Below are 144,179 nucleotides of genomic sequence, written 5' to 3'. Positions count from 1 at the left end.
GGGCCCCTGGAATCTGTTTCGACTGTGTAGAGGCATGCATTTGGTTAGTGGGTTATTTTTGCCGACCTGTAATGGGATTTGGTCAAGTCTTGATTATTCCAGAGAATGTATTGTAACTCAACACAAAGAGCCCTTCCGAATTGTGTGAAATCAATTGGAAAAGACCTCCATTATGATGTGTCCTTCTTCCATTCTTACCTGGACAGTGTAGATATCCTTATAATTAGAATGAAACTGGTAAACACATTTGAGGATGGATTTAAAGAGAATTCGGGCGTACGCTTAAGATACGAACATTATCGCTCCAAGACGGATAGTGCATGTGGGGGTACTGTTTGTTTAAACCCGTTATGATTTTACCAGGTGTATGTTCTTGGAATATTATGAAGGTATGTATTACATCAATAAATTTAACCCATAAATTTTTACTATTATCTAGTTTACATTTCGCGGGTATCAGCGAACGATGGATTATTGTACGAGCATCGTAGGCTGACGGTCAAATATATTTGTTTTTTGTTTACATGCTGGAAGGCTAAAGACAGAAATATACAGATGCTTGTGGAGATTATGCAGATATATGTTACATTCCGACTGCGCTGGTTGTATGATAGTTCCGTGCTGATCGTATGTTATCAGCGAACGATGGATTATTGTACGAGCATCGTAGGCTGACGGTCAAATATATTTGTTTTTTGTTTACATGCTGGAAGGCTAAAGACAGAAATATACAGATGCTTGTGGAGATTATGCAGATATATGTTACATTCCGACTGCGCTGGTTGTATGATAGTTCCGTGCTGATCGTATGTTATCAGTACATTGTACGATTTTTTTTTTTAATAATATTTTTTTTTCTTCCTCTTTCAAATCAATAGGTTTACAATCACAATTCATATTAATCAAGATTCTGTGCATGTATACAATAAATAAACAATCAAACAAATAAATATATCAATATCAATGAGATTCCAAATATGTTTAGAATGATTACAAATGAAGTTAACTGCCAAATGTATCTTCCATAACAATGTGGAAGCAGAGGTACGATGAAACTGCACTGTTCTTACGACAACCTTCTGTTGGTCACCAGTTTTATAAGGGATGTAATCTTCTGATTTTAGAAGGTAACAGTATGACTAAGTGCTACACAAATGATTTTGTTTGGGCACGATGATATATTTTTTACGAACATCTTACGACGAGAGGGTACGATCACTTTTCAGAAACGATACAACGATCGTATGCCAAATGAATGGGGGATTCACTATTCTACGAGACAAAAAAAAATGCTATACGATACGCATTTCCAACCTAGATAGCATTGGGGGATTAAAAACTGTCTTGTTGAACGACTTGTGAGAAATGAAATATATTGAAGTTTAGCTAATCGATGATACTGTGATAATCTTAGTTCCGATGATCTTTTAGGTCGTTATATCTCGTACCCATTGTCGTGCCATCCGTTAAGATTTCCTAGCTAAAATCTGCGGGGGGGGGGGGGGGATGAGCTGTCCAATTTTTTTTACCATCACAACAATTGCCATGACTGACCCCAATTAAGATCTGACATATGACAAGATCACCACGATTACTCTACGATTGAGTCCATGGTTATGGTGGCTCGAATCTTGAGAGTGGAAACTCGGTTTAAACCTATTTTCCACTGTCACGATGTGCGCCATGATGCGAACAGCGTACTTAATCGTGAAGTAATCGTAGTGATCTTAGATCGTATCAGATCCGTCGTGGCAATCGTATTGATCGTAGACGAATTATGAATGGTTCAAACATTGTCGCGAAAGTGGCTTTCAGTTCTTAAAGGATCACATGGCAGTTGGAAACGAGGTTTGGGGAACTTCAATTGTAGGACGAAGAGTGGTTTTTTTTTGCTATAGAACATTCACTAGCACACCCTTTTACATCAATGATATTCCATGGAAATTTAAAATATTGTTCTTGATAAATGTTGTTGTGCATTCAAGGCAATGCGTGGCAATGTCAGCACGGTTTGGTTACCGAGGATGCCGGCAATGTGCCCGTTCACATCATCTATCAGTCAAGCCACCACAGACAGTTATCACCTTGAACGAAGGGGATATGTATCATCTATCCCCTGTGCATTCGATGATTAATTAGAGGATTGTTAGTTAGATTGATGGGGTGCATCAATGCAGCATCCTGAATGGTTATCAGCTGGAGAGGTGTGATGGGTTTGTTGTGGGACATCGGCGATTTGTTTCCTATGACATTAATGTTTTCGCCTGATAATAATAATCAAAATGATAATAAAAATAATAATAATTATGATAACGATAATGATAATATTAATAATTATTATAATAATATTCGAATAATAATGATGATGATGATAACAGCAATAGTAAAAAGGTAGTAATAATAATAGTAAGGATAATAATGATAATAGTACACTTTATACAAGGGTTGGTCAAAATTACCACTATCATGGTTAATATAATATGACCGAAAACAATTGGTCAAAATCCAATAATTTTGGTTAATTTCGACCATGTTTCTCGGTCGGGCAAATCTTAACCAAGAGAATGGTCATTTTAACCAATCCTTTTTCAGGGTGTAATTATACAAAATGTGAATCATGAAAGTTTTTTTGTTGTTGAAGAGGGGACCAAATGCAGAAGAGGGCAGAAACCTTGTTGGTTTGTAACGATTCATAAAATAAAGACTGTATTTGTAGCAAGCATTGGCGATCACTCTTACTAGTGCCTAATGAAATATATCGCTAGTTCACCATTATCTTTTTATCATAAGACCAAAGAGATATGTCCTCACCCACCTGCTTTTCTACAACTAGTTACATAATGGGTATATAATAGTGTATCCATCGGTCACTCTGAAAGGAATTTTTGTGTGTGAAACATTGATATTGTTCTACAGCGCCATCTCCTGAATCAAATAGTAACACGAAGTATTTCTAATGGTGGTTCGACCAAGGAGGTTTCAAATTAGATGGAGCATGGACCTATGAAAGCTGGACATTCATCGGTTAGTTAATGAATTCACTAACATCTGACTGTCATTGTCATGTGAATAACATTCTCTTCATATTTATCTCCTGTGATACCATCATGGTCGCCGTCAATTAAACCATGAGTTACAGAAGCTTTCGGTGATTAGACATTTAACATTAGACAAATTGTATGCGCAGAAGGTAATAAATTACCTGAATTCTCGGAAATTAATGTGCAGTTCTGGTTTACAAATGGTTATCTTAGTTCCATGGTTTTTATTTGGAAAAATGTATGAATATTTCAAGATAGAGGCTAAAATGAAATTGATTTATTGTAATTTATAATCAAATTTTAAAGGTTTCCTCATAATATTCCAGAGAAACATGGTGGGTTTCTTGTAGGGGTCGTCCCCCTCTCGTTGTTAGAAAAGTCATTATGAGTGTGCAGAAGCGTGCAAATCGATAATAATAAATTTGATATCACAAAAATCGTCTGCTTCTCAATTTGCTGTTCCAAATCTGAAACATCTTAATTGAAAGGTATAATCTGCTACAAGACATCAGCCAACAAACTGCAAAAAGAGCAAAACATTCCTTTGTGAAGATCAGATTCGCCTTGGTAGTCGCTATTGTCAAAGCACCTGTATGTTATCATTAATATGCACATAATCAGGAGACGGCGACTATGATTGCATCAAAAGAATGATCGCGTTAATTGTCCATTTCTTATAGGTCCATGGATGGAGTAACAGCAAATAAAATCTCTTTGAACAAGGTTAAAAACCGCCAGCAGAAAGTATGTCAGGCATGCTCTTTGCTCAACATCTCTTGCAACTGTGTAGACAAATAATTCCCGCATGACTCCGCAGCTATAGGTCATACATAAAGGGAAATATGCTTTTGTGATGATAATTACTTTTTCGCCGCATCTTGGTCTTGTTATATGTGTAGTACATAATTTAATAATAATAATAATATAGGGTATTTATATTGCGCACATATCCACCTTGTTAGGTGCTCAAGGTGCTCCTATATTACCCGGCTAAGCTAGGCGTTCATAGCGCACACAGCTTTTTAAGGAATTTCTTCCTACCGGTACCCATTTACCTCACCTGGGTTAAGTGCAGCACATTGTGGATCAGTTTCTTGCTGAAGGAAATTACGCCATGGCTGGGATTCGAACCCACGACCCTCTGTTTCAAAGTCCGGAGACTGATACACTGGGCCACAACGCTCCACATTTTGGAGGCATGCGAAAATAAACTATGCAATATGTCCTGAAATATGACTCAAATTTGCTCGACTGGGCATGTGCAGGCGCTCATCTGACATAAACAGTAATGAATAACAATATTCCGCCGACCACATTTAAAATTTTCATTCGCCGCAAACGATCGGAAAAGTGTTAAAATCTGGTTTCAGTAAAGGTCAAATTCTTTCTTTTTTCACTAATTAAAGGTAAATTGATATAATCTGGGCAAATATCGCGTCGTAATAGTGCTTGGTTATTGATGTCTTCTGATCCGATCAAATTTCAGTTCGTTTATTAATATGAAAGATGGAAAATTGATACAAATGGATATTCGTAAAGTTTCACTCCTCTGATTATTTCACTGAAACTGGCGGCTTCGAAAACGGACATCAAACAGGTCCTGACTGCCGTTCTTTCTTTTGTGCTTCTTTAGAAATGAACAGCTGCTTGAATAAATTTGTTGCCTGTTGGAACTCCAGTAATAACATCTTCTTGGTTCGACCATGTGATAGGTCCATGTGTTCAGTGTGATCACAGCATGCCCATGTTGTGCTAACACTTTGCTCATAGTGTGTTCATAATATGTTCACAGTGTGTTCGCGGTATGTTCCCGCTGTTGTAAACACTTAATGGGTACAAAATATTGTATTCATTGGTCACTCTGAAAAGAATTTGTGTGTGTGTGAAACATTGCAATTGCGCTACAGCGCCATCTCCTGCTAGTAACGCGAAGTATTTCTAATGGTTCGACATACATGTAACTTGCCTCAATATTAAGCAAACGGATGAGTAGCAGCTAGGTCTCCTTGCGGAAAAGAACATCGTCCCACAATGTGCTAACACTGTGCTCACAGTCTGTTCATAGTATGTTCACGGTGTGTTCACATTGTGCTCATATTCTGCTCACAGTGTGTGTTGGCGGCATGCTCTTTAAACCCCCTTTCTTTTATCTTGCCCGGCGTTACATAAGCCTACTTGTCAATAATGTTTGTTGAATGTGTTTTAATTGAATTCAAATTACATGTAATTGTATATACAGGAATGTGCAATACTTAATGGTTTTCTGTGAGGGCTCGCATGCGTCTGGGCAATAGTACTGAATTTTACTTTTTTGCGAGCCCTGGCCTATGGAAAAAAACAATCTTACTCCTTTTTTTTTTTACATATTTACTTATTAACTTTTACTTTTACTTATTTATTCAATATCAGTTTCTATTTTTGTCTTTACATTGTACACTTTTTGTATTTTTTATGGCCAAATTAATAATTATTATAATAACAGGTGTCTACTATATAAACATACTGTGAACACACTGTGAACACTCACATTGTAGAGGTGTCTACTATATGCACACACTGCGAACACTAACATTGTATAGGTGTCTACTCTATGAACACACTGTGAACACTCACATTGTAGAGGTGTCTACTAGATGAACACACTGCGAGCACTCACATTGTAGAGGTGTCTACTCTATGAACACACTGTGGACACTCACAATGTAGATGTGTGTAGTATATGAACACACTGTGAACACTCACATTGTAGAGGTGTCTACTATATGAACACACTGTGAACACTCACATTGTAGAGGTGTCTACTATATGAACACACTGTGAACACTCACATTGTAAAGGTGTCTACTATGTGAACACACTGTGAACACTCACATTGTAGAGGTGTCTACTATATGAACACACTGTGAACACTCACATTGTAGAGGTGTCTACTAGATGAACACACTGCGAGCACTCACATTGTAGAGGTGTCTACTCTATGAACACACTGTGGACACTCACAATGTAGATGTGTGTAGTATATGAACACACTGTGAACACTCACATTGTAGAGGTGTCTACTATATGAACACACTGTGAACACTCACATTGTAGAGGTGTCTACTATATGAACACACTGTGAACACTCACATTGTAAAGGTGTCTACTATGTGAACACACTGTGAACACTCACATTGTAGAGGTGTCTACTCTATGAACACACTGTGAACACTCTCATTGTAGAGGTGTCTACTATATGAACACACTGTGAACACTCACATTGTAGAGGTGTCTACTATATGAACACACTGAACACTTACATTGTAGAGGTGTCTACTATATGAACACACTGTGAACACTCACATTGTAAAGGTGTCTACTATATGAACACACTGTGAACACTTACATTGTAGAGGTGTCTACTATATGAACACACTGTGAACACTCACATTGTAGAGGTGTCTACTATATGAACACACTGTGAACACTCACATTGTAAAGGTGTCTACTATATGAACACACTATGAACACTCACATTGTAGAGGTGTCTACTTTATGAACACACTGTGAACACTCACATTGTAGAGGTGTCTACTATGTGAACACACTGTGAACACTCACATTGTAGAGGTGTCTACTATATCAACACACTGTGAACACTCGCATTGTAGAGGTATCTACTATATGATCACACTGTGAACACTCACATTGTAGAGGTGTCTACTATATGAACACACTATGAACACTCACATTGTAGAGGTGTCTAATATGTGAACACACTATGAACACTCACATTGTAGAGGTGTCTACTATATGAACACACTGTTAACACTCACATTGTATAGGTGTCTACTGTGTGAACACTCTGTGAACATTCACATTGTAGGGGTGTCTACTACATAAACACAATGTGAACACTCATAATGCAGAGGTATACACAAACTTAGGACCGTTGTGGCCCAGATGATTAGTCTCCGGTCAGAGTGTCGTGGGCTCAAATCCCAGTCATGGCGTAGTTTCCTTCAGCAAGAAATTAATCCACATTGTGCTGCACTCAACCCAGGTGAGGTTAATTGGTGCATGGCAAGAACTGTCTATTATCATTATCATTATTATTAATATCATCATTTTTATTATTAGTAGTATTATCATTATTATTATTATTATTAGAAGTTAGTTCTATTGGATCATTTTACGATTTGGAATCACATCTTCTCTTATTCCTCTTTGATACTGTGAATGAACTTTGCGATTATTTGTTCTTTCCAGCAGATATTACCCATGCTGCTATATATCGCACAGCTTATTAAGATTAATTGTTCGAAATTTTTTTCATTCACCTTATTTGACTTATTGATCAAATTAGTCTATGGTTCAAATTTGGAATTATATAACATTTCTTTTTTAACTCAGTTATTGATTAAAACCCACACAACACCTAATTTTAGGATAGTACTTCGACAACGAATAGATGTCAATTCAATATGATTCCATACAAACAGTCGGTCTATAATAATTCTATTATTTATTATTACTAGCATAAATAACTTCATGCACAAATAAAATCGAATCTTGGATTTGAATAATGGATTACATGAGCAATAATCAACAATCAGCAATCCGTCATACAATAATCTCTCAATAACTATATGTCACTCTAATATAAAAATTTATATCATCACATTCATTCCATAATCCCTTTGTGTCGTCTCTTCGCATTTCGTGCAGCTTTATTTGATAAGCCACCCATGAACTAATATCACCCTATATGGAAATTTCATCAAACAAAAATTGAAGTACATTAGCATACAAAACGTAACTTGTATACCAAATGGGAGGTTCAATCGTACAATGGTGCTGAATTACTCAAAGCATTATCATTTACCCGCATGTGTAAAATGTATTTGGATTATGTTACTGCAGTATCAGGGAATTGTTTACTTCAAGGCTACATGCTGACATGGATATGGTTTGGTAGATTTTCAGAAATAGCACGGCATCCTTGTTTCAAATATCCAAATTGACACGCTTCTACTTAAAATCCGTATTTATTGCTTTAGGGTCTAAAAATATTATAACGGAAATTAAGAAGACAGAACTAGGGAAGTGAAACTTTTTCTACAAAATGGGTCTGTAATACGTCATGGCCACAAGGATTGACTATCACTAAGGAATTGAATAGATTTCTAGAGAATTTGTTCGGATTGATTACGTCAAGGTTTAAGCGGACCTTTTCATTTGGCTGCCAGGATGTTTTCCATCGGATTCGAAGGTGAGAATCATGAGGAAATGACCTGACCGATATAATTATCAAGGAGCCGAAACGAAGATATCAAAACTGTATTGGATTAAAGTCTGTCGTCTGTTATAAACGAATCTTTAAAGTTTACAAGAAAATCATGAGTAATTATCCTGCAATGTTAGTCTATTAGGTAGAAGTTACTTGATCTGGAGTGCTAGCAATTTAAAGATTCAGGATCTGTAACGTGGAACATTGCTTTTAACGTCACCTATCAGGTCCTAGGACAACTTTGTCCTGAAACATAAAACCTACATTCTTTGTGATTATGGTCTCAAAGAAGCAGGCAAACATGGTGACCATTCAGGTAACAGATGCTGACGATAGCATTGAAATTGTTGATGAAATCGAAGAGCCCCAAGAAAGACGAGGGAATGATGAAAGCATGAGCGAAGATGGAAGGATCTGTGAAGAGCAAAATGATACCGACGGAGCTAGACGGAATGGAGGGAAGGGGACGGAAGAATGTCCGAACGGTAGTAACTTCGAAATGGAAGCTCAAACTGACCAAAATTGGAGAAAAAATTTCAAAGTGAGGGTGGAGGAAGGCGCCCCAATGTTCAGGTAATGAATATATGAATCACCATGGCAACGGATAAAAGTGCTAAACATATTTTGCTAACGTGAGCATTTAAAAAGTTGCATCAGAAGAGATACCTGGTTTCAAACTTAGACATGATCATGATAGAAAAGATAGATATAACAAAGTTCAGCCAATATCCCCTTTAAGATGAGGACAGACAGAAATATTGAGATGACAACAAATTTGACAAAATCTGGAATTAAAAAAATAAAATAAGAAAGGAAGCGGTAACAGCGTTAGCCCGTTATTCCGTATCACCCCTTAAAATTCAATTAATACTTACAAATATTGTTTTCGATAACATTAAATTTCAAAGTGAGGGTGGAGGAAGGCGCCCCAATGTTCAGGTAATGAATATATGAATCACCATGGCAACGGATGAAAGTGCTAAACATATTTTGCTAACGTGAGCATTTAAAAAGTTGCATCAGAAGAGATACCTGGTTTCAAACTTAGACATGATCATGATAGATAAGATAGATATAAAAAAGTTCAGCCAGTGTCAATACCACTACTAGGAAGATACAGACTTCTAAAAAATGATAATGAAAATTATAATCATAATCATGATAATGATCAGACTGTCACCTCAACAATCAAGCACCATAATCAGCATCATATGATTTAACAATATGGTCACATCTAAATTTGATATGATAATACAAGAAATTTATAAGATATGATAATATTTCAAAATGCAATACACGAAAAATTGTACATAACAGATGGTTTGGTTTTATTAACGTATTAGAATTAAAACAATATTATACATCAGAATTGAAACAATATTATACATTAGAATTGAAACAATATTATACAATGTACAAAAATGAAGAATAACCGGAAATATTTTCATGATTTAAAAAAACTTAAAGAGATACGGAGGATTTACGGAACTGGCTTTGTTCTTCCTAGAGATGGATACTGTTAGTATGATGGGATATTATATATTTTATGAAAAACCAACTGGTCCACCAAAACAAAACAAAAAAACCAACAAGATTGAATTAATATGACATATTTTTAAAATATTATATTTTGCATAGAGGTGAACCCTTAAAATAATGATACGAGTGATCTAGAAACAATTATGTTGTAAGAAATATGATGATGACGATGCTGAAGACGAGGAGGGCGATGGTTACAGTGGTGATGACAAGGTTTGACGATTATCTGATTATAAGAGATTACAAGAGAGGATGTTCAAGATATGATCACATCAATAAATATTTGAGGTGATCGTGCTTAAAGGGGTATTCTGGGTTGAAAATGATTACATCTAAATAAACAGAGTATGATTCACAAAGCAAAATGGTGAAAATTTCATCAAAATTTGTTCATAAATAAGTAATTGAATTTTTCGCTTCAGTAATATTTTGTAAAAACAGTTATATGTACTTTCTCATGATTATTCATAATATGTGGACAGATGATGACTGTCACACTCCCATTGTCCTTATGTTATTACATGAAATATCATTATTTCATATTTATATATATGTGTGTATGATGTGTCTCCCTTATGATAAACGAGGTTACAGCAGTTATCTAATGCACTGTATGCATTGCCAATCCATTTTTTGCTTAGTTCTTGTAGGACATAATTTGAATAAATATAAATTCATATCATAAAATATAAAAGAGCAAGAGGAGATTTGACATCATTAGTTTGCTCGTTGATTACTCATAAAGACATGCATAGAACTGTTTCACTGAAATAATTCAAATTTTTAAATGTCATAACTTCGTTATTCCTTTTCCTATTTTTATGAAATTTTCAGTGTTGTGTTTGCTTGATTTTTCTTTATCTGATCAACTCATAACATTTTCAGCCTGGAGTATCCCCTTTAAGATGAGGACAGAGAAAAATGTTGAGATGACAACAAATTTTACATCTGGAATTAAAAAAATAAAATATCAAAGGAAGCGGTAACAGCGTTAGCCCGTTATGCCGTATCACCCCTTAAAATTCAATTACTGCTTACAGATATTGTTTTCGATAACATTCAGACTCTTTGTGTCTATACGATCAAGATGAATAATGTTATTCTGAATTTATCCAGAATTATGATTTTATCTTTGTCTTTCAAATTATTTCTTTTGCATGATTGTCTATGTAATAATATCCAATTTGAATGTCTTCGTTGTCGAATTGTTTGGTCAAGGTTTGTGCAAAGTCACTATGACTCACGGAGGTAAGATATCATGACCTACTCTCCCGACACAAAGACATTCCAAAATATACATTAGTAATTTCAAACATAGAATATGAGTTCATCAAGAGCATTTTCATGAAAATATTTGTTAGTGATTTCCACTTAGAAATGTTAAAAGCCACCGTAATGCTTGCTTCAGATTGGCTAAGAGCAACTTTGTATCAATTTAATATTACTCCATGGAATGTTTCCCCGATGGTGTCATTTCCATTTTCAGATCGACATAAACCTTGAATTGAATAGAGTTTAGAGGTAATATTCATTTCTATTGGGGTACTTCGGAATACCATCCACGGAAAAAAAAAATTTGCCCAAGAGTCTACAATGTTAGAGTGTTTGCAAATCAGCAACTTATGTGTACATGGTGTATTTAAATATTGAAATTAGCAAGACAAATAATTTGAGTGGCTTAATTCTAAGAAGCAAAGGGTTATGCATTGTGTCATTGCTGAAAATGGCCCCTTTGTATATAATTTTTGTTTAATTATTATTAAGATCACTATTTCCTTATATTGTATATCTAATTCAGAATCATTTTTCCACCATGTACCGTTTTCAGGTCAATAACCAATACACACCTTTGTCTTTTACTCACCCTTCCCACTTACATTATTTTCATCCCCATCTTTCGTCCTCTCGTCTCGCTCGCTCGCGCCCCCGACAATGCCTTTTAACATACTCTCACATCTCACTATTTTACATTAGAAATAGACATTAATGTGTTATTCATATTTGAAACGTGCTTAGCTTGCATGTTTCGTTCAAACGATTTATTTACTCTAATTCATAATGAATGAATAGTGCTCTAGTGCCACCTGATCAAACATATTCCTATATATCAACGATGACTTAACATTCGAAAACAAAAAAATAATGAAATAATGAATTCATCTTTACATTAATATCTCCGTCATATTCTTTAATATCAAATGAGTGAAGCGAGCTACCATAAATGTTGACATTTTGAAAATGAAAATCTGATTTTGTGATAGATTATGAGACAAAAACAGAAAACTATTACTTTTCTTTCGTTTTCCTCTTTGTCTTGATTTTGTATTTATTTGAGGTGGTGGTGGGGGGGGGGGGCAGTAATGGCACCGACACCCTGTATCCCAGTAGTTCCAAACAATGATAGATAATTAAAAACTAAATTAATTGTTAATTCTATAAATGAAGAGCTCACTTGAAAAAGGGGTTAGGTCAATTATTCATCAAATTTGATTTTTATGTCTCAATGTATAGATTTTTAGGAGCTCTATAAGATGATACCAAAGAAAAGTTAAAATTCCTATTAAAAAGTGAACTAAAATGGCAAAGAAAAATCTCTTTTTTTTCAAAAGGGGTTAAGTCCATTTCAGTTTAGTTGCAAAAGGGTTAGGTCCACGCAGAATTTTTTTGGAAAAGAATATCTTAAAAAATATGAAGACAGATAGATTTCTCTGATACCCAATTTTATGTTCTCATGGTAGGGTATCATGAAAATTTATTTTCGCATAAGAGTATTGCAATATGGGAGAATTAAAAATATGATTTTCTTGGAGTGGACCTAACCCCTTTTGCAACCAAACTCTTCTGAAGAACTCATATGGCAAAAGGGGTTAGGTCAATTTTTCATAAATTTTATTGTTTTCTGTCTCTAAACCCCTAAATTTTTAGTCACTCTGATGATACCAAAGACAATTTGAAATTCAAATGAAAACGTGAATGAAAGTGGCAAAGAAAAATCACTTTTTTAATCAAAAGAGATTGGATTCATTTCAGTTTACTTGCAAAAGGGGTTAGGTCCACAATGATAATTTTTTTTTTTAATATATAGAAAAAATTGAAGACAGGTAGATTTCGTTTATACCCAATTTTATGTTCACATGATAGGGTAGTACATGACAATTTAGTTTCTCGTAAGAATATTGCAATAAGTGATAATAAAAAAACATGGGTTTTCTCGGAATGGTCCAAAGTGGACCTAACCCCTTTTGCAACTAAACTCTTATACACTCTTCAAAGGTTTACCCAGTATAGGATAAAATGGGAACATTCATGTTGGTTGGATAAATAGATTGGGTAAAATTTTACGCAATGTTGCGTTAAAATAGCCCAATATGGGGTTAAAAAAAATACACAGCAAACATGCATGTTCCCTTTCTACCCAATATTATGTAATATCTTTCTCAGTGTTCTTAGAGTGTATGTATCCCAAATTATCAATAGATTAATTCATTTTCATTATCTAACTCATCCTATTTCTGTGTCAACATTTTTTGTCAAACAGGCAAGTTTCTCTCCGTTACGCACGTACGCATAAAAAAACCAAGCCCGAAGACATGTCGGCGTTCACCCACGAGGAGCGGTTTTTGGCCGCCGTTAGGGACGGCGATGTATCTTTTGTCGAAGACGCCCTAGACAGGATCGAAACCCAACCTCTCGATGTTAACTGCACGGATAGGAACGGAAGAACTGCGATTGCTGTGGCCATCACCCGAGGGAACCTTCGTAAGTTCATTTTTTTTTTCATTTACTTTTTTTAAGTTTAGGTATTTAAGTATATATCTTTTTATTCATTATTTTAAAATTTATCTATCTAAGTACTTATTGATCTATTTATTAACCTATCTATTTTTTTTTCAATGTATTTATTTAACCATCATCAGTTACAATACAGTTGCACAGATACATACCAACATTACACGTAATTATCGTCAAACAAATTGAATATCAATATAAATACAAAAAGAATACACTAGCAAAAGAGCAAAAAAAATTTGGTGACACCGGAGAAAGCAGAGCGTATGAATAGGGGTCACCGAGTTAAAATACACACTGAAAACATACACTGTTGGTCATAAAGGTGGAATGTTTTTTTTTCACCAAATTTTCACAGCGTAATTATTACAACATGATTTGAATATGGCATTTATGGTGCATGATAATCACTTTACTTTAGTATTCTGCCTTTTACACACGTTTGACAGTGATATTTTACAAGTTTATGTCCTAAGCGATGGATGTCATGAGCCTAGAACAACAATGACGACAATATACAGTAAATTAAAGGATCATGAGATATTTATTTTCAACCTCTCTCAGTTTTCCAGATGACTTCTTTTTTGTGATTTCATGGACAAATTAGCATCAAACCTGAGTCTTTGTTCTTACTCAGTCACTAGTATCGGGTATGTCCACCCCTGGCACGAACCAGCGCATACAGACGTCGTGGCATGCTGTCCACTAGCTTGTTGATGACGTCAACAGGCACAGCGTCCCATTCTTCCCTCAGAGCATCTGCCAACTCCTGCAGATTTTGAGGAATGACCTCTCTGTTGTTGATGGCTCGGCCTAGGGCAGCCCATGCATGCTCTATGTGGTTCATATCCGGCGAACAAGCTGGCCATGGCAACTGTACGACGCCCTCTGCCTCCAGGAATTCCCTTACTGCAGCGGCCCTGTGCGGTCTAGCGTTGTCATCCTGCAGTCGGAAATTGTGCCCATACACTCGTCTTGCATATGGAAGACAGTGGGACTCCGCCTCCGCCTTGAGTCGTCTCGTGGATACATTCATCGCGAAGGTTTTCCCCGGCTAATCGACGAACTCATTGTCTCCCATCCTTTCGGTCGAGGATGAACCGGCTCTCGTCCGTGAAGACCACATGTTGCCAATGTCTTGGATGAAGCCTTCTGTGCTCCCTAGCCCAAAGAAGACGAGCTACTCTGTGGCGAACAGACAGGCGTGGACATTTGGTCAACCGTCGTGCTCGGTAACCATGTTGGAGCAATCTGCAATTAACGGTTGATCGGGAAACGTTGATCCCATGATATCTCCTCCACAAGCGACGAAGACTGCTCGTGGGCAATTTCCGGTTTCTGCGGCTGAAATTCAACAGTTGGCGATCATCTCTTCTTGTGGTCAATCTGGGACGTCCTGGATATTTCCGTGGCCGCACATTCCCCGCCTCACGTTGACGTTTCAGGATCTTAGAGACTGCACTCTGTGATATCCCTAGGACTTCTGCGATATCAGTCTGCTTGTAGCCCTCCTGTCGCAGTGCTACCACTCTCTCGCGTGTTGCTGTTGGACCAGGCACAGTCCAGGGAACGTCTCTACCGATTTTTATTTCAAACCGTACAAGGAACTCGAAAAAAATGCAACCTTCTTATACATAGTGCTAAATCAGGGAAAGGGACAGAAAATCATATGCATAGGATTTTATAGTCTACAACAAAATAATTTATTACGTAATCCAAATTTCTCATGTTATAATGTCACCTGTGTAATGGGGAAACATTATGTAATCACTCAATTACCATTTTGTCTACGCGTAGCCTTTCAAATACCAACAAAAACTGTCGATTTTTATTCAAAAATATTTTATTCCACCTTTATGACCAACAGTGTACAATAAATAACTAATGATGTTGTAATGGTGTTCTAAAAAAATCATTTGGTCATTACTAATTTTCAGCTATATTTCTTATTTTGAAATTTATCTAATCAACTTAATTTGTATTTAAATCTGATGCAATGTACTTTGTTTATCAAGTGTGGTGATCATGAAAACGCCAATGCTGTATTGTAAGTTTGATCATTTCAAGATCTTGTGCTTATACTGTTCTGTATCATCAATGTATAGAGCTATTATAGCTCCATGATCAATGTATTCTTATATTTGATGTTCAGTTCAGGGCTAGCTTCGGACATGGTTGTATCATATTTTTATGTTTTATTTGTATTGAATAAATGCTAAATTGATATATATATGTTCAACAGTTCAAGAAACAATTGAACATCCGTATGGCGCCACAGAACTGTTTAAAACATGCAAAAAGCAGCAGGTTTTCAAGGGAAATCTTGAAAAAAATGATTATTTACATTAATTTTGTTACGATGAAGAATGGTAGGCCCGAATACAGTTGAACAGAGATGCCCTGACATTTGTTTTGCTTTAATAATCTGCACGGTATGCCCTCTTCATATGGCAGAGCATAGTTGATTCACATTCTATACCAGGGCCCTGTCTTGCACAAAGTTATGATTGATCCAAACAACTCAAAAATATGGAAATCCAACAATGTCATAATTTTTTATCCGGGAAATTTACACAATGTCCGTTGTAAGCAAAACAAAAGCACACTGAATTTTCACTGAAAATTCTGAATGTATGACTTTTAACATCATATCTAGAAAATATTTTGAACAAATTTCCATTTTGGATGTTGACGTGGCTGGCCGTCCATAGTTGTCGTTGATCGGATCAATCGCAACTCTTTGTAAGACGGGACCCTGGTGCCCATTTTTATACCAGGGTGTACATTGCTGAAGAACGCTAGTGCTTACATGAGATTCGAACACATGACCCGGAATCCTGAGTGCGAGGCCAAACTACTACACCACGACCCTTTCCATTACACTTCCCACGACCCAGTATCAAATTAACTAACGTTATTCCTGGTTTATTTTTTTAATTATTTGTCTTAGTGATCCTGAAACTACTTCTAAAGAGTAATGTAGCCATCGGCGATTCGCTACTCCGCGCTGTGGATACTCAGTTCTTCGAGGCAGTGAAGCTGATACTCAAGCACTCGGAATCTTTTGGGGTAAGCGAAACTTTTCTCATAACAGTCATAACTATTTTTTTGTCTACGACTAAAATTATGTAAGACTGGTGTTACGATACTGCAACAAATAACAATGAAAATTTAGTTTTAAATTTTATTTTCTTTTTTTATTACAGGAAATACATGTAGATCAATCAACAAAATAAAAACAAAACATCTTACATGTCTTGAAGATTTAGATGTGCAATCCAAGGTTATGATATTAGATCCAAATAAAATCCAAGTTGGTTGGCGAAGATTCCGTAAATTAAAGTTCACAATAATGGCGATGATGAAACTGATGTTGAAGCACAATGAATAACAAAAGAGTCACTGTAACGAGTTGAAGTGTCCGTAAAGACGATGTTGATGATGATTAACAATCAATTTCAGCAATCCATGGGTTGAAAAGCGTTCATTAAAACAGCTTGATGATCTCGATGAGAACTGAGAATTTCTCTCTCAAAGAAACTGCAAACAGTTCATTGATGGCGTGCAAAATTTCACACAAGATAAATATTCCAGGTGGAAATAAACTCTGCTCTGACATTAAGTCTGGTGTGAAACTCTGAGTTCTGATCTGATGTGGTGATCTCCTTGAAGAAACTGCCAGCCTATATATAAATTATTCACTATTCTGGAAGCTTCTATTATTTACTATTCTGGAAGCTTCTAGTATTGTCTACAAAGAGAACATTCTCCTCCTTTCTGGATCATTCAAATTCTAGAAGACTCTTGAATGACCTCAGTGAAATTAACAATTGTAAACAACAAAGCTAATCCTATTGTTCATTTCCACTACCACTGGGAATCCTATTGTGTAGCAATCTCTATTAAAATATAACAAAGAGTACTCAAAGATTACTCATGTCTAACAAAGCTTTACTGAGACATTCTGCAATATTCTTAATCATTCTATGCTATGAATATCCTTAAAGAGGAAATAACTAAATAAATGAATGTAATTGCTCTTACACTTCTTCTTATATATAACACTGGTCTATCAAGCAATATGTCTAAATCATTATAACTAACCAGAAATAAGCCTTAACAATGACTTCGGAGCAAACTGAAGACCCAGTTGCCCACCCGAAGGATTATATGCCCTCGTCACACACAACTGAATTTCGACTCCAAAGTTAAAGAAAACAAAACTTTGGTTATAATAAATGGAGAAAGTTTGACAAGCATTCATCAAGGTCGAATGTAACATAGGAAACGTACGATGTTTTAGGTTCCACTTTCTTACACAAAGCAGTGATTGTAAGACATGGAAATGATGAATTTAGCACGTTATTTTCCCCCATCGGGAATTATTTCTGATATATCCTCAAATAATTCACGGAACATGTAAATTCACTGTACGTATGGAACCCTCTTTATTATCAAATTTATTTTTTCACATATTATAAATTTAAAAAAGAAATAGAGAATACCTGATATCGTTTCCCCATTGTCATGCCGAGCAGCATGCACATATTTTTTTTGTGAAACGAACTTTAAAATACCTTATTCTTCTTATTTTACAACCACTTTTTTTAATGAGATTTGCAGTGATATTATTTTGTTTGTCTGTTTCCTCTATTTGTTCCAATCAAATTTTTGTTTTGGTGGACTTGACCATTTATTTTGAAACATGTTATTGACTCACTGTTATATATCAGTGGTCCAACGTGAAATAACAATTCAATTTGTATTATGCATTATTATATACCGATTAAAAAACTATTCTACCAACATACCTCTTCCAACCATACACAATTTATCATATTTAAAACCAAAAATCATAAAGCACTCAGTGAGGTAAACTCCATAAAATGCTTAATACACAACCCAAATCGTGAAATTTCTTGGCCCGTCTTTTTGTACGACAGTCAAGATCAAACTGTGTCTACTTTTGTTTACCAATAATTTTCGTTTTGTAAATAGAAATTAATCAAGTTGAAATCAAGCAGGGATATAGCTAGGGTTGTTCGAAATGAGATTATTGATAATTAGTGACATCTGTGACTTGACGGCCGAATGAGCACAGCATGAACAAAAAAGGGCACGTTTCGATCCTAACAACCCTCGTTTTATCCCATGCTTGGTTCCAACTTGAATAATTTGTTACACTGGAAGATAATCATGATGGGGTTCTTTCGGGGGAACTTACTTTTGTTGCCGTGTTTATTTATGAAAACGAGAGATTAAACGGATTTATTCAAAGGCTAGACATTAAATGATAATTTTTTTCTCGTTCATTTTGTTTGATTTAGGATCGACAGATGGCGATAGTGAACTGTCGTTCAGAAACAGATGACTATCATCCTGAAATCACTCCCATTATTCTAGCTTGCCACCATAACAACTTTGAGATCATCGATGTAAGTATCTGATATTGGTCCCTTCTACGATTCTCGTTTTTTCGCCGTTCTTTCTATTTTTCTCCCCCCCCCCCCCACAGTTTCTATTCAATGTTCATCTACCCCTTTTTTCTTCTTCTTCTTCTTCAGTATTTTATACTTAAACAATTTAAAGAACATGCAATTAAAAGATTGAATCCCTGTAAAAATATATAAATAGGTGGATGACCTTGTGCCTCACAACAAGAACAATTTGAAATAAACATAATTCCATTTCGTCACAACACCAAAACAAAGGAAAAACAATCAATTTTAAATCAAGTGAGACAGCTGAGTATTCCCTGATTGTATATCAGCCCTTAAAAAAATATTATTTCCTCTTTTTTTCTCCCGCATTCTTTACATCCATTTTGGTCTAGAGGTGTCTCCTTGAAGGGATTGGGAATCTTTGTGAGACGTTCCTGAAGATCCCCTTACATATTGAACTCAATAACATTTTTTTTTTTTTTCTTATATAGATTATTTTGAAGTACGGTGCGTTGGTGCCCAGCCCAGATTCCGGCGACGCAGAACGGACGGCAAAGCACACACTGCAGCGGTCAGTGGGGACACTCAACATCTACAGAGCTTTATCCAGTCAGTTCTACATCTCAAAAACAAGCAAGGACCCAATGGGTATGTCTGATTTTCCGTCTTTTATGCTACAATCCCATCACTGACTCCAGACCTACAGAGGTTATTCCATTATTACCAATGATCGACAATCGTTCGGATTGGAGTCGGTTTCGTTGACTGTAGCAATCTATAATACGATAATATATATTTTTTTAAATAATATTATATTACTTTATATGTTTTATATGTCAAAATTGTATTATTCTTGAAATATTTAAGAAAGGGGATCCCCATATATTTTCTAACTATCGCCCTATAACTTTGCTCCCTAGCTTTTCTAAGATATTAGAAAATTGATTTACAATAGGGTTTTTAATCATTTAAATAAATATAATCTCCTTGATGACTCTCAGTACGGTTTTAGAAAACAATCCTCCTGTGCACATGCCTTAATTGACCTTCATGATTACATCCAAAATAAATTAATATACAAAGTTCATACATTTAGGCTTATTTCTTGATCTATCTAAAGCGTTTGATGTTATCAACCATGATATTCTCCTCTGTAAATTACAATTTTTGGTATACGTGGTGTAGCCTTACAGTGGTTTAAGAATTATTTGAGTAATCGTTTCCATTTCACATGTTATAATAATTTTGTTTCCGATAGAAAGAGGATCCAGTGTGGAGTCCCACAGGGCTCTATACTCATGATACTGGGTCCTCTCCTTTTTTATCTATATAAAAGATCTGAGCTCTTCTTCATCCTTTTTTCGTTTTACATTGTTTGCCGACGATACCAACTTAATTGCACGTCATAAAGATTTCAATAGATTAATATTACAGGTAAATAGAGAATTAGAAAATGTTATACAATGGTTTGATGCTAATGAATTAATTATAAACAATGACAAAACGTGTGTATTATATTTTAATAGAAAATCCCACCCATATAATTGTAATAATATTAGAATACTTATAAACCATGTTAATTTGAATGTGTGCACTTCAGTTAAATTTTTAGGAATAATTCTTGATGATACTCTATCTTTCCAGGACCATCGACAATATATTGTAAACAAAATATCTAAAAACATTGGTATCCTCCGTAAATTACGTATATCCCTACCTCAAAATGTATTATTTATGTTGTATAACTGTTTAATTTGACCATACTTATATTATTGTACCATTACCTGGGCAGCAGTGGGGAAAACTAAATTAGAATCTTTATACAAACTGCAAAAGAAAGCCCTTAGAATATGTACAAATTCTCATTTTCAAGCTCACTCTATCCATTCCCATAATACCCGCTCATGTATAAAATACCATTACCCAAAGATTTCGTCTCAGTCCTTACTCAACTCTTTTAGACACAACGGTCCCCGTATTTTGAACAATTTACCTAATACTTTTATGTCATGCACTACATTGTCATCTTTTAAGGTCTTATTGAAGAGACAGCTCGTCTCTTCCTATTCCTTGTAACTCTATTTTAAGTACCTATGTATCATGCGTGTCATGGTGTGTGTGTGTTTGTATTATATCGTAACATGTGTTTCTTTTGCCTGTTTTGGGGGACTATGACTTACAAGTTTTTTTTACTTTCATATTAGTCTCCAATTTCATTCATTAGATTAAATCTCGATTGTTGCATGTTACTTTGTACATGTATTTATTTTATGATTTTATGATTGAAATAAAATTGAATTGAAAATTAATTGAAAAATATGAACTTTGATGCGCATTCATACCATTTTGAACGGTAATTCATTATCATCATCATCATCATAATAATCAACAACAATTAAATCGTCATCATTATGATCATCATCATCACCATCATCATCATTCTCACGTACCTAAATCAAACCTTGATTAACTTCTTGTAAGCTCGGTAAACAAATCCAGTCGATTAACATCTGAAGCCGTTGCTGCTCTTATTCTTCCCACCCTTGTTACTGTTCTTGTCGTTCCCCTTTTTCTCCTCGCTATCTTTACATTCTCTCCTCTCTTATCATTTATCTAAGGTGATGCTTTCCTTCTGTGTCACCGTCTACGTCAAATGAGTGGTCTCGAGTACGAGTTCAGAGCCGAGTATCTGGAGCTTGCTGATACCATAGAAGAGTACGCTGCCGACCTTCTTGGCCAGGCCAGAGACTCCAAGGAGGTGCGTAGAACTTCTGTATAATAAGTAGAAGCTGGATAACTTTTAGGGTGACGCGATATTTGTTCCTGGACAATTGATCCGGGCTTAATTTCGTCTAAGATGTAGGGTTAGGGTTGCAATAGGGTTTATGTTATGTTTAGGGTAGGGTATAGTACGTGTTAAACCCAGGGTTGAAGTTGGACATTCGATTAGTGTGTGAAATTTAGAGCGGAGCAATTGTCGCCGGAGCAAATGTTTTTATGGTTATGGAACCATAATCGAGTTACACATTATATAGCTACTTTTCATGCTAAGGGGGCGGCTCCAAGTGATATGTTGGGGCGGGGGATTGTAAAAGACCAGGGGCCCTTAACACAAAGCTTAGCAATGATCGTATAACTTTTTTCACGATTGATTGACTGCAATGTACATTCAATCGCGAAAACCAAGTGAACGGTTTAATCGTTAACGTTTGTGTTACGGGACCCTGGAGAGAAGGAAGAGTAGGAGAAATAGTATAAGAAATAACAGGAACATGAAGAAGATGTAAAAAGATTAACAGATGTAATAACAGACAGAAAAAGACGACGATGAAATAAAAATAGGAGATTAGTTGAAGAAAATCGTTTGGTTGTCGGGATGGAAATGAAGAAGGAAAAGAAGAGAGAAGAAAAACAAAAACTGAATAGGAGTAATACAAGAAGGAGGAAGAGAAAAAAATACTCTGCAGTAGAAGAGGATGAAGCAGAAAATGAAATGTGAGGAAGGGATGGAGATCGGTCCCGTCTTACAAAGAGTTACGATTGATCTGATCAACCACAACTACGGAACGCCAGCTATGTCAACATCTAAAACATATGTTTGTTCAAAAATGTTTTCTAGATAATGTATATTCATACATTTATAGTTTTCTTGAGAATTCAGTGTGCTTCATTTTGTTCACAAAGGACATTGTGCAAATTTCCTGAAGAAAAAATGTATGACGTTGATGGATTTCCATATACTTTTGGTTGATTGGATCAATCCGAACTCATTGTAAGACGGGACCCAGGGCTTTACAATGAGTCGCGATTGATCTGATCAAATGACAATTATGGAAAGCCAACAACGTCAGCATCTAAAATGCATGTCTGTTCAAAATATTTTCTAGGTATGATGTATATTCATTCGTGCACATTTTGTCTTGGCATTTCAGTGTGTTCACCTTTGTTTCCTAAGAGAAGTTGTGTTAATTCTCAGTATAACAAATTATGAAATTGATATAGCTGATGTTGATCGGTTCGATCACAACTCTCTTTGTAAGACGGGGTCATGATTAACGGACGGGGGAGAGAAGAATTAAGACGAGGACTGAGAACTCGAATAAGAAATAACTAGTCACAATTTCTGTCTATTTCCAGCTCAACAAGATCATGACCCATGGTCCGAATAAGATCAAAGCAGGAGTTACGGAGGATGGCGCCACTCTACAGAAGGTCTTCATGGCAATATCTTACACCCAGAAAAAGGTAGTATATGTTTTATTTACATTGTACACCGTAAAAATGCGGTGTTAAAACGAAAACCAGTTGGTGTCCCTTGGAGACCGTACCCGGGGTGTAAACATTACACCCTACAGATTCAACACAACACCAAACTTATAAAGGTAACAGCCAAAGGTGTAGTAATAAAACTATGGCTTTTAACTGACGCCACAATTTTAACACCGGATTGAAACGATGTGGTACTCTATGTACACCAGTTAAACACCATGATTTTTGCAGTGTAACATAGGATTGCATATTGCAAGGGGCTTGCGTTCTTTTTAGCATTGATTCTACGAGGGGCAATTCCATGGCATAATCTTGTATTTGGTAGTCCGACCTTCGTTTTCCTCCTTTTCAACATTATTTCATAAAAATATATAAACTATGTTGGCGTTTACCAGTATTTGAGAGATGCTTCGAGTTAAATCTATTTAAAAGAATTGCAATACGCAATTCTTTGATGTTCACCTTTTCATATTAATTCAACTTTTGTCCCTATTTATATCCATGATTATATATTTTCATCACGCTTACTTCACAGTTCGTGGCACATCCTCACTGCCAGCAACTCCTTATCAAACGTTTCTTTGGCTCATTGGCTTATACACGAGATTGGCCGCTATGGAAACAGCTTCTGATTAGTCTCCTGATAATGATTGGCTATCCGTTCATCTCGATCGTCTACATCCTTATGCCAGCGAAGAAGGTCATAACATTTGTTGACACCCCGTAAGTTCAAACGATGCATTCTTATTTTGATTATTGTAAAGTCAGTATGTATAATGTATATATTTTGTATATAGTGTAAATACATTCGTGTTATAGAGTTTGTTTCTATGTAACTTTTTAGAATTTTGCTGATTATTTTGATCGTTTTTAATCGCATTTACCCTTTTAAAAATGTCGACAGGAGGGTCTACATCTTACAAGCTTTGGTTTTTCAGTAGGCCCCTCTACTTTATTCATCTTATTGGTACATTTCAATTGAAATGATTTGCTATGAAATGTACTTTAATTATTTGTGGACATGTATATATGAATAAATGAATAAATACATAAATAAATGAATACGTATAAAATTGTACCCTTTGCCACAAAGGTCTGAATGATGCATAGAATAAACTAAATATTCAAAAATATGATTTCAATCAAACTTATTTTTTATTTCTGCCAGGGAACCTGTTTACTGCATACAGAGTTTACTTAATAATTATACATACGAATTCATCTCATACTATTTCTAAATGAAGCGTCCAATCCATCGTCAGTGTTAAATATCGACATGATGTTTTTTACATCAATATCATCAAGACAGAAAAGATTAAATTATGCGATTTCACTTTCTACCGTAAGTCTTCAACCTTTCTATGTATTTCTACTTACAGATAAAGAACAGTTTATTTACAATAGGCTTGCTCGGTTTAGTTGAAGATTACTTCTGGGATTTTTTTTTACAGGTTTGTTAAGTTTCTGATGAGTGTCGGATCCCGGTTAACCTTCCTCATATTTCTACTCATTGCAACCTCGGCTTCCGGAACCACATCCGAAGATCCGCAAAAGCAATGGACCCGGATACCCGTACCGCTACTCTTCCTTATTTTAGCCTGGCTAGTTGGTAAGCCCTTAATTATTCTGCTGTCTCGAGTCCAAATATTGGAAATAGGTCTAGAAGATAGAAGTAGTTTAAAAAATATATAGCAATTCTTATAGATTGAGATTTTCACTCAAAATTTGGATAAGTCCCCATTTTTCCTCTTCTGGCTTGCATCTAGTAAGTAAGATCGCATGTTAATCTAAAAAATAAATAAATAAGTCAAAAGGAACGCTGGAATAAACAATTTGATTTTTTTTTCTTAGAGGAAGGGGCAAGTGCCCCTGTCCCCGCTGCGTTCGATAACGAGAACCTTGTGGGTTTCAAAATTGAATTTTAATCTCACGAAGTTTTTTAAAATATGTAATAAAAAGGGAATTTGTTTTGTTTTTGTTTGTTTTTTCCCCGGAGGGGGAGGAGAGGGGTGGCCTTATTTCTGCTGTGTTTAGTCAAGTAAAATTCAAATTAATCAAAGTAATCACCATTCATTTCCCAATCAGGAATGACATGGGCGGCTGTCATCGGAATCTATCGCCAAGGGATCAAGACATTTATCACGAATGGTCAGAACATTCTTGAATTCTGCATCCTCCTTCTCTTCTGGACGGCCCTCACATTGTATCTAGTGGCTTATCTACAGGTAAGGGTACATAAGAACGACACCCTTGTGACAAGTTAGCCGGTATGAAAAAAAAATCGAAGAATAAAGTCAATGAGAGCATTTAAATGTCGACATATAAAACATGGGTAATGCGATGGAGAACCTCTCATTAGCAATCCGACCAAAAATTGTAATGTCACCAAAGGACGGTAGATTGCCAATTCGTCTACTGCCAACTTGTCCACTCACTACATGGTCTACTTTCATTTAGTCTAATGCCATTCCGTCCATCAACATTTCGTCTAACCACCATTTGGTCCAATCATCACTTCGTCTAATCATTATTACGTCTAAGACCATTTCGTCTCATAACCAGTTGGTCTAATATCTATATCATTTTCATTAATTTTGCACAATTAACACTTATTCCAATTAGACCAAATGGTATACAGACTAAATGGCTGTTGGGCCAACTTGTTATTGGATGAAATGGCAAGTATTAAAAGGCACCTTCAATAATAAAATGAGAAATATGTATCACTTTGAATATCTTTGAATATACAAAAAGTAGAAAAAAAAGCAATGACAGAAATCTAAAAATGTGTTTGATGTAGCATTCACCGGTCCGTGACGTCAAATTCTTGAAATTATACACGTGTTAATAATCTTCTTTGTATATAAGTGATATACGTTTCATTCTATTGTTGAAATTTCACTCGAATTCATTCAGTAATTCGGGCCCAAACGTAAGTGGTACTTATCTTTCAAGGGTGGTCACTTTGCAGTAAATTTAGCTTTTCTGTATGTTTATGTAAATGGCGTTACATGCATTTGTGTGTTTTGTCATTCACCTGATAACCTTACCCGAATTATCATATTACTATGTATAGGTCGCGTCATTTGATTCATATTTATATGGATCACAATGTCGTATCGCATTGCATTAATAAAAATAAATCGTGGTTGTTGTGATTCTGTTTATGCAGGGCGTTTATAAATTCTCCAATATCTTCCCTTTCTTCTACAGTAACTCTCCTTCCACCTGGCAATATTACTCCTTAGACAGTTTTGTTCATGTAACCGTTGTTTCTTGTTATAGTTATGTTACCTGTGCTTTACTTTTATTTTTCCTGCTATCAATAAATTATTGCAATGTTTTCCTCGATATTCTGTAAAAGAACGTCTGCGATTCATATTCACACAATTAGGTAAAATCGATGGTTCTTTAAATGGTACTTTATATTGTAAAACTGTAGTGGTATATTATTTTTCCTGTCACAATCATGACAATTTGCAAATTTTCCTTGGTAGCATTCTTGATTTTGATAGGGTTTCTTTTTTACAACAAAATGCAATAACAACATTTGCAATATACATAGTCCCCCAGATCTAAGCTGAACTTCGATCAAACCTTCTAATATATTTTCAGGCATTGACACGATTTATATGCATACTATATACAGAGTTAAAAAGCAAATATATATATATATATATATATATATATATAGATTACTTACAAGAAACAACGAAAAAGTATCAAAATGGGTTTTTTAAAATGACAATTTTTTTACTTACTGTCGAGCTGTGTAATGGCTGATATGTCTGTCGTGAGCTGTGCCTTGACACACCTTTTCAGATGTTACGACTTTTCTGATTGGCTGAGTATTATTCAAATTATAAGAATGTCCCCAGTTCTCCCCTACTCAATGCAATCGAATTGAATGTGTTACTCCCCTTGCTTCAGACTCGAGAACCTGCCGTTGATAGCATTGCCCGTCGTGACATCGATCTCGACCAGCTCAGGGAATTTCTGCAGAACGAGACCGTGCCCGAGCTCCGGGACTACATCGATGAGGTCGTCCGTAACGCCAGCCTCGAGATTCAAGCCAACCAGAACGCTAATCTTACTGAGTTGATACAGTCCGTAGTCAGAAAAACTTGTAATGAAACTAGTAAGTACATCCTAACTCTTTTCGCGTTTTGTTATTTTTTGTAAATGAAAGCATAGAGTAGATTCAAACTCAGTTGATGTGCTATACCCGGGTGCTATATTTCCAAATGCAGAATATTATACGATTACTAGAGTAAAAATGTTAGACAAAACATTGGATTGATTGATCCTTCATAGGATCCTGTATCCGAAAAAAGAAAACTATAAATCATACTTTCCTTTTTATATAGAGAAAGGCAAAAAAGCTACACCCACTTTTGATTACATAAGCTATCGTCCTGATCTTCTTCAACCATGTTCTGCGCCGAATTCCTTATCAAGAAAGCAATGTTTCTTTTAAAGTGATCTTTGATATGCACATTATAATGATTGAATAATGTTTCGTCACAAGTCTTTCAAATATTCACGCTACAAGTTCGTTGCCATATAAACAAATTATTATAGTTTGTTTTAAGACAATATTTGGTCGCCTGAAAATAAAATGTTATTTAAAGTAATACACCTTTTCACAATGTTAAAATACTTTATCAGAAGTTCATATATCGAGACGAAACTGCAGTACTGTAACCTGCTGGAAATTAACAGTGTGGCGTGATGTGTACAATGTGCCCACATTGTGGACTATAGGAAGATGAGAATCACACGGTTTAACGCTCAAATTCAACAGTGTGAAAAATATTTTACAGTGTGGACACCTCAACAGTATGGCTGAGTGGGAGAACGGGAAACTGTGCCCACACTGCTACAATGCTAAAGTTAAAAGTCTGACGAATTCACACTTTGTCCACAAACTAAACTGTATGGCGCAGTGTTCTTTCCAGCGGGTATATGACCACGGTTAGATTGTGATGGCCATCTGTGATAACTGCGCTGTGATGAAATTGACATTATTTGCTGTCTCTATAGGACCACACACTGTGAAGTGTTAAAATGACATCCTCGAATTTTCTACATAACACCTAGAGTGTTCAAGAAACATCCAGATATGTTGGTATAACTCTTATGGATGTTGAACTAACACTGTAAATTTGACACTGAAAAAAAGACTGGAGTGATCATCAATGTACACCGACTCACACCATTTTCTTTCTGTTTGGAGAAGACTGCTTAATTACGATGTATTTTGTCTTTTCCCTGCAGCCACAGAAGTGCCCCCGATGATGACTACCACACCTGTGTATTCTGGTAGAGTGTCATTGCCGCCTGACCATCCATCCGTTCTAGCTGATGCCTTCTTTGCTGTAGCTACGGTCATTGCCTTCCTTCGGCTACTAAGCTTAACGGTACGACACACTTTCCCCCTTTTAAATGAAATATCATTGCAATTGTGCAATTACAGAGACTCTAAGGTATTTTTCCTTACCCGATAGTTTCCACTATTTACAAACTCGCTTCCTCGACTTATATAAGTCGTTCCCTCGAAGTGTAACTCGTCCCCTCGACTTAATAACTCGGTCGCTCGACTTAAAACCTGGTTCCGTCAACTCATTGTTGAAAGTCGTAGGGACGATTTAGGGTAAATTCAATGTTAGCTTGGGGCTTCTAATTTATCAATGCACAAAAATAGAGGTGTTTTGGATCAGTAAATAAGTTGGCGTGGCCATGTCACCCGTAACTTCTTAAGGTTTCCATGGCGAAGTAGAAGAGGTTTAGGTGGTCCTTTCAGGATCAACATAATTATGCCCACGAAGAAAACAAGGTATTCCGCGAAACCCTCCTCTGTCTTCATGTTACCTGCTTAGTGTTAAATTTAGATCAGCGGTTTTCCAGTGTACTTCGATATATAATGATTTATTAATTCGATACATCCACCAGGTTTCCTCGCAGTTGGTCGGGCCCCTTCAGATCTCGCTGGGCGGTATGCTGTTCGACATCGTCAAGTTCATCCTCGTCTTCATCATCGTCTGGTTCGCCTTTGCTCTCGGTCTCAACCAGATCTACCAGACCTACGAGGAGTACACCTACCAACAGTGCAGTGCCGACCCCGACGCAGCATGCGACTACGGTGCATTCGCCAGGTAACAATAAGCCAGTTCGTAGTTCCACTCTGCGCATGATCAGAAGATTCTGCGCATGAAGTAACTACGAACTAGTCTATTAGGTTCTCGGAAGTGAGTGCAATGGGTATATTTGGGAGTTCAAACGTCCACAAAATGTCTGTAAGCCATCCAACAGTAAAGTTCTGTCATTGCTCAAAGTTTGAGATTTAAACTTCAAGAACCATGTCCACTTTTTTCTTATTTTTTCATCTATACCTGACATAGCAATCACTGGCATAAAGAAGGGGGAGGGGTTAGGGCCATAGACCCCCAAATTTCAAGCCCCTGAAATAAGGGAAAAATTGAAAGGGGTGAAATATGATGTTATCAATATTGTGTCAGAATCTATCACAAAATTTCTTTGTATTAGAAAGTTCTAAAGAAAAATTTGCTGGCTTCGCTCGCTCACAGCTTTTTAGAATTCCGGTCCCTTTTAAATTTCTGGCTCATTACATCACTGATATCAAAATGGCATTATTAAAAATTAAGATATTGTCATCATGTACAATAATTTTCATAACATGTTCTTCTGTAGTTTCTGATTCATTTTAACTTGTGTTTCAGGTGTATCTCCTTAAAAAACGAAATAAAATACAAAATAGGCGCATATGGTGTTTTCATAATATCTTTGCCTTGATAGGCAAAATCTAAGGAGCTTTTACCACGCTTCAAATATTTTTCCCCCACTCAGTGTTGGATTGTCAATGTTAACACTCTTCTGGGCCCTGTTCGGATTGGAGTCTCTCAGCATTATACAGCTTGAAAGCGGCATCAATCACTACTTCACCGAGGCTGTGGGAACGTTCCTCTTCGGTCTCTATCTCATGTTTGCTGTGGTCGTCATGCTCAATGCTCTCATTGCTATGATGAGCAATACCTATACAAGAGTCGAGGTAAGACATGAAAAGTGGAACAATCTGATTCTGTTTTATCCAAAGCAAAAGAAAGTGGAGATCAAGGGAGGCGAGTTTAATACATGTAAATCTAGGGTTGAAGTTGCCAACGATTTCATTAAAGTTGGGTGTTACAATCGTGTACATGTATGATAAGATCTATTGGATATACCGGTAAAGAGAAAAGATGACGCTTTAATTTACCCTGATCATTTCAGGGGGTGGGTGTTGGTCTAGAATATACATATATATATATATATATATATATATATATATAAATGGAAGTAGATTTTATGTGATTATAACCGTGCACAATATTGCTCAAAAACTGTTTTCTGTCAAAGAACGATTTTTAGATATGAATTAGGCACTTCGTACTGTGTCATGATTATTTCTGACCAATGTTCATTTTTTGAACAGGAAAATTCGGATACTGAATGGAAATACGCTCGAGCACAGATGTGGGTGAGTTTCCTCCAACCTGGGAATACGACGCCCCCACCGTTCAATGTGTTTCCCGCCATTCGAGACTGGGCAGCAATGTGTAGGAAACTCGGTAGTTCGTGTTGCCGCAGGAGTAAGGATGAAAATGTACGTACACATGTTATCTGTCCCCGCATTAAAAGAATATTGGAAAGTCTCGCTGATTGTCTATAGTCTGCAGGCACAGATCCTGATATTAACTTTGATCAACGAGTGGGTCTCCACGCAAAGACTAGCACATACAAAACCTGACGAGAGGGCCTTCAGTACACAAGGCATTATAGGCTGCACATTCAGACCCTTAACTCGAGTTAAGAGTTCACACAGCAGACTAGATTGCCTACGTATATGAATTAATTGACGAACAAATGAATGAATAAATGGATGGATTAAAGAATAAATTAATGAATGACTTGCTTGATGGATGGATGGATATATAAATTGATAAATTAAACTATATATCACTTCTCCTAAGAAAATAATGGTATAAATGTATATAGGCCTGAAATATATGACGACTCTTTCCGAGTTAAAGTGAGCTTACAAATAGTTATTCCGAAAGTTGTTAGACAACTGAACCTCCTTACAACCAGAAAACAATTCTTAAAAGGGGGTCATCAAAATTCAGTCAAGGGGCATTTTGTCCCTGCCCCTTCACGTACGCTCATGTTACAATCTAATCAGTACATCATTAAAAATATTTAAAACGAACATATTTCATATTATTTTTAGATGAATATTATTCTTATATCAATAACAGTAATTTATTTAACCAAAAGGGGAAAATATTGAAATGTAATACCAAGTTAGCTCAAAATTATAGATGAAAAATTTTGACATACAAGAATATTCTTGAGTTTATGTTTAAAATTGATATTTGTTGATTAAATTTGATTGGAAGCCTTTTTGCATAAATTTTACCCTCTTGGTACTACTCGGTTGTTGGTTTTTTAGGATATTTTTGAAGAATATACGGGAAAATTAAATTTCCAAATGGGCGATTCCATGCTAGAAAAATCAGTCATTTTCACAACACCTTTCAACATTCTGTCCAAACAAACGAGGAACTTCAATTTGTTTTGTGGTTATATTAAAGTACTGCTGGGTAGTCATGTAAAACAATGACTACCAACAAAAATATGATGAATTAGGGGTGAACATGTTGCGTGTCGTACGGGACATTTCTGCGTCCCGTACGACACACAACACTTTCACCTTTAATTCACCCGTACTCAAACATTTTTTGTTGGTTATCAGTTTTTCACATCGCTACCCACACTAGCTTTATCATTGACAAAAAAAAGAAAGTTTTTTTTTTTTGCTCAAGCATTCAGCTAAGAGACTATAAATTGTTGGAATTGCCCAGTTTATAGAGCCTCCCCTTCGTAAGTTATAGGAAACTGCAGTAGTAAGTACACGTAAAAAACCGGATGAATAATGTTTGTTTCTTCTGCCTCGTACATTGTATCTCATTGGCAGTGAAAACCTAAAATGTATTTAAAATTTTTATTAATCTCACCAGGGCAATTCGAAGAAGCGAGACAGAAGTCAAGAGGAATACACAGTAAGTAAACTACGAAATAAAATTATAATCATGTATCTTTACACATTGGCCCATATTCTGAAGTCAGCTTTGATAAAAGGTAGGGTTTATCTATGGATAGCCAATTGTGACATAAATCTCAAACAGTAGAGGGTTCACTTTGTCAGTTCATTGTTATTTTGTCGCACAAATTTATGAATGTTGGACACTGCTATTTTTGACATTCGTGTTGTTGTTTTTCATTTCCGTAAGATTAAAACTATCACACAATATTACAAATAGGATGTACAGTATATACAAATCACATAAAATTACGGCTAGTAGCCCATATTCAGCTGCCACTATAATTGTTACTGCTGGTCTTCCATGGGGCCAGTGCAATGTAAGAAAATTAATATGACAAATCATAAAATGAAATATAATCCATTGATAATGATACAACAAGTTACAAAACAAAGTTAAACATAAATGAAAAAATACATATATATATTAACATAAGGAAAAGGTACAACTTAAAAAAATATAGTGTGTTAAGTTTATGAAGGTGATTTTTAAAGTTAGTTAGAGTGGGAAGTTGACACAGATTAGTGGGTAATTTATTATATTGTGAGGAAGCTCTGTAGACGAATTTTCTTTCACAATAATTGGAATTTGGTTTAGATAATGAAAGCGTGTTAAAATTTCGGAGGGAATATGGAAGAAATCTAAAACCGAATCTGTCTTTCAATTATTCTGGGGTCGAGTTACTTAATACTTTATTAGTGAAGAGTAGGAGGTGTATTTTTTTACTGTCAAATATAGTTTGCCATTCAAGGCGTCTGTGAATTTTGTTCGTAGAAGTATGAGATTATGGGTTAAAATTGGTTATTGCAGTTGCAGTTGTGATAAACAAGTTTTGCTGGTAGACCGCCAAATTACATCTCCATAATCGAAATGTGGTAATAAGATAGATTTATTTATCAATTTAAGTTCGGACATGTTCACATACTGTCTTAATCTACCTAAATAACTGACAATTTTACTAATATTGCTACACATGTATTCAATGTGAACATCGCATCGTAATTTATCATCCTCATGAATACCAAGACATTTAAAGCTATTCACTTTTGACAATTGCTGATCTTTAAATTTTATGTTAAAAATAGAATGTTTTTAAGCATGTTCCAAGTAACATGCATACAGTTTTGTCGTAATTGATCTTTGAATCGCTATTATTCATCCACGTTACCAGACCTGTAAACTCTTTATTTAGGACATTCTCCAAAACTTCAGGATTTTTATGCGATTAATGACTGACCGTGTAATTTGCATAAAGATGAAATTTGCACTCATCGAAAGCAAACTTGATGTCATTTATAAAAATGATGAACAACAGCGATCCCAGTAAAGAACCTTGTGGTACACCTTTCGTAATCGCCTTTTCGTCAGAGGGAGTACATTATTGATACCAGTTCTAATTTTCCTGTTGGATAAATAGTTTGTAAACCATTGTAATTCTTTACCTTGACACCAATGGATTCAAGTTAGAAAAAAGAAGTGATCGACCATGTCAAACGCTTTTTGCAAATCTACGAAAATAGTGCTAACGTAGGAACCACTATCTTTCTCTGAATATAAAACCTTTCCTGAAACCCTTGAAAACCAGACTTTATTTTATCACAATCAATTCTCTCTCTTAAAGGTGACGGTCAAACAACTTGTTGACCGGTATATCTTAGATCGTACGACGCTCGGTGCGGATTCGGAGGCTAACGTAACTCGATCTGATATCATGGCTATTAGGAACGATATTGCTGTTTTCAGGTTAGACAATATGTTAATTTCATTTGGTTGGAGTTCATCATTTTTCTAAGGGTGGATCATTGAAGCACATTATTTGACGGATGTCCAGCCTCTACCCTGTTTCTTCTTTATTACCTGTATATCTGGACAGCTTGGGATATGATTATTAGACCATACTGTATGGGAGTTAAGAAGAAATTTAGTCTAATTATTTTTTCCAAAACTGTATGATCTGTATCTATCTATCTGTCTATCTATTCATCTATCTATCTTTCTATTTATTTATCTTTCCATCTTTATTTCTTTTCTTTATTTCTGTCTTTCTTTCCATCTTCCTTACTGCTTATCTGTATGCTTGTATACCAAACTATGAATTCCTTTCTGCTTAACGTCCTGGCTTTGTGCATGCCTTTTATTACATAATGTCTTTGAATAGAGGTTCTCCGGAGAGCTGTTGCCTTCTAGAAAGGCTATTGTATCATTTCTATTCCATATAATACTCCAATAATCGGCCTGTCCTACATACAGTTGATGCCAAAAGCTTACATATACCCATGGAATTCAGCGAAATTTGTTCGCTTGCCAAGCATCATAAAATTTACTATATCTTCAGAAATATAAATACTACCATGACGAAATTGGTATCAAATGAAAGAGCGTATTCAGTTCTTTCACATGATTGGGATGATGTTGGGATTAAAGTATATTTCAGGTAGAATTTTTTTTGAAGAAAAAAAGTGATATTCGTGCCAAATTCTATTGTTTGTCATTATATTTTCAAACATTGTTTCATAGAAATAAATACATGTCAAGATTATGACACATGTTCTATCATGATATGTCACCACTGAAAAAAAGTGTAATCTAAAATGTTTGGTGTTGAGAAGAAACTAGCACAAATAAATTTTATTTTTAGTTTGTCTAAAATATGAAGATTTTTTGGCGAAAAATTGACAACTATATATTTTCCGCTCCTGATGACAAAGCAATGTGATGAAGGGGCATGACATACTCATTTGTTTGATACAAAATTTGTCATGATAGCACAAATATTTTATAATATATATACATATATAAATATATACATTGCGTCCCAGAAAAAAACGAACCGAGATTAAGCGATGATTTATCATAACATAATCACAAATACAATAGACAAATGACCTTCCAATGTAAAGCTTAGAATCTCCTCTTTCATCTGATATTACTTAGATCTTTCCCCATTCACGCATGAGTGTGCAAAAATAATTTGAAGAAAGGATACCAAAAACTCATTTGGCGGGGGTATCTGAATTTCAAAAAGAAAATCACATGCCTAGAAAGTTCAATATCTGCTCTTTTATTTGATACCTTAATCATAAAAATGGTCAGGAAGTAAAAAAGTTATGTTCCCTCGAAACAATGCTTGTATTTCCATAATTTCATTAAATAAACGTGTTTTCACCGGTCTCCCACAGAAGCAATCGCATGGTTAACAAAAGACTTAATGCATGGCTGATTGTCAACAAAACGGAGTGTCAAGTGAGTTTGAACGCTAGCCTGTAGAACCTCTTAATTTTATGAAATTATTGAAATTCAAGCCTTATTTCAAATAACCAGAACTTTTTTTTATTTCTTGACCATTTTCTGTAATTGAGGTATCAAATTAAAGAGCAGGTATTGAACTTTATAAAAGTGTGGTTTTCTTTTTGAAACCCAGATACAGCCCGCCAAATGACTTTTGGTATCTCTTCTTCAAATTGTTTTTGCTCACTCATGCGTGAATGAGAAATACTCTAAGTAATTTCGGATGAAAGAGGAGATTCTAAGCTTTACAATGGTAGGTCATTTGTCTATTTTATTTCTGATTAAGTTATGATAAATCATCGATAAATCTCGGTTGCGTTTTTTGTGGGACGTACTGTATATTATGAAATACCTCTTTTGAATTGACCTTATTTCTCCCTGTGTTCTCGATGAAATTTTCTGCAACTTGTAATGTTACTGATCATGCAGACACGATAATTTACATATATTTTTGCGTTGATAGATACGAGACATTCAAATCTCTGAAGGCATCGGAAGTATCCTTCACAAACCTCAAAGGCACGCTGGGCAGCATCCAAACCCAACTCGACAAGGTTGACATCATGAACACTAAAACAACCGAGCTCGACCAACACGTCCGCGATGTCCGACGACGCACGACGGAGATCCACGGCACGGTGGACGACATCATGGAAAACCTCACGAACACTCTCACTAAGGTTCGCGGACGGGGCGCCCAAGGGAGAGCTGTACGACAGAAGATGGGATCAAGTGGTCTAAGGGTGACTGAAGAACATCAAGAAGACGATGCAGCCAGTGAGACGCCCTCTACGTCGTCTCTACACGAATCAGCCAGCTCATCGCCCTCGACTCGAGACGACGGCGAAGACACCGAAACATGAATCCTTTGAGCTAGTCTATCTGAAGTAAATTCAAGGGATTTGCAAGCTGTACTTTTTAGCTACAGTCTCTGGCAATAAAGCAGAGACGCGGTCTGAATTTAAAGAGAGAGAGAGAGAGAGAAAACGAAATGAAACGATGCCTCATTTCCATTTGTGGTGATTACCTGATTGAGTTCTCAAAACCAGAATAAATGAGTGACGGGATATGTTTTCCGAGCCCAAATGAGAGAAAGTGGGTACATATTGCTGCTATTCCTACATTGCATATTTGCTTAATTCATTATTTCATTTCATGTTTATTTCGAACAATAAAATATGGATTTTCATTTTCATTTAGTCTAATACACAGGATTTTCTGCATATATATTACCACACCAACGGCTTAAAGGGGAAGTTCACGCTGTAGAAGATTTTGTGGTAAAAATAACAGGAAAAAAAAATAATAAAAACATTGGTGAAGGTTTGAGGAAAATGCATTAAAGATTAAGAAAGTTAATAAAGTTCTATTTTTTGTATTCGTTGACATCATAAACGAGCAGCTGCCCCACATGTTATGTAATATAAAATGCATTAATTTCATTTTTAATGGTTCGTGATGACTTATTGTTCTCTTTTTTAGGAACGGGTGTAAAAAGATGTGTCTATTGTTATACAGAAGGTAAAGTAAAAAACATTTTCAATTTTCTGAGAAAATTACATTTCACTGATATTTTACCACAAAATGTGCAGGAGAGTAGCTCGAATATGAGGTCATAAATCAAATAATTAAAATTGTGATAAATTCTATATTGATCGACTTTTCTCAAACTTTTGGTAATATATTGCATGATTTTTTTGCTATTTTTACAATAAGATTTTTGTCAGGGTGAACTTCCCATTGTTTAAAAGTAATATTTTTGCGTTTGTTACTAAGGTGTTGAGAGAATTAATAGATAAAACCTGTAGTCTTTCGTTGGTATATTTATTATTTGAAAGAGAAAATGCTTAGCAGAATGAATTATTCTTATATAGAACGGTGAGATGATATTGCATAATAAACGTTTTTGGATCAAAGTTTTGCAGCATAGCTGATATTTATCATTTCCTTGTAACTTTAATTGCAGCAAGTATCGTTTCATTTCATAAAAGGATTTTGTTCATTGTTAGTCTTATTCCTTTTTATTATATGTTTGTTTAGAAAAATTATCAAATTATACCAAATCAATATCTGATTTCATACACTGAATTTATCGCTTTGTTTTTCTGTTTCTTATTGATGTCGTGTTTGTATACTTTATAATGTTATTATTTACAGGATATATCTTAACATGTTTGACATGTTTATAACAGCAACTCAAACTGGCGTAAATGACTAATAAAAAAATCTAATTGATCTAATCTGGGCTCCGTAACACAAAGGTTTGCGATGAATCGCTAATACGACAGAGCCGCACTGATTGGTCCCTTGTCAGTATTTTAAAATTAATGCGCGTGTAACATTGATATTGATTGGTCAGTTCATTTAGCGATTGATCGCTAATCTTTGTGTTACGGAGCCCGGGTTTATCTATCTAAAGTATCCGATAGGATGATAATGGGTTATGTACAAGTTTTCTATTTCGGTAGGTTCAAATATTCTCTTTGATCATGTATAATGCATATTACTCTCTTATGAGGGAATGCATAACAAAATCTGAAAGCTATGAATTTGTTTCGGAAAGTTTGTAGATAGCAATATGTTCCGTTTATACCATGCTTTACCATACTTATCAATCATTTGTTGTTCATGTTAGATTGATTTTCAATAGTATTTACCATTGATCTATATAGTTTTATATAAAGAATAATCCCAGTATAAAAAGGATTATAGTTACTTATAAATAAATGTATTAATTGAGTGCATAAATTGATAAAATGACTACTTCACATTGTTCTTATTTCATTTATTTTTCAATGCATCATACTTAGAGAATGAATTATAGGATACCGAGAATAAATGAATTCATTTTTAAATGTATTCTTCATATTTATTTGATTTTGTAAAAATAATATTTTGTTATTGCGTCATTTCATTTTATTGGCACAACACAGTCATTTTCATATCATTTCGTCTTCATTAATTTTAATATTTATGTCGTAACACATACACGGGTCAAATGAAAAATGAATCAATATCTTACGAAAAGAAGGGAGGATGAAATTGTGATAATCAATTTTTATTTGGAAAAACAAGAGAGAAATCATATATCCTCTTTCGACGGACGAATATGGGGAATATTTGAGAACTTAAAAGGAGGGGGTATATTTTGACGCAATAATGGTTTTGAAGGAGGCGCGATAGCTCAGTCGGTAGAGCGGGGGATTCGTATTCTGGTGACCCGGGTTCGATTCCCACTGAGGCATTAATCCTCAGTACCAGGTCCTTCGGAGAGGACCTTAAGCCGTCGATCATTTGGTTGCTTGCTCACAAGCGTTCATGCTTTCTTAGCAATCAGGTAAAAAATCACCACCAATCAATCAATATTTCTTTTTTATTATGAGTTTTATTGGTTTTGCAATCACAAACATAATCACATTATTTAAATAATAATTAAAAACAATGTACATGTAATAACAAGGTAATACAGTTTAGGCGAAGATTCACTTAAAGACAAAACAATACCAGTTATTACAGTGACAAAACATACGGGTAGCTTATCCAATCCTGAGACTCGTTGTTTTGGGGAAATGAAGGAAACATTAAAATGTTAGAATCTTCCCTTTTCCCCGTCCCGATTTTGATGAAATGTTTAGCATAATTGTACTTGTTTGATTCTGTTATTTGTTTTGGGGGTAGACTTGACATTTAAGAATAAATCTTATGTAACAAAAGATCAAACGCTAAATGCCACTTTTCCTTCGAGCCACTAATTGAACTGAATTAAATTTATCCATTAAATAAATTCCTTTCACATCGGGTTTACAAATGCATATGCTCATATACAGAGTGTCATAAGCTTACAATACGGATGAGAGTACAAACACATATGACTTATGTTATCTTTAAATAAAAAATATAAAATTGCAAATATAACCATTAATTCATTATTCAATGTGATTGCATCTCCAGCCCAGATAAAGAATAGGTCTGTATAACGTGATTTTAATTGAATAGTGGAACATAAATGCATTGAAAATGAAATCAATTGTCTGTACTAAGACTGGGGATGGAATAAGAAAGTGAGGTAGGTAAATTTCATGTAAAAAAGATTAGAAAATGGAAGCTATAAATTTCATTCTTCATTATGAGAAAATTGCCCTCCCCCTTGTCCCAGCCTATCTGGAAAGCGCAGTGGCCGCGGAACGGTTATCAAAGTGGGGGGGCTGACCATGCTAAAAATCACAATCATATGGTCCTTTTTACGTTTTTGTACACGGTTTTGTAAAAAAGTGGGGGGGCTGAAGCCCCCCCCCCCGGTTCCGCGGCCCCTGAAGCGTACTATTAAACACATGTTGAGAATTGGGAAGGAATGAATGCTTAACGTGCTCTGTTAGTGTAAATAAATAAAAATATCACAATCTTGTTATCTGATAATTTGCCTTTTTTTTAAATTCAATTAGCGAATTGCTTACGAATTGGATTTTTAAAAAGAAAACATGGGATTTTTGGGCAATAATTCTAGGAGTAAAAATTGCGCACACCATCTGTAAATTGAATTGGTTACTGCCTTTTCAGCTTTTATCGGACTCTTTTCCTCATTTTCTGAGGGGATGAGTAATCATCACAAGAAAATAATCACACGGACACGCCCAAAGTAGGTTAAGTGTGATTGCAGAAATAAATGAGAGTTGGCCTCCCAATGGGGAGAGAGGGAAGAGGCTGACAGACATACATAGGGGGAGAAAGAGACATACACAGAAAGAAAGAAAGAGAGAGAGAGAGAGAGAGAGAAAGAAAGAAAGGCAGAGAGTGAATTCAAGAGTTTTAGGTCAGAAATATTTCAAATTTAACGCAAGGGTCAATTTTGTGAAAATAGAGGGGGTGGTATTATACAGTGCGTCCCAGAAAAAAACGAAACCGAGATTAAGCGATGATTTATCATACCTTAATCACAAATACAATAGACAAATGACCTACCAATGTAAAGCTTAGAATCTCCTCTTTCATCTGATATTACTTAGATTATTCCCCATTCACGCATGAGTGAGCAAAAACAATTTGAAGAAAGGATACCAAAAACTCATTTGGCGGGGGGTATCTGAATTTGAAAAAAAATCACATGCCTAAAAAGTTCAATATCTGCTCTTTCCCTCGTTCCCTCGAAACAATGCTTGTATTTCCATAATTTCATTAAATAATCGTGTTTTCACCGGTTTCCCACATAAGCTATCGCGTGGTTAACAAAATACTTAATGCATGGCTGACCGTCAACTAAACGGAGTGTCGAGTGAGTGTGAACGCTACCCTGTAAAACCTGTTCATTTTATGAAATTATTGAATTTCAAGCCTAATTTCAAATAACCAGAACTTTGTTATTTCTTAACCATTTTCTGTAATTGAGGTATCAAATGAGAGAGGAGATATTGAACTTTTTAAAAATGTGGTTTTCTCTTTTAAACCCAGATACAGCCCGCCAAATTACTTCTTGGTAGCCCCTCTTCAAATTGTTTTTGCTCACTCATGCGTGAATAAGAAATAATTTAAGTAATTTCAGATGAAAGAGGGGATTCTTAGCTTTACAATGGTAGGTCATTTGTCCATTGTATTTGTGATTAAGTTATGATAAATCATCGATAAATCTCGGTTTCGTTTTTTGTGGGACGCACTGTACAGTATCTGTGTATGCATGGCATAGGACAGTTTGTTCTAACTAAAAAGATTAGCATATTCAATAAGATATTTTTCTTGATCGTTTAATCCGATATTTTTCTTGATCGTTTAATCCGATTACTAAGGCACTCGATTTTAAAAGAAAAATGTTTTAGGTAGACTGGGTATATTCCATGAATATGCATATATAATTTTTTTCTCCGAGTAGGCCCCCTAATCATTCAGGTATGGGAGATATACACTGCAAAAACTCTGGTGTTGATTTAACACCAGCCCGGAATCTATATATGTCCACACCAGAGAAGAGTTAAACAACACCAGTTTCGTTTTTGGTCTAGCACGATATAGGTGTTTATACAACACCAATTAGTATTAAAACAGAAACGGTTTGATTCCAAACTGGTGTTGTTTCAATACTTCTCTGGTGTGGACATAATAGATTCTGGGCTGGTGTTAAATCAACACCGGAGTTTTTGCAGTGTACGATCACCGTGAGCCATCTCTAACAATCCTCTCACATGTGCACCAGAGAATGATTCTAAACAAGACCATTTAGATTCAAATAATCATTCAAACGCTGACAAAGTGACTTAAAAATTACACAAATCAGATTTGTCAGGAGGTGCTAACGGCAGTATCGATCTTAAATTACGTTCGATGCAGTTTGGGATTCTTAACAGAAGAAATTACAATATTATGATCTGATAAAGTGAAATCAAAGGTACACTCATTTGATTTCCATATGTTGTGAATGACCCCATCAATCCTGTAATGTTTAAGTTCAAATGTAAGTGCAAATTAAAACAATCAAGAAGTTATAAAGTAAACAAATACATAAGAATGAGCCAGGACCTCTGAAAAAGCATCCTGTGCTTATATTTGAGGCCCTAAATGACAATTAAGAAATACAATAAAATACAAAAAATACATTAAATTAACTTTGTTTATTGTGGGCACATGTCGCAGCAATGAATCACGATATTCCTAAGTATCTCAATTTCATATACTCAATTTAAGCCCTTGAAATCGCAGCAGCATTTCGACTAATCAGCTGATGTTCAGGAAGTCATGAGCTGTTATTTAGACCCCCGGCCCTTCCCACTTACTCCATCTGAAAAGTCGCCAACCAAAATGCACCCTATTCTACCTGCAGGTTTCGTTTCTCATTATCTTCTGTTCCAACATTAAAAAAATAAAGAAATCTGATATTTATGATCGACAGCTACACCAAAGTTCGATTAATGCTGGTATAGCAGCCCCATCAATCACATATTACCTTCAGCCAACCTATAAAAAGCTGCGCCCCACTGCTCATGCGCATTTGCCCCAAGATTTCTCTACAATGATTCACATTACGCTGTTGAAAATGATTCGGTATTTTCCATGATATGCACCGATACCACTGGGAAATCAAGTAAAACGTTGCAATCTTCATAACGATTTGAGTAACTGAACACTTCTTTATACTGGATGTTGACATGTCATAGACAAGGAAAAGAGTAGCAATCGTTTAATTCTTCAATACTGCATGTAAAAGGTAAGTTTTTTTCTTCTATCTATCTTACCGCTGAAGTTGGTAGAACTATAGTTTTGTACTTTCCCGTAACTGTTATTTTATTTATGTATTTATTCATTTATTTAAAACGGTTTATTTTAACAAGGGTATCTATAGCGGCTGAAAAGCCGAATTGCATTACCCTTTACAATCATTTACATAAAAATACAATCAATATCAAATAAAAAACAACTCAATTTACACTAATTCTATGAGGCGCCGATTGTACCAATATTATATAGAACAATTATTTGTTATATAATCATTATTTATTAGATAATAACTATTATTTATACATAATTTACATTTTATTTGTAAATAATTACTTTTATATAAAATAACATTTCTAATTATTTATATATAATTCCAAGTAATACTTCATTATTTGTAAATAATAATAGTTCGACATTCCATTATTTATAAATAATGATTATTTGTTTTTCATTATTTATAAATAATGATTATTTTATTTTCATTATTCATAAATAATGATTATTTGTTTTCATTATTTATAAATAATGATTATTTGTTTTTCATTATTTATAAATAATTTTTATTTGTTTTTCATTATTTATAAATAATGATTATTTGTTTTTCATTATTTATAAATAATGATTATTTGTTTTTCATTATTTATAAATAATGATTATTTGTTTTTCATTATTTATAAATAATGATTATTTGTCTTTTATTATTTATAGATAATGATTTTCGTTTTTCATTATTTATAAATAATGACACTACATACTTCATTATTTATGAATAATTGCATATGAGCTGAGAGAGTGAGTGTAAGTGCATCAGGCCCTTCTACTTTCTATAATTTTTTGTTTTTGTTTTTGTTAAGTTAATTTTTCCCCAAAATGCTCGCAACGACAATACGGGGGCATGATGACCCCTAAATTTTTGAAAACTTATTTTTCTATTGAAAATTATCACAAAATTCACCAAAAGTGTGCATGAAAGCCTTCATATTTCACTTTTAAAAGTGTCCAAATGACAAGCTTGGTCGCTTTGCTGTGTCGCTTTCAACTTGAGAACGAGTTTTCGCGCATGCTCCCCCCCCCCCGAAAGAAATTCTGTGTACGGCCATGCTCAAAAGAGCCTGGCACATTGATTTATGTATACTTTTCAATTTCATTATTTTTATCTCATTATCACTATGGCCTTACGCAGAAATTTCCGGGGGGGGGGGAGCATGACGCGCGTAAACTTTCTCAAAAAAATCTTGAAAAAGCGAAGCGACCAAGCTTGTCATTTGAGCTTGAACGCATCGCTGTCTCGCTTTCAAGATTTTTTTTGAAAGTTTACGCGCGTCCTTCCCCCCCATGATGATAATGTGATAACAATAATGAAAATGAAAAGTATATATAAATCAATGGTGCCATATGCTCTTTTGAGCATGGCCGTTCACATAATTTCTTTCGGGAGGCGGGGGCAGAAAGTTGAAAGCGAAGCGACCAAGCTTGTCATTTTGGCTTGGTCGCGTGGTTGTCTCGCTTTCAAGGTTTTTTTTTTAGAAAGTTTACGCGCGTCATGCTCCCCCCCCCCTGAAAAAATTCTGCGTGAGGCCATGGTGATAATGAGATAAAAATATGAAAATAATTCTGCATAAGGCCATGATGATAATGTGATAACAATAATGAAAATGAAAAGTATATATAAATCAATGGTGCCATATGCTCTTTTGAGCATGGCCGTTCACATAATTTCTTTCGGGAGGCGGGGGCAGAAAGTTGAAAGCGAAGCGACCAAGCTTGTCATTTTGGCTTGGTCGCGTGGTTGTCTCGCTTTCAAGGTTTTTTTTTTAGAAAGTTTACGCGCGTCATGCTCCCCCCCCCCCCTGAAAAAATTCTGCGTGAGGCCATGGTGATAATGAGATAAAAATATGAAAATAATGAAAATGAAAAGTATATATAAATCAATGTGCCAGGCTCTTTTGAGCATGGCCGTACACAGACTTTCTTTCGGGGGGGGGGAGCATGCGTGTAAACTCGTTCTCAAGTTGAAAGCGACACAGCGAAGCGACCAAGCTTGTCATTTGGTAGACAGGAATAACTGTCGTTTCTGGGGATTTATTCAACAATTTCTGACATTTTACTATAATCCCCATTTACCAATACCAATACATTTATGTATTGGTGAGTGAGCCAACGCAGTTCAGCGGAACAACCAAAATACAGAGACTGAAGCTTTTGGTCTATTGGTGAGTGAGCCAACGCAGTTCAGCGGAACAACCAAAATACAGAGACTGAAGCTTTTGGTCTAGTCATTTGGGCACTTTTTGGAGTTTTAAAAGTGAAATATGAAGGCTTTCGTGCACACTTTTGGTGAATTTTGTGATAATTTTCAATAGAAAAATAAGTTTTCAAAAATTTAGGGGTCTATCATCATGCCCCCGTATTGTCGTTGCGAGCATTTTGGGGAAAAATTAACTTAACAAAAACAAAAAAACAAAAAATTATAGAAAGTAGAAGGGCCTGATGCACTTACACTCACTCTCTCAGCTCATATGCACTTGATCCACTTCAATTAAGGATCCGGATTTCGGGCTAAATTCCGCCCGACAGTTCCGGGGACCAACCAACGTAATATTTCGTATTGCGAGGTACCGTATACTAAGGTCGCACCATGAACCGCATTTTTCAGCGGATTTCTAACAAGTGGATCTCGCGTGCTGGGATCTCACTTCTGGTGTCCACAACACGCAACTTCTATGGCTTAATTTTTCTGTGCACGACAACATGTAATGAACCCTTGGGTTGTTCCTACGATCAGAGAGAACAGGTGAAATACACGCGCGCCTACGGGGATTGTGAACTGTAGGAAAAATCGTATAAAATTACACTTTTTGATATTTCTACGAAGACGAAGTTATATAGAAAATGAAGAATATTACAATCAGACCATATCCCTAGAAAATTGCTTCAAGAAATGCCATTATGAAGAGGAAACGGAAAAAAATTTGTGAAGAAAAATCACGAAAAAGGAAATAGCATCATGAATATTCATATCATGGGCGGTCCCACATTTGCATGTTATAGCGAGTTTTCCATTATTTAATAAATAATGGTTATTTGTATATAAATAATGATTATTTGTATATAATGGCAAACTGTAAAAATTGTTTATAAATAATGATTATTTATAAATAATGGGATATTGAAAAAAAATTATTATTTATAAATAATGAAGAAGATATTTCATTATTTAACAAATAATCTTTATTTAATTTATAAATAATGGAAAACTCGAACATTAAATAAGGATTATTTATAAATAATGAAAATAATGGCGCACTCGAAAAAAATTATTTATAAATAATGAAGTAGACGTTTTCATTATTTAACTAATAATCATTATTTATAAATAATGGGAAACTCAACAAATTATTTATGAATAAAGAAATGTGCACTGGCATTGTTTATAAATAATTATTATTTATAAATAATAGAAAACTTATTTATAAATAATGGAAAAACGAATTGCAATTATTTATAAATAATGAAGTATGTAGTGTCATTATTTATAAATAATGAAAAACGAAAATCATTATCTATAAATAATAAAAGACAAATAATCATTATTTATAAATAATGAAAAACAAATAATCATTATTTATAAATAATGAAAAACAAATAATCATTATTTATAGATAATGAAAAACAAATAATCATTATTTATAAATAATGAAAAACAAATAAAAATTATTTATAAATAATGAAAAACAAAAAATCATTATTTATAAATAATGAAAACAAATAATCATTATTTATAAATAATGAAAATAAAATAATCATTATTTATAAATAATGAAAAACAAATAATCATTATTTATAAATAATGGAATGTCGAACTATTATTATTTACAAATAATAAAGTATTACTTGGAATTATATATAAATAATTAGAAATGTTATTTTATATGATAGTAATTATTTACAAATAAAATGTTAATTATATATAAATAATAGTTATTATTTAATAAATAATGATTATATAACAAATAATTGTTCTATATAATATTGGTACAATCGGCGCCTCATAAAATTCTACATCATAAAAAATATCAAAACACATAGAGAGGTAGTTTATTATGCTGGGGGCGCATGTATCAAATTATGACATTCATCCCCATCATGATAAACCAAAATTGAAAATACATGCCGCCAAATAACATACAAACAATGAGTTCTGTCGAACCAGAAATTAGCACGGAAGAGATGGGAATAAAGAAAAGATAAAAAGAGGAAGAGAGAGAGAGAGAGAGAAAGTGTGTATGTGAGAGAGTTTAACAATTAGAATTTATACTATAATAGATTCTGGTAGATTTGAATGATTCAGTATTAGGTGGATATTAGTCTGCTGGTCGGAACAAACGTTGTTTTGATATATTCAAGGATGATTATTTGTACAGCGATTTGGGATCATATTTCCAACCTCGTCATTTAATGTGTGTTAATATCAGGGTAGTATATACCAGAGTCTCACGACCGAATGGAAGCTCCAGACAGATCAAACGTATTACGTTTAATATTTTAATTGGCATAGTAGAGATATTGATAAACAATAATACATAACTTTAAAAAGATAAAGAAACGAAATGAAGATAATATATCCCCTACGACAAATGTAGTAATTTTGCAAATACTATATATTAGATTTTATATGTGAAGAGAAATAAATCTCTCTTGCCAAACTGTTTGTTTATGTATTGACATCCATGTCGTCAGTGGCGTAACTACGGGGGGGGGGGCATGGGGGGGGGCACGTGCCCCCCCCCCCCCAATCGGCTGGCCAAAAAAAAAAAAAACGGGGAAAAGGAGAAAAAGAGGGAGAAAGGGAGAGAAATGTAGTGGGGAAAGAAGAAGTCATTGTTAATTATAATGTTATATTATGTTATAATTATGTTATATTATATTACATTTAAAAAAAATTATAACTTTATGAAACATAATTTGCGCAGGGCCTATGTCTTCATTGTTCCTGGTGCTCGCATTGTATGTTTAACAAGATATATAATCCTGTTGTACTAAAACCTCCCGTTTTTAAGTCAATATACACCAAATATATTTCCTCGCACTTCGAATTATTATTGTTTATGTAGTGACATATGCTTCTATTTCATGACTACTTAAAGTGATTGCCCCATTTTAAGGTCTTAATATAAACCATTTCCTGTCCGTGCTTACGTTCGCATTCGTGGATTGGTGAGATATGTCTGTTCTTCATGAATTCCCAAAATCAGTTGTTAAAATGTCCCTTTTTCTGATCTGAAAATTAAAAATGTTCAGCTTGCGCTTCGCGCTCGCATCATTTGGTTAGTGAGATGCGTATATGATAATCATGATTACAATGACTACAAAATAGTGCTTCATGTGTCATTTACATGTAATTCTAACAAGATCAGCATGCGCTTGGCACTCGCATTAGATGACTATGGTGAGATATGTACTCTTAATGGATTCCTTAAAAAAATAGTCCTTATATCCCTGTTTTGGGTCAATGATATGCAAAAAGTTAAGCTTGCGCTTCGCGCTCGCATATTTTTGTTAGTGAAATACGTATGATCTTCGTGAATTCCTACAAACAAGCCTTAAAATGTCCCTCTTCAGGTCTGAATTTCCTAAGTTTTCAGCTCGCGCTTCGCGCTCGCAATATTTGATTAGTGAGATGCGTATGTTAACCATGTTTACAATGATTACAAAAAGTGCTTTATGTGTTTAGATGTATATTATTCTAACAAAATCAGCAAGAGATTGGCACTCACAATAGATGACTATGGTGAGATATGTATACTCTTAATGGATTCCTAAAATATAGTCCTTAAAATGTCCCTGTTTGGGGTCAATTATACAAAAATTTCAGCTCGCGCTTCGCGCTCGCATGGTTTGTTTAGCGAGACAGGTATGTATTATGATTACAAAAATTTGCTTATAATGTCCTTTTTAGGTCTGAATTTCAAAAAATTTCAGCTCGCGCTTCGCGCTCGCATTATGTGATCAGTGAGATACATATCCGTTTAATGGCACTGTCCTAAAAATGTCTCTATTATGTCAGTATACCTGGCAACTGAGCACACTTCGCGCGCTCTTTAAGTGACTCAAAATTTTTGCTGGTGCCCCCCCCCCCCCCCAATGCCGTGACCCACGGTACGCCACTGCATGTCTTCATAATGGTAATCTGTTGTTTCTAATAATGCTTTTGTCTAATCGATAGAATATAACTGACCAGAGTTTTTGTGATGAAAAATATTGATGAGAAATAATAAGTGGATAGTATTCTATCCCTACTTCAAGCCATAGTATACACATTTAATAATAATTGTACATTTATACTGCGCAATTTCTACATGTGTATACTCAGCTGCGGATTACAATAATGATATTATTATTATCATTACAATAAGGCTATAGGCGTGCTGCTCTACGTGCGCTCTGGCATTCGAGGAATTTCTCCCTACCCGATACCCATTCACCTTACCTGGGTTGAGTGCAGCACAATGTGGGTGAATTTCTTGACGGAGGAAATCGCTCGGAATCGAACCCACGTCCCTCAGATTGAACGACGATAGTCATAACCACTAGACCTCGACACCCCCACATACTTACCATACCGTCTCAATAATCAAATAGTCTGAAGAATAAGGGCGACAAATCGCTGTGGGAGGTGGTTTGATGTTTGAGATCTGATTGTATAGTCATGTTGAAGGATGTCAAATTTGACTAGAATAATAGTAGCCCTTAATTTTTACTCATGATTTTTAATAAACGATAATAATAATAATGATAATATAGGATTTGTAAAGAGCACGTATCCGCCTTACTAGGCGCTCATGGCGTTCCTATATTACCCAGGCTGAGCTAGTCTACCGATTACGGTGCTCACACATTTTTAGGTACTCATTTACCTCACCTGGGTTGAGTGTAGCACAATATAGGTAAATTTCTTACTGAAGGAAAACACGCCATGGCTGGGAATCGAACCCACGTTCCTCACATTGAACAACGATGAATTTAGTATGATTTATGGTTTTTAGTCATGTTTTTAGGTTTGTTTGTGTATATGGGTCCTGGAAGTAGGGGGGGGGGGGTATTCCCATTTGGCCCCGTTACCGTCAACAACCATGCCCCTCTGTCTCTGCTACTTTTGCACCCCCCCCCCCCTATTTTAGGGTTGATCGCGTTCTTAGTAATGGTGACATTATTGGTAAATAATACCGATCAACGTAACATTCGGATAGATTAAACTAACTAGGTCAGGCTCCGTATCCCAGTAAGTTTTGCAATGGATTGCAATTATGAAACCACATTTGGTTTGGATTCTGGTAGGTCTTCTGTCTAAGTAATGCGATCATGCGGCAATTGTTCCTCAATGTTTTTATCTGTTTCTTATAATGATGTTTATATTTTCAAATATGTATATCACTGCGCTATTGTCAACGGGTTTCCGTTCCACTTAGTTTTTTTGCTGCATTATCATTTTTCTTTTTTTATAATTCATATACAAAAGGAAAGTTATTTCGCGTCACTGCGTCATTTTTAAATAAAATTTTAAAGTTTAAAACTTACGTCATAACCTGATTGAATGGTCATCACGAGGCAAAATTTATTAAATTTGAAAGCATATATTTAACCATAAAGGATTACCGATATTTCAATCAAGCAACACAGTGACTGAAACTAAGCAAATCACTCAACATAGAGACCGGGGGTAAGATTTTTTTTCAGTTTTATCTTAAAGCAATTTAAGGATGGTGCATTTCTGATTTCATTAGATAAATTGATCCACTTGACAAAGACTCTTACAAGGACCCCTGTGGAACTCTACAAACTATTTTCTTAGGTTTTGACAAGCAGATATCATGTTTAATACAATTAAATTGATTGGAGAGGTAGCTACTATACACTCTAAAAAACGAAGAGCTAATTAGGCTCTTAAAGAGCGTGTATAGTGACGGCACTTCGGAGTGCTGATTTGTCTAGTTCAAATTTGATTCTCGTTTATAATATGAGTAAGAGCCAAGTTTTTTTATTTTTTGTTCGAAAACATACTGATAAACAATCTGATAATTGATATTAACAAATTGATAATCCTCGTTTGAGTCGCACCAAAGACCTATAAAAGTGTTATCTTCTGATTTCATAATAGGCGCTCAGCGTTACGATTGGAGAAGGGTAATAATACTGCAGTGCCAACTAGTAGACCAAATGCATGACTGAAATTGCTATCCTTGGTAAATAGAATGATATCATTCCTTTTATCTATTATATATCCATCCTCACCACAGCATAGAATGCACCTCGCTGTCAGAACGAAATATAATGACCAATCACCCAGCTATGATATGAAATAATTTCACGACTCATTTAACAGCGAAATTTTGACTTATATGAATACTCCTGTCTCCTGCTCAATCAGAATTAGGATTATGATTATCAGATGTAAATGTATATTGGTTTCAAAAGCCATACAAAATGCAACTGAATGACGAGGGAAACAAACAAAAATGTCCAGATACAATAATTGGGTATTACATGGTTGGTGTAGATCATAAAAAATGAAATATGACCATTAAGTTATGTTTGCCTTCTTTTCATGCTCGTCGCTTGCAAAAATGAGCAAAGCTGCGATAAGGTATTTGGGAAAATATTTAATATACATGTATATAGTGTAATCAAGAACAGAATAGGGTATACTAGGAAATTTAGCCAAGATTTACGAGGTTCGTGTTTTTTATCATTATCTTATTTATTTACACAGTTTGAGTTATTCATAAACCCACAGATATATATATGAATTATATATAGTACATTATATTAAAGTATATTTCAGGTGGAATTTTCTTTTAAGAAAAAAAAAGGAATATTCGTGCCAAATGTATTCTCTTGTTTGACATCATATTTTTAAACATCGCTTCATAGAAATATATAAATGTAAAATTTATGATTTATATTACATTTTATACATGAAATGTCACCACCGAACAAAAAAGTGTAATCTTAAATGTTTGTGTTGAGAAGTAACTCGCACAGATATGAAATGTTTTTGTCAAGTTTTTATTTTTAATTTGTCTAAAATATGACGATTTGGGGGGGAAATGACACCTAAATATTTGTCAGCTCGGCTCCTAATGACAAAGGAATGTGATGAAGGGGCATGATATACTCATTTGTTTGATATCAAATTCGTCATGATATAGCACAAATGCTTTATAAGATATAGTCAATTTTATGATGTTTGGCAAGTGTCTAATTTTCTTTGAATTTCCTGGGTGTATGTAAACTTCTGGCCTCAACTGTATGCATACTAACACCCCCCCACACACATACATACACACACACACACACACACACATACACACATATTTATATATATATATATATCAGAAAAGGTGGGGATCTTTAATCAAATACTACGGATAGCTGAATTGAAAAAAAATCAAATAGCCAAAAAAGAAAATTATATATATATATAGATACATGGATAGAAAGTAATAGTAAACTGAAATCAGAATGGTCACATGACTTTTTAAAGCCAATCACCGGAGTATATTTTTGCTATCCCAAATATGCCAACAAATTAAATAAGTCATTGCTTTTTTATCAAATATCTCAAATTTACCTTCTAAACAATTAATGTTCACATCTATCCTTGTTATGATTATATGGCATGTTTCTGAATTGAACGTTTTAGCTTTTTTTCGTACGTGGTAATTTCAAAGAAAAGTAAAATGTTCAAATTCAAAACGCGTTTTATGTTCAAGGAAAATATACACGTTTTATTCTAACCTTGTAGTATTTTCTTGTCAGTGTCAGCTAGTGCAGCACCACCTGGACAACATCTTGATTCGAATTTGTGTTTTGTGATACTGGATAAAATGTGAAAACTACACTGTAAATATTTTATGCGATTTTCTCAGAAATATTATTTTTATTTTAAAGCAGTGCGTTTTATCAGGCCGGATGCCGGATTTTTTATTTATTTATTTATTTTTTTTTTTGGGGGGGGCATTTTGTACAGGAAATTGTTGACCCTCCCAAAAAAGGTTCGATTTGACGAGCCCCCAAAAAAGTCTCCACTAACAAATCGATATTTTTTCGATCCATGGACAATTTGACAAGCAAATAAAATCTTCAATTGCCTATGTATGTTACATATTCTACTAAAAAAAGGATGGTGCCTGTCAAGGGGGCCGCCGTGGGCCGGATGTGCCCCCCCCCCCCCCCGCCCCGAACCACCTCTGAGTTTAAAGGGATGGTCCGGGCTGAATATATTTATAGCTTAATAAATTGAGTAGAATTCACTAAGCAAAATGCCGACAATTTAATCAAAATCGGATAACAAATAACAAAGTTATTGAAGTTTAAAGTTTAGAAATATTTTGTGAAAACAGACGTCATGAATATTCATTAGGTGGGCTGATAATGTCACATCCCCACTTGTTTTTTGTATTTTATTATATGAAATTAGGTTTATTCAATTTTTTTCCTCCAAGAAATAGAAAAATTGGATTGACAATTGATTTAGTGCATTAGATATTTATTGCTGCAACTCAACTTATTTCATTATAAGGGAGACATATTATTCACACAAGTATGAAATAATGAACAAAATATGATTTTATTTAATAACATAAGAAAACGGAAAGTGGTAATGTGACATCATCAGCCCACCTAATGAATATTCATGACGACTGTTTTCACAAAATATTGCTAAGCTTTAAACTTCAATAACTTTATTATTTGCTATCCGATTTTGATGAAATTTTAAGGCACTTTGCTCAGTGAATTCTACTCTATGTATTAAGATATAAATATTTTCAGCCCGGACAGTCCCTTTAACCCTAAATTCGTTGAACAAGGGACAACATTAGACATGTACATGTACTGGTATTCTGTTATAAAATGATAACGGAACGTCTAATCATCCGTCATCCCGGTTAATAGTCTCAAATTCAACCGAACAGCTTCATTAATCAAAATAATATGGAGCACACAACTTTACATAAAACTTTATATATATATAAATATATATATAAATGTGTGAAGTTATACATGTACAAAGGAAATTATAATTGGTATGATGTCGAAAATCTGTCTATCTGACGGTCAATCGGATCGGGGTCGCCCTAGCCACTAACCCGTCTCTGTGGTCTAGTGGTTAAGACACCGGCGTTCAAAGCTGGGTGCCCGGGTTCGATTCCCGGCAGAGACATTTTTTCGGCATCACCAATTTTTCCAAAGGGTAGATAGCTCTGGGAAACCTTGATTTAAGCTACGCCTACCATTGTTCTCTTCATCCATTTCTTTACAATATGTAAATATATATATATATAGTTTAAACGCCCTTGGAATAAGACGAAATAGTGATAGAACGAAGAACTCAAAGTGTTCTTGTAAAGAAAGCAATGTGGGATAATCTACAATTTCTAGGTGACCTGATAAAATGACACCCTTTCCTTGAAACAAGAGATTGCTTACTGGCGCATCCGGGTATAGAATAGCCGTCGGGAAGTAATCAGAATATGACAGCTTCAACGACATGCAGCTATTATTTTCCATAATTCTAAGATCAGGGCTGAGCGTGTCGCAATTATCATGCAAATTTAAAGATAAGAGGAGGGTTTCTAAACTAGAGGAGTCGGCATGACGGGGCAACCGAGATAGATTCTACATCACGTAGGGCCTAGAGGTACATGGGGAAGTTGTGTGGGATGGTGCGGGTGTGGGTTTGAGAGTATGATATTAAAGGGATTGTCCGGGCTGAAAGTATTTATAGTTTGATAAATAGAGTAGAATTCACTGAGCAAAATGCCGAAAATTTCATCAAAATCGGATAACAGATAACAAAGTTATTGAATTTCAAAGTTTAGCAATATTTTGTGAAAACAGTCGTCATGACTATTCATTAGGTGGGCTGATGATGTCACATCCCCACTTGTTCTTTTGTATTTTATTATATAAAATTAGGTTCATTCAATTTTTTTCCTCCAAGAACTAGAAAAATTGGATTGACCACTGACTTAGTGCATTAGATATTTATTGCTGCAACTTATTTCATTATAAAGGAGACATATTATTCACACAAGTATGAAATAATTAAAAAAATATGATTGTATGTAATAACATAAGAAAACGGAAAGTGGGAATGTGACATCATCAGCCCACCTAATGAATATTCATGACGACTGTTTTCACAAAATATTGCTAAACATTAAACTTCAATAAATTTATTATTTGCTATCCGATTTTGATGAATTTTAAGGCCTTTTGCTCAGTGAATTCTACTGTATGTATTAAGATATAAATATTTTCAGCCCGGACTATCCCTTTAACCCTAAATTCGTTGAACAAGGGACAACATTAGACATGTACATGTACGTGTACTACCCGCACCTATTACGTATTTGCATGTCCATGTCAAAGACGGAACGAGGAGAATGAAGTGGGTTATTTCGTGCTATATCCCGAAACTTAAAGTTCTTGCGCTGCTTATGGAATGATGCTGGTATTCTGTTATAAAATTATAACGGAACTTCTAATCATCCGTCATCCCGGTTAATAGTCTCAAATTCAACCGAACAGCTTCATTAATCAAAAAGTTGTTTGGAGGGGGTCCATATATCTATGGGTGTGGGGTATTAGGGTGTGAGATCCGTGGAGGATTGTTTACGTAAATTATTGTGGGTTAAGGTTTGTGAAGCTCATGTGAGCTGGTGTGTGTGGGGGAGGGTGTGTGTGTGTGTGTTCGGGCATGGCAGGGTGTTTGGTATGTTTGTTTATGTGTAAAATATATGTTTGATGGTGTTAATGTTAGTCTAATGGGGGGTGATCTTAGTGAATGTGGGTGGGTGTGGGGTTCCCTGAAGGGATGTGTGTCTTAGTGAGTGTGTATGTTGATAAATGAAGCAGTCTGATAAATCTTCTGCTTAATCGTGATCATTGTGATGCATATTCTTTTACGAAAAACAACACGAAAATTGTTCAATAGTTATAAATAAAAAATATATAGAGTGTCTCTCTTAAGAAATAAAGACCAAAACATGTTATCAAGCCGGTTTTATTTTTTCCTTGAATATAAAACATGAATAACTTTGGTGCAAGCCATTGCGACAAAAAATTATTACATTGACGGTCAAAAACCTCTGAAAGTTTGCAAGAAAATTTTCGACCGAGTTAAGTTCTATATTATTGCAGCAATTTATTCCACGAAAACGTACAGTGACAAAGCATTTGCCTATCTGTTGGGTACCATATATTTGACTTTAAACAGTCGCATTGTTATTATTATTATACTAGTAGTTAAAACTACAAGTGCCGTGGCTCTTGACATTTCGCGGTTTACATAGTGAGTGTTTGAATTACAAAATTCATAAGTGTTTCGAATGAACTTGCTTATTTACGGATGCCCTTTAGTTATATTTCATCGCAAAATGCACTGTAATCATGTTAATGAACTAGGCGATGGGATTGAGTTTGTTTCGCAGACAATTCTACTCCATACATTTTTTCTAAAACTATGCTCATTATTTACCCATGTTATACAGATTAGCCTTGGGGAACCCATTCAGATCTGGATTTCCCCCTAAAGATTTCATAATAGAAATTCAGTTCTACAGAATGTATGGGAGGATGCGATAATATCAATATATATGTGGGACGGTATGCATGTAGGCCTTCATCATAAAAGTCATTGTTCATTCACATGATGTTCATCAAAATAGTTATACGTAATTGGAGTACAGATGGTGGTTGGGGGCTGGGGGCTCTTGCCCTCCCTCCCAAAAAAAATTAATAAAATAAATAAATAAATGAATAAAAATAAAATTGGATTTTGTAATAAAAATTTCAAAATTTTTGTTCGCTCGTTTTGCTCCCTCGAAACACTTTTATAAGTTTTGCGCGATACGCCATATCTAGCCCCCCCCCCCCTTCAAAGGTTTAAGCTCCTTACGGCACTGTTGGAGTAAGTCACTTCAAAAACATGAAACGTACTTATAGGCTTATATTTATGTTTTACACTATATTTGGGAGGGGAGAGGAGTGTGTAGTGTTTGAGGATGTGGGTTTGTGTGTGTGTCCCTTTGAGAGAGCGGGGGGGGGGATGGTGGTGTCCAATCTAGATACTTATAGATGATGAAACGGTGGTATAAATGTGTTGATGAAAACGAAAGGTATTCAATGAGAGGAAGATGCATTTATATAACAGAATATCACTGATTAAAGATAGAAAGAGAGTGATGGGGAAGAAAGAGAGGAGAGAGAGGGGGATAGGGTTGACTAATTATTCTTTGATAATTCCATTATTTAGTGTTTATTCATTATTGTTAATTTTTAATGGAGTGCAACGAGCATTATTTTTTAATCTTTCAGCTTTTGATAGCTAGCGACGAATATTTATTGAATATAGAAATCAACATCAATAGTTACAAAATGGTATTTATTTGAATATATGAATCAACATCAACGGTTACTAACTGATTACAGATACGAACCTACAAATAATGGGGGGGGGGGATTACATACACAAAGCAACCGGGAGTGAAACATTATTAGAATTAGGTACTCGAATCAAACATCTCCCAATTTCGTGATTGCTCTCAACAGCTGCAGATCTTCACCAGACAAGACAAGATCCATCATAAAAGGCTAGTCCTGGACTAGCCGCACAAAAATCCAAGCAAAATGGGGGAGGATGATACAGAAGTAGACCTAACTCCGCAGGAACAGTTCTTCTTGGCTGCATCGAAAGGCGACGTCGCGGCCATCACCCTTCTGATCGATGGCCGCCCTGAGAATGGTGTCGACATCAACGCTAAGGATGAAAGTGGAATGAGTGCTTTGAATCTAGCAGTGTCGGAAGGCTATCTAGGTGAATATACTTTTTTCTTTCTCCTCTGAGATTTGCGTCCACACACGTAGTTGCCTATGTAGAAAAATTGGTCTCAGGGCAGGCTCTTGTTCAAAATTGCGACTCATCCAACATCTATACACCCAGGGCAATCCTTAGCATGCTTGAAATGGAGATCCCTTTCAAATTTTGACATGGTTAGGACCTATGTTTTCTTTGGTTGTTCCTAAAGTTTGACATTGTATGGATTTTTCACAACTTTTTATTCCCGTTTGCATTTCAATCTCTTTATATCGCCAAGTCAAAGCTTGATCTGTGTGTAGAGAATTATGTAAAGGTGCTGATGGAACTTTAGATTGCATTGAGGAAGCCGCGTTTCTTTACCGGAGTAATATAACGCTCATGACGCCAATCGCGTAAAATACACGAAAGTGTAATGGGTCGGGAATTTTCTTGAGGGGGAAGGGGATAAACACCGTGGATTGAACACTTGAGATTTATTGATGGATCTGCCACAGCCAGCTTCGTACCATCGATATTAATTGGTTATTGTTGTTTTGTATCTTCATTGAAGCTGTGATGTATCCTTTGTTGGAGGCGAACGTACATATTGGTGACGCCATGTTGAGAGCGGTCGATGCCGACTTCCACGAGGCCGTGCGAGTCCTATTACAATTCGCTGATGAAAAGGTCAGCTATTGACATCTTTCTCCTTTTCCTTACCAAGACCTCCCTTTCTCTCATCCTCTTTTATCTCACTCCACCCCCCCCCTTCCTCTTCCTCTCTCCCTACTACTACGCTGTAAAAAAAATCTGAATCAGTAGTTAACACTTAATGTATATAAGTAGAATTAATAATTTGTAATTATTTTCGTTTTTTTAAGGTAGTTTTAACTTATCTTTTAATTCACTTGATTTACTTGATTTATTTGGGTTCAATACACATTTAAGGAAATTCACGTATTGCTAGCTTGCTTCGATTGAGTATATCTAACTCAATTAGGCAATGATGATTATTACTTATAAAATCATGTTGAATGTACTTATATTTTTCAATTAACGCCTTATTTAAATAATGCATGAATATTCATTAGAGCAAGTAAATGTTTTTTTTTAATAACTATCATATCTATTTGTGTTTGAAATTGTTTTGGATAAGGGTGTGCTAACTATTTTATTCTTTTGTGGAATCAAAGAAAGAGCAACATTAAATAGTCATTTAGCGGAAAATTTCAGATTTATTTTTAGGTTTTCGGAAAATGCTTATATTATTCTCACTGTTTTATTTGTAAGAATGAAACGATCGCGTATAAATATCAATGTCAGTACCTATAAATGTACAGGTAAGTGACAATGCACAACGTCTAATATTTGAATAAAAGATGTCTAAGATGAAAATGATGCTACTAAAAGTGGGACGTTGGGGGGCGGACTTTCGAATCACGAAAGTCCACTTCCCCCATTTGATTTTTTTTCAAATATTTTAGTGATTGCTTTACTTAATTGAATTAAGTTATTGTAACTTAATTTTCTTGAGTAAAATGGATGCAAAGAAAATAGATAAATTTTACTTAAAACTGCCAAACTCATAAATACTTGAAAAAATTTAGGCAATTTTCTGCCACAATTTCATTGAGTAATTTCAACTAATTTTTTTTACAGTGTACTACCACAACTATTACTATTACTACTAATAATAATTATTATAATAACAATGATAATAATAATTATAATGATAATAATAATGATAATAATAATAATGATGATAATAATGATAATAATAATAATGATGATAATAATGATAATAATAATAATGATGACATTAATGATAGTAAAAATAACTTCATATGTTAACCAGGGTAGCCACTTCATTTCCGAAAACTGTTCTACCAGCGGCCCTGCTTAACATGATATTGCTATCATTACCCATGCCTTAGCACAGCTACCTTTAGTCGGGTGCTCGATAATTCGAGAAATTCCTTCCTACTTGCCGGGTACCCATACACCTCACGTGTGTTGAGTGCAGCACAATGTGGGTGTTTCTTGCTGAAGGAAAACACGGGGTAGTAATACATCTTTAAAGCGCTTAAGATATTGTTAAGACATTATAAAGTGCGATTATGAAAACAGAATACTACCATTATCAATAATATTTTACCTTTTTGAACTAGGATGAGAGTGGGCGGATGGCAATAATCAATTGCAGATGCGAATCAAGCGATATTCACCCAGATGTGACACCAATTATTAGGGCGGCACAGCTCAATAGCTTCGCAATCGTGAAGGTAGGCCTAATCCAGGATGATGATGATGATGATGATAATGATCATAATGATGATGATGATGATGATAATGATGATGATGATGATAATGATGGTGATGATGATGATAATGATGATGGTGATGATGATGATGATGATAATGATGATGATGATGATGGTGATGATGATAATGATGATGGTGATGATGATGATGGTGATGATGATAATGGTGATAATGATGATGATGATGATGATCATGATCATGATGACAATGTGGTTCCATATGACATTTCCTCCGGCGACAATTGATCCGCTCTAAATTCGACACACTAATCGAATGCCCAACTTCAACCTTTAGTTTAACACTATACCCTACCCTAAACGTAACATTAAAAAATATTACAACCCCCACCCTGTCCATAACCCTACACCTTAGTCTAAGATATTCTTATATGAAATTAAGCTCATAGAAATTGTCGTATGAGCAAATGATTTTTGAGATAACGATAATGATCATCGACATGTTTGATAAAGAGATGATGAAGTGGATGGTGAAGATTTCGATAGTGATTACGACGACGATGTTGATGATCATGGCAATGCCTAATGGATGGTTATGATAATGCTGATTCTTTTACCAGCCAAAAGATGATGAAGGTATTGGATTGTTATCTAATGATAACAGCGAATATAAGAAATGTCAAATTGATAAATTTGGATAATAAATGATAAAGTCATACTGAACGTCGTGTTCAACTGTTGAGTGAAAGGAAGAATGTTTAAAAATGACAAGAGCGAAAATTAAAATGAAAATTATGTAAGGATTTGCTTGTTTCTTTTTGTTATTGATACCAAGACTGATATTGGTCAACATAATATATAAACACTTTCTTTTCGTAGATGCTGTTGGAAGCGGATCTCTTGATCCCAGAGCTACAAGATGATGCCTTCACGGAGATGGCAGTTGATGATCTCCAGCGGTCCGTGGGAACCCTTGAGGTCTACGGGGGTTTGGCAAGCGAGGCTTACGTATGCCTAGCAAGCACCGATCCGATCGACAGAGCGTTTACACTTTGTGGGACTATGAAACGGATAGCACTTCTGGAGGTAACCGATCGCCTATGTTATCAAAAACCCTTTATGCTCTCCGTTATATTTGATCATGTTTACCCTACCATAATTTTAATTTGCCATGGTTTAAATCACAATTTAGTTCCAGAGGGGATTCCCAATACAAGCTTTGCTTTTTAACAGGTCCCTCATTTTCATTTTCATGTGTTAACTATGACCTGTAATTTTAGATTATTTAATTATCGAAATGTGTTTTGAAACTTCGACTTTCTTATTTACCGATCACTTGTATATTTTTTTTCATATATTATGACGTTTTATTCTGCTTAATATATTATGTATGTATATGTTTGTTGTTATTTTCATTATCTGAAAATGAAAATAAGATAAATTGAATTGAATCCTATGGTGGGGGTTTCATAAACTTTTTCGTAACATAAAAAGCGACTTTAAGAACGACTGTAGATCATTTCTTGTGGTAAATATTATTCACGTAAATATGCCTAAATGTTCATTGACGATGGTTCAGCGCGCAAGATGCGTTCATCAGCCATTCTTAAAGTCGCTCTTTGAATTTGAATTTGAAGAGGTATTTATCAGAAATCACATGACATGGCAGCCCAAAGCTGAATTGAGTGAAATTTACATCGTATAATTTATGATGATGATGATGATTATGATCATGATGATTATGATGATAATGATGATGATTATGATGGTGATGATGATAAGAATGATGACATGGATGATGAGGAAGAAGGAAGCTGATGAGGGTGGTGATGACGATGAAGGAGGAAAAAAGCTACCGGTGATGCTGTTATCAAAATCATGGTAATGTTTACGAATTTCGATGATTATAATGAGAAATAACACGATGCTGGATATGAATGGTGATTTTATTTTGCATTTACTCATTAAACTCTTACGATTCTTGTTAAACATACTCTGATATGATACATTCATTTTTATCAGGTGGAATTCAAAGTTCGATATCTAGAACTTGCCGATAGAATGGAGAAGTTGGCTGCCGAACTCGTTTCATATGCCAGAGATTCTGAGGAGGTAATTTTATCAATTGTATTCTTCATTTTCAGTTGCCTCTTTATAATCAAATGAAGGAAGGTAGCAAAGTTATCGCATAGACGACTCTTAAACAATGACATTATGCCTGGTCATTATAGTATTTTAAGTATCTTTTGTTTAACCATTGGCCACTCCTAAGAAATTATATTTTGAATTTCGTAACAAAAATTGATGAAATTAAAAAGGAAGTAATACCAATATGTGTAAATTATATGATAAATATGAAATACATAAATATACTAGCACACGTGATATACATGAACAGAGTTGTACGATAATTGCCCACTTAATTGAAAATTAATACCTCCTATTTTATCGTCTGTCATCTTGAATTTCCCAAAGGACATGATATTATCATGCTTGGACCATGTAGGCAGGAGAGTGTTACGTAACTGACCTCAATTTTCGTTTGGGTCAACACCAATATTTGACATCAGTTTGATATCATGGGGTACTTATTTATTAAGTGCTATTAAAAAGCCGCCAGCAACAAATCATTGATTGGGATATCACGAATGTCAACATGGGGGAATCAATAGTTGTTGAATTCTAAATAATTTCGAAACTAATCGACGATCTGTTGTGAACTATGGTAAAAATTTAAAAGAAAGAAAAATAGGGTGGTGACAAGCATTCCTTTTCATGGGAGGGAGAAACATGCCAAATTAGCTGGTACGATGAGAAGACAGAGCTTCTAACGACAGTTTGAGTTCACGAAGCGGGAGTGGATTGGGGTATCGGCACCCTTTCCAGACAATTAACTGGTCGGGGCCTTTTCTCGAAAGGGTTGGTGGAGAAAGGAAAAAAAAGGGAGTCAAATCATAAAACACTTTTGAGCAAAAGGGGGGGGGGGGTTAACGAAAAGCTGGGTTGAGTAGTTTTCTGAACCAGTCCTTTCCAAGTTCATATCAAATACAGGAGACAAGATGAGAGTTTGCATATTTGTTGATTTTTAAACAAATTTGGATAATTAATGAAGTTAATAATTTTAGAACCCCCCCCCCCCCCTTGAAACCAATACACACACATATTCAACTAGAGAGATTTTTATGACATGTTGGTTTACACAGATCACAACAGTCCTTACATTCCAAGAAACGACTAGGTCTGGTACATCGAATGGGGGCGCTGTTAATCAGCGCCATATTGGTACACTCCCGAAGGTTACACAAGCTATTCAGTATGAACAGAGAAAGGTAAGCTATCTAGAGTTAGAGTTCGATGGATACAGAGCAGACAATGAGTTACATCTTGTTTTAAATTTTGATAATTGATAAGTTAGCAAATAGATTTTCCATCACTTTTAAAATAATTTTATTGCTAAAGTTTTGTTTTAAATGGGATCACAGTTTGTAAACTGTGAATGCACACTATTCTTTCCAGCATAAAATACTGATAATTAATTATATACTGGTCTATGACATGAAAGTCTTGTAAGACATGGGCAATCATAATAAATAAATCTCGAAATTTGAGTAGCGACTGAGGGCCCAGGAAAATCGCTCCACTGTAGAGATTTTTGTTTTAATTCAAATTAGACACTCAACATTTTTGCTGATTTTCCCCCTGACCTGTAGTAAACATCACAGTAATACTCGGTGTGTCCATCGGGCAAAACTCAATGTGTAATCATATTCACATTGCTATTTATTTCTGATATTTATACAGGTTGTCACATATAACCAAATTGGTGGTCTTACAAATGGCCCTGATAACAAGAAAGTATAACAAATACTACTACTAATAATAATAATAACAATAAGCAAGTAATAAACAAGATATAATAGAGTAATAAGCAATATGTACAGGCAGAAAAATGTTATAAGAAAAATTATGGGTATCCCTGGGAATCATGTTCCTTTCATAAACAACTTTGACGATTTGATTCAAATTTGTGAATTTAGATTTTGAAGTTAGAACATAAAACAACACAAAAAAAGTAGAACAAAAAATTAGCATATATGTGAGAGAATAATTATCAGTCAACGCTTATACCAATATACAGATATTGACTGATGGGGTGTGTAATATAAACATTATTTTGATCGCAATATTTATATTTTCCCCGAGGGGTTATATTTTCCCGAAGCGCGCAGGGAAAATATAAATCCTTTAAGCGGTCCAAATAACTTTTTTACACACCCCATCAGACAATATTTGTTTTATTAGATAACCTTGACATTGGCGGAAATCCCAGGGGCTACAGGGGGGACGTGTCCCCCCTACTTAAAATAATATGGGGACACAATATCAAATGTCCTCCTATTATTTTTGGTCTTTTATAATGGTGAGAAATACATCATTCAAAATCGAAATAAAACATGTATTTTAGGACGAGATGAACTTACTTTTGGGATGATACCCTTTTTTTTTCATTGTCAAATTTATTTTTGTCGAAATGACCTCAAATTTGGGGTGATAACCTTTTTATTATTTTTTTTTTTTGCTTCTCACATTTTCCATTCCCCCCCCCCCACCTTTTAGGAGAGATTTCCGCCCCTGAGCCTTGAAGATAGATCTAAAGTTAGGTCTACGATGCATGCAGTAGATCAAGACTTGTTAATGATATGCCACAGTGACTGATGGAACTGTTATAGATCTAAGTAACGTTATTCTAACGTTAGGTACAGTGAATGACCCTTTTCTAATTAAAATCAAATGTTTAACGTTGGGCCTAGATCTAAGGTAGAGTCCGGTCCAGTAGACCCCAAGGCAGATCGATGTTGAGCCATGTCCATGATCATGTACAGATTCTGATCTAGCTTGCGGATGAGATAAAACATTACTAGATCTATATAGCTCTGTCAGACTAGGTTGCGGCTGTAAATGGTGGTGGTCCTGATCTTTCTGTTGTCGAACCAGGTCCAGAACCAAACATAATGTTTCGTTAGCACCAACTCACGTTGTCGTTAGCAAGATTTAACGTTTTTCTCAAACTTTTAGACTCTAGCCTTTGGCCCAGATTTAGATATAACACGTTAAAAATTTAGCCATAACTTATAAATCTAACTCAGGGCTTGGCTTAAATCTAAATCTACTTACCCAATTTTATCGTCCAACAGCTGATCGTATTCCTCGTTGCTCATCAGACATCACCACACAAATCTTTGACGTTAGACCAAATCCAAAGAGTTAAAACTAAGCTAAGCTTCGGTCTCTATATAGTATTGGATAAATTTCGTTGGCTCCACTCACCAATGCATATCCAGAAATTGTTAAATAAATTCCAAGAATTTCGGAAACGACGGTTCCTGTCTACACATATCTAGGCTCCATTTAGTAACCGAAGAAGGCCTAACGTTAGATCTAACGTTAAACCTTACTCGTAGTAGGCTCCTATCGTCGTCGGACTCGGAATCACTTAAATTCCGCAGTCCGTTTCGAAAATTGATTAGTTCCAGTTGATATCGAGTGTTGGTCGATTGCAAACGATCGCTACTTTAGTCCCACATATGTTATTGCCATGTAATTGGTTACATCTAATCCACATGAGGGTGCCATACACGTATAAATACATATTCATGGAAGGCTGGTATTCATGAAAGGTGGACCGGCTGGGCAAATACACTGATTTCTATCATATCACGTGACGCGCTATGGACCAATCGCGCTTGGCTATCTGTCTTGGCTATCTAATATTGATCTCTATGTACATATTTACATTCTTTTCACTACAACTAGATCGCTTACGAGACCACTGAAAATTAATACATTTGCATGAACCATGTCTAAAAGAAAAAAATATATAAATAGTGGTTTCCTTTAAAATGTGAATATGCAAATATATCCTTGGAACTAACCTTTAGTACATCACCACACAAATCTTTGACGTTAGACCAAATCCAAAGAGTTAAAACTAAGCTAAGCTTCGGTCTCTATATAGTATTGGATAAATTTCGTTGGCTCCACTCACCAATGCATATCCAGAAATTGTTAAATAAATTCCAAGAATTTCGGAAACGACGGTTCCTGTCTACACATATCTAGGCTCCATTTAGTAACCGAAGAAGGCCTAACGTTAGATCTAACGTTAAACCTTAATCGTAGTAGGCTCATATCGTCGTCGGACTCGGAATCACTTAAATTCCGCAGTCTGTTTCGAAAAATGATTGATTCCAGTTGATATCGAGTGTTGGTCGATTGCAAACGATCGCTACTTTAGGCCCACATATGTTATCATATGGAAAAGTTTGGGGTGGACAGTCAGACTGCAGGTCCCAAGAAAGTGGCTTCTTTCATCCAAGTGATATTCATGACTTGAGATGTTTTGCATATTTAATGAGCTTGATGCGGACCAAAACACCTCTTTTCATTCGGTCATTGCTGCTCTAATTGTGCATCAAATTTCATGAATTTGGTACCATTGTAAAGAAGAAGAATCATTCTTTCAGGTCATGTGTTTGGATTTATTCATAGATTTTGTAATATAGGTTAAAATTTTGATCTAGAATATGCTACAAAATAAATATTTTCACCTGACAAAAGCTGCTATTTTCACACTTTATTTGTGTTTGAGCCCAAATGATTTTTATATCATGATAAAGCTGAATATGTATGCTTTAAAATGATATAGGTTTCAAAATAAGAATTGGTTTAATCGGGTCAAGATCACACTTTTCATTTGCCAAGTACATAAAGCAGCTTGAAAACAAGAATACTGCACTCTGATTGGTCAAAGAGACCGCACACTGGCAAATTCCAACGGTTCCAGTGCCTGGGTTCGTGGGAAGGTCACACTTCCCATGTGGTAATCTCCTCAAATACCCCGCGCCTGTTGTTCTGTGAATCTTATCCAGCCAATCAGAACTCTGGATTTCATGCAAGTACAAAATTTCAGAAATCTCGTATTGTACCTTGGTGGGAAAAGTGTGATCTTGACCCGATTAAAAGGTGCTGCATATCAAGAGTGGCATTGTGAGAAAGTACAGAAGTTCAGCTTTATGTTGATATAAATATCATTGAGGCTCAAAATAAAAAGTTTTGCACAATTTGCAAAAGAAAACAGAGGAAGAAAATTCAGTTTTGAGGCACATTTTCAGGCCAGAAATTTACTTATTTAACAAAATATTGTATACAAAATAAATGACCAATATGAAAGAGTAACTTTTACTCTATCTGATGGTGCAATAATATTTCATTTAACTTGAGGTTAAAACAGGTAAATTCTTAGAGAAAGAAAATCTCACGAATCACGAGATTTTGCAAGGAGTAGGATTCAGCCACGAGATGATTTGGATGAATCTGGCCTTTTTGCTCATTAGCATAGGGACCTGCGGTCTGACTGTGGAAATTCGCATTTGCTCAAAATGACCGGGTTCCGCGGGTCACCGACGTACGCCGCCCGCTTCATGAATTATTCATGAGCTCTCTGGTCCAATGCGCACGCCAGCTTACGAAACTACGATACGGACGCGTCCATTATGGAAAATGGGTAAATTATCGTAAAATCTACATGCATACAGAACACTGTAGGCTTGATGTTTATGGCATTTTCTTTCGGTTTTTTTTTATAGTGGGCAGATTTACATGTAAATACAAAAGTTGTTTATGTTGTTTCTGCATATTGTTATGTGAACGTCCTGTCAAGCTGGAATCCCCCCGTAGACACAAATGGTGCTATCCAACCTCTCTTTGTACAGTTATGAGAATGGGCGATCCTGAGCCGACATTGTAGAAAAAAGCACAATTCCCCTCGTTCTGTTCTTAACAATACATATAAATGAAAGTTTCAGACTCTTTGCAGTCTTATGTCACTAGATCAAAATCCAATTTAGCTAAATACCCGAAGTAAACCTCAAATGTTGTCTGATTTTCCGAGAATGTCAGGCCGCGCTACATGTAAAATCCACCATGATGAAACTCAGACGTCTTGATACGTCATGACCCGGTATGCTAATGAGGGCAGAGATCGCACTGACGGCTGATTGGGTGAACAAATGAAGGGGTCTTAGTTTTTCTTCATTTCCGTAGACAATTTTTAACCAATCAGCATCATTCTTACATGTATTGTAGAGAAATATATTCTGCACAGATTGGCGGGAAACCGGCTTTCGTACGATGTTTGGTTCATGAGATACAGTCTTTGACAGACCGTCCCACCTCGACACAGCGTGTGCAAACAGGGAAATTTACGTGTAATAATACGCAAATCTGGTGTGGGAGAAGCTCAAACATGTGTTTTATAAACAGCAATTCCGTGGAGCCTGAATCTCTAATTTCTTTAAAATTTGGTATTATCATAAAAAAAGGTGTAGAAAATAGATTTCCACTCAACCGAGCTTCGTAGGAATTTTACTTTTGAGTCAATTCACATTTCGGCCCCATTACAACATAATTTCGTATCTAGAGTGCCATAGCTTCTGTACACGTACGCGCGTTCGGTCGCTGCTCGGGAGCAAATGCGACTACTTTTCCATATGTCCATGTAATTGGTAACATCTAATCCACATGAGGGTACCATACACGTATAAATACATATTCATGGAAGGCTGGTATTCATGAAAGGTGGACCGGCTGGGCAAATACACTGATTTCGATCATATCACGTGACGCGCTATGGACCAATCGCGCTTGGCTATCTGTCTTGGCTATCTAATATTGATCTCTATGTACATATTTACATTCTTTTCACTACAACTAGATCGCTTACGAGACCACTGAAAATTAATACATTTGCATGAACCATGTCTAAAAGAAAAAAAATATAAATAGTGGTTTCCTTTAAAATGTGAATATGCAAATATATCCTTGGAACTAACCTTTAGTACTCATCTGCAGATAATATAGATTTCAGATTGTGTCAAAATAAAAAAATTCCAAATTTTACAAACTGAATAGATCTGATACAGGGTTCGTCTTGACATTGTAAACGCATTATGGACCCTCACAGTATGGAGGTGTCAGGGCATATAGTGTCGAATCATTTTTACATTTTCTTTATTTGAGCAATTTAAAAACGTGACTCTTCACAAAGTCCACTTTGTGTTTCAATTATTAACAATTTGAACATATTTTGTAACACTATGTTATTTCCAGCAAGGGTGAAACCTGTATTCATCCTGTGAAAAATCCATTATATTGAGCACGTGATGATCTCTGATTGTAGATTGCTACACTTTTATTAAAACTGAAGACAACCTGGGTCCCGTAACACAAAGGTTAGCGATTAATCGTACGCTTGCTTTTCACGATGGACTATACATTGTAGTTAATGGAATCAATCGTAGAAAAATGTTCTAATACGATCATTGATAAGCTCTGTGTTACCGGTTCCTGGTGAGCGTTTCATCAATACTTTTGTCCGACAGGCTGTCAGATCTGACAACTTTTCTTGGTTTTAATAAGCTGAGAAGCACTATTGTAACTGTCAGATAAAATGGGACCTGTTGGATAAAACGTCCTACAAGTCCTCTCATGAAACGCTCCCCTGATATATTGTATTGATTATGACGTCATGTGCTTTATATATTACGTCACAGTTTGTTGCGCATCCAAACTGCCAGCAATCGGTATCGGCGCAGTTCTACCGCCATCTCGCCCACCTCCGCGATAAACCAGCCATCTTTAACCTGCTAGCTTTCATCGGTCTTGTCTTGGCGTTCCCATTCGTATCCATCCTCTACAAGCTTTCTGTCTCCAAAAAGATTCGCAAGCTCGTCAGAACTCCGTAAGATATTTGATTTGTTCGGTTGAGCATGCTTTTCAGGAACCTTCTTTACTTAGGTATTTTCTTTTTTTTTCATTTCTCGGTCATTATTTCGGAAGGAGCGACCAGATAGCAAAAGTATCCCCCCTTCTGGTATTTTTTTTCCTGTTTTTTTCCTCCCTGCTATCATTTTTATCTGGGATATGTTTACATTTTATACATTTAGAGAAAAATGTAGGTTCTTTTGATTATTATACATCCATACAATGGGAAATGCGAATGATGCTACAATAAAAATAACGATATTGATGATAATAATAGCAATAATAATATTAATAATGATAATAATAATAATAATGCTGATGATGATGATGACAATAATAATAACAGTAATAATATTGATAGTCATGATGATGATGATGATGATGATGATGATGATAATAATGATAATCATAACAATGGTAATCATAATAACATAATAACTATAGCTTGAAACTGGAAAACTTGAATTATTTTTCAGTTAGTTTATTTTTCATTTATTTTTCATAAGTCAAAGATGTCATCAGCGAACTTCTTATTTTTTCCCACTTGTATCTAGCTACGTGAAGTTTGTTATGCAGGCAGGAGCAGACTTCACGTTACTCTCCATTCTAATGAACATAGATACATCGTCTCATCTGATCAACGTTTACTTGACCCGGAACCAGTATATTCTTCATATCTTTCTCCTATTATTCGTGCTTGGTGAGTATGATACGAACCTGTAGACACACACAGACCCACCCATACTCGCTTTCAAACACCCATCCCTTCAAGGAATCCCACACGTATTCACACATTCGCTCCATGAGCCTCAGTGAACCACCATTGACACAATCACGCTCCTCTCTGTTCCTCACACACACACACAAACACTCCCTCTATACACATACGCACCTAGCCACACAAACCCACCCTCATGTGTCGAACACACCTTAACCCACACCAATTTACGTAAACACGCCCCTCTATGGACCTCAAAGCCCTCGGCCCGCACCCCATGCACGCATCCACTCCAAGAAACTCACACACCTTAACCCACACTCGCCAACCCACATCACTCGTACACACTCCCCTCCTTGTACCTCACACACATCAACACACACCCATAACACACGCATCCTCATACACATCACACGCGCGCACACTCACACATCCACATCCTCTCATTTTCTTAAAGAAGTTCATTCCCATATGAATTACATAATTATTTCACCGTTCCTGTATTCCTGATCAGATCATTGGGTGATTTCAAGTTTAGTGTTGACCTTTTGGTGTTGGTGTTAGGTCAATTTTTACACGATTATAACACCAAACATTAAATGAAGATGGTCCCGAAAAGTCACTTACTCGTTGTTGAGATTTCAGTAATGTGATCTGGATCAGTTTACAAACTCTGAATAAGTTTTGGAGCTTGGGAAAGCAATCCAAATTTCAACTTCAACACCAAGGCCAACGCCGGGCTTGAAATCACCCACTGTGTACTAACTACCACGTACTTTGTCACTGTCTGTATCCCAGTCTTATCTTGATGTCTGATTTGTGTAAACTCCCCCTTGCCCCATTGAATTGAATTCATTGAATAGAATTCGGGAAATGAGTTGCTCAACATGGTTCATGAGGAAAACGTGGACACCCATCTTCAACCCAGTTGTCCGTCTCATTGTTTTAGGCAGTCAAAACGTAGCGTACTATAAGGATTTCATAATGTCCTTTATTTTCTCTTCATCGGAAACTTTTCATGTTTTTCTTATTATTTTAGTTATTTTTCACTACTTCAAATATCAAAGCGAGCGCAATTTCCTAAACTGTATTTGGATTTTAAAAAAGAATGCACAACTACCTATTTTTATTTATTATGATTTTTAGGGATAGCTTGGAAGGAGGTTCAACTGGCATATCTATGGGGGATCAAGAAGATTACGTCATCCTTCACGCATCTCAGAGACACGTTGATTTCAGTCCTGCTCTTTGCCTACTTCGTACTGACATTCGTTAGTATTTATCAAGAAATGGTAAGTTTGCACAGTCGGACGATACCTGTACAAAAGTACCCACTAACTGTGCGTTGAATCTTTACGTGGTCTATACCCACTCGGTCTAATTCTTTTTTTTCTTCACTAAAACACATTTTTATTCATAAGTAATCATACATATAGTTGGTTCACAATGTGTACAGATGGAATAAAATCTGATGCATAATTGCAAATATGCAATGTCATTAAATTGGTATGAAAGTACAATTTAATCTTTAAAATTTGATTTTATCGAAAAAAGAAAATACGCTATAGATCAACATCCAACTGTCCAATGGCAAAATGGCTACTATTCAACGGGGGCACTGGTACATACTGGTACATGTGTGGTATTACAAAGTCTTTAAGTTATTACGTTAAGGTGTTCATTTGTTTTTGTTTAAATTCTTGGGTAGAATAAGTGAAATTATATTTTCGAGCAAGCAAAGATGATATAATATCTTATGTGTATGGATGATTTTTGCAATTAGGGTACATAGAGAGAGATCCCGAAGGGAAAAAATGTAAAGGTGTGAAACATTAATCGATTTTTTTTATTATTATCATTATTATTTATTCGCTACGCCTCTCATCTTCTTATCCTCGATGCACAGGGGACATGCATAGCTAATCCGTATGTACGATCTCTTCGCCAATCAGTCAACGAAACACCAACCATAGAACCGGAAGCTATTCAAGTCCTTGATGACTTCACTGTAAAAGTCAAAGACATCACCAGATTCAAACTCCAAGACATGTCAATCGTCCTCAGTGACCAATCACAGGAGGTCGTTGACACCATCATCCGCGACATCATTGACGATCTCGGTTGCGGCTGCACGACATCGACTGCCTTGCCGATGGCTCCAGGAGAAGTGAACTTATCGGAAACGCAGCCAACTGCACTTCCACACTGCGAATCCTCTTTCTTGTCCAGGGAATGGAACGACCCATCCCTGATCGGCAATGCCATATTCAGTGTGGTCACGGTGCTCACATTCTCGAGAATGATGTCATACCTGATTGCCAATGAGTACCTTGGCCAGCTGGTCATCTCTGTAAGTGACATGGTGAAAGGGACATCGACTTTCTTCATCGTCGTCATCGGTGTCATCATTTCTTTCTCCTCTGCGATGACCTTTAACTATAACATCTACAGCGAGGAGGATGGAGAGAGATGCAAGGCGAATCCCGCCGGCGATGGCTGCGGCCAACAAATTTACTTCTATAAAAAGTAAGAATTAATTCAGTTTCATATAACTTACTTCTATAAAAAGTAAGAATTCATTCAATTTATACAAATCTTCCAAACCTCTTTTCTGAACAATGACGTGTATTCGAATAAAAATTTATTTATGTTTGGTTGTCCTGAGGCTCAATACTCTACTTTAAACCGTTATATTCTTCACGCTAAATATTTTATTTTTTCGTCACATTGTAAGAGCGATCGGTTGTTTTTTTTTTTAGCTCTTTTAAGAACGTATTGAAAAGCTATTATGAAATTGAAAGGGTTCTCAGTAAAAAAACATAATTTTGTTTAATCATTAGATAATGGTACACATGTACAGTAGTTGTAGACATGTTCGCTTCGTGATTTTTCTGTAAACTGAATTGCTTTCGTGTTTGATTTTGAATAAAATCTTTCCATTCCATGAAGAAAAAAAAAAATCATTCAGTTTCAAAGGCTATTGTATCACCTAACAACCACACTTGAAAGATGGTACCACACTGGTTTCCACAGTGTGTTCACATTGTGAAACTGTTCTGAGCGCTTTACAGATATATCGTTACCCCCCCCCCCCCTCAGTCATCGGATCCTGGATGCCCGCATACAATGTATGCACCTTCTCCACTCCCTGCATTCCAACAAGAGTTCCAAGACCAAATTGCTAGGCATACTACATAGGCTTTCGCATCCTACCAGGTACCCATTTGATACCTGGGTGGAGAGTGGCAAATTGTGGATTGACGCCTTGCCAAAGGACGCTACGCCATGGTGGGATTCGAACACACGACCCTCTGGAACCGCTACACCACGACGCTACCACCGTATTGTAGGTGTAACTTTGATTACAGTGGTTTGTGTATGTTGTTGTTGTTGTTGAGTCAGTGGATTTGTCTTCAAATATATCCCTTCTCCTCCTTCAGTCTTGGTCGCAGCATGCTGAGTCTTTACTGGTCACTTTTTGGTCTGATTGACCGGAAGTCCCTTAGCCTTGAGGGGATGCCGGCTGTCATAGAAGGAGCAGGAGGTCTTCTCTACGCTTCGTTTTACATCTTCGCCGTCTTGGTTCTACTCAACGCCCTTATTGCTGTCATGAGTAACGTCTTCAACAAAGTAGAGGTGAGATTGGTTGATTTCTTTGATGATTTTATATTACACGTGAAAAGTGTTCGAACGTAGTATTAGAGATATAATATCTTTGCGTGCCTTAATAATGATAGTCCTTTATTCAAGACTAGTTGGCAGCTGAATTGTACAACCTTTTAGAGATAAAATCACAAGGAAACATAAATAAAGCAATACTACAGAAATAACATCTAATACAAAATACTTAAAAAGCATATAAAACCAATTGATAATACTTTTGTTGTAAAATAACAAAAAAATAACAAAATCAATCAGCAGAATTATATTTCAAATACTTATCATGATTTAAGTTAATTGCATAACGTTCTATGTTCGCTTAATAGAAGAATAACATCCAGAAGGGAATAATTTGTGATATAAAGCAATTGAATTGCAATATCAGTTGGACTATTGTGGATGCCGAATTTCAAATAAGAAACGGGTGAATTTCATAAATCAACTAGATACATAAATACGAAATTAAATTAAAGAAAGTGGATGAGCTAATATAATAACAGCTACAAGCTTATCGAGGATCGATCCTATAAAATAAACTACTGTGCGAATGATATTTTAAAGAAGATTATGTATATTATCGATACTGAAGTGGGAAATGATACGAGAGATGAAGGAATTTTGAAAAGAAATTCCATACATGGCATACCGTAAGTACATTAAAAAATTAATCAGAAGGTCCTCATTTTTTTTCTTGATTCATGATGAATATAAGTGCAATATTTGTGTACATCCGTTTTTACATCGACGCGTGGTTTTAGAAATTCATATTTCATTCTTTTATTCTTATAATTTGCTACAGGAGAATGCCGACATGGAGTGGAAATTTGCCCGAACCAAACTTTGGATGAGTTTCATTGACGATACCATAACGGTCCCACCGCCATTCAATCTGCTGCCGGATTACAGCAACATTAGACGACGGCTTCGGTTGTGCCGGCGGAAGCGTCGTAACCTAAAGAACCAGAAAGAAATAGACCAATGTTCCATAGTAAGGATGATGATAAAATTAGGTTGTTTAGAAATGTCAATAAACAGAGAGCTTTTTTGGGGGAAAATGATACCTGCCTGAACGGCACAATGCCATTTTGTAGGCCTATTGCTGTATGGTACAACTTGGAATTTTCATTCATCCTATTATAATTAATGTTTTATAATTTTCTTGTAATTGGTAAAGCCCTTAGAATATCTAAATATTCTTTCCCTTTTTCGAGGGGAAGTACGGTTTAAAATTCCCTTTTTTCCCTTTTGTCTATTAAACGTCAGTGTGAAGCTCCTTTTCGTTATATTTAAAAAACAAAGGAATATTAATTTATTAACATGTTTGATAAAATAATTTCTACACCGTCCATGTCTATTTATTCAGTTCTCCGAATTTAACTGTTTAATTTTTTTTCTATCTTCCCTTTTTTTCTCCTTTCAGAATATGAATGAATTGCAGCTGAGAAAGAGAACATTTAAACGAGTTGATTTAGCCAATTATCAGGTACGATTGCATTCCCGAAATATACCAGGAACTCGTTTCATAAAACGTGTCCAAATAATAATTTTTAAGTAACATCTTCAAGCTACCGAAATACGTCGTATTTGACTGGCCAATAGTAGACTTGTGATAGAAATTGTGCATTTCATGTCATATAACAAGTCTTTGTAAGACAGCGAGACGTAAATCCAGACCACGGTTCATTGTGTGAGTCCTCTGTGTTCATCATGTACACACACACACACACACACACACACACACACACCCTCTCACACACGGTGTCCCATAATGACTATCACGGTGTCCCATAATGAGTATCACGGTGTGTACCACAGTGTGTACCACAGTGCGTTCATAGTGTGTGGGTCTTGAACACAAAACTTTGAGCATCTCAAGTAGTGTGAATAGCATCGCCACATAGTCCGCAGTGTGATAACACCAACACACACACAGTCGATTGTGACCGCAGTGTAAATTGTTTTCACACTGTTAAACCGGGGGGTGTGTCACAAAGATTTAAGTATGACTAGAGTCATAATTCTTGTAAATATTGTGATTTTTTTTTTCAATAAAAACAGAATTGAAAAAAAAATTAAGTATGACTAGAGTCGCACTTTAATGTCTGTTGCATGCGGTAAAAGGCATGACCGCATTGGTCAGATCATGCCAAGAGGACGCGTCGGCAATCTGTGTGAAACATCCCCCTGGTCATTTTGACAGAGTGAACCACGTCTTCACCTAGTTCAGTTCAATAAATCTTCTATGTGACTCTGTTTTCTTTTCAGCAGGCATATATTGTAGGATGCAGTGGTTTATATTAGTTTGTTTAATTGCAAGACGAAACAGCTAGTATCTGCCATTTCCAGTCATCTCGAGTTTAATTGACCGAACTGTACCAATCAATAATTGTTTGGGATGTAAAAAAGAAGACGCGCCATCACATGTTGAAAATATATCGAGAGTTGCCCGAACTCGGTTTAAACAGCCCCAACCCTACGATTTTAGTATTACCAAAACAAGATAATCCATTATCGGATTTGAATATTTACAGTCGATTTACAATACTAGAAAAACGATATAAAACAATCTCAGTGAATTTGATTATGGGAAGTGATTCGATTTTTATTTGAAATCGTTAAACCCCTATTTAGCCTACTCGCCAAGTTCAGAACAAACATTATCAATCGTAATTAGGTCTAGGCCTAATAGCTCTTGGCTTATTTAGGAAACTTCGATTAGATATTTCTCCAATAGAAATTTGACCATGTTTCGATTTCTTTTACAATGAAAATTAAAAGAAGTTACGTGTGTGTCATATTGTTTTACGCTTAGCGGATCATGCGTCGGCTTGTAGAACGTTTCATTGCTGAGCAGACGGCCCAAGAAGCGAATGCGCAGGGAGACATCACCGTGGCTGACATCCGAAATCTAAGGAACGATGTCGTCTCATTAAGGTATGTAGTCGTTGTCGATTATGGGAAATATCTTCCTTCCGAAGTTTGACGCAGTCATGTTTGAGCGTATATCAAACTATCATCATCATCATCATCTTAGTCATCATCTTTATCATGATAATCATCATTATCATGATAATCATCATTATTATCGTCACCATCATCATCGTCCTCGTCATTGATATCATCACCATTAGTGTCGTCATCGTCTTCGTCATCATTATCATCATCAGCAGCAGCATAACCTTCATCATCATCACCATCATCATTATCATCATCATCATCATCATCATCATCATCATCATTATCATCATTATAATCATCATCACCACAGGGAGTTGGGATTTACTCCCAACTCCCTGATCATCATCATCATCAAAATTACAATTAATATATTAATCATTTTCATCTGCAGTATTGATCATCGGTACAATATCTTAAGTCCTCAAAAAATCCTTTTGCTAATTGCTTTTGGACACCGCACCTTAATTGTTTTATGAATTCAACTTTTAATTGTTTTCTCTGCATTTGGTTAATCGCCATCTTGTATACCAGATACGATACCTTCAAGCAGTTGTGTCAGATGAACGAAGAACTTGACAGCACGAAGCAGCAAAGCACTGATATCAGCGGTCAGTCCTGCCAGGCAAACGAAGTGTTCACACGAACAGACAAGATTAAGGATGAGGTACGGTTCACACGGGCACTCATAACAAGGCAATATACTCTGAAAAATATCCACAAACAGAATATAAGCAAAACATGAGTCTTGTCATAGAAACTAGACTGAAAACGGTATGAAACGAATGGAAATAAGCAATACCCTGTGAATGATACGTGAAGTTGTTTTTATAAAAAAAAATCTGAATGGGGCATGATGGTAGAGTTACATCGCCGACATGGGCGGATCGAGATTTTCCAAAGAGGAGGGGCATTTCCGTTCAGGGAACATTTGACAAGCAACAAAAAAAGGGTTTTTCACACCAAAATTGATAAAATGAAGGTCAATTTGTTCCAGGAAAAATTTGACAAACAGAAAGAAAAGTTCCTCACCTGCTTTAATATGCGTGACATACCCCTTAACCCCTAAATCGGGGGGGGGGGCACGGGCCGGATGTGCCCCCACCTTGATCTGCCACTTTTCGACAAAACCAACCCCAGACCAATACATAATAACGCAAAGTAACGCAATAACTACTGCGTTATTTTGAATGGCATATAGTCGGTCAGATTGATATCGGTTTCATTGGTGTTGCTGTGACATACATAAATCAATGATGATGACCACCAAGAGTGCCCAATGCCCCCGGCCCCCTCAGGTACATTGGCCCACCTCTTCCCCCTTCTTCTCAAAATAACCTATTATTTTCAACCCATGCGTCCGATGATATTTATTCCCTTTTGATGTTTGACCGACTCATGATAAACCGTCATTAAAAGAACATGATACCCTTTATTCCTTACTCATCTTACTTTTCAATTTTTTCTCTTACCTCCCCCCTCCCCCTATTTCAAGGTGGATGATTATAGCTCTCGGCTGGCCGATGTCCAATCAGAACTCACCCAGAAGTTAGAGATCCTTCCCGCCCTTGACGAACTGATGCAGGAGTTGGCGCAGATGCATAAGCTACAGGGGATGCCCAAGAATGTCGGGAAGAAGGTACACGACATCGTAGGCTACTACGAGGAAGTGAAGGAGATCGTGGAGAAGGAGAAGAAGAACCCTCCTAGAACCAGCTCGTTCATACGCTCGATGTTGAACGTAACCACGAAAACGGAGAACGGGGAAAAGTAAGAACAGACCCGTCAAAGAAATTGATGAAAAACAATAGTGAATTCGGTCAGTCAAAAAAATTAATGAGAAAGATTAATGAATTTAATAGGCCAGGCAAAGAAATTGAGGGAAAAAATAATGAATTTAATAGGCCTGTCAAAGAAATATTATAATGAAATAGAATAATACATTTTAGAGAAAAAATAATACTTAATGAGATATAGCACATATAAGGATACAAACACCGCCATCATAAACAACAATAACAACAAAACAAAAGCATTGACTCCTAAAGAAGATAGTATTTTCATACCTTCTGTAGATATCAAAAGAAACACACAATCAATAGTAGTTTCAGGAGTCGTATCAATAATTTTTTTTTTAAAGATATGTGGACGTGATATATTTTTGAAAAAGAATATCATCAAAACGAATGAACACAAAATAGTAGAACTAGGCCTATAGATCAACTTGCATGGACTTTTAAATCAGTCTCACCCCTCCCCGTGAATATCCGTATTGTTCTCTTAGTATAGGTTGCCAATTTCCATAAGCATGATAAGAGGCAAACATTGTTTAGTTGAAGCCAAGACATAATATGTTCCATATTTCCTAAGACATATCACCTCATCCTCCCTAGAGAATCGGTATATCAAAACTAGCCTGAAGTAATACCACGCTAGGTGATTTTCAACTCTGGATTCCACATGTGTTTTGAATCTAGAAATAATTTGTGAAAGGTTTTTTTTTGCTCAGCAAAAAGTTTGTCTCTGGTCTTCGTATAGGTTTTCCCCTGTTTTCTTTTTCATCAGCTTGTTTGGTTTGAATTCATTTCCTGCATGTAGTACAGTATTGGTTGTGATATGTGTTTGATTTTTGTATAGCTGTCTTGCGTGTGGTTTGATAAGAAGTTTAGTTTAGGCGCAACTAAACATAAGTGAAACGCAAGTCCAAACTACCTACCTCTGAATCGCTTAACATCTCTGATAAGATCATTAGACAATTTGACGATGACGTTTAACAAATCCATGATTAAAATGCGTTTGAGTTTTTGTTACGTTCAATTACAGGAATATCTGTTACTGGGCTCTGGAGATGACATAGAATTAATTTAGCTGTACTAATCAATTTATTCATTATGACAAATGTTCTCGTGGAGATATTATCTCTATCGCCCGGTTATATTCACCAATCATCCTTAACTTCTCATGAAAATGTGTGTGCATACTAACATTATTTTCCCCTATTCTTTTGTTTTCAGCACTTGGTTATAGAGGTCGCTCGAGTCTCTTGCCTGGCTTTACTTTTACATGCATGCAGTGGTTTGTCGTTGGCGGCACTTTCCTTTCTCGCTTGGCTTCACGTATCCAATATGATCTGTCCTGCGCTTTCCTTCTACTTTGTTTATGATATTAGCTTCGCTTTGTTAATGAAATATGCATTGTTTTCTTTTTTTTCTATTTTCTTTAATAATCTATCATTGGTCATTTTTCTATTTTGTTTATAATTGTAGCCTCGATATTAGTGAATTGTGCATGCTGTGCACCGTTTTCCCCAGAGGCGGATCCGGGATTTTCCAAAGGGGGACCACATTTTCCCGTATGCAAAATTTGACAAGCAAAAAACTAAATACTCACAAAAAAAGAAGGTCATTTGATCCCGCATAAAATTTGACAAGCAAAAGAGAAAAGAAAAAAAAGTCCTCACTTTATGAACGGCGTAAATCTCAAGGGGGATGGGTACACTTGTGTATTGATGATATATTTGCATAAAAGATGTTGGCTTTGACTCTCAAAAGGGGGGATGCCTCCAACCCCTTGATCCGCCACTGGTTCCCCCTATTTTTATTTGTACTTTTGTAGCTTGTCCTTATTTATGCAATATGCTTTGTTTTTCTAACACGATACCTGTCACATGGCTTACTGCATGTTTCATTGGTTTATTTCCAATTCGTCCAACGGCCAACTCGTCTACTCTCATTTGGTCTACCATCAGTTCGTCCACTATCCACATGATCTAATTTCCAATTCGTCCACTCACCATTTCGTCTAATAACCAGTTGGACCAATTATATAGCCATTTAGTCCATATACCATGTGGTCTAATTAGACTAATTGTAATTGTACAAAGTGAATGAAAATGAAATGGATATTAGACCAGCTGGTTATGAGACGAAACGGTCATAGACGAAATCGTGATTAGACGAAGTGATGATTGGACCAAATGGTTGTTAGACGAAACATTGATGGATGGAACGGCATTAGACTAAATGAAATTATACCATGCGGTGAGTGGACTAGTTGGCGGTAGACGAATTGGCAATTTTCCGTTTAATTTTCCGTATCGCTAACATTCGCTAACATAATTCCTTACAACATGTACAGCGAAGCTAACTAATGTTGACATTACTGCCTCGACAAAAACTTAATGTGTTTTTTTGCAGTATTCCTCAATTCCATCCTTTTCTTGAAATCTCTGTATCACTTTATGTAACATAAGCATGTTTACATGTATATCTTTATAATGTCTCTTTTTTGTATTGACAATCTGATATTATGCCCACATGCAATTCTCTGTACATTTCTTCTTATCGGAATTGAAAATAAATGAATTGAATTATAGTATCACCTTACCATTGATTGTTGGCAATTAAATCTTGGTGGTGATTGTTGTTCGTTTTGTGCTCTCAATAACGATTGAGAGTCAATTTATGTTTCAGTGGAAATCAACAGAGCTATTCTACTCTAATGAATATAATCAGGATTAAGAGTAAAATTCTTCGCATTGACCAAGTCGACCGTTCGGAATGAAACGTTGCAAAAACAATCAGTAATCTTTATTCCGAATTGGAAATTCTGGGCTACCAGCCGTAATTTTATCCTGCTTGTATATACTGTACATTTTTATTTGCAAAAATGTAAATTTTTAATCTTACGGAAATAAAAACAACAACAGTTAAAGTTATGACAATTCAAATAAGTACCGAAATAAATTGTACATTATTCAAATAACTGTTTCAACCTACTCCATTTAAGGTAAGTTCTTTATCAGTTTTAATATACTGTATTTTTTTTTCATAAGCTGAGCAGACTAGGCGATAGGCAGTAGATAAAGGTGGATGAATTATTGCAATTATTGCAGTGGTCGACTCAGGCATGATAAGTTCACATAATCGTAAATATCATGTTCAGTCATGATATCATCTGTCTTCTCATCAGAACTCCTGTGATAAGTGTCGACGGGTCGTGTGGTCCAGTGGTTAGAGCATTGGTCATTGGACATATAATCGCAAGGTTGTGAGTTCGAATCCCCACTCTGCCATTGTCTCCACTTGCGGATAAAAAGGCCCGAGAGCCATCTGTCGTCTATAAGGTCGGCCATTATGACTGATTTACCTAGACGTAAAATGTTTCCTAGGTAATCGGTTACATACCAGCTTTGCGTTTACCAACAAAACGCTGTCCTGTCGAGTTCCTATGGGAGTAATTACCAGAAACAGAAACAGTTTATAATGAAAGATGAATATCCTTTACGAAGATTACTTCTAGTTCAATGTATAAATTGTGTCTTTCACCACCCCCCCCCCCTCCCCACCCCGACACCTGTTTCATTTGTGGATTGAGTTCAAGTCAAGTAAGTTTGGCGAACAAAGATTTATCTCCCGTTGTGACAAGAAATACTTGAAGACAAAAATACAACTGCACACAGCAGTATCATCGGAATGTACAAGTAAACCCTTACAAAAAATTCCTGTAGTACTCTGTGATATGTACTGCAGGAAGTATCGCAGGAAAGTACTGCAGGAATTACGTGCACGTAATTTGGGACGGTACTACAGAAATGTACAACAGGAGTACAACAGGTCCGTGTCCTGTGATACTTCCTGTGGTAATAACCGCATAAGTATGGCAGGAAGTATGACAGGACACGATCACCACAACCGCTACAACAGCTACAACCACTACCACACCACTACTAGTACTACAGGACAGTATCACAGGAATATCACAGGATAGTATCACATGATAGTATGACAGGACAGTATGACAGGACAGTACTACAGGAATTCCGCAGACCAGTATCACAGGGAAGTACTACAGGACAGTATCGCAGGACAGTACTACAGGAGTACCGCAGGCTTCTGGTACTGTGTCCTGTAGTACTGTCCTGTGATACTGGTCTGGTATTCCTGTAGTACTGTCCTGTGATACTATCCTGTGGTGATAAATAGTATCACAGGACAGTATGACAGGACAGTACTTTAGGAATTCCGCAGACCAGTATCACAGGAAAGTACTACAGAACAGTACTACAGGACAGTACTGCAGGAATACCGCAGGCTTCTGGTACTGTGTCCTGTAGTACTGTCCTGTGATACTGGTCTGGTATTCCTGTAGTACTGTCCTGTGATACTGGTCTGGTATTCCTGTAGTACTGTCCTGTGATACTGGTCTGGTATTCCTGTAGTACTGTCCTGTGATACTGGTCTGGTATTCCTGTGATACTATCCTGTGGTGATAAATAGTATCACAGGACAGTATGACAGGACAGTACTTTAGGAATTCCGCAGACCAGTATCACAGGAAAGTACTACAGAACAGTACTACAGGACAGTACTGCAGGAATACCAAGAGACCTTACCGCAGGACAATTCCTGCAGTACTGGCCTGTGGTATTCCTGTGATACTGTTCTTTGATATCTTCTGTGGCATTATTGGTCTCATCCTGCAGCCTTCTTGTGATACTTTACTGTGGTAATCCTGAAGGGATATTCTTGTTGATTTCCTGTGACAATCCTATGGTATTGTCCTGTAGTAGTCTGTGCGATTTTCTCACGACACCGTCCTGCACTGGTTTGTTAGGCGTAGTAGTTTGTAAGAATTTCCTGTGATCCAGCACAACAACTTTGACATCTTGACTAATGAAAAGAGGGGTGAAAAAACCCACAAATTTGCAAAGACGTTAAAAGCATATTCACATACCTTTATTATGTATGAGTTGTACTATGCACAGTATAGAACATCTTTGATATCATAAATGACTGCTAGAATAATGCAGTAACATTTCATCTTTAGGATAATACATGTACAAAGATTTATATCCACCAACATTGAGATGCCACATGAACTACTTTCACTATTCATACATTGCTGCCATTTTGAGATCACATAAAGAAAGCTAGATTCGACCCAGAATCCTTCCCTCTAACACAACATTAAGCGATTATTATTAATACCTTGGTCACATTCCTTGACCGGTTGCCTTACGGCGAGACAAAATCAGCAGTTTTAGGTATTCCTGTACAAACCACCCACGTGTAGCTGGTAGTAGCTGGTACAAGGATGATTAAAACTGCTAATTTTGACTCGACGTAAGGCCACGAGCCGGCGAATGTAACCAAGGCTTAACCAGTATTATGGTTGCAAAAAAACCTGTAATAGCTGAGCAATTGCATTTTCCCCTTCTTGTCAACACCCGATTGGCTTAATACAAAAAGCAGAACATCCTTTACTCAACCATGTTATGAAACAATGGATAACCACTTCTGCATGTACAGATAATGCATGGTGCACATACAGTAAGGGATGAAATTATGATGTGTTGATCACCATTATAAACTTAAAGTACATGAACGTAATCATAATCACTTCATTTTGCTTAGAATTCACTTAAGTCCATAAATACTGAAAGATATTTTTGAATGAATTTCACATGATTTAGAATGTTCACCATAGGTTAGAAAAAATATGAACATAAGATTACTTTGCCAAAACGTAGATCAAATCTATTGAGACATTAACCTTTTTGACATTGAATAGGCATATCATTGTTTTACAGTCTTCTTGTCTAAGAATTGCTCCAACTACGTATTGAAGGGTTATATATGAATGTAAGCATGAGCCCATCATAAACACGAAATTGCGGCATGTAATTTGATTTGCTACATGTCATAATTGATAACTAAATGACGTTCAATACTTGATGTTGCTACATAAAATAATTAAGGTCATGTGGCAACGTGAATTCATACCTACTCGAGCCATTTAGTAATTTCAATTAGTATATGACCTAATTAATTATGACATATAGCTCAAAATTGACCAATTTGATTGACCTCAATTATTTGAAGTAGCAACATCAATTATTTAACATAAGCACTCTCAATCGACGTGGAGTAACTCTTCTTTAGGTCATGTTACTATTCGAATTGGAACATGTTATTGTTTAGGTCATGCAGCAATTCTCGCTACCCCAAATAGGAACAAAAATCTCATAATGCGCGAGACGAGATAATTTTCACTCCGTCGGGTCGTCATCACCACTTCCGGTTTAGAGTCATGCTCGCGCGAGGTTCGCGATACTGAGTTTTCCACCACGCTGAAATCGATGCCAATCAGCGTAATATGTACAGAGTATAATACTTTTTATTACATTTGGTCAGTTTTGATTCCATTTGAATCATAAATAAAAATAAAAAATATATTTCACGTGAGAATAATTTTTATTCATGTTTTTATTTGGTTATAAAAAAATCAAACAAATAATGAATATCTTAAAATTTTGCATTTAGCGACCGGCCTGACATCACGATCGTATTCAACTACTAGACACTAAATATATTCAGCATTCATTTCGTTCAATTTTTCGTCGACCACAAAATGGATAAAAATCAGTTTCGGAACTTAAAACAATCTTAACTGAAAGATGAATACCGTGCAATGGAAAGCGTCAGGCAGAATTAGTGACTTTAGCAGAAAAGGCTGTAAAACTGTTAGTGAAAGAGAGGGTTGTGATCACGAACTTTCCGAGCGAAAGCTACGTTGTGTTGTTGTGCATGACGGCACTGTTGATCTAAATGGCAAAACAGTGCGTTGGACTTCCGAACAGGAAGTTGTAATACCGAAAAAGCTATCCCATAATGCAATGCACGTTACAGGGATTTTCCCGGATCTCGGCGAAATCGCTATTTGGGGTAGCGAGAATTCAAATTACTTGCTCAAGTAAACAATTACAATTGTAATATCACGCAAAATGAATTAGCTGTACATGACATAATTCTGTTTTTTGATGGGCTTATGCTTCCATATATTAAGTAAATAGCTTTAATTCTTAATGATTATCCAAAAATTCATATACATAAAATAAACCAATATGAAGAGCATCATATCCAAAGTGATCACCAGTTCACACAATGTTACAGTACAAAAATAAAAAGCTGATTTTCTTATGTACTTTCACACACGTTATACATGTGCACTGTATGTCACTTGACCCTGGCAGACAATAGAATTGACAAGCAGTGAGTCCTACATGTACATGTCTGGTTTGCATACTTTAATGTTATATGAATTTCAATCATGGCCATGTGCTGTTTATACACTAAATGGAGGGATCTTGTCATAATGTTATGTCAATTAAAAACTAAATAAAATCCCAATTATCCTGAATAGACTAGCCCCCTTGCAATGGACATTGTAATCTTGTTTTCTTTTACCTTTCATTATTTTTGAAAATTTTCATACAACTAGGGCTGGGACTAAAACCCGAGTACCCGGGTCCCGCCCGGAAGCCTTGGGTACCCGGGTAGAAAAATCAATACCCGATACCCGAAAATTGCTCACCAGTATAATGTACATGTATTTGATTTGTATTGCATAGTGTAAGACATGATTGTAACTCATCACAAAAGTACACAAGCCTCATTTTGAATTTCACCAATTACCCTCTAAATATCCATAAATATACAAGTTTTCAAGTGATGATGATGTGACCGAGATCGTTCAATCATCGCCATGTTTCTTTTGCAGCGCAGTGACGTCATCCAGCCACTGCGACGCAAACCAATTTATGAATGAAAATATAGTAATCATGCGCATTGCAAGCCTCAGCCCCACTCAGTATTCCGTCAAAACAAGTCTGCAATACTCTGTCACCTCATACCAAAATCGACCTACGAAGCGCCAGCCAATCACGTTCTTGTTACCATTTTTAGTTCATCATAAACCGAAAATGGGAACACGATCGTGATTGGCTGGCGCATTTGACGCTCCGAAACCCTGAAATCAATTGACTTTGTTCACGTAGCGATACAAACTCACGAACACGATGTAATATCGACGCTACTTCGTAAGATTTTGACGGAAAAGCAAGAAGTAATAAAAATTTGCTTACCTGTGCAGTATCGGTGAGAAAACCTTTTATAATTCATATGAAATATAGGAAAGTGGAATTCTAGGTCGATTTTGGTACGAGGTGACAGAGTATTGAAACTTAATTGTTTCGATTGAATACTGCGTGGGGCACGGGAGGCTTGCAATGCGCATGCTTACTATATTTTCATTCATAAATTGGCTTGCATCGCATTGGCTTGATGACGTCACCTATGGGGTTTTTCCACCAGTCATATTTCAAGTGACATGATTTTCGGGTACCCGCCCGAAAATTACCACGGGTACCCGAAGAGAATAAACCCGAAAGTCCCAGGCCTACATACAACTCTTTGTTTTTTTTTTATACTTTATCAAAGTTTTTATGATTATAAATGTAATTAAATAATTTGACTTTAATCTTGATAAATGTATATTACTGGTATACTAATTGTGAATTTTTAGCAAGAAACAGTATTTGTGTTGGATTAATACATAAAAATGTTGCAAAATTTCGGAACAGCGTACCCAGGCATCACAAATTTGGTCTCAAAAGATGTGCAAGACTTGAAAGTAAAAAGGCAGCTTACAGCCTCCCAGTTATTAACCCTCAGTTAAATTGGACCAATTTGACCCCCCCCTTCCAAAAATTTTGCGACCATGCTGTCGCACAATTTTTTTAAAACATGCCTCTTTCTAGTCTTGTGCATCTTTTGAGACCAATCTTGTGTCACCCGGTACGTGGTTCTGTAATAACGTGACATTATGTAAGTACATGTCATACCAAAAATTGCTCAAAAAAGTGATTTTGTGTACAAAGTCAATGCAATAGAGGAAAAAGTATGATTTTGTATTCTAATTACGCATAAATTAGTATTATCACTTAATAACAATTTGCGTGAAATAATTTACAATTTAATTTTGTAAATTATGCCCTAGACAACCCATGTGCCAATGTAAGACGCGATTGTGCGGTCGAGATCTCAAGGGAGGGGGGGGGGCCCTGGAAACCCCCTCCCCTCCCCCCCTTCCCCGGCCATATCAACTCCCAAAATACCCTGGCCTTAGTTGACTTTCTGGCTCCTCTTGAGTAGTCACCATTCATTGGACAGCTTGTTTTTATCCACGTCTGTATAGCACGAGGCAGCTTAATCTGTAGAAAAAAAACACACGTACCATTACGATAACATGAACAACATAAAAATACAAGAAATAAGGTGTTTTGCCACCATCTAGATCTCTTTTCACAAGTACATACCTATCGGATCATGAGGTCCTTGCGGCTATCTCTCTTAGCATATTCTTGCTTATAAAGCAAACTAAGCCGAAGAGTGACAAACAATTTATAATGCAAACAAATTGTCATAAGCACATATTGAAACTCTTTAATAAAAAAATGAAGAATAAATCTACATCTTCTAACAAGGATTACACTGTATGCCACTGCATGAATACAATCTGCTTAATTTTGCAATTATAATATCTACTGAAGTGAATGCCTACATAATCACCTTTTATGAACTCCAACCGTGTCTTGTACATGATCATGGCCTTTTCTGTGTACACCTGTAGTATCTTTCCCACATAATGCTGGACTTGTTGCTCGATCATCCAGAGATCCCTCTTTGAATCTTTAATGAAATGAAATGAATTTGAGTGACATAGTAAAATTTTATTTGCAGATTAATAAAAATACATGATGATAAAACTTCTTCATTTCCATATTTCAGTGTTACAATTCAGGTGCAAAGAGTCATATTCTTTAATAATATTCAACATAAAATCAATGAAAACTAGTGCTGTTGTCGATAGGCCTCATATCGACATTGATGTCGACATACAAAGGATTTTCAAAATTCTGACATGTCGACATGCACGCACCCACATCGACATGTAAACATAAAATAAAAAGGGGTCTAGCCTACAGTCACGAGTGTAAAGATTAGCTGAAAAGTTAGAAGCATTTATCCACAGTAATTGGCGCGATTAAAAGGTTTATTCAGCTTAGCAGCGCATTAAATGAAAAAAGAATACCTGCGAGCTGTGCGGCAGTAGAAATACGTCAGTGCAGGGCCGGCCTGCCCGATCGAGCCGCCCTCGATATCCCGCTATAGCGAGCGTAGCGAGAGTAGCATTCACCGTACCCATCCACGGAAATATGTACCCATCGCGCGCTATTCACCGTGCTTGATAATACGTTGCTCCTCAATGCATTACTTTTCACATAAACGTGAACAGCAGCGAACACGTGTTTTTGTAAAAGTTGTGACCGCAGCAATTGAGCGCTTACTTCATATCACGAAGTCACAGAAAACTTCCCTTCATTCGTTTGGAGATCGTTGCACGGATCGCCTCGGAAGTGATACTGAAATTATCGGTCGATTTTCATTATTTTTCTTTGTCAAATTGAGGAGCTTGCGTTTGCAGCACATGGTACCAGCGTATACTACGCAATGATCACTGTTGTAATTGGTGATTCTCAAATTGGCTACGAGTGTTATTGTGCAATGCTTTCGAGACCGGATCGTGGTACAAAAACTTGATTCTCCAGAAAAAAATGTGGATTAAATCGGTGATTTTGGAAGTGAATTCACTCCAGCTTGGTAAAAAATATGTTTTCCCGAACTGAGCCTGTATTATATAGATCTAGTGTGGGGATATCACTCGTGTCAAGCCCCCTGATTTGATTGAGAGTGTTGTTCCACGATCGAATGCTTTTTTTATGTTAGGGAGCCCAGGCTAAATTACGGTCCCTTTTTCATGTCGACATTGTCGATGTCGGGATTAATTTTTAAGCGACATGTCGACATAGATTTTTGTTCCCGACAACAGCACTAATGAAAACATTAAAAGTAGAGGAGCATTTTAACCTTACTCACAGTCTGTTATTGTCGCTAAAGTCTTTACAATAAGAAGATTGGACACTTTGCCGACATCGCGTAATGCTTTGCATCGATTTACATGTATAATAGTCTTTGTGCCTAGTCTTTTCTATGTAGTGTCTTTAATATGTCTAAAACATGCGTCATTTAGCTAATTAGACGAACAATTTTGGAAATTAAAGACGGATCCATATTTTATCAACCGGAAGAGAAATTAGTGCTTAAATGAAGCTATTTGAGGGATATTGATGATATTTAGGGTGAATTGACTTCACATCTTTTCGTAAGTTTGTCATGTTCATAGAAGGCCGGACTTGATTTTATAGAAACCTCTTTTAAATTTGTGGGATTGCCTACCTCGAGTGAAGTTCGTGCAGGCTCCACTCCACTTCACTATTGCTACACTACGCTCCACCTACCCAAACTTTGAGACCGTGAACTGGATCTGATATTCCGAGTGACAAAAAGTGGTATTTTATGGGGGGGATATAAAATTCCTGCAACATCACGCTCTTTAAAAAAATTAAAACTAATATTCTTCCTGCACACAAAGTTTCACTTCTTCCCCATGCCTCTATCCGTCTCAAAATTGATGATTTAGAGCCAACATGAAGTTTCTCACACGTATCAATATTCAATACATCGCATGCGCGTGAGGTCGGTCGGGTCAGACCAGACCCGGTATATCGCGCATATTGCATCCGCATGCAATGTTTTGAAATCGGCAGCGAATTATAAATATGTGTGAGGAACTTCATGTTGGCTCTAAATCACCAATTTTGAGACTGATAAAAGCATGGAACTAAATGAAACTTTGTGTAAAGTAAGAATATTAGTTTTAATTCTTTTTAAAAATCAAGATGTTGCATGAATTTTATATTCCCCACCCCCATAAAATCCCACATCTGTCACTCAGAATATCAGATCGAGTTCATGGTCTCGAAGTTCGAGTAGGTGGAGCGTAGTGTTGTGTAGCCGTAGTTAAGTGGAGTGGAGCCTGCACAAACTTTGCTCGAGGTAGGGATTGCCATGCAACTGTTGACATTGTACACAGCGGCACGTAATACACCCATCGGTGCTCTCTTGGCTTTCCATGTGATGCCACTACCGTCTATCATTAAGAAAGAAGTTGACAGGTTGAAGGTTTGGAGGTGTCATAAATATTTACTATTTAGTTAGGTTGTTGTCCAAAATCTGGCGCTAATGCAGTGTCGCACCGGCCGATTACCAGCAAACCTCATCACCAATACTTGTTCCCAAATGTCATGACAAGTCTCTCAGTCACATTTTAATGTCAATATACCCAATACTTTACAAAATATCGTAATCGAGAACGGCTGTATTTCGGCTTTGATCTCAACATCGTTGAACTAATCCGTAGACATCGCTTCGCGGATCACTCGGATTCGCCGTGCGCAGTATGTTGATATGGACTGAATTTAGCAACCAAATCATGTGAACATGTGGCAAACGAACTGCCAGCATGCCGTATGTGAATCTTTTGGTTGCATAACTTCAGTCCATATCAACATGACGGCGAGCGGTGAAGCCAAGCGAAGCGATGTTTGACTGAGGATTCGAACGATCGATGCCTTCAAGATCACAGTCAAAATACAGGTGTTACCGCTCGCAATATTTGGAAAAGCGGCGCTAATGCAGTTTCGCACCGGCCGATTACCAGCATACCTCATCACCAATATCTGTTCCAAATGTCATGACAAGTCTCGCAGTCATATTTCGATGTCAATATACCTACTCCTTTTCAAAATATCCTGATCGGGAACGGCTGTATTTCGGCTTCGATCTTGACCTCACTGATCTAATCCGTAGACATCGCTTGGATTTGCCATCGCTGTAATGTTAATATGGACTGAATTTAGCAACCAAATAATGTGAGCAAAGCGGTGTTTGACTGAGGATTCGATGTCTTCGAGATCGCAGTCAAAATACAGCCGTTACCCCTCACAATATTTGGGAAAGCAGTGGGTATATTGATATCGAAATGTGAACCAAGAGACTTGTCATGACATCTGGGAACAAGTATTGGTGATGAGGTATGCTGGTAATCGGCAGATGCGAAACTGCATTAGCGCCGGAAAAGCAGTGGGTATATTGACGACGAAATGTGACTGAGAGACTTGTCATGACTAGCCTGGAGGCATCTGGGGAGTAAAATTATTTCTACTATACGTAGGCTTAGCACATAAATATTTATTGGCTAATGCAAGTATTTTATAATTCACGATTATCATCGGCTGAAGTTTTTTTTTTTTAATTGGCACTGCTCATGATATCGTCGCCCTCTCTTATACACGTCTTTTAACTAGGCTACGAACAAAGAAGGAAATATGGCGACAAGATCATCGGTGAGTATCTGCTCATCTTCTCACATGATTTTTCTTAATATTTGTATTATTTTTCGTGTAAAAAACTTTATAAGTGCCTAATGGGGGGAAATGAACTTCTTTTCCATTTACAAAATTGAGTGATAAGCAAGTTAAATAAATCAAATATTTTGGAGCAACATTGTTTTCTAAAAAAACTCTCCTTTGTGTGGCCCAATGCCTTGCCAGGCATCATGGGGAGTAAGCCTACATATACATGTAGTAGAAATAATTTTACTCCCAGACACCTCCAGGCTAGTCATGACAAGACATGATTTGGGACAAAGTATTGCTAGCCTATTAGTGATGAGGTATGCTAGCACTGTAATCGGCGGGTGCGAAACTGCATTAGCGCCCCCGATCTTGCCTTTCTTGAAATGGTTAGCGGACAAGTAGCTTACTATCTTTGATTTAGTCAAGAAGTTAGACTTACGATGGTGTTGAAGCCTGGAGGCGTTTGGGGAGTGAAAGTAATATACTGTACGTATGGTCACTCCCCTTACGCCTGGCATTTGTACTTATAGGCTCCCACACACCAAAGAAAAATGCAACTATAAAAATGCGCCAAACTGCTAGTTATGTTTAGATTCTAGTTTTAACACTTCTGTACATGGGTAAAAATATTGGTTGGCAACGTTTGGCAAAAAATGGATAGTTATGGTTACAAAATGATGCCAGAATTATATGAATTAATAAAAGTAGAAGAGAGTTTACTTACACTTGTTGACATCGCCATCTTTGTAAATGCAACCTAGTTACGTTATGCGTATAGAGGGCGGCAAAATCATGAGCGGTGCTAGATTAAAAAGTGTTAAAATGTCCCGCTTCTAGTGCTGTTGTCGGAAACAAAAATCAATGTCGACATGTCGCTTAAAAATTAATCCCGACATCGACAATGTCGACATGAAAAGGGGACCGTAATTTAGCCTAGGCTCCCTAACATAAAAAAAGCATTCGATCGTGGAACAACACTCTCAATTAAATGTATTCACCTTGACACGAGTGATATCCCCACACTAGATCTATATAATACAGGCTCAGTTCGGGAAAACATATTTTTTACCAAGCTGGAGTGAATTCACTTCCAAAATAACCGATTTAATCCACATTTTTTGTACCACGATCCGGTCTCGAAAACATTGCGCAATAACACTCGGAGTCAATTTGAGAATCACCAATTACAACAGTGATCATTGCGTATTATACGCTGGTACACATGTGCTGCAAACGCAAGCTCCTCAAATTGACAATAAAAAATAATGAAAATCGACCGATAATTTCAGTATCACTTACGGGGCGATCCGTGCAACGATCTCCAAACAAATGAAGGGAAGTTTTCTGTGACTTCGTGATATGAAGTAAGCGCTGAATTGCGGCGGTCACAACTTTGACAAAAACACGTGTTCGCTGCTGCTCACGTTTATGTGAAAAGTAATGCATTTAGGAGCAACGTTTTATCAAGCACGCGATGGATGGGTACGGTGAATGCTACTACGCTACGCTCAGCTCGCTATAGCGCTAGATATAGATCTAGAGCGAGTCGGGATCGAGGGCGGCCGGCTCGATCGGGCAGGCCGGCCCCACACTGACGTATTTCTGCTGCTGCACAGCTCGCAGGTATTCTTTTTTCGTTTAACGCGCTGCTAAGCTGAATAAACCTTTTAATCGCGCCAATTACTGTGGATAAATGCTTCTAACTTCTCAGCTAAGCTTTACACTTGTGACTTTAGGCTAGACCCCTTTTTATTTTATATTTACATGTCGATGTGGGTGCGTGCATGTCGACATGTCAGAATTTTGAAAATCCTTCGTATGTCGACATCAATGTCGATATGAGGCCTATCGACAACAGCACTACCCGCTTCAATCACTGAACTAGAAATACGTGGAAGTCGTGTACACCCAAGCAAAACATCGCCAGCGAACTCGATAAGTGACCGCCGCCATTTTGCTAGGTCAATTGTTCGAGAATGCGCCGTAGAAGGCAAGATGCAATATGTTTTCTCTTTGTATTTCTAACTTAGTTCAGTGGTTGGACATTTTAGCACTTTTTAATCTAGCACCGCTCATGATTTTGCCGCCCTCTATATGCGTTACGTAACTAACTTAGGTTGCATTTACAAAGGATCAAAGATGGCGATGTCAACAACAAGTGGAAGTAAACTAAACTCTCTTCTACTTTAATTAATTCATATAATTCTAGCATCATTTTGTAACCATAACTATCCTTTTTTTGCCAAACGTTGCCAACCAATATTTTTACCCATGTACAGAAGTGTTAAAACTGGAATCTAAAGTTTTTAACTAGCAGTTTGGCGAATTTTTATACATATAGGCCCTAGCCTAATTAGGTCCTACTCCTAGTTGCATTTTCCTTTGGTGTGTGGGAGCCTATATATAAGTACAAACGCCAGGCGTTAGGGGAGTGACCATACGTACAGTATATTAGTATTACTATTAGTGTTACTTTCACTCCCCAAACGCCTCCAGGCCACCCCTGACCTGGCTACAATCATGACAATCATGAACTCTTTGCCTACTGAGGTAGTCACAGCATCAACAATCAATGGCTTCAAGACAAAGTTAGACAAGTTCTGGTCTGCGTGGCATTATGTTCACGCATGGGAATAGTGCCTATTTCATTCCAATAGTACCGGTACCGGTACATTAATTGGCACAGCACATTGCACAAATAGCACAGACTCAGTTTTCGAACTTATCCAAGCTAGGAAGACAATCAAGCTAGGAAGACAACAAGATAGGATTAGGAAGACAACAAGATAGACCTGGAAACTTGACTGCAGGAACAACTGTATTTTTCCAGTAGATGCGGTATAAAGGTATAAAGATGACAATACAAACATCCTCACCGCCGCCATCAATACTAGCCAGCCGTTGGCCGTCCCCGGCCGCGCACACCGCAGATCAGCCCCCACCCGTTAAGCGATCGGGAACAACGGCAGTGCAGTGGCCGTACGGTAATGATTAAAAAGTCGAAGAAATTTAAGTGCATGCCGCGCCAAACTACGAAAAATTGATCTAACTTACTGTTTAGCCTGTTGTGTGAATGTCTTAAGAAGTCGTTGTCCGAATCTGATCCATATTCTGTTAGTTTTTGTTGAAATATTGACGGCCTTCTTCATCAAGCTTCAGGTTCAGCTGAGCAGTTACGAACGTTTTTTTTTCAAATGGCGGAACCGGAAACACGTATACCGGCCGTACGCGCACGCGTGCAAATTACTAGTCCGTGCGTTTGTACGGGGAGGGGGGTGGGGGGGGGGGGGGTCTTACTTTTTACTTGGCAACCAGACAATTTGACTATTTTCGCCATCATATATATCATATTATTAACGTAAAGTAATTGAATAAAGTAAAATTCATATATTTATTTCTTCTTCCTTTCTTTTTCTTTTCTATGTCTTTTAATTTTTTCTTTCTCTTTATTCTTTTTTTTTAATATAAGGATAGGATTTAAAAACATGTCTCACAATTTAAAACCAGGGCTTTTACTGAAAATATGTTATATAGGCCTACTAGTATGCAAGTAGGATGACAAAGAAAGCAATGAGGAAAATCACAGCTCCAATCCTATGTATTTTTCATTTTATTTATTTTCAAAAACACACATTTTATCCTTTCTTGCGATCGAAGGAAAGATCCCTTTATAAGGTTCAAGTAGTACAAGAAAATAATCTTAGATCAAGTGCCGGCAGGGTATTTTGATAAGGGGTGGAGGAGCAAGACAAGCAAATATAAAGATACCATTTTAAAGCGAAACATAAGAAAAGATAATAACTTTGCCAACGAGGTAAAAAAAATAATATTACATCGGTCGTGACACTTTAAGGATGGAAAATAGTTTGAAAATATATAGATACAAACTTCATACAAATTAGAAAAAAGAAGCAAAATAAACTGCCATCATATGTCAACAGAGATACAAGATTGTTCTTGCAATTAAAAAACATATTTACAAACTATATATAGCCTCGCATCATAAAAATAGATTGAAAATATACAAATTTATTTGATTTAAAAAGAAATAGATATAAACCAGCCTGGCTAACATATTGCAAGGTTGCAAAGATATAAACCGGTGATATAAAGAAAAAAAAATAGGCCTTAAAATGGAAATTAAATATCCTATTTTTAGTTTATCCTATTCCACCTGTAAAATAGAAAAAATATTGTGAATAGGAGAACAAATATTGAAGTAATTCTATTTGTAAGAAAATAGGTCCTTTTTACTAAAAAAAAATAAATAAAAAAATAGATGGGAAACTTGGAAAAATGTATTTTCTCGCAATAAAAACTTCAAGGGGCTAGTATCGCATTAAAACTTGGTTATCAAACATGTAAAACAAAATCTTAGATAGCATTTTAACTCAGATTTATTTTTTAATCAACATTCAACGCTGAACTTTCTTATGTTAATTGTTTATCAATATTTTGTGAAAACAGATAGTGTGCACATCGTCATGAATATTCATTTGGTGGGCTGATGATGTGACATTCCCATTTTCCTTTTTTAATGTTAGATATGAAATTATGATTATCTAATTTTTTCAATACATGTGTAAATAATGTGTCTCCATTGTAATGAAGTTGCTGCATTAAATAACTAATGCGGTTAATCAGTTGTCATTCCAATTGTTTAAGTTCTTGGTAGAAATATGTTGAATAAACCTAATTTCATATAATGTACAAAAGAACATGGGATATGACATCATCAGCCCACCTAATTAATATTCATGAGACATGCCTAAATAAAACTGTTTCATGGGAATATTGCAAATACTTAAAATTCAACTTAACTTCGTTATTTGTCATCCGATTTTGAATAAATTTTAAGCATTTTGCTCTGTGAATTTTACTCTATTTATTGATTATCTCTAGCCTTGACCTCCCCTTCAATTATTTTCTTGTATTGTTAGAAAGAGATGGATGAAGTAGAATAATACGTTCATGCTTATGTTTTTATTCATTACAATATCTCTTTGAAATTCAACCCGGCTTCCTCACAACCATTAAGCTCTAAGGGTGTTAGGTGTGTCCTGTATGTTTCAACACGTACCCTTTTAAATGTAGTCAATTTTTTATTATTCATCCTGTTTTTTTATGAAAAATAAGTGGCGAACAAACAAAACAAATGATAATTGAAATTTAAAAGAGCGCATGAAAAAGAAATAACCCTGAAAACGAACAAGAGTCCTCAAAATTTATATAAGTTGCCCATTTTGGGGTCAATAATTTTTCGCATTTTTCAGTTCGCGCTTTGCTCCTAGTTTTGATCTAGTACGTATAGTACCCTTTCTCGTAGAAATAGAAGCTATCAAACTTAAAACCTCTGAGTCTCAGTAGGCATAACCCCCCCCCCCCCTCGCTGATATAGACCTACACAATGGGACAGGGTGAAATATAATTTTCAAATAGGGCCTATATGTCACAATCTAGCTATCACAAAATTAAATTTTCATATAAAAATTGTACTTTTTAAAATGAATGGTGCCCTTTTAAGCCTTATGGCCTTTTTAAAATATAAGAATCAATACCCCACTGACCTCTAGCTCCCGAAACTGAAGAAAAAAGATAAATCCCTCACTGGAAATAAAAAAAATTAGTCTGTGGTACAAACAGGGCTTCCATGCAAGTACTGAAGGAAACTAAATTTTTCATGTACCACAGAAAATACACCATAACGTCTGTGATACAGTTTCAGTCATATTTCTGGGGTGGCTGCATGAGAAGTACCGCAGGAAATTTTGAAAGTATAGCACTGGGGTTGCCATAGAATTTTAGAAGTGCCTAATTGAGTCCTGCAGGAAATTTCAAAATTTTCATTTACCACAGAAGTATCACAGAAGTATCACATAGAAGTGCCTTTAATAGGATCGAGTACTGCAGGAAATTTCAAAATGTTCATGTACCACAGAAGTATCACAGGGTTTCCATAGAAGTGCGTAGTAATAGGAGTACTGCAGGAAATTTAAAAAATGTTCATATACAACAGAAGTATCGCAGGGTTGTCATAGAAGTACTGCAGGATATTTTAGAATTTTCATGTACAACAGAAGTACGACATAACTATCACAGAGTGATATTGTATACAGTTATGTACAACAGAAGTATCACACAGGTACGACAGAGTACCATTAAAGTATTGCATGAAATTTTCATATTTTCATGTACCACAGAAGTATGACAGAACTATCACAGAGTGATACCACAAAAGTCCTGTGGTAATTCTGTATACAGTTTTGTACAACAGAAGTATCACACAGGTACGACAGAGTACCATTAAGGTATTGCAGGAAATGTTCATATTTTCATGTACCACAGAAGTATGACAGAACTATCACAGAGTGATACCACAAAAGTCCTGTGGTAATTCTGCGGTACTGTCGTGTATGACAGAAGTATCACACAGGTACAACAGAGTACCACTAAAGTACTGCAGGAATTTTTTGTAAGGGAACAGATTGAGAAATACCACTTTGATACGTGATAATATTAACCACTTAAATATAAATAATATTGTGATATATTTTGTGTGTATGAGTACACAGTGATCACGATGATTGACTCTATATGATGAAATTGACACCATTTTATTCCGCTTTCACTCGCCAAATTGGCAACCATTTTCACGTTCCGCTTTGAGCAAGACGATGGTAAAATGAACATGTTCTTAAAGGGATGGTCCGGGCTGAAAATATTTATATCTAAATAAATAGAGTAAAATTAAATAGGCAAAATGCTGAAAATTTCATCAAAATCAGATTACAAATAATGAAGTTATTGAATTTTTAAGTTTATCAATATTTTGTGAAGACAGTTATGTGCACATCGTCATGAATATTCATTAGGTAGGCTGATGATGTCATTATCCCCACTTTCCTTTTTCTAATGTTATTACATAAAATCATAATTGTTTCATTTTTTTCATACGTGTGTAAATGATGTGTCTCCATTATAATGAAATAAGTTGCGGCAATAAATAACTAATGCACTTAATAAGCTGTCAATCCAATTGTCTTCGTTTTTGGTAGTGAATAAACCTAATTTCCATATGATAAAATACAAAAGAACAAGTGGGGATATGACATCATCAGCCCGCCTAATGAATATTCACGAATACATGCCTATAGAACTGATTCACCGGAATAATGAAAATCTTTAAAATTCAATAACTTTGTTATTTGTTATCCGATTTTGATGAAATTTTCAGCATTTTGCTCTGTGAATCTTACTCTATTTATTGAGATATAGATATCTCCAGACTGGACCATCCCTTTAACGGAACTTGGATGGTAATTGAATGTAGGCCTAAATAGCAATACCAGTATAATACATGTTTATAACCTACTGGAGATAACACAGTGTCACACAGTGTGGACTATGTGGATATATTATTCACACTGTTCAAATATTCAAATCCAACAGTGAAGATATTTTCACACTGTGGACTCCTCGAGAGTGTGACTAGTCACAGCGTGTTCACATGGTCGACTAGAGCATTTCAGCAGTGTGAATATGTGATTCACACTGTTTAAATGCTCAAATTTAACGTGAAGATTATTTCATATTGTGTTCCACACTGTGAGTATGCACTGTGGGACACCGTGTTCGTTATAACTTCAGTTGCCGTCATCATTATTGTCCCATTCATGCACGAATCGTTGACTTTTGGTAAATGCACTTTTCTGTTTTTTCGGTGCTACACAGCAAAAACTGTGGTGTTAACCGGTGTACATAGAGGACCACACCAGTTATTTTACACCGGTGTTGAATCGGTGGTGTTAGTTTTACACCTTTAGGTGTCATTACAACACCTTTGGTTGTTACATTTACACGCTTTGGTGTTATTTTTAATCTCTAGGTTGTAATTTTAACACCTCACGGTGTGGTCCTCTATTAACACCAACAGGTGTCAGTTTTTACACCGCAGTTTTTACAGTGTATGTTCTGGATCACTCTAATTGGCTGTTATTTCTGTATAAATTGGAGATGGATACTTCACATCTTGTCAAATCATGAATATATACCATAAAGTCAATAAAGTCTTGCTTCTTTACTTGTCATAGATTGTGTGCATGGGGCAATACTTATGGCGAATGAAGGGTAGTGTAGTAGTCATTGTAGTAAAAAAAATCTAACTTTGTCGTCAAATTAAAGGCTTGGATGATAAGAATACAAAGTTTCAGTGAAATTGTTGTTTTTTATTATGGTGAACACACTGATATTTTAGAACAAGCGATGTATGAAATGATACCGTAAAGTGTACGATATAAGGCGATGCAAAGCTGCTATTTATTAATTTTGCATATATTGTAAAAGCTAAAATGTAGGCATATAGCTCTTGGACAGCCTGGTTTAGAGTTTTCAATGCGAGTTCAAACGAATATTTTAATCCTGTAAACTATAGTTTGCTATACTATACCATGTTGAACCTTTAAACAGCAAATAATAAGAAAATAAACATTAGTGTTTAAAAAATCAACAATAGTAATCAGGTTGTTCACAGCTTTTTACATTGTTTGGCATGATTCAAAAAGGAAGGAAAAGTATTATTATTCTGAAATTATATTCATATTCAATGATTGGATCCAGGCACAAGTTGTGCGTATATTTAGCCGCAGTTTTGTCAAAAGGCCAAATTACGTCGTATATGAATATATTCTGCCAAACTGAAAGGGAATTTCCCTGCTTCAACGTCAAGAACTGGAAGCAGGTGATCGTGAAGAATATATACAGGGATGTATCCAGAGGAAGACAGTGCAAGGAAATGGGGCCCCTTTCACACAACGATGTTTTGCCTCACTTTGGAGTTTAGAATAATTATTTTTCTTCCTTCTTTTCTTTCTTTCTTTCTATATTTACTTATGCATTAATTCATTTATTTATTTATATACTTATTATTTACTTAATTATGTATTCATTCGTTTGTTTATTCAGTCATTCATCTTAATATTTATTCATTCAATCATTTAATGATATATTCAATTGATTTATTATTTTCATTGTTATTATTTTTGGAGGGTGCTGTTGAAACATTGGGAAGGATTATTTACATTGCTATTAAAAAATCTTGTTTTTTTTTCTTTTAGATTTGGGGAAAATGATAAGGTTGTTTGGGGGCGAGCGATGAACTTCCCTCTTGTTTGTCGAAAATTCTGAAATATTTATGCCCAGCCCCTCCCCCTTTCCCTTGATCTGCCCTTCATTTCTTCATTTTCTTTCGTGCACTACATGTTGAGCTAGAATGAGCGGCAGGAAGAACGCGTTTCCCAAAGGTAGTTGGTGATAAAACGAGGGGGGCAGAAGGGACAAGGGGAAGAGATCGAAGATAGACGAGGAATGGGATGCTATGGATGTGGTTCAGAAATTCTAGGGATTCAGAAAACAAGATATCGTGTCTGCAGAAACTTCTTGATGTTGGATAAATCCTTTTTTTTCAAAGCCTAACCCATTGCATTCATCGTCCCCTTTGCCCCCCCCCCCCCTTCCCCGTCTTTTTTTGGGGGGAGGCAACATTAGTGTAAAAATTGCGATGAGGGATGTATTTGGGGGTATTTACTGGGTGCCAAAGAAATATTTCAATAATAATATTAAATTTTTATGTAGCGCAAATTACAGTTAAGTTTATTTGCGCTCTAAAAAGGGAGTACGAGAGAGAAAGAAACAAAGAAAGAGATAAGGGAAAGGAAAAACAATTATATTGGACCTAAATACATCATTATTCAAAATTTAGACTGAATTTTGAGAATTTTGAACTACATAATTTATGAATGCATCAATATTTAAAAAATTCGAATTTATCTTTGGAAAAGGTAATACTTTAAGATAGACTTAAATAGATGACAAGAAAACATTCTTTGATATCAAAATAAATCTGTGTTTTCATAATTATTTGTAGTATCAGTATTATCATTCATTGTCATTTTTCAATCAGTATTGCCCTTTCCTTTTCTCTTTCTTAATTAAGTTACGATAATTATGGTACTATTGAGATTACTTTAATAAACTATTTTATTATTAACACTGTAATCTAGACGCCAAAATTAGCATATAAGTGTATCCTCTTTGACTTTTGAATAAACATAATGTACAAAAATCGCCATGTCTTATTGTGCTTTTCCTATTACAATATTAGATCCATGAATTGGTCCGCTGCCATTTTGCCCGTAGCTTGAAAGGTACATATTATCAAAGTCAATTTATATTCACTTAAGCAGTGTCGTTTCAATTCCTAAATTAGTCACATTGTTCCCTTTTCTTTACCTAGAGTGCAACACCTTGACCAAATATTTCCTGGCCATTTTACAAATGATAACATTATTTTTATACCTATAAAAATCTATACCATAATGAATTGCCCCTGCCCACACACTACCCCACACTGCACACAACATCAATGTGAGGTCTACTTGCTATAAAGATTTGTCATAAAAACATATTCACTTGTATTTCTATTCATAATAACGAAAGAAGGTAACTGTTCATGAACAATACTCGAGACATTTAATAGCAACTTTACTCAGTGTTTTATTTTTGATATAGCATCTAACGAACGAAAAGTGACCACATTATTATATTGGAGCTTATTGTAAGAATAGTCTATTAAAAGTTCCCTTAATGTTAATGAGTAATAAACCTTATTCTGTATAATGGTTTTAGTTTCTAAATAGTATAACAACATTTGAATATAATTGTGAAAATAAACTGCATCTATGATGTTTTTAGCAGTGTTTATATTCATTACAATGTTATGTCTTTATATTTAGCCAGAAGCCCCTCTTCTGTTTGTGAATAGCGGTCCTCGATGCATCTTTGGAAAAGGACGTAAAAAAATCGATTCATAGAATTTCAAAGTTGTTGCGAGGTTACTTATTGCTGATGAAAAGAAATATGGAATATAAAGTTCATTTTCAAAAGTATAGTCAATGATAATGATAGATAAGCCACAATTTAGAAATGAACTTGACTGAAATGCTATGAAATGTTACCTAAACTTTATAAAGTACTTCAAGGATCATAATACACAGAGAATAACCAATATATACATATCAGATGCTGATAGTGATCTACGTCTCATATAGTCTATAATACCATAAGGGCTATACCAATTTGGTCTGTATTTACCGTCTAGTGTACACTGCACTTGTTCTTATGCTCATTTAGTCCAATCATCATTTACCCTAACTCCCTGATAGATTAGTTCCCATTTAGTCTAATAATTATTTTGCATTTTGTAAAATGAAAATTTGATTCATATACAGACCATAAAATTAGACCAAAGAGCATTAGACCAAGTGGATATTAGGCGAGGTGGTTGTATCCTAACTTCAAATTAGACACAGAGAATGTTAATTGACTGAATGGCAAAATTAGACGAACTGGTAATGTGCTAAATGAGATGTAGGCCAGATGGTTAGTAGACTGGTTGGGGACGAGCTAGAATTCGACCACGAGGAATGAGACCAAACGGGAAGTAGACCAAGTGGGTGTAGACCAAGTGGCAATTTACTTGAAACAAACTCAGGGATTTCGTTACTGAGTGTTTTCTGTTATTCCGAACTTTTCGCATTTACTACGGAGAAACTCTCTGCAACGCACCACTTCCTATAACAATACAAGTCAAAGCACAATGAAGAGCTGAGTCGCTTTTGTCGACAATTGGTGGACCGGGACAGCATCGGAATCTCTGGACTCTGGACAACGACATATTTGCAATTGTTTGTCAGGTGCAATTATTCGGATGATATGTTTTCCCAGTCCACCAACTTTCGACAAAAGCCTCATTGTGATTTAAAGTTGCATTTTTAAAGGAATCGATGCGTTGTAAAGAGTTTCCCCCATGGTAAATGCGAAAACTACCTATTCTTGCTGAGAGGCAAATACATGATCAAGGACGGGAGCGCTCCTGAAACGTTAGGTCACTATTGATAATTTGAATCTCGGCCAATGAATTTTCATGAAAAAACAAGTGTAATGAAATGCGTATGAAATAGTTACTTTTTATTTACCAGAAAGTAAGATTGCAGTTGATAGTTTTAAATTGTCAGCTTTTGTGTCATTGAACTAGCTGAACGAACTGAAGCCCTGGATCACTTAGACTATAAAGCTGTACTCAACAGTATCACGTAACATCAATTGGCGCACATCAAAGACCAAATTTATTGGATGAGAATATGCCTTTGAATATCTTGAAACATTTTATATGGGTCCATTTTATGCTGTGGAACATAACCGCCACCAATGCCACCATCATCATTATTGTCGTCATTATTTTTATTACCATCATCATCATACCATCACCATGCAGTATCATGACCATCATCATCACCACCACCATCATCATCATGCAGCAGCATCATCATCATCGTTATCATCATCACCTTTGTTAAATAGGTCCTAGGACGCCACTAATGATTAATTGTGTATATCAATACATTGAAAATATATTCATTCTGCGATGCCATTTTCAATATTATTGTCCAGTCTCTTTCGATCCTCGTCCTTTTCTACATCGCCTGTCCATCCCGTTCTGTCATCCCTATCACTTCCCTTATTCCTTCGACACCGCTGACACGACACCGAAATCTCTCCGGCCACGAGACGACGCAAGAGGTACAGTCCAAAATACATGGCATGTAACACCGGACCAACCACAAAGGTAAACATTAAAGCCATGAAGACGCTTGGTTTTACACCATCTTCCCAATCTATCAACCCCTCGTACATCTCCTTACCACCGTACGGGTTTAGACCCCCCGCGTAGTAGTAAATGACGGTGAATATCACATACACCGTGAAATATAACATCGGATAGACGAAGTGGAGTATCCGGAACGGATGCGCGGAAACCGTAAAGTCGATTATTGCCAGAACCGTCCCGACGGCGTGCACGTGGAGGGTGAAGACGTGGAGTTTCTCCAGCGCTGGGTCGTATTCGAAGAACCAGTAACCCATGGCAACGAAGAGAACGGCGGATGACGCAATAGTCTGGAGGCACCACGTGACCTTGAAGTACCATGGTAACGGTCGACTGGTAAGGGAGGAGTCCGGTTCTGCCGGATCCTCGGTCGAGGGTAGAATCGGTGAAGTTGTTTTGATGGATCCCATCCGAACTGACTCTGGTGATGTCGAAGATACTTAACAGAGGGAAAAGAAAAACAACACACACTATTTTTTTATAATAATGAATCATGATGTCCCTAAATGTTTTACAATGGAATTCTTCATATTATTGCTATATATGCACTTTTAACTTGTTACAGTCTCTTCAGGCCTAAAGAAGAAGCTCTAAAGCCTCGTCGTCCTCTTGAATGAACGATTACTGTTGGCAACATTTTTCCATAGTCAATCAATCTGTCGATTGCATTTATTTATAAAACGAAGCATAATTTTGTTGATATTACTGGCAATGATGTTTTTAGATTTGTAGTTTAAAAAAATATCTCGCTTCGGGATGGAATGATTCCACCTTCAAAAGAGCTTGAAAAGAAAATTCAAGAGATATTGATGAGAAAATTGAATTCTTTACTAATATACCTTTAGCCTTGTTCTTGTTGAAATGATACGTCACAGCAGACGCCGCAGCTATGACGAAATACAAGGTGAGGAAGAAAAAGGACCAGTTCGACAGATATATCGGCCATTTTGCTTTGCTATCGATAGGCCGATAGAAGCGAGTATCGTCCCAGTAAATGATGACCAAGGAGTTCCATAGGGTCTGGTAGAAAGCGATGATTACACGGTAGACAACATAGCTTGTCGGCTGACTTGGCCAATAGAACTGGGGGGGGGGGGGGATATTTTTGTAAAGGTAAGGTTCAAGTGTATCAATTGCAAGTGTAATTGAATGACAAGTGTAATTGAATGATAATAATAGTAAACAATACTAAATATGTAATCTCGTTTAGAATGTAAAATAAGGAATGTATGGAATTTTCAAGTTTGGTTTGTTTTTCACAAAAATAATTAAGTCATCATTTTCATGCTCAATCGCTCAAGATGGCGGTCTCCTGCATTCTTTTAAAGTGTGATATTTTCTTTGAACTGAATAATGTAAGTTGTTAATATTTATTTTTCATTGATTATAATTATGACAATTGTATTATTTTTTTCTAAAATATGTATAAGCTTTGTATACGTTATGTTGCATATTCATCATGAATGCAAAAATCAAGTCAATTACGGACTTTATTAGAGAAAAAATCCCCGAGCAAGGGTACAAAGTCGGATTCAACGGTGAAAGTGAAAATATTTTTTATCAGCGAACCTTAATCATATGTGGATATAAGATTATAACTTTCGACGTTTTAATAATGGCACATATTTTTTTACAAAGGAGACACACAAAAATTAGATACAGAAAGAACAAAATTTGAAAAGGGGGGGGGGGGGCAGAGGCCGGAGAGACAAAGGCATTATGGGATAGGGTGGAAATAACTTGCTAACCAAACGCGTAGAATGTGGATAAGGACACATGAATGTGGTCAGGAGTCTTGAAAAGGGGGAACAATTAAGAAAAAGAAAATATATTTTTTTTTTATCCTGGCTGGGAAAAACATTCTGATCATTTAGACCGTCAGTTGTAACACTCTCGGAATGAACATGTATTGTAGGCCTGATTTTCATCTGGTGATCTACTGATGCTCAATGTTTGACCAGTACCAATTCCATCTGAATTCGCCTTTTGTCGAAATTATTCCCTTAATAACATGGACCACACGGGTCGTGTGGTCAGTGGTTAGAGCATTGGACTCATAATCGCAAGGTTGTGAGTTCGAATCCCCACTCTGCCATTGTCTCCACTTTGATAAAAAGGCCAAAAGAGTAATATCTGGTGTATATAAGGTCAGCCACTATGACTGATTAACCTAGACGTAAAATGTTTCCTAGGTAATTGGTTATATACCAGCTTGGCGTTTACCAGCAAAATGCTGTCCTGCCGAGTTCCTACGGGAGTTACCACAAACAGAAACAGAAAATATTCAAAATTTTAGCGATTTCTCGAAAAGGGCAAATCTAGAATGATTCAAGTAATCATAATTAAAAAAGTTTTACATGCGATTGCATCACATTCAGATTTATAAGCTCTTCTAGAAATAAATGTGTAACAAAAGCACAGGAAGGAAGAAGGGGCTGTTCATTTTAATTGAAGACATATTTAGTACAATGTCATATTGATACGCGGAAACTACTTCATTTATCGATTGCGACAATAAAGCTATAATATAGAATGATTCACATGCAAATATTTCTTAGATAATTGAAACCAAGCCAAGCTATTAATAAAGAGCTTGAAAGTGATATTGAACACAGTCATGAAACATGAGGACGTATATTATTCTATCTCCATGATGTTGTAATGACCTTGATGTTGTTTCTATACGATCGAGGGGCAGGTACTCCTTCCTTCCAAAGCCTCAGTCACACAAGATAACGTTTACACTCCTGCAACCGAAACTGTATGGTTAGAATCAATGCAATGTCTTTGATCGATCTTAATCTCGTCCTATCTGTGTGACTGCACCGTAGTAAGATTCATAAAAGGAGCCAAATATGGTCTCTCTAGTCTCTACATAAATATACCCTCTCATAAACTAACTGATTTTCTTAAAGGTCAAGTCCACTCCAGAAAATGTTGATTTGAATCAAGAGAGAAAAATCAAACAAGCATAATGCTAAAAATTTCATCGAGATCGGATGTAAAATAAGAAGGTTATGACATTTTGAAGTTTCGCTTATATTTCAAAAAACAGTTCTATTCACAACTCAGTGACATGCAAATGATAGAGTCGATGATGTCCATCACTCACTATTTCTTTTGTTTTTTATTGTTTGAATCATAAAATATTTCATTTTTTTTACCAATTTGACATTAAGGATCAATTTATCTAAACCATAAAATGGTAATACCACATGTTCAGGGAGGAATAAAAATTTGTTTCATTGGAAAATGAGGAGAAAATTAGAATATTTCATATAATAAAATACAAAAGAAATAGTGAGTGAGTGATGTCATCAGTTCCACACTCTTAAAAATGTTGGGCAACATACGGTCCACACAACAATTGGTTAAAACTTTATCCAATTCTGGGTAGTTTTACACCAATAATGTGTGCTTTGGGTGAAAACTACACAGTATTGGTGTAAAACTACCCAGAATTGGATAAAGTTTTAACCAATTGTTGTGTGGACCGTATGTTGCCCAACATTTTTAAGAGTGCATCATTTGCATACCGACCTGGGGAGCGTTTCATGAAAGGACTTGTCGGACGTTTTATCCGACAAGTCCTGTTTTATCCGACAGTTACCATAGTAACAGTGCCTCACAGCCAATCAAAATCAAGGAAAGATGTCAGATCTGACAACTTGTCGGACGAAAATGTTGATGAAACACTCCCCAGGATGTGCATATAACTGTTTTGTGAAATTAAGCGAAACTTTAAAATGTCATTACTTTCTTTTTTTACATCCGATTTTGATGAAATTGTCAGTGTTATGCTTGTTGGATTTTTCTTTTTTTTCTTCAAATCAACTTTGTTGGGATGGACTTGTCCTTTAATCACTATAATTTGTTTCTTTTTTGTAATGCAAATATCCTGATTGACAAAAAAGATAATAAGGAAGTCAAATTGAAATCCTGAACATGTTTACAGGATAGAAATCTATCCCATCGATAGATTTTTTTAAGTCTCTTACAAACATCTTTCTCTTTCTTTCTCAGCCAGATCTTTATTTAGAATTCTCCATAAAATAAGAACATCGTAAATTATTCAGCTTCATCAGAGGATGGCAATAATTAGACCTACATGTATACGTGATTCTTCTCTTACAACTGAGATATGGACACTAAACTAAATCTTGCCAAATGTCATTATTAGTTTTAAGTCGGGATTGTCATTTCCCGGTAAAACCTAGGATCGACCTGTATGGGGGGGGGGGTGCACTCTAAAAAATATTGGGTAAAAGTGCTCCATGAGGGTAATCATGTGTCCAGCCATGGACCTTACTTCGTAGTAGGGTCCATGGTCCAACCAACATTGGGCATTTTTATATATCCAGTGTTATGAAAATTTTGCCCATTCTAAAGTAATTGCTGCTTATTTTTTAACCTAACTGGACAATATATGCTTCCCGCATTGGGTAAAACGCGATAGCTCAGTCGGTAGAGCGGGGGACTCGTATTCCGGTGACCCGGGTTCGATTCCCACTTGGTGCGCTAGTGCCCTTTGGTAAGGCATTAATCCTCAGTACCAGGTCCTTCGGAGAGGACCTTAAGCCGTCGGTCCACTGGTTGCTTGCTTACAAGCATTCATGCTTTCTTAGCAATCAGGTAAAAAATCACCACCAAAATACTGCCCCAAATTGGTTGGACACATTATTACCCTCGTGGTGGTAAAAAAAAATTACCCAATAATTTTTTACACTGTGACTGGCATTATGTCGGCAGACAACTGTCAGCACTGACTATATATATTTCGGATTATTGGTTGAGAAGCACTAGATTCCGACTGTTGCTATGGAAACTGCCAGAGAACGACAATTTTAATCAAATGAAACGCCCTATAATTCAAACGCAATCATGCACACTTAAAGTGTTGGGTAATGTATGTTGGTAAATATATATATAATTATATATATATATTCTGGGTAATCATTATCCAATTGAGCAAATATTTTACCCGATTATCAGTTTTTATAACCCAATTTGGGCAGATTTTAAACAATAGTTATGTGGAAAGCATGTTGCCTAGGGTTGGTTTAAAGTTTGGCATAATTTGCCTTACTATTTTAAGAGTGTATTCTTAAATGGATTTTCTTCAAACGTCATCAATATTTATTATCATGTTTTTATTTGGTATTTTACACCAAACTTTTCGTCAGGGTGAACTTTCCCTTTAATTATAAAAAAAATGTGAAAAATCGGACTTATGGGAAGACTCCAATGTCATAGTTTTGGGGAATATTTTTTTTTCAAGGTGAGTTTCATCCTGCCCTCTGACCAATGTACCCTCTCGCATCCTGGTATATATGTCATGGGACTTGTAAAGAGATAGGAACTTTCTCTTGGTATGACAATTACCGGAAGTAATTGCAGAGTGTTACCGGAAGTGATATGACAAGATACGTCACCCAGTTCAACAGATCCGTTAGACTGCTTTCACTATGTAAATAGGTCCACTGTAGACCTACCGCGTGAAATATGTTTTTTATTAGAGCGCATTAAAAAAAAAACAGCAACTACCTGTAAGAGTAAGTTACTTGGAAATAAAGAAGTTTCAAACCAACGGTGAGATGGGGTTTTACTTTTAAATATAAAAATGAAAATGATAATAATCTATAATACAAGAAATCTTTCGTCGTGTCTGAATTCGATAGCATTTCTTTTTTTATATCTGCAGTATATTCTTTATACATCTCGATATTTGTATAGTATTTATCTTTATATATTTCGATATTTACATAGTATTCATCTCTTTTATAGGCCTTCTCCGTTAAAAAAAAAATAAAAAAATAAAAAAGGATGCCTCAATTATCCAACTCTAGCTGGGTAGTTTTACAACCATTACTGTGTAGTTTTCACCTAAAGCACACATTATTGGTTTAAAACTACCAAGAATTTGATAAATTTTTAACCAATTGTTTTGTGGACAGTATGTTGCCAAACATTTTTAAGAGTGTAGTTATTGACTACTACAAGGGTCATAATATGGCTCATTCCGTCAGAAGCATTGTTTTCTATATACTTCCAACAAAGTTGATTCCTCAATTGAGGCATCCTTTTATTATTATTTATTTATTCATTTATGTGTTCATTTATTTCATTTATTCAATTATTTATTGTATTTATTTATTGATTTATTTACTATTTTAACGGAGTAGGCCTATAAAAGAGATGAATACTATGTAAATATCGAAATATATAAAGAATATACTAAAAAGGCAACAAATAGTAATCGATGTTATGTAGTGCCTGCTGGAAGATAATTGGCTGAAATGGCTACCCTGGGTTTAGAACCCCCCCCCCCTCCAAAAAAAATCAAACAAAGACCGACAAAGACTGCCTCTATATACTAGGTTGACATGGGGTAAAAACCTTAATGCTACACTTTCGTTATGATCGGCAGGTAGCGAAAGGATTTGTTTCGATATAATCTACATCAGATTTTAGTCATTACTAACAGAATATAACATACTGATTTGATTTCGATACCACAATATGCAAATGGAAAATAAATATGGGGTCACGAGAGCTTTCTGAAAAGGATGCATTATTGGTTGTTGTTGTTTTTTTACACTTGCTCATTCCATCATACCATTTTTATTACTTTTGATTACTTGTGTACGCCTTTCTTCTTTTGTTGGTCAGTGATCGGGGGGGGGGGGGGCAAAAAAACCTCGTGTGGTGCTGGGTATTGGACGGCTGCTGCAATCGAGAAATAGATGAGCAAAAAAAATTACATTTTAACAACTGAAATGAAAAAATAGCGATTTTTTTTTATTCGTCAGAGGGGGGGGGGCTCAGTGCATAGTTTTCAGAAGAAAGGGAGGTGCTCGTGTCACATTCATCAACCAAAAACTTCCCCTGATTGCTGAAATTAAAAAAAAGTTTGTATACTCTCTGACGGCATTGTCTTCACGCATATATCATGTTTATGTTTCATTTGAATTCATCATAAATTATGTTTCACGTATATCCACAAGCAGACAAAAACAATATAAATACTAAATAAATAAAATGAAAAGAACACGCGCATGAATTAAGATTGATAGGCGATGTAAAATTAAGGGAAAGGTGATAAGAAGGAATATAAATTATGAATATTTGCATCATTTCGTGAAAAAAATATGATGGACTTATATTATCAATTAATTTAAAAGTTATCTATGAATCAGGGGCCGCGGAAACGGGGGGGGGGGTCTGCAGGGGCTTCATCACCCGCACTTTCTGAAAAAACCGTGTAGAAAAACGTAAAAAATTACCAATTGATTACGATTTTTGCATGGTCAGCCCCCCCCCCCCCCCCCTTCCACTTTCAAAACCGTTCCGCAGCCCCTGTGAATTAAAATTCATTTTAATAAGGTAATACGTTTTTATTTAAAGTAGTATGGGATATTTTTTGAGCGCCCCCAATACTACACTGTAACATAAAGACGTGACGTAGGAATCAGAATGTCAGATTAAAATGCCTAATGCCACGAAACCCATCAACCCGTTGATATAATCTTCCGATAGTCGCTTTGCTCACGCATAAATTATAATCGCAATCAGCTGTTTGAATTGTTTTGAAAATAGCTCCATCATGTTCATAGCAACAATCAACAGAGCGGATCGTAATCAGTCCTGCATGAAGGCCATTGAGGTACAGAAAGTAGGTTGGGGCAGTTACCCACCCCCCCCCCCCCTTCCCCCTTAAAAAACCCCAAACAAAATGAAACCAAAAATCTACAAAAGAAACATACATGGGGAAAATAAAAGGATTCGAAAGAAATTGTGAAATAAGAAAAGTGTTCTGGATATTATTGAAAAGTTTGTCAAAAAACTAAATAGATGTTCGATTTTCATTTTTTAGGTAATTTTGTTTAGCTCACTTCACTCGCTCGCGATTATCTAGAAAATCCACTCCCCCTTCAAAATTGTTGACTCCTTAAGCCACTGCCTAAGGGGTTGGTCACACACTTTTTCATCGGTATCAATACTCGAAAGTAAAACCTTTTTACATGTTATTTAATTTCCCTTGGGTTAAAATTAACCGAAACAGCTATATCTGTATCGTCGAAATAACAAAAGAAAACATGCCACTTTAAGAAGGCTACCATATTATATACCTTATTATCACTGTTTTAAAAAACACTGAACGATCGAGCGAAGCGATAGAATTACATGATATGAATATGTGCATTTTATCTAGGGCAACTTACTAAGGGACTGGGTTCAAATCATTGTTAGTCGAATACGATTCAACATCTTCAAGGGGAGGACAAGAGGAAGGGATGTAGTTCTGGAACAAAAATTGAATCTGTCCACCGTTTAAGAATTGTTGTTCATCGGAAATTTTTGTTCATCGGAAAAGCCGTTTTTTTTTCAATTTCTTTAACAACCACGACTCCCCATGCAATGCACGTCTCCCCGACTTTTTAAAACTATTTTAGTACACCTGCGTGTATACAGATATTCAACCAGCAATTACCAACTCTATGAATATTTCTGACACATTGTAGTACCCTTTATAAAAACTGTTTAAAACTTGAATAATCATTATCATTACAACAAAACGTAGACAAAATTGCCTACCTGAAATCGGTAAAACTCCTCCGGTGATGTGTCGCAAAAGCCAAAGTTTTTGAGCCGAAATTCCCTTTTGACATATTCCATTATGACTATACCAAGCTTGGAGATTTCCACCAGAATCCACCCGCTTCCGACTTGGTCCAGGAACCGAATGGGATTACAAACACATCAGCCTCACTGTTGACATCATTCTTTTTCCTTTGCAGCAACACCATGGCCGATAATACTCGGCAGTCAGCCAGTCACACCCATGGAGTATATAGTAAATCCGCTATCGATATACTGCGTAACATACATGCAATGTACAGCGAGTGTCGCGTTCAGTCTGCGGCCGATTCTTTAGCTGTGACTGCCTTTCGATACATAGTTCACCAAACTGTCTGAAAGTCGCCTATTACCATGATTAAACAAGCACTATATCCAGATATTAATTTTGCACTTAAGTGATAGGTGGTGGTATCGATTTCTTCCAGATTATGCGCTCGATCACTATAGAGAAAGGAATTTCAATTTAAAGGGTGAACTTAATCCAATAAAATATAAAACGGGAGAGGAAAGAACACAAAGAAAAGAAGGGAAAATGGGTAAAGAAAACAAAAGAAAAAAAGGAAAGGAAAAACAAGAAAAATAAGGAAATAAATGGAAAATAAAGAAGAAAGGAAAAGAAATTTTAAAAATTGGGGTGAAACGAAATATAAATAAACAGGGAAAAGAAAAAAAAATTGACAGGAAAAGGGGAAGAAAATAAAATAATAGAAAAAGGGAAAAGAAATGGAAAGAAAAGAACACAAAACAAAGAACAAAACACAATGAAATGAAAAGAAATTAATTAAACAATGCAAAAATTGTTTGTTGGATGCTTTTTTAGAGAGAGATTTATGTTCAAATAGATCAAAATCTATCCATGGAGGCACCAAAATAATAATCTTTAATAGTTCTTGGTGATTTCATCACCATTTAACACATTATATTTACTTATAGGAGCTAGGTTGTTAATGCATTATTTTTTAAGTAGGCATCGCTACTTTTCATGTTTAATTGTATGTTTTGCAGATTTTGTAAATAAAATGTATATAACATAATTTGGTTCGTAACTACTTTTGTTTTATATATGAAATAAAGGTTCCTTTTGATCTATGGAATAAAATGAAAAGGAAGAAAAAAATAGAACCTTGGTAATAAAATCAGAATTTATTTTTCTTCAAATCTTATTCTATGTACCTACAGTAGACAAGACACAATTATTTTTTATTAAAAATCTATACCAATATATATATTTCTTTCAGATCCATCTTTTGTTATATAAACTGATCTATAATCGCAAGAGAGTGTAATTGAGTCATTCCTGTCTTTTAATTTATTTAGTTCAACTGTCACTTTATCCGTTTTTATTTAATTGGGGGTATATAATTTCGTGTTCTTGTTGCATTTTCAGTTCTCACGAATGACTAAATACGAAACTATACACTGCATGTCAAACAGGGGTGGGCGACTGGCGGCGTTTCTAGTGACCAAATTTAGGAAAAGGTATCGGATCGTAATCAAGCACGAACGACTTTCAGGATCCTAAAATAAGTTCAGTCCGCAGGCCAAAAGGAAATTGAAAACGTCCAAAACCTAAATACACCAGGGAGCTATATACAGGAGAGAGACTGGAGTGGATAAGCTTGGGGGATGGTCAAGAAGAGATAAATGGGGAGAGAGAGAGTGGGGGAGAGAGAGGGGAGGGGGAGAGGGGAGGGAGGCTTGTGGGAAGGAGGGACCTATACTTTCTTGGTGCTATATGATATCAATCTCATTTACCATGGAATTGCATCGGCTTCCCACAATACATCCTTAGAGGTCAAGTCCACCCTACTATAGAAAAATGCTGATTTGAATGAATAGAGAAAAATCAAACAAGCACAACGCTGAAAGTCGGATGCAAAATAGACATTTTTATTTTTCGCTTATTGTTTAACAAAACAGTTATTATGCGCAATTCAGTGAGATGCACATGCAGAAAGTCGATGATGTTCCTCACTCACTAAATATTGTACAATATTTTAGTTTCTACTATATTAAGACAATAAGGACCAACTTGACTGAACCATAAAATGTGAAAACTACAGTAATTCCACATGTTCAGGGAAAATAAAACTTTGTTTCACAGGGCAAATTATGAGGAGAAAACTAAAATATTTCATATTCCACATACTTACTTATCACTGCCCGTTATGCCTCCTGGCATGTAGGGCAGCAACATGTACAAAAGCTCTCCACTCCCGTCTGTCTTGGGTCAGTCTCTGCAGTGATCACAGGTCTGTCGGAGGTTAGACATTTCGTTAGACAGGTTAGACATTATATTTCATATAACAAACTACAAAAGAAATAGTGAGTGAGTGACGTCATCGATCCCCATATATATTTGCATACCATGTACCGAGCAAGATTTCATAAATTGTTTACTTTACATCCAATATTGATGAAATTTTCATTGTTATGCTTGTTGGATTTTTTTCTTTTTATTCAAATCAACTTTTGTTGGGGTGGACTTGTCCTTTAATGAAGCAAATATGGATTGTAGATGTTCTAGTAACTTTATTCGAATAAAAGCAGAGGGGGGGGGGCACAATAAAAGCAGATTAATACCTCGGTCACATTTGCTCTACGTTGGCCGTAAGGCGAGTCGAAAACAGTCGTTTTATTCAAACCACCTATATGTAACTGGTACAAAAAATGTTAAAACGGCTGTTTTCGACTCGCCGTACGTCCAACGTAGAGCAAATGTGACCGAGGTATAATTCCATTCCAAAATAACTGGAGCCATAAAATGCAAAGAGGATCAGAGTTTCGATATTGCTGATTCGAGTTGAAGCCCTCTACGATCGTTATTCAATAACAAACCCAGCAAACAAAGACGTGCGTGAGTGATTCGATTTTACTTTAAGTTTAGTTTTAATGCTAGATGTCTTTATTCTGATTTATTGTGGCATGAATGTGAATCGAGGAAAGTTAGGTAAGTTCAAATTAGATCAACGTCTTTTTGTGGTACATAAGAAGCTCTCTTTGACTCTTCGAATGGATCAAGATCATATAATTATTTAATGTACGTCCCACGTACTGGTTTTTATGTTGGATCTGGTCTCTGGATGTATATGATGCAGGGCCCTCCTGGCCCTGGGCATTAAACGCATCGGGTACTTGACCTGGGTGTTGTAAGATGAGATGGGTGGTGTGGGTGTGGGTAGCCAGGCGGCTTCTAGAGAGTAAAATCATTTACTAACGTAAGGTTACTCTCATACGAAGCCAGGCAGTCCTCCCCATTCATCTGCGTGTAGGCCTACCGCAAAAAACCCTGAAACTTTCGCCCCCGAGATTTCTACTTTCCTTCTAAAAGATCTAGCTCTAAATCATGTAAATGGGATAAAACTTAATTTCCGACATTTCTACGCTCTCGTTGTAATTTTTAAAACAAGAATTCATCAAAAAAATGAAAAAATATTGTGAAAAGACGGAAGAGACTTGCCCGATGTTTACGCCGCCATCTTGTTTCTTATTGTACTTCCCCAACGTTACGGACGCGAGTAGGGCAGTCAGCTGATTTGTGCCAATTAGCCTTTCCTGGAAATGGTGGAGGCATTTGGCAAGCACTATTAAATGTAGTATGCATTTATATGTCACAGAAGTGATACAGCACAACGCTTGCAAAGCAACAGCTTTGTGTATGGTTATGTTTTGGGATGATATTGATCAGTTTCCACATTCTTGTAAAACATTAATTTATCATTTTGCTCAGGCATTAGATCAGTTTCTTGCAGTTGTTACCTAAAGTTAAAACTGTAAATGCCCTCGGTCATTCCTTGGGCATGTCACAGGTTCCAAATGTAGCTACTGTGTGCAATTTATGACGCTTTTGATGATGCTATATAAAAGGGAGATCACTCCTTTATGAGAGATATTTTACTTGTCTCTTTTCTATGTAGGGCGACCTATCCAGATCCAGAGTTAAAGCGTATTCAAAAGAGGGGACGGAATATGAGATGGAGCCATCAGTTGAACCTACCACGACAATGAGAAGGGCAGCATCACCATGCAACGTTCCAGTGGATGAAACAAAATCTTCAAGGAAGATGAAACCGTATGGTTGCATGATGTGCAAGAGAGCTTTTAGTAAAGCTTTGAACTTACAGAAGCACATGATGGAGACTCATGGCGTAACAGAAGAGAGCGATGATGACGATGATGATGAGGTGGTAGACGAGGACAAGGGTGACGCCAGCCATGCCCAGAATCAAGATGGGGATAGAATCAACGTCCTTGCGGATGCAGCTGCCAGTGTACTTGGTGAGTCCTGTCGTATCGCTGGGGAGGACAGGGATACTGATGATCCCCATTCATGTTTCAATCCAAGAGATGGCACTCAGGGGAATCCCTGGGTGGATACTCATAAAACAGCACCAAACTCTGGTAGAGGGGGAACTAGTTCCACTGGGCAGGTCCAAACTGCATTGCTCATGAACCCCGGTGATATCATAGCGCAGGCTGCAGTAGGTGCCAAAATCATTGTTGATGCAAAGAAAGTACATGGATTGGAAATAAAGCATTCAGGCAGGGAAGAACTGTCCTCTGCAGAAGATGTTGCTTCTTCCTGCGATCATAATCATGTTGAAGTGGCAAGGGATGATGAATCGGTATTTTTTCGCGAAAATGCTGCAGGTGTTGTTCGTACTGATGGGAAAGAGCAGTGCAATGAGACAATATCACAAGTGCCTCCAGTGTTGTTGCACATAGACACACCATCTTCAAAGATAGCAACTCCAGAACCAAGAAAATCACCACCTGCCAAGACTGCTGGTGCTTCCAAAGCAACTGGTACCTGTCAGGAAGATTGTATCTGTATCGATGGAGACGGGCCAAATGAAAAATTGAAGAAGGAGCAAATAACAAAAGCAAAATCATCTACAAATAGATGTAGGAAGACATCTCATACCAAATGTTCCTTCATGAATAAAGTATCATCTGCAGCAGAGCCAAGACCCAGGAGTGGGGAACTTGAAGGAAACTCACAAGATGCTGGTCATGCCAACCTACAGAACATCCAGGGTGTTCAAAGACCCAGTCTCCGAAGGTCTAGGAGGTGCTCAAAGAAAAGGGTAGACAGTGATTTCATCAGAGATGGAGAGGGAAAGACGGAGAAGATGATCAGATCAAAGAGGATGGACCAGAGGAAGGTGGAGAAGAAGAGGAAACGGGTAGAGCGGAAGGGAGAGAAGAAGGAGGAAAGGAAGCAGGAAATAACCGAGGAAGATCTGCCCCAAAGTCCTCAAGAATGTACAGGTGATAATTGATTTGCTAGTATTGGTACCTTTTGAGGCTCATGTTGATTTGTGGAAGGAATTTTACAAGCAAATGTGGAAATGTTAAAAAAATCTTGTATTGGCTTTATTTCAAATATATATCAAGATTTTGGATTTCAACTCATAGTAAAATAAACAAATGCACATGGAACTATAATCACCCCCAAAATAAACCCAAGTGGCTCCCAATAGAGAAAACTGATCCATACAAAAAGTACTGAATCAAACTTTTATTTAGAATTCATTCTCTATTTGACAACATACATATATTGTTTGTTTTGTAAAAAAATATGTTAGGATAAATTGAAGGTCACCATGTTACATCAAATTAAAAGAAAATATCCAATCATAGGTTTCATGCAGGAAGGGTTCAAAAATGCTAAATTTTTTATGTTGGACAAACTGTAAGGTGATTGACCAGAGTTTTCTATCTACAAAATATGATCAAGGTTGCTTTATTACCAAGTTTATTTATTTATTTTAGATTATTTGAAAGTTATGTTTGGGTAGTTGTTTTGATTTCATATACCGGTAGCTATAAAAAATTAGTTGGTTGATTTTTTCCCATTTTCTTTTTTTAAAGTTTATGAATGCAACTGACCAAATTTCCACACTACCCATACCATAATGTACAAAATTGGAAAATCAAATTTTCTATGAAAAAACCTTAAAACAGATGCTAATTAGGCATAAACTCAAAGTCCTTAATTAAATGAAGCCCCCCCCCCATATTTTGTTAATTCACAGTCTCCTTGTGAGATTCTGATTTAATGTACTTTATAAACAGCATCACATTTTGGGGGGGGGGTGCATTTTATTATTGTAAATTTTTTATTCATATTTTGTTTTTCAATTTTTTTTTTGGTCTTTTCAATGGAGATTGTCAGTGATTTTGTTCTGGTCATGAACACAAGAAAATTAATGTGGTGGTATTCTCGTAGCCATGGTTTAGTTTAACCTGGGTTAACTTAGACCATACGTTTATGGAGTGCCAGTGGTCATCTAATTTACCTATTAAAAATCATTCATATCCTCTTGCAAAAAAAGTTGTCAAAAAATTAATTGAGCCATGAAATGGGAAGATTATAAAAACACAAAATGTAATGAATTTTAATGAACTACAGTGTACCATATTTGATATATTATAATTGCCACAAATGTGGAAGAAATATTGTAGAGCCCAGCATTTCATAGAAGTGTGGTTTAAAATTCTAGGTTAGACCAGTGTTAAACCTGGGTTTAAAGGGGAATCCAGCCTTGGTCATAAACTGCTACGTGGAAAGGAGAAAAATAAATAAAACAGAATGGTTAAAGTTTGAAGGAAATCGGACAAGCAATAAGAAAGTTATGACTGCTTTAATATTGAGATCCCTAAGACTATGTAGATTTCAAATCGGCAACAGGGTACTAAGTAAATCATGACAAGGGGCAAGGACAACTTCCCATAGGCCATGTACTTAATTCTATTACGTAACATTCGTATAAGTCTTCAGAGGATAGCATTTCCCAGGTGTTAGGCAGTGAAATTCACACAATGGGATTCAAAGCAATCAAAATTCCACACAGGACCAGTTCTCTATAAAAGGCCCTAAACAATGAATAGGAACCATCTTTTTCAAGTGTGACGGCAGTGACTACACATCTTTATCTTCATGGTGAGTATTGAGGAGACGTAAGCCTACGGTCTCCTTCAGCCCTGCTCTCCGTTGGGGAGCAGGCATGGAAAGCCGCCTGGAGTTGAGTAAAAGCGGCAGCTATCATGGCAGTCTCTGATATTTTAAGGCATGCAAGTCATGCTGACTTGGGCAGGAGGGCTCCTCCACCCATATTTTTGGTATGTGAGCCATACCTTTCTACATCAGGGGGCTGCCCTACACTGTTTCTTCATTAGGGCGCTGCCCTATCTTTTCTTCTAGAAATTTCGCTGATTCAGCACACCTTCACATCATTATAATGATTTACTCTCTAAACTCTTTGGTTTATCGAATTAAACCGTATGCTGATATGACATCGAACCATGTCATTGATTTGGATTGCGAGCCTTACCCTTATTACAGCCTTATTTTGACTTCAATTCATCCGAATAATAAAATTGCTTCCAACTTTTTCTTACTTGGCATTGCCAAATTTTCTACAATACTCGTTCTAATGTGTGGTTAGTATACCAACCAATAACAGCAACTGTGCTGGACCAATGGATTTAATTTAACCCTTCTTAAAATTGTTGTCGAGTAATTACTACAGTATATACGCCTATATTCCAATCGGATTGTGTACAGAAGAATTCAATACGACACCGGAGCACCGATAATACTGATGGTCATGGCCAACTGTGTACTGGATTTACTTGTATTAGTTAATACTGCTCTGACAGTCGATTTTGTTTTCACCATCCCAAAGATGGAGAGTTTCTTACTCTATAGATGCTACCATTCCTTTGCCATAGATTGGCATGAATCTTTCGCCATATCATAATAATGGGTGACATTCCCGGACATTATGAACATGTGTATCTATGTATAAAAATTGTTATGCCTACATTTTGAATTATCCCTCATAGGAATCTTTTACAAGAACCATTTTCGTTTAAACATGTTTAAAAAGCATCGATTTGGAGTATAAACTGACATCGCTATAACATGGACTGGCACAGGCCTCTCTTTATAACCTAGAGTACATTGTACACAAAAGGCATTTTGCACAACGCAGGGAATCTTCTTCACTGCTTATAAAACGATGATCGATATGCTCTTGTGTTAAACAGTTGTACCAAGAGCTTCACAACAGCGATATTATCGCTAGATATCTCACAACTCGCGTGGATAATGCATAGACTTACTACTGTGCCATTTTACATATTCGCATAACCCGATTGGTTAGTGGCAAATTCATAGTCATTTGAATTGCTTTTAAGCTGGGAAAAGCCAAGTTTTGTCACGAAATTCAACTATCATCCATTTGTTGCTTGTAATATGAAGCTTTACATTCCTCAAAGGAAAAAAGCATGATAAAAAATGCTTCATTAAATGATTATGGATCTGGAAGGAACTTCATGTTGAAATAAATTTTAATTGCCAAGATGCAAATCTCATTGTCTGAGGTTTACCAGACAACAATATATAATACTAGGAGTGGGCTATAAATGGGTGATTTTTGGTTTTACTATGGGAACAGTTTTTTTGTGTTCCTTTTACCTTATCTCAACATGAAATGACAATATTTTTTGTCTCGGGTCCGAGAAAAAAGTGTGCCGGGCCAAAATCCAAAATGGCCGCCAAAACCCCCCAAAATCACAGTTTTGGCCACAATTTTTTTATTTGGTGGTCATTTTCTCTGGTTTTGGTGTCTATTCATATGTTTGGGGGGGCAGGCAATTTGTTTTTCCTATAATTAGTACTTTTAAACCATTATTTGTAGAGTTAAAAGGTAATTATACCTAAATTTTCCCAATTTTGTAGCCTTTTTTCAGCCAAAATGTAGGTTTTATCATCCTGGGGTTCTGGGATATTAGATGGTACGAGGTCAACAATAGCAAGCAGCTTAATGTAGCTATATTGCTTTTATTCCTCCACTTTGGGTTTTACGGATATTTGTGAAATATATCTTATCAAATAAAAGGAAATGTCATTTATCCATAGGGGCTATACGGTGTACAATGCACTGTACATACTACACTGCATATATCCATGCATTGACCACCATGGCATATGACAAAGCCTGTATATAAACTATAGTGTCATAGAAATGAGCTTCAAAGGTTTAGAATTAGATTGTGAATTTGATTCCTTGTCAGCTGATGTACATGGTGAAACTAGCAACGTAAATTACACTTACATGTAAATATCACATACATGTACATGTATATATACGTACATCACATTTTTAGCCATATCTTCTTCATTTGGAGGCTTCTTTTAAACCTGGTTCTGGTGTCTAACTGGCCTATGTTTATGGGGTCAGGTAACTGCTAGTATGGTAACGCTGATCAACAGCCAATCAGAATAAAGGATTGCATGCAAGTTACCATTAAGTTAAGTTAACATAATGGTAAATTTTTGTGCAAAGGGGCCCAGAATAGCTACAGTGTAAATTACCTCTCTCCGCCCCCTGAATTAGCATATTTGACAAAACATGTCCTCAATTTCTGAGACAAAACATATCTTCAATTTCTGAGGCATCTAATTCTAAACCTGAGAGCTCATTTCTATGACACTATAGTATAGTTTATACAAGCCTTGTTATCTGTCATGGTGGCCAATGCATTTATGCAGTGCAGTATGTATGTGCAGTACATTGTACATATGTATACTGTATAGCCCCAATGGATAATTGACATTTTTTTATTTAATAACATATATTTCACAAATATCCGTAAAACCCAAAGTGGAGGAATAAAAGCAATATAGCTATATGAAGCTGCTTGCTATTGTTGACCCCGTACCATCTAATATCCCGGAACCCCAGGATGATAAAACCTACTTTTTGGCTGAAAAAAGGCTACAAAAATGGGAAAATTTAGGTATAATTACCTTTTAACTCTACAAATAATGGTTTAAAAGTACTAAATATAAGAAAAACAAATTGCCTGCCCCCCAAAACATATGAATAGACACCAAAACCAGAGAAAATGACCACCAAATAAAAAAATTGTGGCCAAAACTGTGATTTTGGGGGGTTTTGGCGGCCATTTTGGATTTTGGCCCGGCACACTTTTTTCTCGGACCCGAGACAAAAAATATTGTCATTTCATGTTGAGATACATTACAAGGAATAAAAAAAACTGTTGTCATATTGAAATTACAAAAAAAGTATTTTTGAACCATGTATAGCCCACTCCTAATAATACACGCAAAATTGTTCCAACTAGTAGTTCATCCGTGCAAGGCGCCTAAATGAATAGCTCATTACTATATTCTTATATAAAAGAGGTAGCTAGTACATTTTCACCAGACTTTGTAAATAGGCTACATGCCCAAGCCTGAACATTCTTTTGCCGATAGACCTTCCCATTCATTCATGTTGTCCTTGACAACCTACATTGAAGATTTGTCAGACCATGGACCTATATACATGTACATGTATTCTTGTTATCTATTCATTGAACAAAGAAGATTTTAATTAAAAAGATTGAACAAGGAAGATTTAAACAGATCGGATTTCTAACTTGACAAAGCACCTAATTATCCTTTCCAACGCAAGCCGTTGATACTAAGAGTATTCCAAATTCCCGAAGTGTACAACAAGTTGGATTAAGTAACCTTTAAACCTTTCAAAAGTTTAGAATGTATGCAGACATGCATTCCGACAATTTTGGTATTGGTAAAAACACTGGACAGAGATCCATTCTTTAATCAAAGTTGAAATTTCTTCCACCCTGTACTCATCTTGTACAAGACTATCAACCATGAACCATCAACGTTGTGCCATGCAAAATTATACAGTATGCTACCAAGAAGACTTAACTATATTTAAAGTAACTTTATATAATACATGGATTCCCAAGAGAACTTTTCATGAATGTTAACAATCAGTCATCTGATATAAAATATTGTATAAGCCATTATGATCCCTAGAGGATGCTGCTTTGATTTGTACATTTGTATCACTGAAATTGAGTTTTTTCATTACTAACTCCTCGATCATGAGGGAAATACACACACAAAAAAAAATGAAATTGTGTTGATAAATAGTTTGAAAAAAAAAAAAAAAATGAATAACAATAAAACTGGGATTTCTGGAAGCGAGCTCTCGAGGTCTGTTTTACAGGGGAAAGTTAAAAACATCTAGGACCTAACCTGGTTGGTTCTTTTACTATTTACATCATTCAATCAGACGACTATGTTATGTCATGTATAAAAAATTGGAGATCGAAGTGTCATCATTTTGGACTTGTATCTCAAATTAATTTCTGACAATTATCAACATTAAGATTCATTACTTATTGTGGCAGTCAATTATGCTTATACTCAAACCGGATACTCCACAACCTATGATTGATCTCAATCACTGCTAATATCGTTAGCATGTTTATAGGTGTCGCGATCATGTTTTGTAAGGTATCTGACCTGCTAACTACCAACATAAATGTTTAGGAATCAATTTCTTGCACGGCACCTATGCCCTAGAACAATAATTTTTTAAAACACGTTTGTTTTTCACAAACAAATGAATACCAATATCATTAACTATTCAAATTGATACGTATGTTTGATTAGAAGAATAAACTCCAATTTTGCAAGCTGTGCTGTAAACTACACCCTCGACCACCACTATGCTGATAATCAAGTATTATTGAATCATGGACCTACCCATTGAATTAAGGCAATTTACTGCCTACAAATCCTTGTTGAACTCCTTGTCTCAATTACAGTATTTGACAGCAATATAACTCTTTATCAATTGTAATGATAAAATTCATTAGTCGAACAAAATTTGAAAACATGAAATTTCATTTAATCTAAACCATGGTTATCAAGTTTATAAATCTTTCAGGAAGCTTTTCTTTTCAAGTTTTCTTACATCTAAATTCATTACAGCCTTTTATGGACTTCCAATTCGGGAGAATATCCTTTTACTTGGCACACCAAATTACAAGGAAGTTTGATTCAATTTCATTGTACCAAATTGTTGAATGTTAATCTTTTCGGGGCAATCATAAATTATATCTTCTTATTTTGACGTCAATAATTCTGCTCTTCTCTGCTGACAGCAATTACGTCCAGCGTGCTCAAACGCTGAATGAACCATCCAAATTTCACTTTCAAGAGTTGTCATGAAAGTTATTTTGTACGATGAGAAAATTATTTGAACATCACTACTTTGTTCTCTTCAATTATGAATTCTTCTTTGTTGATTGCTTTTTCTAAACTACTCTTCTCAGGTTAAAGGTGCACAAACATGACAAAGATTACTGTCTAGTATTCACCCATTGGAACCCCCTAAAAATATTTAGTAACCTTGTCTCAGATCAAAAACTGAATTAGTTTTTACATTTTATACCATCTGACCATGATGCCTCAGTAATTGTTCCGCGTTTCATCAATAATTAACTACCTCCTTCACCACTAAACTTTTGATTTGATCATAGAGAAATATCTTGACTTTTGATATCTGAAGCAAGATATTATTTTCATCCTTATATAGTACGATGAATCTTCCAACATTAGTTATTCTTATCTTAAACGTCGATTATTATATATGGCTCTTCCAGTGAGGCCATTTTCGCCTCTACTGCTGATGTAGAAAACCTTAAAATGATATAAAAATTATTTGAAAATATTTCACATTTATATCAATGGATTATATAGAAGTATGATATGTACTTGATTGATCGGAGATAATTTGCAAGATGAATCGATGAGGAATATTTCACTGATTAATTTCCTCGCCTTCATTGAGAAACAATTTATTAATAATTATATAAATATAATCATTGGCTGATTCAGTGTTCCTTAATTACATTTTCATAATGTCAATTCATTCTGAAGTGTTATAAATATTTCTAGTTTGGCAAGTGGCAACATCGTATGACCACGTTGAGGTAATATGATCTTTATGAGATCATTAGGGGAGATAACTTTCAAATTGTTTGAAATTGACTTCTGATATGTGGCTTTGAACATGCTATCCTCTGAAGACTTATACGAATGTTACGTAATAGAATTCGTAAATTATACAAATAGTATGAAGTATAATTAGAATTCTATTAGTAATAATGAAGTATAAGTTGAGGAGGATCCCACCCTGCATGACTGCATCAAAACAATTTTATTCCCTCCCGATTATACAGAAGTCAATTTTGAAATGCAGAACTTATTTTGTTGGAATATAGCGCCATCTATCTAGAAATAATCTATTCCGAGGCACATTGTTAGTATTATTATCCCCGACTTAAGCACGAGCTGCCTCTTAGCGCTCAGTGCAATCAAGGAGTTGATCCTGTCGGTACCCATTCTCCTCACCTGGGTTGAGTGCAGCACATGGTGGGTATATTTATTGCAGAAGGAAAACATATCATGCCTGGAATTTGAACCCATGTCCGTCTGATTGAAAGACGAGAGTCGTAACCACTAGACCACGGCGCCCCATTCAAACACATACAACAAATTTGTACAAACCAAATGATTATTTGGTGTGTACATCTTGAAAAATTACTTAAGTGGATTGGAAAGCAATCCTGTTTTTAGTTCTTTACAAGATCTTTGTGTTTTTGTATGATCTTAGCCGTCTTTGAAAAGATGGTTCCTATTCATTGGTTAGGGCCTTTTATAGAGAACTGGTCCTGTGTGGAATTTTGATTGCTTTGAATCCCATTGTGTGAATTTCACTGCCTAACACCTGGGAAATGCTATCCTCCTCGACTTATACTTCATTATTACTAATAGAATTCTAATTATACTTCATACTATTTGTATAATTTACGAATTATCATAGATTTGTGGTTTTCTCCTATAAGTACCATTCCCCTGGGCCAGCAATCTAAATAACACAGGGAGTATATTGTTTTATATCCTCATAAAAGAAAAATATAATTTGAAGTAATGACATTTTAGCCATTTTCTGTATTGGAGTACATGGAAGAGTAGTCCTTGCCTTACATCACTATGACATCACCTATGCTGCCAGTTTGAAGTCTCCATGGGTATAATGATTACCAATAATTACAACTTTTAAAAATTCATAACTTTTTTATTGCTTGTCCGATATTGTTCAAACTTTCACCTGTCAACTTGTCTGATTTTTCTTTTCCCTCGAAAAAACAAGTTTTTATTTGGATTGGATTCCCCTTTAATTGTCATAATACTACCAAATTTAAGTAGAAGTAAAATACATTTATTAATTTGGGTTAAAAACAATCAGCCCTGCTCACACCCACCCACCCCCCCCCCCCCTCACCCCTAAATCTTATCTCCATTTCTCTCAATATTATATGTATAGCCAAAGGAACTAACAGGAAAAGGAAGACTTTAGAGGAGAAATTAGCTGAGCTTCACAGAGCCCATGAGGAGACGATGAAACTCAATGCCTTTGTTCAAAATATCATCACCGATGGTTCAGGTAAGAGAAGAATTCTTGTTTTAAGAACAATCAAAAAAATAATTTTGAGCTTTTGTATCATTTTAAATATGTTACATTTAGGAAGAATAATAATAAGGTAAGAAAGTCCATTTCAATATTAGGCTACAGATGCTCTTACATTCAAGTTACTTGCATGACCTTTAATGGAGAATGAAATCTGAGCATGTTAGTGTAGATCAATAAAGGTTTGAGCACAATTGGACAAGCAATAAGAAAGTTAATAGCTTTTGAATGCCAAGATCACTATTAATGCTGTGGAGATCCTACCTTTGGCAATGCGACCAATATCTGTGATGTCACAGATGTACAACTCTCCCCTTTGGACACTGAATATATACCCCAAAATATCTCTTTTTGTTCATTCTAATAAAGTGACAAACAATTCATCCTTGATTATGTTGTAATACCTCTATTTAATGTAATGTGATAACCTGATAGTAGGATTGGGCTATACTTGTACATGGGTCAAAAATACTTTTTTTGTCATTTCTATATGGCAACAGTTTTTTTATACCTTGTAATGTATCTCAAAATGAAATGACAATATTTTTTGTCTCGGGTCTGAGAAAAAAGTGTGCCGGGCCAAAATCCAAAATGGCCGCCAAACCCCCAAAATCACAGTTTTGGCCACAACTTCTCTATTTGGTGGCCTTTTTCTCTGGTTTTGGTGTCTATTCATATGTTTTTGGGGACAAGCAATTTGTTTTTCCTGAAATAAGTACTTTTAAACCTTTATTTGTAGAGTTAAGAGGTGATTTTACCCAAATTTACCAATTTTTAGAGCCATTTTGCAGCTTAAAAGTAGGTTTCATCGTCATGTGGTTCTTGGATATTAGACGATACTAGTTCAACAGTGGCAAGCAGCTTCATATAGCTATATTGCTTTTATTCCTCTACTTTGGGTTTTACGGATATTTGCGTATATCTTATTAAATAAAATATGCCATTTATCCATACTGTACAGTGTATGTACATATACTGCACTGCATATAGTTACATGTATGTCCATGCATTGACAACCATGACATATAGCAAGGTCTGTATAAACTATAGTGTCATAGAAATGAGCTCTTAGGTTTAGAATTAGATGCCTCTGACATTGAAGATATGTTTTGTCTCAGATATTGAAGACATGATGTTTTATCTAACATGCTAATTCAGGGGGCGGAGAGGGGTAAATATCAATAACAATGGATTATAGTCAACCCTACATAGCTTTTCTGGGCCCTGTTGCATAAAAGTTACCATTATGGTAACTTGCTTGGAATCCTTGATTCTGATTGTCTGTTGATCAGTGTTGCCATGGTATTTACCTGACCCCATAAACATACAACAACAACAAGGTAAAAAAACCTCCAAATGAAGAAGATATAGCAACAAATGCTATGTACGTATATACATGTATGATCATAGAGCTATAGCTCTATGATATGATATCGCCTACTGATGTTTATGTGCAATTTATTTTACATCGGGTTAGGTCATGTACATCAGCTGACAAGCAGTCAAATTCACAATCAAATTTTTAACATCAGGAACTCATTTCTTTGACACTATAGTTTATATACTGTACCTGTAGGCTTTGTTATACATGTATGTCATGGTGGTCAGTGCATGGATATATGCAGTGTAGTATGTACAGTACATTGTACACCGTATAGCCCTTATGAATGAATGATATTTTCTTTCATTTGATAAGATATATTTTGCACATATCTGTTAACGCCAATTTAGAGGAACAAAAGCAATATAGCTTTATGAAGCAGCTTGCTACTGTTCAATTGGTATCGTCTATTGTCCAAGAATCACAAGATGATGAAACCTCCTTTTGGGCTTAAAAAGGGCTCTAAAAATGTTTAAATTTAAGTAAAATCTCCTACTTTACAAATAATGATTTAAAAGTACTAATTTTAGGAAAAACAAATTGCCCACCCCCAAAAACATATGAATAGACACCAAAACCAGAGAAAAAGGCCACCAAATAAAGAAATTGTGGCCTAAAATGTGATTTGGGGGGTTTTGGCGGCCATTTTGGATTTTGGCCCGGCACACTTTTTCTCGTACCCGAGACAAAAAATATTGTCATTTTATGTTGAGATAAGGTAAAAGGAACACACAAAAATTTTTGTCACAGTCAAACCAAAAATCACCCATTTATATAGCCCACTCCTACTAATAGAACTTTTAACCCTAATACTAATACAGCTGAAGTCTTTTGACCGAACATGATTCAAATGCAGTCCTTATGCATTTATGTTGAATTTCTTCTCCATTTACCTTCATCTTCTTGATAGTAATAATAATAATAGCACAATTTTATAGTGCATTACACCTTACTAAGGGGCAATTCCATAAAATGATCAACCTTTCTGTACGTCCGACCCCCATTTTTCCCCAAGTCTTAATTCACTCCATAAACTGACCAAGTCATGGTCCTTAGACAACATTACAGACTGTCAAAAGAACAAGAAATCAGAGACAGAAAATTTCATGAAGGTCCCACATATAGGGGGTCGGACGTACATGTTTTATGGAATTGCCCTAAGGTCTCAATGTGCATTAGGAATAAGAAAGAAGAAAAGATGAGGGAAAGCTGCTGGTAGTGCTGATGATTATCAGTTAAATGAATATGTTTTCAATGCACATTTAAATTGCCCAATTGCATCAACTTGCCTTAAACTGTGTGGAATACTATTCTAGAGTTCCAGCACTGTGTGCGCAAACCCCTGTTCACCATAAAACTCACAATGAGAGTCAGCATATTATAGTACAGTGGAGGGTATAACAAAAGTAAAATTACTTATCTAGGTTATCCCCTAAAAACAAGTACACATGCAGTACAAAGTTAAACATTTCACGGTAATAAGACAGTAAATATCACAAGTAAATAATTTACAATTAAACATAATCATGTCTTAAAAACAGGTACATTATATCAATCTTTACTATATATTCTTATCTCTTCTTTCCATTTCCATTCCCAATTCATTCAGATGCCAAGCTAGCATCGAACCAGAAATCCTCCACAAGCAGAAAGCGAAAATGTAACAAATCAAAGACCTATGACTGTCTGAGCTGCCAGAAAAAGTTCCACGTGTTCTCTGAATGCATAGACCACATGAAGAAGGCGCACCTGCCATCCAAGAAGCGGTGTCCAAATGAAAGTGAAGGAGAACCTACTTCGTTGGATGTCTCACCCACTCTTGAAGTAGAGGAAGATAGCGGCGTTGAGGAGGTATTGGTGCCTCACCAGGAGAACAGTGCTCCAAAAAGTGAAAGCAACACAAGAAAAGTGCCAAAGATCCTTCAGAAGAGAAAGAGCTCTGGTACAGTTGGAGAAGTCGCGTGCGATTACTGCAGTGAGGTCAGCAAGACTTTTGAGGGACACAGGTTACACATGAAGTCCCACTGCGGGCTTGTCGAGGAGAAATGCCACAAGTGCAAGGTGTACGAACCTCGACCCAGTGCGGCTCAGATTGAAGCGATTGAAAAGTCTGTTGAAAAGGGCAGAGAGCTTACAGAATCCAGTGGTTATGAGTTCAGGCATGGACGGCAGCTGGTCGAGCAGTTTCTACAGTGCATTGTGTGCGGCAGCTGCTTTGCTGTGTACAAACATCTTCGTAATCATATGAGTCAGCATAAAGCCTTCGTGTGTCAGGTCTGCAGTAGTGTGTTTCCGAGCACAGAGGCCTTGGGGAAGCACATCCCCCACCACAAGACGGGTCCCTTGACGTGCAAAACATGTGGCCAGACTTTCTTCTCATCTAAAACACTTCTGGCGCACATACGCAGCCATAGCAACAAGTTCAGATGCAATGATTGTGGTGCGACATTCAGGAATCGAGGCAATCTATTAAAACATCAAAAGCAAAGCCAGGCACATGGGCATGGGGGAGGAGTGAGGTTTATCACAAAATCAAAGTATGATGGAAAATCAAAAGTGATGTGCACATTCTGTGAAAACCTGTTTTGCTCAGAGACGACCCTGAGACGCCATATTGAAGCTTTTCACCCTGAAAAGGTTGATGATCGAGGGAAGTACATGTATGTATGCGAGATCTGCGGGGCTGTCAAACACAATCATAAAACCCTCCAAGCTCACATGATATGCCACAATAAACCCAAGCAAAAGTGTCATATGTGCGATAAAGTTTTCTTGCAACCAACCAATCTTAAGGGTCACATCCAGCGCGTACACGAGCAAAGAAGGGAATTCACCTGCCAGTACTGTGGCAAGTGTGTCTCCTCGAATATGAGTTTGCAGGATCACGAACGACTCCACACGGGCGAGAAACCGTATAAATGTGTAAAATGTGGTGAGAGTTTCCGTCTTCGGAGATCCTATCAATCCCATCTTCAAAGTAAGCACTTGAAGGACAGGTCCTTCAGGTGCGATCAGTGCGGGAAGGGTTTCTTCACCCATCACGCGCTCTACAAACACAAGAGGATTCATACTCCAAACGTGTGGAGTGTGTGTCCTGAATGTGGGAAGCAGTTCAAGCGGAAAGATCTCTTGCAGTACCACGTGGTGCAGTATCACCGAGGTCATTTGCGGTGCTCGAAATGTACGCGACGCTTTAATTCCGAAATCTCCCTAAGGTACCACATGAACAAGAAGCACAAGATTAACCTTTACCTCAACCACAATGCTGAGCAGGATGATAGTGAATCCCAGTCGCAGACATCACCCGCTGTCAAGGATATCCCTTCTCCAACTGTTAGATCAGAGAACTTGTCTACTGCCCAAGCAATTCCTTCTCAATCTGATACACCAGAAGACCCGTCTTACATCTCGCATAGTTCTGCCAAGAATATTATCTCTGCCACCTTGATCGATACCAACTCAAAAGATAGTTTTACAGATGTGTCTTTAGGCAGCAGTGTTGGTCTCCCATCCACATCTGTGACCCTTGAGACTTCTCATGCTTTACCAAGACCATATGCTACAGACCAAAGGCTGAGCGATCCTACAAACGTAGCCATCTCAACGATATTTTCACAACTCTTTGAAAGAAATATTGGCTCTGTTTCAGAATAGTGTTTCAATTCTAATGATATCAATAATAATATGCAACATTTATATAGCGCATACAAATGTTTTAAAGCTTTGCATACTATTTTCCTGGCTTTAGCACAGCTACCCTGATCGGGCACTCGAGCATTCAAGGAATTTCTTCCTACCTGGCACCCATTCACTACACCTGGGTGGAGAGTGGCAAATGTAGATAAACGCCTTGCCTAAGGGTGCGAGTGCAGCGTTGGGATTTGAACCCCGGACCTTATGTTTCAAAGTCTGGAGACTTATCCATTGAGTCACTACACCTCTATGAGGTATTCTAGAATGAACTCATCTCGATATTGAGACATGCTACATCTAGCCACAAAGCTTGTTGTCTGAAGAATGTACAGCCATTGAAGCAGCTTATATTGATTTGGATCGACGTCCCAGACAATCTACACGTACTACCATGACTCAACCCATCAGGGCCCTGTCTTACAAAGAGTTGTGATTGATCCAATCAATCACAACTATGGACGGCCTGCAACGTCAACATCTGAAATGCAAATTTGTTCAAAGTGTATTCTAGGATAATGATGTATATTCATACATTCATCCTTCTCTTGAAGATTCAGTGTGAATCTCTTTGTTTTCTAGGGAGATTGTGCAAACTTCATGTAGAGAAAAATTTTGGTATGGATGGATTTCCATACAGTTGAGATTGATTGGATCAATCATAACTATTTATAAGACAGGGCCCTGTCTTACAAAGAGTAACAATTGATCCAATCAATCGTAACTCTATGGAAATCCATCAGTGTCATAATTTTTTCTACAGGAAATTTGCAAAATATCCTTTGTAAACAAAGGAGAACACACCAAATTGTTAAGAAATCAGTGAATTCATGGTTTAATATCTAAATTTTTTTAAAACAAACATGCATTTTATATGTTGACTTTGCTGGCTTTCCATAGTTGCGATTTGATCCGATCAATCGCAACTCTTTGTAAGACGGGCTCCTGGTCTAATATCACATTGGTTCTTATTGCCATTTTTTAGATTATACTACACTTGGTCTAATACCCTCATAGTCTAATTCTAGTCGATCCCATCTAATCCCCAAATAGTGGAATTTCCACTTTGTCTACTACTGAATATTGAATTTATAAATATATGCTTTACATCTAATGATTATATCTAGACAAAGTGCTGTTAATCCATTTGATATTGGACAAACTGGGTATAGCCTGACTGGGAATGAAACAAAACAATATAATTAGACCAAATTAAGTAGATGTCGAAGAAGTGGTTGTAGATGAATGAGGATTTGACCATGTGGGATGAGACCAAATGGAAAGATAATGAAGTGGGTGTAGGCCAAGTAAGAAATTTACAATTGAAACTGCCAGAACTATTAAAGGTCAAGTCCACAACAGAAAAAAAATCTTGATATGAATAAATAGAGAAAAATCAAACTAGTATAATGCTGAAATTTTCATCAAAATCGGATGTAAAATAAGAAAGTTATGGCAATTTAAAGTTTCGCTTATTTTTCACAAAACAGTGATATGCACAACTCAGTGACATGCAAATGAGTCAGTCGATGATGTCCATCACTCACTATTTCTTTTGTTTTTTATTGTTGGAATTATATGATTTTCATTTTTTACAGATTTGACAGTAAACACCAACTTGACTGAACCATATAGTATTAAACAATGCTAATTCCACATGTTTAGGGAGGAATTAATTGTTGTTTTACTTGACAATCAGGAGAAAAGTAGAATATTTCATATAATAAAATACAAAAGAAATAGTGAGTGGATGACATCAGTCTCCTCATTTGTGTACCAACCAGGATGTGCATATAACCGTTTTGTGAAATTAAGCAAAACTTTAAAACGTCATAACTTTCTTATTTTACATCCGATTTTGATGAAATATTCAGTGTTCAAGATTTTTCTATTTTTATACAAATCAATTTTTTGTTGGGGTGGACTTGTCCTTTAAATAATTATGTTCCTTGTCATAGCAAATATTTCCATATTTTTCACATTCCACAGGGTTGGAAAATGCAAACGTCAACCTCATGAATTAACCATTTGCATAAACACCAACCACTTCATTTGGAAAGGCTCATGCAGACATGATAGAATGGCAGTGCCCAAGAAAATTTTATATGATTTTATGTAGAGTCTCAATGGAACAGGATGTGATTATAATTAAGATTTGCTCCTGAAGTACATGTAGGTAATATGTGACCAGGGGGTCTTTTCATAAAGCTGTTTGTAAGTTAAGAGCGACTTTAAGAATGACTGGTGATCCTTTTTGTGGTAAATGATATTTTCATTGGCGATGGTTTAGCGCGTTAGAAAGGTTTACCAGTCGTTCTTAAAGTCGCTCATAACCTACGAACAGCTTTATGAAACACCCACCAGCAGTAGCATACGCAGGATTTTTGAAAGGGGGGGGGGTTCAAACAACCTGAATGAAATGTTGACAATTAAAGGTCTTCACCACAAATTTTAGGTCTTTTTGTACCCAAAAATAATTTGACAAGCAAAAAAAAGGTCTTCAACATTTTTTTAGGGGGGGGGGGTCGGGTATCAATAAAATTAAAGGGGGGTTGAACACCTGTAACCACCCCCCCCCTCCCCCCTGCGTACGACACTGCCCACCAGGCATGGCAAAACCCACAAAAAAGTCGCACTGTGTTATTTACAGTTTGAGGACATCGAGAGTTGTTTTAACAGTGCCCTCAGGTAGAACATCAGTCTTTAGTATTTATGAGTGTGGGGAGGATCAGACGATGCAACACCTTCTGGTCTGCCCCCTCCTACCAGAGCCATGCACTGCTGAAGATCTGAAGTCCTTTAACCCCAAGCCAGATCTTGTACCCTCCACTGGACAGGTCTTGTGTAGTGACCCGACAAGAAGAAGAAGTATTTTTTTTGAAAGAGTAGGCCTAAATGTATTTCCTGCCCCATGATAAAATTGATGTACAAAACGAACCTAAAAAACGTTTTTACAGTTTTAATTAGAGCCATATTATGTCTTTTTGTTATTAGGTTGCAACGCGTACTTTTTCTTGAAAAGCAAACTATTCCTTTCTTGTAACTACAGTATTATCAACTACATAAGCTCTTGTGTTCATACTTCTTTGTAATGAACAGGATGTGCCTAATTAGTTTGCCAACTTTGGGGGCTACTTAATGACTCTTTTAGGGAAACTTTATTGATTTCTTATCCTCCTTTTGTCACCTTTACACAGTATTAGGGTAATTGTGCTTCAGTATGTTGACTTAAATCCCTCTTTCATCAAGATAACATTCTATGGTGGTGAACATTCTTGTCTTTGTATTGAGGGTTAGACTCATTGGCCCGTATTCTGAAGTCAGATTTAACTTAGACCATGGTCTAACTCTGCTTAAATTATGGGAAGCCAAAAGTGTCAAAATTTTTATTAAGTTGTATGTTTCTTATGGTTACTGTGCTCTTTCCTGATTCAACGATGGTGAAGAAAATCATCTATTTATACTTCCTAGATTTGAGAGTCAAATGAGCTGAAATATTGTTAGTGATTTTTGTAATAATTGGCTATCCATACATAAACCACAACTTTAAACCGAGTTTGAGTTAAACCCGACTTCAGAATATGGGCCATTGACTAGTAGTGAGCAATATCATTTTCAAGATGATAATCTCCTCTGTTAGTAGGGATATTCAACTGAAACTTTATAAAAATGTATTTGTACGATAGTGTAGTAGGTTTCACGGTACACCCTGTGTCTTTCTTGGGCAATTGTTGGTCCTAAAACGACCACCCGAACTCGACCTTTTCAACGAGATCTTGTCGTCTTTAGGAGAATTGGCAATGTTTCTAAAAGCAGGCCTTGTATACGCTGTCAAGGTGCCATATGTACGGTGCCTTGTAACAATCGGAAGGTTTCCACGATGAAGAAGAATAGTGTGGTAGGTTTCACTTTACACCATGTATTGCATTGTGCGACTTTTTGTGGATATTTTCATGTCATGGGTCCGTTGCAGAAAGAATTGCGTTTAAATGCAAGTCAAAAAATCAGTCGCAAGTCCCAAATGCGCACTGTTGATTGGTTGAAAAATAGAGTTGCTATTGCATGATTGCCACTCATTCTGGAACGGGCCCCAGGTCATATATTTTGTCTAGCATGGCTGCAAGAATTGTTGATCAACCAAATTAAAAAGAAAAGTGATGCCAATGCAGTGCTTAAATTTGTATTTTTTTAATAATGTGACAGAGTCCAAGGCGTTAGCATGGGGTGCTCTGCACAACATGGTGAATAACAGGAGAATTTTTCATAAACACTTGTCATCTACCTTTTTCTTAATTTTGATTGGCTGATAAGTACTGTTACTATGGTAACTAGGATAAAAGAGACTTTGTTGAATAAATCATCTGACAGAAATTTTTTGCGTTTTGCTTCTTTTATTTTTATTTATTTACTGGCTTAGGCTTGACATTTTAGCTGGAGGGTCAGATAAATATTTGGAGGAAGAAAGGGGAGAAAAGGGGTATATTGAGGGAGAGGAAGAGAGAGCAGACAAGAGGAAGGGAAACGGACGAGTTGGCTACAATATGTGGATAATTAAATGGAATAGGAGATGGGAGGGAGACAGAGAGGGGGGAATAGAGGAAAATAAGATGTTGAATTTTAGGGGCGGACACAAACGAGAAAAAGATGCAGAAAATTGCAAGTTGGCTAAAGAGAGTGATGACAACGGAAGAAGAGAATTAAGAGGGAGGAAGAGAGAGAGAAATAAAATAAGAGGTGAATTGAGGGAGAAAGAGGAGTGGAAAAGTTGGCTGCAAAGTGAGGATGAAGATGGACGAGGAGAGGAACGAAAGTTTAGATGGAGAGGGGGGGGGGGGTTGAAATATAAGGGAGGTGGAAAGTAGGCTACAAAGTAAATATATAAACTTGGAAGAAGAAGTAGAGGGATCGAGACAGAAGGAAACGGGGCGCAGATGAGGAGCTCTGATTGGACTGACCTACAAAAAATAGGATTGTTTCAAAGGAAAGGGATAATGCGTGAATCTAATAGTTGGGCTGAAAATGAACAGATTAAGTTAAAATGTGATGGAAATGGAGCATAGATTGCTATGGAAATGTGTTTGCATGTATTGTGAATGGGTGTTGGGGGTCGTCAACCGATGATCATCTGTCACGTTTGTATTTTATGTTACTGTATTTCGTCCTTCTATCTTATTCTACTTGATCTCTACCTCTTGTTTACTTCATCTCTTTTTTAAATGATCATTCTTGTATTCAATATCCCCTTCCCCCCTTTTTTGCACTCTTTTTCTTTCTTCTTAATACTTATATTATTTTTTTTTGCCCTTTTCTTTTCTTCTTTCTCTTCTGATTTTTTTCTTCCACTTCTCGCTTTTGCCTCAGGGGTTCTTTTTGTAAAACTTGTTATAATAAGATCTTTGCGATAACAGACAAAAGCTATACTGATGTCCTTCTATCTGATGCTATATTTGTTTTATGCTTCTGTTTCTGTAACAAGTTTTTTATGAAATGGGACCCTGTCCTAGTCTGTTGTGGACTTGTGGTTGTTGTTGTTTTGTTGTTTTTTATCAAGAGGATGGCACCAGCAGTAAGGGGTTAGGATAGGCCTATAGGAGGTCCATATATCGAGGATTGATAGGCTAGGTAAAATCAAATTTCCGACGAATAATAATCGCTTGCCATATCATAGGGCTTGTATTATTGTAGGAGATTTCAATATAAATCTTTTATCTCCTACTGGAAGTTGTCGTGATTCTATTCACATGACAAAATGTTATGGCTTACGTCAGTTGATAACAAGTCCAACAAGAATAACAAGTTCTAGTACATCTCTCATTGACCAATTTTATACAAATATATATGCCTATCCTATTCAAGCAGGGTTTATTGAAGTAGATATTTCTGACCATCTCCCAGTTTAATCCGTTTTAAGAACTTCAAGTGTGTGAAACCGATAAAAAATAGACGGTAACACGGAGAAACTTTCAGAATTGTTCAATAGATTCACTTTGTAATGATCTATATGTTACTACTGATTTTTTGAAAACCGTTTTAGAATGTATGGATCCTAATGATGTTTATAATATTTTTCAAAGACAGTTCTTATTTGTTTGTAATAAACATGCTCCTATTGAGTCAAAATGTGTTAAACGCAAAAAGAAAAACAAACCCTGGATAACACGATGTATTAAGCGTTCAATATCGACAAAACACGAACCTTTTTCTCAAGTTATAAAATCAAATCATAATAAAGATTGTTTAAATAAATATTTTTAAAATATACAGATATCAATTAACAACCGTCTTAGGGAAAGCAAAGCAAATGCATTATGAAGATACGTTTGAAGCAGCAACAAAAAATTGGAGTCATATCACTGAACTTTTGAATAAAAAAGTTCTCAAATCTGAATTAAAAAAGTTAACAAATTAGTTGTTAACCAAGAAAATGAACCTTACGAAATTATTTCATCTGTTAATATAGCAAATTCACTCAACTCTACTTTAGGGAAAAATCTCGCTGAGAAAATTGAAGAGTCAAATGCTTATTACCGAGAGTTCATCAAATTTGCTGTTTTCTTCCAAATTTCTTTACCAAATTTACATTCATAGAAAAGTGTACAATATCTTCCAACTCCCTATTACAAAATGAAAATTTTTCATTTTAACAATCTTCATCTTATATAATTGTTTGTTCAGAAATAATATTCTATTTAATATCTTATACTGAAAATATCTTAAACCAATATCTGAAGTAAAACGAAATATCATCATATGGTATTTTTCCATTTTTATATAATCAGGAGGGTCATTTAAATACCGATCCCATTTTTAACATATTAAAGGAACACATTTTGTTCTTCCAAGCAAAGTTTTATAGATATATTGACATCCTTTTCGGTCATGTACTTATGTGAAGCTATCAAAGGATTTTCTATATTTTTCTTCACAAGTTTCAACATTTACTCGATATCGACACTTTATTGTTTGTCTTATAGAAAAATAAGACAAATAATTTACTTTAAAACAATTTTTTTGTTCACATTCATCATGAGTAAGTAAATTTCCTTTATCATCAATCAAGTCATTACAAATCTAATCCCCTTTTCATACCACGATTGAAAATATACAGACTTATTCCCTATTTGAATAGCATTGTTTCTCCACAAAGGATAGGGTTAGCCAATTATTTTCCTCCGCTTGAATTAACAAAAAACTTAGCATGAAATACGTCTTTCCAAAATGCATTAACATCTTCATGAGATAATGACAGAAAATATTCATCCCCAAACTCTAATACAAATGCCCTAGTTAAAAATGACTTCATCAGATGAAAGACGTCATCACAATGATTTTAGGAAAACGTGATAAATGGACTTTTGATGAAATTTATAGAAAAGAATGAAATATCTTACAAACACCAATATGGTTTTAGAAAAGGATACAGTACGAAACTTTCACTGATAAATCTGATAAATCAAATTACAAGATAATTATACTGATGAAGGAAAGGTGACAGTAGGAATATTCATCGATTTTGCTAAAGCTTTTGAAAGCTTCTATTCTCATTAAGAAACTAGAACACTATATAGCATTGGTGGTGAGGCAAAACTGGTTTGATGATTATTTACGAAAAGGCACTGAAAGCAATTTGTTAATTATGACGGTGTTAATTTCGATTACAGGTCGATTTCATGTGGTATTCATCAAGGATCAGTTTTGGGTCCAACTTTGTTCTTTTCGTATAAACGATCTGGCAAACTCATCAAATTATTTAAATTTCCGTCTTTTTGCGGATGACTCATTTTGTTTTCATTCAATTGTAATGAACGACATTTATCAGAAATAAGTCTCAATCTAAACAATATACAGCATAGTGCAATGCAAGCAAATTACAATCAAGGTTACGGAAACTATATATATGTTTTTTTAAGAATAGACGAAAATGTTTTAATATCGGGACAATTGTCACTGAAAGGAACTTTATTAGAGTGTGTGGAATCAAAATTATTTCTTGGTTATGTATCAACAAAAACTTTACATGGAAGAAACAGGTTGACGCGCATGCAATGTGCTAAGCATACAAATTTGAATACCGTAGAGATTGAGGAATTATGTAACAAAGAGAAACTTAGGTATTGTATAAAACTCATTTATTTTACCACATAAAAACATATGGTCTGAAAGTTTGGGGTGGGACGTGCAAAACAACCCTGAACCCTATATTATTACTTCAAAAAAGAATATAGCTAGAATAATGACGTTCAACCATCATACTTATATCACTCTGCTCCTTTATTTTATGATCTAAATATTCTCGGTATTTTCAAACAATACCAATATTTGATAATAGTATTTATGCACGATTTAATTAATAATCGGTTGCCGCATAGTTTTATTGATTATTATTTATCCTTACAATACGAGAAATATAATAGAGAATAGCGAAATGTGAATCTTGACAAAAATAATACCCGGCAATTTGGGAAAACAATCAATTTCATTTTCTGGTCCTATTTTTATGGAATCATCTGCCAAGTAATATTAGAAACGCCCCCAGTCGCAGGATATTTAGAAAATCGTTAAAACTATAATTAATGCTAATGGAAGATTATAATCAATTTGTTCAGTTAGGTAATTACTGCCTGAAAACAAATAGTTCTGTATAAAGATTTTCGTGAATAATTAAAGGACAATTCCAACCCAACAAAAAATTGATTTGGACTAAAAAGAGAAAAAAAATCCAAGAAGCATAAAGACTGAAAATTTCATCAAAAGCGGATGTAAAATAAGTTTTGCTTAATTTCACAAAACAGTTTTATGCACATCCTGGTCGGTATGAAAATGAGGAGACTGATGACGTCATCCACTCTCTATTTTTTGTACTTTAGATATTCAAATTTTCTCCTTGATCATTGTCAAGTGAATCATTAACGATTAATTCATCCCTGAACATGTGAAATTAGCATTGTTTAATACAATATGGTTTAGTCAAGTTGGTCCTTATTGTCATGTAAAATATGGAATATTGTGTTGGAAAAATTTATAAAAAAAAAAAAGAAATAGTGAGTGAAGGACATCATCGACTGATCGGTGCATGTCAATCAGTGAATTGTGCACTCTTTTGTGAAAAATTGGCAAAACTTTAATAACTTTCTTATTTTACATCCGATTTTGCTGAAATTTCAGCGTTATGCTAGTTTGATTTTTTTCATTTATTCATATCAACATTTTTCTGAGGTTGACTTGACCTTTAAGATATTTTTTTTATAGTGTAAATATATGTTCACTTAAAATGATCGCAATTGTCTGCATCAGTATACTAACTATATAGAATAAGTACTGAGTTTGATGTACAATATTGAGATTTGGTTAAAATTATTGTTTAAACTATTGGGGCTAACCTCGATCTTGCTATTATGTTCCAATTATAAGTTATGTGATGTACTCAGTTCCATATGTAGGCCTAATGGTACCTGACAGTAATATTTGGTAATAAATTCAATTAATTCACTTCAATAATGCATTCCATTTCTAGAGCACTGAGAGTTAGTCATTTTAGATTGCCTTTTTAGTCCAGGATAGGCCCCATAGACAAGGGGTCGAACCTTGTTTTTTTAGATATACAATGTTTTTTGATGGTTTCTTGTCAATTCGAGGGTGCTGATTCCGAATCTGAATGATGCCACTCTTGTAACCTTGAGCATTTTCCGCAAATTGGCAAAATCCAATATGGCCGCCAAAATAAGCAAATTACCCATGAAAATCATAAATTTGCCAACACATTAGCTATAAAATGCATGTAGTTGTTGTGCAGAAGTGAAATACCAATTGGAAAAGCGATATTTGACAAAATATTTATTTTATTGATATTCAAAATGGCCGCCATAACCCCTGTATACTTTATTATGTAGAATATGAATGGGGAAAATATTTGTTCAAACAAGAGCACTATTATTGCATGTTATTGTGACCTGCATATGCGAGTGGACTACTGTCTGAAAACATGACTATTAACAAAACTATGTCATTTGTATACTATCTAATGTGATAAATGCTGTATTATGATATTCAAAATGGCTGTCATAGACCCCTTATACTGTGTACAATATATAAAAGGGGACAAATAATTTTCACAACCTTTGAATTTGTTTGACTTTAAAATGCCAATAACTGCGAAATATTGGTGTAACACTGTCTGACAACAAGGATTTCTAACGAAACATATAATTTCCCTTGCAATTTCGGTAATTATGCTGCATGTTGACATTCAAAATGGCTGCCATAGGCCCTATCTGTATTATGAACAAAGCGAATGGAGAAACAAATTTTTACAAGAGTAAAAACAATAAAATGAATGTAATTGTAATCTATACGAGTAAAATATTGTCTAAACACATGATTTCTGGCGAAACATATCATTTCATTTTTCATGCATGAGATAAATGCTGTATTGTAAAATTCAAAATGGCCCCTATGGGCCCTTACAGTATTATCTACAATGTAAATGGGGACAAATACTTTTGAAAGAATTAGGATTTGCCTGACTATGAAATCCATATAATTCTGTTGTATAAGGAAAATATTGTTTGAAAACGTGATTTTTTAATGAAATATAACATTTCCTCTCCCATATAGGTGATAAATACTGTATTTTGACTTTCAAAACGGACGCACAAGCCCCTACAAATTCTGTAATATGCGTATAGGGAAACTAATCATCACCAGAATGAGAACCAAAAACGCACGTAACTATGTGATGTATAGGTAAAATTTGGTCTTGAACATGATTTCTGACTAAATACATCACATAATGGTTGAGAAGGTAATAAAGGCCTTACTTTGAAATTCAAAATTGCTGCCATAGCCCAAAGTAGTATGTACATTGTAACTGGGGACAGATAATTTTGACAAAATTTTTACTATGAAAATGGCTTAATTTTGATGT

General features: G+C 36.0%; 4 protein-coding genes and 1 long non-coding RNA gene across 7 annotated transcripts; 3 read left to right on the top strand and 2 right to left on the bottom strand.

Moving 5' to 3' along the window:
• The first annotated feature begins 13,379 nt into the window (after nucleotides 1–13,379).
• Nucleotides 13,380–38,443, top strand: LOC129266325 (short transient receptor potential channel 4-like). Its single transcript, XM_054904168.2, has 17 exons — nucleotides 13,380–13,608; nucleotides 16,589–16,707; nucleotides 18,966–19,073; nucleotides 19,571–19,727; nucleotides 21,698–21,837; nucleotides 23,217–23,324; nucleotides 23,884–24,071; nucleotides 24,800–24,957; nucleotides 25,434–25,573; nucleotides 27,279–27,486; nucleotides 28,626–28,768; nucleotides 29,301–29,503; nucleotides 30,216–30,417; nucleotides 30,838–31,008; nucleotides 32,423–32,464; nucleotides 34,128–34,249; nucleotides 36,258–38,443. Exons 1-17 carry the CDS (start codon nucleotides 13,440–13,442, stop codon nucleotides 36,655–36,657), a joined length of 2,778 nt encoding a protein of 925 aa, XP_054760143.2. The 5' UTR covers nucleotides 13,380–13,439; the 3' UTR covers nucleotides 36,658–38,443.
• A 19,160-nt stretch (nucleotides 38,444–57,603) lies between these two features.
• On the top strand, nucleotides 57,604–82,049 carry LOC129266326 (short transient receptor potential channel 5-like). The gene is made up of 17 exons (XM_064103569.1): nucleotides 57,604–57,875; nucleotides 58,429–58,544; nucleotides 60,026–60,139; nucleotides 61,016–61,222; nucleotides 62,159–62,248; nucleotides 63,340–63,465; nucleotides 69,748–69,935; nucleotides 70,513–70,658; nucleotides 71,823–71,968; nucleotides 72,583–73,202; nucleotides 74,117–74,312; nucleotides 75,136–75,324; nucleotides 75,757–75,819; nucleotides 77,149–77,270; nucleotides 77,826–77,958; nucleotides 78,787–79,061; nucleotides 80,306–82,049. Exons 1-17 carry the CDS (start codon nucleotides 57,689–57,691, stop codon nucleotides 80,316–80,318), a joined length of 2,931 nt encoding a protein of 976 aa, XP_063959639.1. The 5' UTR covers nucleotides 57,604–57,688; the 3' UTR covers nucleotides 80,319–82,049.
• Nucleotides 82,050–84,006: 1,957 nt separating this feature from the next.
• LOC129281056 (uncharacterized) lies at nucleotides 84,007–95,636 on the bottom strand. Its single transcript, XR_008586491.2, has 3 exons — nucleotides 95,506–95,636; nucleotides 88,703–88,822; nucleotides 84,007–88,344 (listed from the first exon to the last, which is right to left on the bottom strand). It is a non-coding gene; the product is annotated as an uncharacterized LOC129281056 (long non-coding RNA).
• Nucleotides 95,637–102,977: 7,341 nt separating this feature from the next.
• On the bottom strand, nucleotides 102,978–114,016 carry LOC129266809 (protein rolling stone-like). Of its 2 annotated transcripts, XR_010294407.1 has the most exons (4): nucleotides 113,768–113,993; nucleotides 106,012–106,255; nucleotides 104,500–105,611; nucleotides 102,978–104,168 (listed from the first exon to the last, which is right to left on the bottom strand). XR_010294407.1 is itself a non-coding variant. In XM_054904602.2 (3 exons), the coding sequence occupies exons 1-3, from the start codon at nucleotides 113,846–113,848 to the stop codon at nucleotides 104,923–104,925; spliced, it is 1,014 nt and encodes a 337-aa protein (XP_054760577.2). In that variant the 5' UTR covers nucleotides 113,849–114,016; the 3' UTR covers nucleotides 102,978–104,922. The 2 variants fall into 2 exon arrangements, 1 of the variants encoding a protein (XP_054760577.2); XM_054904602.2 differs by having other exon boundaries at nucleotides 102,978–105,611; nucleotides 113,768–114,016.
• A 2,613-nt stretch (nucleotides 114,017–116,629) lies between these two features.
• On the top strand, nucleotides 116,630–137,626 carry LOC129266327 (zinc finger protein 227-like). 2 transcript variants are annotated; one of them, XM_064103568.1, is made up of 4 exons: nucleotides 116,630–116,669; nucleotides 117,730–119,083; nucleotides 128,041–128,160; nucleotides 131,175–137,626. In XM_064103568.1, exons 2-4 carry the CDS (start codon nucleotides 117,787–117,789, stop codon nucleotides 133,217–133,219), a joined length of 3,462 nt encoding a protein of 1,153 aa, XP_063959638.1. In that variant the 5' UTR covers nucleotides 116,630–116,669; nucleotides 117,730–117,786; the 3' UTR covers nucleotides 133,220–137,626. The 2 variants fall into 2 exon arrangements, with proteins under 2 accessions (XP_063959638.1, XP_054760146.2); XM_054904171.2 differs by having other exon boundaries at nucleotides 116,637–116,762.
• Nucleotides 137,627–144,179: the final 6,553 nt, after the last annotated feature.

This window comes from Lytechinus pictus, chromosome 8 (genome assembly GCF_037042905.1).
Source record: "Lytechinus pictus isolate F3 Inbred chromosome 8, Lp3.0, whole genome shotgun sequence".
Classification (NCBI taxonomy): domain Eukaryota; kingdom Metazoa; phylum Echinodermata; class Echinoidea; order Temnopleuroida; family Toxopneustidae; genus Lytechinus; species Lytechinus pictus.
Note: the sequence above shows the minus strand (reverse complement) of the source record. Positions and strands in the feature narration are given on the sequence as shown.

Excerpts from the sequence above, each read along its gene's own strand:
- LOC129266325 (XM_054904168.2), top strand. The coding sequence starts at position 13,440 with ATGTCGGCGTTCACCCACGAGGAGCGGTTTTTGGCCGCCGTTAGGGAC. Across the intron at positions 21,838-23,216 it reads AGGCCAGAGACTCCAAGGAG|CTCAACAAGATCATGACCCA; the intron begins GTGCGTAGAACT and ends GTCTATTTCCAG. Across the intron at positions 24,958-25,433 it reads TATTTTAGCCTGGCTAGTTG|GAATGACATGGGCGGCTGTC; the intron begins GTAAGCCCTTAA and ends TTTCCCAATCAG.
- LOC129266327 (XM_064103568.1), top strand. The coding sequence starts at position 117,787 with ATGGAGCCATCAGTTGAACCTACCACGACAATGAGAAGGGCAGCATCA. Across the intron at positions 119,084-128,040 it reads AAGTCCTCAAGAATGTACAG|CCAAAGGAACTAACAGGAAA; the intron begins GTGATAATTGAT and ends TTATATGTATAG. Across the intron at positions 128,161-131,174 it reads TATCATCACCGATGGTTCAG|ATGCCAAGCTAGCATCGAAC; the intron begins GTAAGAGAAGAA and ends CAATTCATTCAG.
- LOC129266809 (XM_054904602.2), bottom strand. The coding sequence starts at position 113,848 with ATGGAATATGTCAAAAGGGAATTTCGGCTCAAAAACTTTGGCTTTTGC. Across the intron at positions 106,256-113,767 it reads AGGAGTTTTACCGATTTCAG|TTCTATTGGCCAAGTCAGCC; the intron begins GTAGGCAATTTT and ends CCCCCCCCCCAG. Across the intron at positions 105,612-106,011 it reads CAACAAGAACAAGGCTAAAG|TATCTTCGACATCACCAGAG; the intron begins GTATATTAGTAA and ends CCCTCTGTTAAG.
- LOC129266326 (XM_064103569.1), top strand. The coding sequence starts at position 57,689 with ATGGGGGAGGATGATACAGAAGTAGACCTAACTCCGCAGGAACAGTTC. Across the intron at positions 70,659-71,822 it reads TCTCCTATTATTCGTGCTTG|GGATAGCTTGGAAGGAGGTT; the intron begins GTGAGTATGATA and ends TATGATTTTTAG. Across the intron at positions 74,313-75,135 it reads ACGTCTTCAACAAAGTAGAG|GAGAATGCCGACATGGAGTG; the intron begins GTGAGATTGGTT and ends AATTTGCTACAG.